This window comes from Bos indicus, chromosome 3 (assembly GCF_029378745.1).
Source record: "Bos indicus isolate NIAB-ARS_2022 breed Sahiwal x Tharparkar chromosome 3, NIAB-ARS_B.indTharparkar_mat_pri_1.0, whole genome shotgun sequence".
Lineage (NCBI taxonomy): Eukaryota > Metazoa > Chordata > Mammalia > Artiodactyla > Bovidae > Bos > Bos indicus.
This window is the reverse complement of record NC_091762.1, coordinates 26,383,417-26,507,147: the sequence shown is the minus strand read 5'-3', so window position 1 is coordinate 26,507,147 and position 123,731 is coordinate 26,383,417. Positions and strand designations below refer to the sequence as shown.

The window sequence follows — 123,731 nt, the reverse complement described above, 5'->3', positions numbered from 1 at the left end:
TGTGGCTCTCTTTTTCCTACCTGTAACACCAGAGATACAGCTTACATCATAATGCTGTACCTTGATGCTTCCGTGCTCTCAACTCAGAGGTGATTTCTGAAGCACTTGGTTACACTGGGGACAGTTCTTAAATCCTGAAAATTCTTCTTGTCTTCACCTTGGAATCTTGGGCTCTGCTGACCAGTCTTACTTTGCCAAGTCTTTCAGCTGGATTTCAACTCAATTGTAGCACAGACTAAAAATAGCCTCTCCCTCCCCTCCAACACCTGCACAAATTTTGTAAATATTTGTAATGGAACTGTTACCATTCAGTTCAGTTCAGTTTAGTCGCTCAGCCGTGTCCGACTCTTTGTGACCCCATGAACTGCAGCACACCAGGCCTCCCTGTCCATCACCAAACTCCCGGAGTTTACTCAAACTCATGCCTATTGAGTCGGTGATGCCATCCAACCATCTCATCCTCTGTGGTTCCCTTCTCCTGCCTTCAATCTTTCCCTGATGCAGGGAAAGCTCTTCGCATGAGTGGCCAAAGTACTGGAGTTTCAGCTTCAGCATCAGTCCTTCCAATGAACACCCAGGACTGATATCCTTTAGGATGGACTGGTTGGATCTCCTTGCAGTCCAAGGGACTCTCAAGAGTCTTCTCCAACACCACAGTTCAAAAGCATCAATTCTTCGGCGCTCAGCTTTCTTCACAGTCCAACTCTCACATCCATACATGACCACTGGAAAAACCATAGCCTTGACTAGATGGACCTTTGTTGCCAAAGTAATGTCTCTGCTTTTGAATATGCTATCTAGGTTGGTCATAACTTTCCTTCCAAGGAGTAAGCATCTTCTAATTTCATGGCTGAAGTCACCATCTGCAGTGATTTTGAGCCCCTCAAAATAGTCTGTTACCATTGATACTGCTTAAAAGCTAGGTAGGCCATTTGCCAGACCTAGACACCTTAATCGGAGAAGGCAATGGCACCCCACTCCAGTACTCTTGCCTGGAAAATGCCATGGACGGAGGAGCCTGGTAGGCTGCAGTCCATGTGGTCGCTAAGAGTCGGATACGACTGAACGACTTCACTTTCACTTTTCACTTTCATGCACTGGAGAAGGAAATGGCAACCCACTCCAGTTTTCTTGCCTGGAGAATCCCAGGGACGGGGAAGCCTGGTGGGCTGCTGTCTATGGGGTTGCACAGAGTTGGACATGACTGAAGTGACTTAGCAGCAGATGCCTTAATTTTCTCTCATAATAACAGTTCATCTACAGTATAGTTGTCCAGTGACCAAAATCTTTTTCCAACTGAAATAAATGATAAACTTTTTCTTTCTTAGTTCTGAAATCTGATTCATTAAAAGACATATGGTGGGGACTTCCCTGGAAGTCCCATGGTTAAGAATCAGCCTTCTAATGAAGGGGATGTGGGTTTGATCCCTGGTCAGGGAACTGAGATCCCACATGTGACAGGGCAACTAAGCCTGTGTGCTGCACTACTGAGCCCCCACAATCTAGAGCCCATGCTCCACAAGTAGAGAAGTCCCCACATGGGAACAAGAAGCCCACACCCCACAACTAGAGAAAAGCCTCCATGTGCCGCAAAGGACCTAGTGCAGCCAAAAAAAAAAAAAAAAAGACACATGGGGAAAAATGATGTAACACAACCAGCTTCTTCATGATAAGTAATTCCCTAGATGTCTGAGGTAATTGGAAAATTCAAGGCTCGTCCCTAAGGTGCATAGAATTTATCCAACAGGTTTGGGAGGCTGAGATTTTTTTTCCAAATGGTATCTGGTTGAAGGAAAAAATATCAGTTTGGGGGAAGAGTAGTCTGGCTTGTAGAAACAAATACCAAGGAGATCCAAACTAAAAATTCTACCAGTTACATCTTTATTCATTCAAAATATTAAGCCTCTACTATTAATATGTGCCAGAAACTGTCTTACACGGGGATAGTATAGTGGTTTTGTGTGCCTGCTAAGTTGCTTCAGTCATGTCCAACTCTGCAACCCCATGGACTGTAGCCCGCCAGGCTCCTCTGTCCATACAATTCTCCAGGCAAGAATACTGGAGTGGGTTGCCATGCCCCTTTTCCAGGGGATCAACCCAACCTCAGGATTGAACACACATCTCTTATGTCTCCTGCACTGGCAAGAGTTATTTACCACTAATGCTACCTGAGAAGCCCAGTATAGTGATTAATAAATGTCAAATCCCTGCCTTCACAGACCTTATAGTCTACGATAAGAGGACAGACAAGAAATAGAACATATATGTTAGATGGTGATGAAGCTGAGCAAGGATGATACAGAGCGTTGGAGTGGGAGTTGCTAGTTTATACAGGGTAGTGAAGGACCGGAGAAGGCGATGGCACCGCACTCCAGTACTCTTGCCTGGAAAATCCCATGGATGGAGGAGCCTGGTAGGCTGCAGTCCATGGGGTCACTAAGAGTCAGACAGGACTGCGCGACTTCACTTTCACTTTTTCACTTTCATGCATTGGAGAAGGAAATGGCAACCCACTCCAGTGTTCTTGCCTGGAGAATCCCAGGGGCAGGAGAGCCTGGTGGGCTGATGTCTATGGGGTCACAGAGTCGGACACGACTGAAGCGACTTAGCAGCAGCAGCAGCAGCGGAGAAGGACCTCTCCAATCATGATATTTAACACAGGAGCAAAAACCTGAGCAAAATGAGGGAGTGAATCATGTAGGTATCTGTGAGAGGAGTATGCTAGAGGGAGGGACAGTGATTGTAAAGGCTGTAAGACAGAGTTTGAGGGCCCCAGACAGGCCAGTTTTGCTGGAATAGAGTGATGGAAACTGCTCTAAGATGGGACGCCTTTGGAGGGCTTTCCAGGTGGTGCTAGTGGTAGAAAACTCGCCTGCCAATGCAGGAGACTTAAGTAATGCAGGTTTGATCCCTGGGTCGGGAAGATCCCCTGGAGGAGGGCATGGCAACCCACTCCAGTATTCTTGCCTGGAGAATCCCATGGACAGAGGAGCCTGGTAAGCTAGTCTGTGCATGCATGCATGCTAAGTTGCTTCAGTCATGTCTGACTCTTTGCGACCCCATGAACTGTAACTCACCAGGCTTCTCTGTCCATGGGATTTTCCAGGCAAGCATACTGGAGTCAGTCAGCATGCCCTCCTTTAGGGGATCTTCCCGACCTAGAGATCAAACCCACAGCTCTTGTGTTTCCTGCATTGGCAGGCACTTTCTTTACCACTTGAGCCACCTGGGAAGCCCCAAGCTACAGTCCATAGCGTCGCAGGTCAGACACAGCTGAAGCGACTAAGCACACACACACAGGAGGTCTTTGGAGGGTGCTGAGCAGAAGAGTGACATGATGTGATGTATTTTAAAGGACCTCTCTGACTGTGGGGTGGAGAACAGACTGTAGAGGATTAAGGGCGAAAGCAGAGACATTAGTCAGGAGGCTGTTGGAAAACTCCAGATGAGAAATTGTGGTATCTTAGATCAGGATGGTTAGCCGTGCATGGAGCAGTGCTCTGCTGATATATTTTGAAGGGACAGCCAGCAGGATTTGCCTGTGGTTTGGAGGGGAGTCAAGGATGTTTCCAAGGTGATTGGCTCTACCATCTGTAAGAACAGACATGGACTTTCCTTTTAAAGAGATGGAAAAGACTACAGGAGAAACACTTTGGTGCTGGTGGGCAGGCAGACAGTGAGAATTACGTATTGAGAGTCCTGTTTTGGACATCTTAAAGATAAGGTGCCTATGATACATCCAAGTGGAGGTGTTAGGTAGGCTCTTGGATATACAATAATCATAATGGAATTTGGAGCTGGAGATAAATTAAGTAGTCATCAGTATATAAAAGGTACTTAAACTCATGAGAGGATGACATCGCCTAGGATGTAGAGGGGAGATGAAAATGCAAGGACTGATTCTTGGAGCTCTTAAAGGTGTAGCGAATGGAGAGGAGGCTGCTGCTGCTGCTGCTAAGTTGCTTCAGGCTCGCCCATCCCTGGGATTCTCCAGGCAAGAACACTGGAGTGGGTTGCCATTTCCTTCTCCAATGCATGAAAGTGAAAAGTGAAAGTGAAGTCGGTCAGTCGTGTCTGACTCTTTGCGACCCCATGGACTGTAGCCCACCAGGCTCCTCCGTCCATGGGACTTTCCAGGCAAGAGTACTGGAGTGGCGTGCCATTGCCTTCTCCGGGAGAGAGGAGGAAGAACTAGCAAAAGAGACTGAGAAGAAAAGTCAATGAGATAGGTGATTAAGAAGAGCAATATGCATAAGCCAAGTGAAGAAAATCTTTCTTGGAGGAGTAAGTGATCAGCTTTGTCCAATGCTGTAGGTAGGTCAGAAGGATAAAGATCAAGAACTGACCCCTGGATTCCATGGCATGGATATTACTGGTGACCGTGACAGGAGATGTGGTGTGGTGAGCATGAAAGACTGGATTAGATCTAAGAGAGGGGATACAAGGAGGGGAAGTAGAGATAACAAACAACACACTTTTTAAAGGGAAGTAGAACAATGGAGTGGCTGTCAGAGAGTGATGAAGAAAACCATTATGGACTGAGTGAATTATGTTCTTCCCAAATTCATGGGTTGAAGCCCTAACCCGCAATGTGACGATATTTGAAGATAGGGCCTTTAAGGAAATAATTGAAGTTAAATGAGATCATGTGGCTGAGCCATAAATGTGTAGGATTGGCTTCTTGATAAGAAGAAGGAGAGACACCAGGGATACATGTGCAAAGAAAAGGCCACGTGATGACACCAGAGACGGTGCCATCTGCAAGCCAACACGAGGCCTCAGGAGAAACCAACCCCGCTGGCACCTTGATCTCGGACTTCCAGTCTCCAGAACTGGGAGAATGTAATTTATGTTGCGCTCATCTCACACGCTAGTAAAGTAATGCTCAAAATTCTCCAAGCCAGGCTTCAGCAATATGTGAACCGTGAACTTCCTGATGTTCAAGCTGGTTTTAGAAAAGGCAGAGGAACCAGAGATCAAATTGCCAACATCCGCTGGATCATCGAAAAAGCAAGAGAGTTCCAGAAAAACATCTATGTCTGCTTTATTGACTATGCCAAAGCCTTTGACTGTGTGGATCACAATAAACTGTGGAAAATTCTTCAAGAGATGGGAATACCAGACCACCTGATCTGCCTCTTGAGAAATTTGTATGCAGGTCAGGAAGCAACAGTTAGAACTGGACATGGAACAACAGACTGGTTCCAAATAGGAAAAGGAGTACGTCAAGGCTGTATATTGTCACCCTGCTTATTTAACTTATATGCAGAGTACATCATGAGAAATGCTGGACTGGAAGAAACACAAGCTGGAATCAAGATTGCCGGGAGAAATATCAATAACCTCAGATATGCAGATGAAACCACTCTTATGGCAGAAAGTGAAGAGGAACTAAAAAGCCTCTTGATGAAAGTGAAAGTGGAGAGTGAAAAAGTTGGCTTAAAGCTCAACATTCAGAAGACGAAGATCATGGCATCTGGTCCCATCACTTCATGGGAAATAGATGGGGAAACAGTGGAAACAGTGTCAGACTTTATTTTTCTGGGCTCCAAAATCACTGCAGGTGGTGACTGCAGCCATGAAATTAAAAGACGCTTACTCCTTGGAAGGAAAGTTATGACCAACCTAGATAGCATATTCAAAAGCAGAGACGTTACTTTGCCAACAAAGGTTCGTCTAGTCAAGGCTATGGTTTTTCCTGTGGTCATGTATGGATGTGAGAGTTGGACTGTGAAGAAGGCTGAGTGCTGAAGAATTGATGCTTCTGAACTGTGGTGTAGGAGAAGACTGTTGAGAGTCCCTTGGACTGCAAGGAGATCCAACCAGTCCATTCTGAAGGAGATCAGCCCTGGGATTTCTTTGGAAGGAATGATGCTAAAGCTGAAACTCCAGTACTTTGGCCACCTCTTGTGAAGAGTTGACTCATTGGAAGAGACTCTGATGCTGGGAGGAATTGGGGGCAGGAGGAGAAGGGGACGACAGAGGATGAGATGGCTGGATGGCATCACTGACTCGATGGACGTGAGTCTGAGTGAACTCCGGGAGTTGGTGATGGACAGGGAGGCCTGGCATGCTGCTATTCATGGGGTCGCAAAGAATCGGACACGACTGAGCAACTGATCTGATCTGATCTGAATTTATGTTGTTTAAGCCCCCCAGTCTGTGGTATTCTAGCACACTAATACAAAAATCAACAGCAATTTGTTTTTTAAGATGGGGAGGAAATTCCCTAGCATTCCAGTGGTTAGGAGTCGGCACTCTTACTATTGAGGGCCTGGGTTCAATCCCTGGTTGGGGAACTAAGATCCCACAAGCGCCGTAGTTCAACCAAAAAAAAGAAGATGGGGAATATTGTAGCATGTTTATTTTCTGAAATGAGCAATCCAATAGAGGGAGAAATTACTGGAGCAACGTTCTTGGGTTGTAGAGATGGAATGAGAACTCATATAACAGTTTACTTTTTATAGGAGTATGGGTCGATTTGTTGATATGGTGGGAAGGTTGGGAAATTCTCTTCTGAATTATTTTGTTTTCTTGGTGAAGTAATAAGCAGGTCATAAGTGGAGAAGAGAAATGGGTACAAATTGCAGTTTGAGGAGAAGTGTGAAATAATTTTCTAGAAGAGTGGAAGAGTAAATGGACTAGAGAGATGTTGTCAAACTACTGGGCAATGCTAAGTCCATTGAAATCAGTGGTCTCAGATTTAAAGTGAGACTAGTCATCATAACATTTTTGTTTTTTCTCCAGGACCATTCAGTTGGGTTAGATGGAAATCTAAATCTAATCTGGAGTTTTTCCAGGGAAAAAGGACAGAGGGATACTACATGCAAGAATGCAATGATGTTCTGTAGAGTTTAAGCTGAGTAAGGCTGAAGGAAAGGACATGAGGCAGGAAGGGAATAGTGGGGAGGTGGTCACTATCCTGGGACTCTAGGAAAGTAGAATTAGAGTCAGGTGGGTGAGCTGGAAAGATGGGAAGTTTATAGTTGCAGGATGCTTGAAGTTGAGATTATGCAGAGGGAGCAGGTGGACTCAAGGTCTAGGGTATGACTGATTGTATGCTGAGTAAGGGAATAAAGAACATTAGAGAATTGGTCATAGAATCACAACCATTACGTGTACATAGATATTGAATTATTCTAAGACTGATGAGGGGTAGTACTGGAGTATCAGCAAATTTGATGCTAAAATCTTCAAGGAATAAGGGAGAAATGACTCAGGGCTCTGTTGATGGCTGAACCACGTACAGGTCTTTGTATAAACACAGGAGCTTCAAGGCTGGCCATTTTTAAAGGGGGAATAATGGTCTAGAACAAGATTTCTCAACAGCAGCATTATTAACACTTTGACCTGGATAATTCTTCGTTGTGGGAAGCTGTTCCAAATTGATCATAAGCAACATTCCTGACTTCTCCCTAAAAGCTGCTAGTGGCACCCTGCTCCTAGCTGTGGCAAGGAAACATGTCTGAGACTTTACTAAACATCCTTGAGGGGCAAATTCACTCTTGGTTGAAAACCACTGATTTTAAAGCAGCAGTGCTGAGCTAAAGCACTGTTACCTGACCTCTGGGCCCAGGAGTGAGGAAGAGCAAGTAATATTCTCAGAGGATTACAGGGCCGTCAGGGCTTCTGGGAAGATCAGATTTTGGTCAGAGATAGGGCTGAAGGGAATCTTTCCAGAAAAGAATGAGCATATAGTATCTTCAAATTTACAGCTACAATGTAGCTACCTCCTTAAGGAGGAAACATATTCCATGATGACATGACAGTCAATGTGTTTTGTCTGATTATTTCACTTCCTTTGCCTGAGCCAACTCATCACTCTAATGAGTCGCTTCTTAATGAATCTTACGATGCAGACTTCAATAATTATATTTAATACATGCTGTGTTTTTGCTATATAAGAAATCAAATATCCTAGAAGAACACATTGAACTGAATGTGAACACACTGAATATATACAGTGAAGACCTTGGCAGAGCTGGGGCACCAGTCCTATGTACTTCATCTCCCAAGAATTCTCTTCCGTTAAGCTGGCATGCTCTGGGAGCCAAAGCTTCTAGTTAATTTCCTAGATATGCAGACAAAAGTGAAAATGACTCTCTAGAAGACAAGGCTGTGAGATGTGAGGACAATGAAGGTATGTGGATCGCCTGGCATGAGTACATCTGTAAGGAATTTGTAGGGTCCTATTTCAACAGCATTCCCTTTTATTTGCGGGCTATGTGTCTAGCCTTGACTAAATAGTAACCTTCTAGGCTCTGGGGGCTATGAGATGAACATGGTGTAGAGGGCAAGTGGGGACACTCCCACCTAAACAGCAGTATCATAATCCATTTAAGGTGTGCTAGCAACAAGTAGACATGAGGAAAGGTTTTTATTCTTTGAGGGAAACAAATATCTAATGTGCAGCTCGGGGAAAATTTTTAAAAAGTTATGTATCAAAAAGTTAAGGAACTAAATTACTCCCCTGAGCTCTAAATTCCAATGGCATAGGTCCCTCCATGCCTATACAAAATAGAAGGTAGCCTCCTTGGTATAGAAATGAGGGGGTAGAAGGCAATGGCACCCCACTCCAGTACTCTTGCCTGGAAAATCCCATGGACGGAGGAGCCTGGTGGGCTACAGTCCATGGGGTCGCCGGACACGACTGAGTGACTTCACTTTGCTTTTCACTTTCATGCATTGGAGAAGGAAATGGCAACCCATTCCAGTGTTCTTGCCTGGAGAATCCTAGGGATGGGGGAGCCTGGTGGGCTGCTGTCCCTGGGGTCGCACAGAGTTGGACACGACTGAAGCGACTTAGCAGCAGCAGCAGCAGCCTACAGTTTATTGAATTAGATTTTGCTATTTACAACTGAGATCAAATCTACATACTATTTTGTTAGTATACATGGATACATTATTTCTAACAAGTTTAGACTTATGATGAATGGGTTCAGTCATACAAAAACACGAGCACACACTCATACTAATTGTCTTAACAACAGTAGTGCATACGTTATACACCTCCTATAAAGCCAGCTTTGATTAAAAACTGCAAGTTTCAAAGATCGATCTGATTTTGAAGATGACCTAAGATACACACTGTGTGATTCTAAAATCTATTTTAGTCATTTTGTACAGTAGCTATCTTACTGGACTACAGTACATATTTTTTAAAAGGACACTGATGAGGGGCACCATCTGGTATTTAACTTAAACCAGATAGCCGATTACCTCCCCCTCCCTGCAAAGACCTCTGGCCAAGAAGACAAATGTAATGTGGTCTCTAGTGCCTGATTGCCCATACATGCCATCAGTGAATAACTCACAAAGAGGTCCTCGGATTTGAGAGTGTAACATAAGGCACTTTGTTTTTAATTCTATCAGTTTCTTCAGAACTCAGGTCTGTGGTCCTTAGGTGATCTGAAGCCGTGCTGGCCACAGCTGTGACCATGGGCGCAGGAAGCCATCAGAGGGCCACCGTCCTCAGGAGACTCCTGGGTGCGCTCTGCCCGCCTGCCCACGTGCATTCCGACTTCTCCGCAAACTTCCCACAGCACGACCAGTGGGGGCGTCCTGGGTGGCCTTTGTGCCCGTGGCCACAGCCTAGGTACCCACCTGCGTGGTCCAAAGAGGAGAGGGAAATCCATCAGAAGGCAGTCCAGCAGTTACCATGGAAATGAACACTCCTGGCCAAATTCAGACTCATGGATATTTTTACATCTAAAAACAACCCAGCAAGAGGAACAGGCTCTCGGATGCCTCTGTAGTTGGGAAGACTCTCAGGACAGGCGACAGCAAATCAATTAAGGTTAGCTGGAGTTGTAAGAACAGTGTTATTTTAACACTGTGAACTTAAGGAGAAGAATTGGTTTGGATTTTAACGTAACAAAATCTAAATAAAAGGGCACAATGCTAGAAATAAACAGAATAGATCCTGAAGTGTTTCTAAGAAAGTTTACAAGAGCCTACGTTAAGGCTCACCGTAAGAGTTAGGACAGGACAGAACACTGAAAATAATTAGATTTCTTGCGGGGATGCCGACCTTTCTGCCCACGTTTCCTTCCCTCAAGAAAAGAGCCAGACTTGGTTCAGTTGATTTATTCATCTGTTCTCCCATCCCTGGAATTTCTTTAAGGTTTCAAAAGGAACAGGATGGGTTTATGTTTTTGACAGCGCTCAGGCTGTTGGAAGGGGTACAGACTGAAACTGACCATCCCAGGAGAAGCACAGGGCTTCTAGAATCAGTGAACTGTATCAAAACTAAAAGCACTCAGAACTTTTCATCTTGCTATTTCAGTTTCCATAACCAAGAAGCTTTAAATGAAACTTTCAGAACTGTGATACATTTAACATGCACGGACTACATTCCTAGGAACAAAGCCTGAGTCTGAATACCCTGACCCTGGTCACGGTGGTGGCTGATCCCACTGCTGGGAGACAGGCACAGAGGGAGAGTGAGGGCTTTCTGGAGCGACTGGTTCCCCTTACCTGGCATGGTACCTCCACACGCGCAGCGAGCAGTTTTCTGGCCTCCGCTGGAGCAGAATGTGCAACAGTGAAACACGCCCGGGTGTGAGCGGTGTCTTTTCCTCACAGTCACAGTGAATGGCGAGCCCTTCAGTGTTCAGACCAAGAGCAAAGAACAGTGCCTCATGAGTCAACAGGCATGTGCTGAGCATCACACAGACTAAACAGAGCATTGGCCACAGGCCCTGCCCCTGGAGGGACGAGGACAGCAGAGGCAAACAGTGACTGGGGTCAGTAACCAGCTGGGTGCTCAGCTGGACAGGGCCGGATACAAATGCAAGGAGAGGCATCAAGGAGTCCGTGCTGCTGCCCCGGCACGCAGACCGCCTGACACACTGAAAGCGTTAGTCGCTCAGTCACGTCCGACTGTTTGCGACCCTATGGACTGCAGCCCACAATGCTGCTCTGTCCATGGAATTCTCCAGGCAAGAATACTGGAGCGGATTGCCATGCCCTCCTCCGGGGACCTTCCCGACCAGGAATCAAACCTGGGTCTCCTGCATTACCGGCAGATTCTTTACCATCTGAGCCACCAGGCAAGCACTAGTAAACTCAACTGTGCTTTTAAGTCACTGACTTTGGTCTCCATCTCCTCCATTCCTGAGCAGTCTAAGAACATCTGCGGTCCCTTCTCCAATTTCTCAGCCACACACTCCCATCCCGCACATCCTAAGCCAACTCCTTTCCTTTCATCCCTCCATCCTGGACACAACTGTTTACCCATCCACTCATTCTAGGTTGGTGAAGTTAGATGAAATAGAGGAAGCTTAGGCATGTGGTTAATAATTCTTGGATTAGAAATTCTCCTACCTGCCTTCTTTCCTTTAAGAATAGTTTTCCTTCTTGAATTTATACCCTATGCTAAACAGTAAATATTTAATGAGTGTTGCTATCTGCCTATTCCTATATGAGAATCACATACCATGCAAAAACACAAAGCAGAGAGGCTGGCACCTTAGAAGCCTTTCAGATGTTAAATCTCTCTTCCTTTAAAAAGTTGTCTTTTTTTTTTTTTTTTTGGCTACATGGTATGTGGGATCTTAGTTCCCTGACTAGGGATCAAACCCATATTCCCTGCATTGGGAGTGCAGAGTCTTAACCATGGGATGGCCAGGGAAGTCCCTACAATCTGTTTTAAAAACAACTTGGGAGTTCAAACATGTTGTTTCAAATTCTGATTTTTCTACCCAGGTACTGTGTATTGCGGCAAGTTTGTTTTCTTGGTCTAATTGGATGATGATCCTTATGTTTGAGTGGTTTGTTAGAAAAGTGAAATAATGTTTGAAAAAATATCTAACCTGTCTGGCATCCTGTAAGTAGGCAAGCAGCAAATGGCTACTATGAGTCTTCCCAGGGCACAGGCCACAAGCCTAACACATGCTGATGCTCTATGGTGTTTTCTTGTCCCTGTCAGTGTTAATTTCCAGTTGGGGGAAACACTCTGGCAGCTTGTACGTCAGCAGAGATTCTGCTGGGCATGTTGAGTGTTACTCAATTTTTAAAAATTCATAATCTCTAAACCAGAAAGTGTTACATATGTCTGTGGAAGTGATGTAGTAACCATGGTAACAGATAAGCATATATATGTGTGTGTGTGTGTATACACACAAGTATACATATAAACAGAGTAGAGAATTATCTGGGCAAATGGTTAGGCAGATAGTTGACTGATTAGTTACAGGAGAGGGCGTAACTCTCCCAGTGGTACTCCAGTAAGTCCATGTCTGGTCACAGTCTGAGCAAAGCTGGAAAATCCTGAGTGAGGTTATATTTCTTGTATGTGTGCATACTCATCTGCTGGTAGATTGCCTGCTGTGATCAAGGCATCTTTCCCAAATTAAGAACTCCAATAAACTAACTGGGAGAATGATAAAATACAGGCATAACTGCTAACAGGTGAAGTAGGGATAAAGAGGATTTAGGGTCACCAGTATCCTCTAGTAAGAATAAGAGCTGAAAAATCTGGGCCCTTTCTAAAGTGAGGTGAAGTAAGAAAGAAGAGAATCCTGGTCAATCCCTCTACACAGCTGGTCCTGTGTGAAATGTCTCCACATTCTAAGATGACAAAACTGGGGGTGGGGTGGGCAGGGTGAAAGGTCAGGGAAGTGAAGGCAAGGCCTCACTCACCTGCACGTGCTGCTCCTTGACACAGACCAACACAGTATAGGTGCCAGGTTCCTTGGGCGTATAGGAAACATAGTATGTCCCATCCTTGTTATCATGGACCATCGTTTTGACGGGACTGTATAGAAACGGGAGTTCAAAAATACCACTCATTCTCACAAAGCCTGCTTCAGCTGCCTGCTGATTCAGGATGTAAACTCTATACCATACAGCCAATGTTAACTTTAAATGTCCCCCAAGCAGGATATGTCTTCTCCATGTCTCAGAAAGTAACTTTACAACAGAAGGTAACATCAATCCTCATTTAATCTGACATTCAGAAGAATTCCAGAAAACATCAGTGTTCTTTCTAATCAGCTTCTGTTTTACCTCCTGCTCTTCTTCCTCCCTCCTCCATCCTCCAATCCTGAAGACTTTGCTTATAACTCGCTCCCAGCACAAATAGTAAACATTGGGGCTGAACTTTGAGAAGGGCACCATTCAGTCTAACACAGAATATTTTGCCGTCTATTCAAAGCTTGGGATAAAGACAGTCTGTGGGGGCAGATGAGACCTTTGGGAGAGAATCAAATATGAGCCGAAAACCCACACAAGGAATTGCATCTGGTCCACATGGTCCTATGGTACTTCTTAATGGCATCATGGGGAGGTAGGCTGAACTACTGGAGTTGCAGGCCCATGACTGCAAAGAACCTTGGATTTCCAGGTCCGTGATGCCTGGGTGCATGATACAAACCTGTCTTTCTTATCGTTAGGGATTACTGTGACTTGAACGTTGTCTCCTCCCCTGCCCATGCTCTCTCCTGTTGCATCCTTACAAAGCACGATGAAAGAGGCTGGCTGTTTCTCACGGGCTCTGTGAAGATCTGTGGAAGATAAACACTCAGTCCTCAATCTCAAAGGCCAACGTAGTGACCGCATCCCCAGATCAGACGCCATCTTGCTTTTTCTGTTTAGTACAAAAGGTCGTGTTTCCAGTTTCCTCCCTTTCTTTTCTCTTCCTGTCTGTTTCCTGGAGCATACTTCTTGGGAGTCACTTCTGGTGAACCTGGTTCTCTCTCAGCCAGCAGCAGCTCTTGGATTGTAAGGGATCCTGGATCTTAATTTCAGCCTTAAGAAAGCTTTGAAAAAACTCAGGCTTGACGTATGTATTCAGAGAATAAAAGAGAGGCTGTGCTGTGTTGTGCTTAGTTGCTTAGTTGTGTCCAACTCTTTGCAACCCCATGGATTGTAGCCCACCAGGCTCCTCTGTCCATGGGGATTCTCCAGGCAAGAATACTGGAGCGGGTTGCCATGCCTTCCTCCAGGGGATCTTCCCAACCCAGGGATCAAATCCAGGTCTTCCACATTGCAGGCAGACCCTTTACAGTCTGAGCCACCAGGGAAGCCCCCAAAGAGAGGCTGGTAACCCCAAACTACCCTCTCCGAGCAACAGATCCTGCTAGAAGAGGCAGGAGGTACACGTGACCGGTTTAGGCTCTGCATGCCTGAAGTCCTCTACAGCATTGTAGCTGTGCCTAGGCACTGGGGGGCATATTCAATAGCTATAGCCTCTGGTCCAGGGTTTCCCTGATAGCTCAGATGGTAAAGAATCTGCCTGCAATGCAGGAGACCCGGTTTTGAACCCTGGGTTGGAAAGATCCCCTGGAGAAGGGAATGGCTACCCATTCCAGTATTCTTGCCTGGAGAATCCCATGGACAGAGGAGCCTGGTGGGCTACAGTCATGAGGTCGTAAAGAATCGGACATGACTGAGCAACTAACACTTTCACTCCATTTCTGGTTCAGAAGACAGATGAAATAGGCTTTTTTTTTCACCTGGGGTCTATAAATATTATGAGGCTTTCTGAGGGGCAAAGAATCTCCTGAAATCATATGCTCAAATGAGTGGGCGTTTTCTGGTGGAGAGATCATTTTCAAAGGGATCTGTGACCTCCAAGCAGGTAAGAATTCCTGGCCTGGGTCAGGATGGCTCTAGAATACAATCTTCCTGTTAAAACTGATCTGTGAAATGTTTGAATAACGTGCTTCCTTTAGGAAGCGAACACCATGGTCAAAAGAAATTGTTTCTCCCCCTACTGACTGAAATGCCTGCCATGTTCTTTTCAATGCCAGTATCTGGCTTCCATGAACCAGAAAGGGCATCAAAGAAAGTAAACCATCATCCCTTCTTCCTCACTCCTCAGAAATTCTCTTCAGAACCATCCTCTCCGAACATCCTCTCTGAACAGGCAGGATTTCACTCTACTCGGAGGTCTATGCTGTTATGTCTTATGGCACTGCCTCGGTTCTGTCACCTGAGAGAAGCGGTCTGATCCTTGAGTTCTTTGGTTGTTACTACTTTTCTCAACTGGAAAAGGGTCAAGCCTCACCCCTGTCTGGGATCTTAAGTGCAACCTGACCAGAACAAACCAGAAAGAAAAGGACAAGGGAGGGATCACCATCCGTTGGATGGGTATGACTCTCTCCCTAGCCGAATGAAGACCGTAGCTGAAAATGCCACACGTCTTTGACACCATGTCCTGCCGCTGCCCTTTCCACGCCAATGGGAGATGTTGCCCTACCTTCCCCTTGGAGGACACATTTGGCTGGATCGACCTCTTTGGTGTTGATGGCCCCGTAAACTTCATAGCCACGGCACAGGCCTGCTTTCTGCTTGGGAGAGAAGCTTATCTTCTCGTTGACTCCAGGATGGGCACTGTATTCCACTTTGTTCAGCTTGGTGAGCCGTTCCACCACCACCCCTTTGGTGATGAGGATCTCCAGGTCGGAGCCACTGGTCAGCAGGTGCTCGGTGAACTCCACTCCCGTCCGCATGTCTGCCAGCAGCTGCTCCAATTGTGCCTTCTGCAGCTGCAGAGAGTTTTCCTTCTGGACTCGGATGTCTTCCAGCTGCTTCAGCAGCTTGTCCCGATGCTCCTCGATGGCCTTGATATAGCCCTCGGAGAAGGTGCGGATGTCGGCGGCTACGGCCTTCACCCGCTCCTGTACGGCGCTGTTGGTCCCTTTGATCTGTGCCAGGGCCTCCTCCAGGGCCTCCACGTGGGGCTGGGTACCCCTGAGCAGCTCCCGCACGGAGTCCCCGTGCTTGTGAATAACGTTGCTAGTGAAGTCACACGGGTGCTCCCGGTGCTCCCCCACCACGCAGTCCCGGCACACAGGCCGGTCGCAGAGCTCGCAGAACAGCCTCAGCTCCTCTGCAGGGTGAGCAGGACACAGAATGGGCTTCCCAATCTGGCTGTAGCCTTTTAAGTCTTTTAGGTCCACCATGGTATGGTAGGTCGTCTTCTTCTGCCGCCTAGAGGCAAACAGAGGCAGGAACAGAAAATGAGGGGACGAGTCCAGCAGGGAAACAGTCCGGCAGTTTTAAGGTCATGGGTTCGGAAGTTCAACAAATCTGGGTTCAGTTCCTCATTCTAACCTCTTACTAATCACATGAGTCTCTAGGATTCCAGTTCCTCCACTGTACACTGGGGTAATACCTATGTGAAAGGGCTGCTTGCTCTATGGGACGAAATGATAGGAGGCTAGGGCTCTCTGGCTTGGTGCATGACTTTTGCAATGGTAAGGCTACCTCCTGGGACCTTCCCCAAAGAGTTCATTTGTCAAGTTTAGGCAAGAGCCACAGCCTAGTGCTACAGCAAGCTAGAGGGGAGAGTTTGGTGGAGACCCAGCAGCGAGATGAGACCTGTGCCAGACAGCTTAGCAATAAACTTCAGGCAGTTAAAAAGCAGCTACCTGGGCACAACAGAGTCTCCCTCAGCTTTCATCAAACTCTCTGGGAAAGCATTTCCTTTGACCAGTGCCTCCGTGGCCCAAAGCAGCAAGCTAGAATTTTCTAGAGGAAAGTCATCAACATTATTAGAAAGAGTAAAATCAGTGGTCAGTAGAACCAAAGCTCTCTTTTAATTCCCTCTTTTTATAGCCCTCTAGAGATTCAGGGAATCCTCAGAAACCACGGTGACTGTTGAGAGTTACACCATGTTTAGTGTCTTAGCAATGTCAAGCTTACATGCCTGTTCTGGCACCAGCAGAGTGGCTGTGGACAAAACAGGGTCAGCTGCTTAGCTGGCAGCAAAGTAGTCATCATTACAAGGTAAAAATAGAAGGAATGAAGACTGCTAACTTGTTCCGTTGGTGAGGCCAGAAAATACCTGGAAGGCAGAACTTAAAAACCACTGTAGCTAAGCCTGAAACATTGGCCATTTCATACTGTGATGTTCTGGAATGGCGGGAGGTGGTCTGAAGGCACAAAGTGATTTCCCGTGACAAACTGTTCACCAAACACCATAAAAGACATAATCCCCACCCCAAGTCCATCTCACCAAATTCCAGAGTACCTCTAGGGTACAGGGCAAAGGTTGAGGTGGTAGCCCACCAATAAGCACCTTATACTGGGAAGGCAACAGAGATGAGAAAACAGCAGGCAGGTAGAGGATTTGGATTTTAAATTCAATTGTTGTATATTACTTACCAGTTATGGGACCTTGGCATACCACATACTGCTGAGCTTCAGTTCCCTCCAATAATAAATAGGGGTGAAAACAGTGCCTGCTTTTCTGAGTTCCAAGGATCAAATAAGATTGAGGGCAGGGGATCTGCTATCATACTCTTTCTCCAGCACCCCATACAAATGATTGACGAGCCAAGGAAACTGGGTAAGAGCTTTGAAAAGTGAAATGGACCCTGCAAACATGTGATGCTATTATTACCATGGGTATTATATAAAGGCTGCAAAATTTAACTACTGTTCTGGAACATCTGTAATCACATTGTATACTGTTCTCTGACCTTCCATGGCATTTGAGCTTTCCTTTCCATCTGCTCACCAAGGGATCTCTCTGCCTTGACACCTCTTTATACTCCGCTCTTAAGCCACACCAGGTGGGTTTCCCGTCTTTACCTATGAGCCTGGCAGCAAAAGCGGCAGAGATTGGCTTTGCAGGTCTGACACCTCTTCTCCACTTCCCTGTCGCTGCACAGGTCACACACCAGGCCCTGGCCTTCCCCACGCAGACTCTCCAGCATCACATCATTCATGGCCAGGTGGTCTATGGTTAAAGCCTTCACTCCACCCATGGGCAGGTCCACCTGAGCATCACATACCGGACAGAGGATGCCAATCTGTGGCTGCAGAGCGCGTGGCTTGAGTTCCTGGAATACGGACCCCTCAGAGCTTGTGTCAGATTCTCCCCCTCGGATGTCCACTACTGAGAAGGGTTCCAGCTGCTCCAGACAGGTGGTGCAAACGGTGTGCAAACAAGGCAAGAGCCTGGGGGCTTTGAAGAGCCCCATGCACAAAGGGCAGTGAGTTTTGCCTGAGTTTCCGGCTGTGGTTCCACTGGGGAGTTTGCCCACGAAGCCCAGCAGCGGCCTCCTCTTTTCTGCCATATTCCCCACGTTTGTGCTCAGTATCAGAAAAGGCCCTGGGCAGTTCTATAATGAAGTAGCAGGTGATTAGGCCCACCCAAAGAGACAGTTTCCAAAACTTGTACAGAGACCATGGGGACTCCTTCGGCAAATCAAAAGGCAAAAAGGAAAAAGAGTATTCCTCAAAGGAGCCACCCACAGATCTACTAAGCAAGGCCCCCTCCTTTGCAAGGCATCCCATACCAGACACGCCCACGCCCTCCTCTGCCCCCCAAGTCCTCCTCCCCGGAAGCGCTCCCAGGTCTAGGTCTCCAGCTAATTCTGCTGTCGACTCCTGGACCCCTGCACCTCTATCACCCTCTACTACCACCCACCCGACCGCCGGCCCCACTGGTCCCACGCCCGACACGCGATAACTGCCACTCCCGCCCCCGCGTGATGAGCTTGGGGGTTCTCCGCTCCTTCTTTCCACCCGGCCCTCCGCGGAAGGGACGCGGCGGACAAGGGAGTTGCGAGCCCCCACCGGCTCCTCGGTTGCCACCACCTCCCCACCCTTCGGTCCAAGGTGCCCGACGGCTCTGGCCCCGCCTCGCACCAATCCCGGGGCTACTCAGACGACTCCAATCACCGTCAGAGAGGGGCGGCCGTCGCCGCTGCGAGCCCCGCCGCCCTCCAGAGTGACACCACCAGCATCCAATAAGCTTTGGAAATTCCACATCTTCGCCGGTCCTCTCCGGGGAGGGGCGGTATTAGGCAAAGGGCCGGGGGCGGGGCGGCCTCAGGGCTTGGGCCTCGGAAGAGGAAAAGGGTAAGGCTGTGAGTGAGCGGCATAGTATAGCCAGCGTCACCATTTTACGGCGACTGTCTCCCTCTCTATGGCTCTGGCGACCAGAGAGGTCAGAGGACAACTTAGAAAGATGCGCTGATGTGCCACGGGGAAGGCTTCCTTTGCGCCCTCGGATTGGTCCCACGAACCCACCCTGGGGCCTCCCATTGGTGGCTCGCGCTGTCAGTTGCCCCAAGCTCCGCCCAGGGCTTGTCGAAGGGGCGTTGAAGGGGGAGATGTTTTCTTGGTTCCCGAGTACTCGGAAGCGGCGAATGGCGCTTTATCCTTGGCTCTCCTGTGAACCTGCGAATTCCCCTCTGGGCGTCCCAGCTTATTTTAATTCAGGAGTCCTTGAGGCCATGCGTGCGGGTTACCGGAGCTTCTGGAAGCGGCTCGCTGGGTCCTGGCATTTTCCGGGCCAGGCTGGTTTTCAGAACCTATCAGGGAGACTGTTGGACCAAGGTCTAGCTTTGCCTTCGTGTGGCACTCGCCGGGAAGCTCGAATCCCGGTTCCCTGGGGCTTGAGAAGCTGTTGTTTCGTCCGTCGGGGCTAGAGGTGCCGATGACTAAGGAGTTCTATGTCAACCAGAGTTCTACAGTTTTGTGTAAGAGAAAGAGGGCAAGTTTGTCTCGCTGTGGGTTTTTTTTTTTTTTTTTAATCAGAGAGGGCCCCTGACTAGTCACAATGGTATAGTGGAAGATGTCAAAGAAGGATAAGTCCTCTGTGGGCTCACAGAGTAGTGGTAAGATGAACACGTAGGACATCCTTTACTTCACAGTTTCTCTGTCTTCGTTCTTAGAAGGAGTCTCCTGATTTGGCTGTATGGGGAATTTGGCATCTAGAACCTGTACCTCCACAATTCCAGAAATGGTAACACTCTGGCTCCTTATGCTCCATTTGTTCCTGTTATCTTAAGACCGACTAGGATGCCTGATTATCTCACTGCTTGCTTTGTTCATGACTTTCCCTACTTGATTTGGACCCAATGGACAACTGTTTCAATGATGTCTTCATTATCCATTTCATGCTATAGGCACAGTGCCTGGAGCCTAAGCTTTAAAAAATATGGAATCTGAAACAAACGAACAGAAATTTGACTTTGAAATATGAAAAGAAAACTATAAGATGAAAGTCGAAATGTTCAGCCATTTCCAAAATATGTCAATGAGTCATATGCTACATTTATATGTGAATTACATAGAATTTCCAAAAGTAAGCACATCTAGGAAGGTCTTAAAATAGTCCTTACCTGGTTTTCTTCAGCTTCTTGTCCTTCTCCATACCTACGGATTCAGATTCTGCTTTCTTCACTCCAGTATGCTGGAGTAAGTCACAGAAACTGTGCAGACTTGGGTTTGCCATTTATTCTTATTCTGAACTTCACCTCAACTCTCCCTGATGTCTGGAGATGCTTTATTTCATCTCTTATTCATGCTCTGTCATGTCTCCCATGGTAGATGTTCCAAGCTTCTCTTGTTTAAGAAGTGCTTTTGAATGTACCTGTATATTATCTCCTTTAACCTCAACTCTATGAGGAAAGCCTCAAATTTGGTGGCAAGCCCAAGGCAGAACAAATGAGACTTGAACGCTTGTCTTATGATGCCTTGTTTAAGACTCTAGCCCCATCACCTGTAGCCTTTTCTTCCCCAGCTTCTTAAGCATTGAATCTCATATAAACTCAGCAGGTATCTGCCTTTAATTGAGTAAGAAAAGCAAGTCACTCACGTTTTGCTAAAAAAAAATCTGTGATTCGTCACAACGCCTCTCAGACTTCTGACTTCTCTTTTTCTGTTCCAAGGTTAACCCCATAAGACTTTTGCTCTTTATTCCAATCTTCTTGCCTTCTCAAAACATTGCTGTCCCACATTTTCAATCAGTCCTTAACTAACACATTCTTCTACGAAAATCTCCCTTGACTAGGCTGCCTTTCAGCTTACTTACCTTTGTGACCCTCACCATTACATTTCTCAAAAGACTAGTCCCGCTTTATGCTTTCACCCATTTTTTCCCTCTCCCTGTTGAGACTTTGCTCTTGTGGATCACAAATGACCAGTCACTGCCTTTTTCTCACTCAAGTCTCTTTAGTATTCACCATTGTTATGTACTTTTTCATCCTTAAAACTTGCTTCCCTTTTGCCTTTTGAAATATTCTACTCTCCTGGCCTTCTGATTTCTTGGACAGCTTCTCACATTCTCTTTCGTCACAGGTTCTGCTTGCTCCACTTTATCCCTTACCTTTACTTCTTATGCAGATGATCCTCAGATTCACACTTTCAGTACTAACCTCTCTCTTGTGCTTTGGTCATAGCCATTTATTATAAACCTGTGCCCAAATGTGGCCCCATCACCTTAGGCCCCACATATCTTAAACTTCAGTGAAATTTGTTCACTAAACTGTGTTCTCTAAATTTTTCTGTTTTATTCTCTCAAGGATATCATTCTCTTGCCTCCAGCATGAAACTTTGTAGTACTCTTGGCTTCCTTTTTCTTTTTCCATATCCAAGCAGGTACCAATTTCTTTCCATCCCTACAGCCAACACCTTACTGTGGAGAACTTTCAGATGATAAGGACTTACTTCGAGGATTAGAATAGTTTCTGAATTATTCCTGGCTTCTGTTTTTTTTCTCTACACAGTTTTTCCAAATTAAGTGTAAAAATATGGCACAAATCAGCATTTCTAAAAGCTTCAGTAGCTCCCAGGCTCCCTCTATAGGATGAAATCTGGATTCCTTAATAGATTCATGAAACTGGCTTTTTAGTTGGACTTAAATATTGCCAAGCACATTTCTTAGTCTTGTCCAATTTTCTCTTCAGAATTCTTCCACCTTTATTATTTAAACATACTCTTCACACTACTTTCTTGAAACTTTTCCCTTTGTTTCAGCACTCCAGATTTGAGCTCCAATGGCTATTTTAATGGAGAAGGAAATGGCAACCCACTCCAGTATTCTTGCCTGGAGAATCCCATGAACAGAGGAGCCTGTGGGCTACAGTCCATGGAGTCGCAAAGAGTCGGACATGACTGAGTGACTAAAGAGAGAGAGAGATTTTAAAACAAATTTATTAAAGTATAGTTGATTTACATTATTGCATACAACATAGTGATTCGGTTATATAGACATTGTTTTTCATGTTCTTTTTTCATTCTGACTTATCACAGGATATTGAATATAGTTCCCTGTGCTATACAGTAGAGCCTTGTGATTTGTATGTTCTATATATAATTGCTTGTGTCTGCTAATGCTAAACTTCCAAGCCATCTCTTCCCTCACTCACCCTCCTCCTTGGTAACCACAAATCTTTTCTCCATGTCTGTGAGCCTGTTTCTATCTCATAGGTAAATTCATTTGTGTCCTGTTTTAGATTCCATATATAAGTGATATCACGTGGTATTTGTCTTTGCATTTCTGATTTACTTCACTTAGTATGCTAACCTCTAGTTCTATCTATGTTGCCAGAAATGGCATCATTTCATTCTTTTTTATGGCCGAGTAGTATTCCATTGTAGTATGTGCCAGATCTTTTTCATTGTTCATCTGTCAGTGGACATTTAGGTTGTTTCCGTGTCTTGGCTGTTGTGAATAGTGCTGCAAATATAAAGGTGCATTTATCTTTTTGAATTACAGTGTTGTCTGGATATATATCCAGAGGTGGGATTACTGAGTCAGATGGCAACTTGCTTATACTTTTTAATTTTTCAGTTGTGCTACATTCTGGTATTAAGTGTTTTTAATTTATTATGTATATATATGTATATATGTGTGTATACACACACACACACACACACACACGTATTTTTTGTCTCTTTGTTAAGATGAAAAACCCTTGGCAACCAAATCCGTGCCTACATAGTAGACGTCTAATAAAGACTTGTTATTGATGAGGCAAGTGAATGATCCCAAAGTAGAATGGGAATACTTGCAACCAAGAGTTTTGTGGATCATACAGACCACAAGTGATATGGGATAAGATTATGGGAGAGAATTATTTAAGGAGTCTCCTTTCTTAGGATTAGTTAGTATTTTAGTCCATGGTCGCATACTACTTCATCTTTTTGGGGACCCCGGGAAGCAAATAGTTACAGGGAAGTACAAAAGTCTTGGGATCAGAGGAATAGGACTGAGGAAAGGGCCAGGTCTGTTAAAGTGTCTAAGGAGTTTCACTGCACTCCTGAGGCTTACCAGGTAAAGAATACGCCTGCAATGCAGGAGACAGAAGGGACAAGGATTCAGTCCCTGAGTCAGGAAGGTCTCCAGGAGGAGGAAATGGGAACTCAGTCCAGTATCCTTGCCTGGAAAATCCCATGGACAGAGGAGCCTGGCAGGCTACAGTCCACAGGGTCACAAGAGGCAGACATGACTGAGCAATTAAGCCACTAAACCTGTAGCCCAAGATAGGGAAAGTACCAAAGGCAAGAAGGCCAGGAACAGAGGATGACCCATCGGGAAATCAGGCACATCTGGATTGGACAGTTTGCCTTATTAGCGGCACCAGACATGGGGTGAATGTACAGAAGTGAACCAGAGAGCTATGTCAGGCTTCCCTTTCACCATTATCCCTGTTTCTGTCATTCACCATCCTTCCTCCTTTGAAAAGCAAGGAGAATCCTTTCTTCTAAGACCTGTGCTCTAAAGCCCAGTCTCATCTACTTCCTCCTCTGTCTTTATCCTTTCTTTTCTGATGGGTTTTTCTTCCAACTCATACTGATGTTTAAGTCTCTTCTACCTTACAACCTGTCTTTAGCTCTTGATTTCACTTTCCCTCTTAAAAAGAATAGTCTACATTTGCTTCTGTAATCCTCCTCACATTTTACTCCTGAACATAGTATCATCTGGCTTTTGTTCTCGCCATCCCCTGAAATTGCTTTTGCCACAGTCCCTGAAAACTTCCCCCTTGCTCTGTCCAGTGGATGCGTTTCAGTTATCATCTACCAGAATTTGTTATAGCTTTTGACATTGACAGTTTCCTCTTGAAACTTTCTCCTCCTTGGTTTCTCTAACACTGTGCTTGATTTTTCTTCCTCTTTCAGCCCTTCTCACCACTACTTTTCTTCTCCTTGCAGTGCACTATTTTTTGCACCTGGCTTTTAAACACTACTATTTCCTAGGGTCTTTTAGCAAAACTTTTTTATTTTTTTAAGAGAGAGCTCCCTTGGTTGTTGTGGGGCTTGGAGGTGATATAGATAAAGCAGCAGCCCATTTTATACAGGGGCTCTTTTTGCTGATACCATTCTTGTCTGTATCATAGCTCTGAATCCACTCCTTCCCTGCTTTTCCTGCTTTAGTTCAAATTCCTATCATATTTTTTTTGGATCACTGAGTAGTGTCTCTATTTCCAATTCATTCACCATAATCCTGTTAGAGATCTTTTTTTTTTTCCCTTGCAGTTTGATCATAATCTTCAGTGACTATTGAATACCTTCGTTTATTCATCAAATATGACTTAAGCACCTGGAATATGTTTTCCCCAAATATCCTCATGGCTTGCTGCCCACTAGAATAATAATTTCCATGAAGAGAGGGATTCCTGACTGTGCCAGTATATAGCTTATTGTGTGGAATAAGCTAAAATTCTGTTCTCATGCAAATTATCTTCTAATAGGAAAAAGAGTACATTAAGGCTGTATATTGTCGCCCTGCTTATTTAACTTATATGCAGAGTACATCATGAGAAACGCTGGGCTGGAAGAAACACAAGCTGGAATCAAGATTGCCGAGAGAAATATCAATAACCTCAGATATGCAGATGATACCACCCTTATGGCAGAAAGTGAAGAGGAACTAAAAAGCCTCTTGATGAAAGTGAAAGAGGAGAGTGAAAAAGTTGGCTTAAAGCTCAACATTCAGAAAACGAAGATCATGGCATCTGGTCCCATCACTTTATGGGAAATAGATGGGGAAACAGTGGAAACAGTGTCAGACTTTATTTTTTTGGGTTCCAAAATCACTGCAGATGGTGATTGCAGTCATGAAATTAAAAGACACTTACTCCTTGGAAGGAAAGTTATGACCAACCTAGATAGCATATTGAAAAGCAGAGACATTACTTTGACAACAAAGGTTCGTCTAGTCAAAGCTATGGTTTTTCCAGTGGTCATGTATGGATGTGAGAGTTGGACTGTAAAGAAAGCTGAGCCCCGAAGTATTGATGCTTTTGAACTGTGGTGTTGGAGAAGACTCCTGAGAGTCCCTTGGACTGCAAGGAGATCCAGCCAGTCCATCCTAAAGGAGGTCAGCCCTGGGATTTCTTTGGAAGGAATGATGCTGAAGCTGAAACTCCAGTACTTTGGCCACCTCATGTGAAGAGTTGACTTATTAGAAAAGACTCGGATGCTGGGAGGGATTGGGGGCAGGAGGAGAAGGGGATGGCAGAGGATGAGATGGCTGGATGGCATCACTGACTTGATGGACATGAGTTTGGGTAAATTCTGGGAGTTGGTGATGGACAGGAGGCCTGGAGTGCTGCGATTCATGGGGTTGCGAAGAGTCAGACACGACTGAGTGACTGAAAACTGAACTGAACTGAACTGAAGGCTTGACTTCCTCTGCCAGTCTAGCTAACCTCATTTCTTGCACTGCTTCATCCTCATCCTAGCATGCACCCTGAGCTTCAGCCTCTTGTATAGTTGTACAGACTTCTTGCTCTGCATAGGACACCCTGCCCATTCTCTTGTCTAGTTAATTCCTATCCATTCTTCAAAGCTCAGTTTTCAGATATCAGCTTCTCTAGAAATCCTGTCAGCAAGCCTTTATTAGGTGTTCCTCTTTGTGCTTCCCATGGTACTGTGATGACCTTTTTAACATTCTCATTTCAATTTTATACTTGTTTCTTTCTCACTACACCCCACTCCTCCCACACTAAGAACAAGGTATAATATTTTATTTCTGCATTCCTAACACTGGGCAAGTCTCAAACATAGTATGCTTTAATAAATGTACTATGCATGAATTTAATGGCCAAGATTCATGTTTAATTTCTAAGGCACTGATCATAATGGTAGGACAGATGACTGGAGAAATTTCTTGTTTATTGTAGTAGATCACTTCTGCTGTTCAGATTTATTTTCCTCCCAGAGTCTGAGTCTTTAGTGCCATCTAGTGGAAGTAGCTACAATAAAAAGCTACCAGTTCAGTTCAGTCACTCTGTCGAGTCCCACTCTTTGCGACCCCATGGACTGCAACACACCAGGCTTCCATGGCCATCACCAACTCCTGGAGCTTGCTCAAACTCATGTCCATCGAGTCAGTGATGCCATCCAACCATCTCATTCTCTGTCGTCCCCTTCTCCTCCCATCTTCAATCATTCCCAGCATCAGGGTCTTTTCTAGTGAGTCAATTCTTCACATCAGGTGGCCAAAGTACGGGAGTTTCAGCATCAGCATCAGTCCTTCTAATGAATATTCAGGTCTGATTTCTTTTAGGATGGACTGGTTGGATCTCTGTGCAGTCCAAGGGACTCTCAACAGTCTTCTCCAACACCACAGTTCAAAAGCATCAATTCTTTGGCGCTCAGCTTTCCTTATAGTCCAACTCTCACATCCATACATGACTACTGGAAAAACTATAACTTTGACTAGATGGACCTTAGTTGTCAAAATAATGTCTTTGCTTTTTAATGTGCTGTCTAGGTTGGTCATAACTTTTCTTCCAAGCAGTAAGCATCTTTTAATTTCGGGGCTGCAGTCACCATCTGCAGTGATTTTGGAGCCCAAAAAAATAAAGTCTTTTACTGTTTCTATTGTTTCCCAATCTATTTGCCATGAATTGATGAGACCAGCGGAGAAGGCAATGGCACCCCACTCCAGTACTCTTGCCTGGAAAATCCCATGGATGGAAGAGCCTGGTAGGCTGCAGTCCATGGGGTCGCGAAGAGTCAGACACGACTGAGCAACTTCACTTTCCCTTTTCACTTTCATGCATTGGAGAAGTAAATGGCAACCCACTCCAGTGGTCTTGCCTGGAGAATCCCAGGGACGGGGGAGCCTGGTGGGCTGCCGTCTCTGGGGTCGCACAGAGTCGGACGCGACTGAAGCGACTTAACAGCAGCAGCAGCAGCAAAGTAACACTTAGTGAATATCTGTATTAGACCAGACCTTGTGATTGGCATTTTCAAATGTGTTTTCTCATTTATGTGTTAACCTAAGAAGACGGCTCAGACAGTAAAGCATCTGCCTGCAATGCAGGAGACCCATGTTCGATTCCTGGGTTGGGAAGATCCTCTGGAGACGGAAATGGCAACCCACTCCAGTACTCTTGCCTGGAAGATCCCATGGATGGAGGAGCCTGGTGGGCTACAATTCATGGGATCGCAGAGAGTCGGACATGACTGAGCAACTTCACTTTAAGAAGACTCAGAAGTGACTTGCTTAAGGACCCACAGCTGATAAGATGCCAAGCTAAATGCATTCTCGGGAGGTGTATCCTCAGCAAGTGTTAAGTATTCTACACTTACCAAAACATACACACGTATAAAGGTACACATATATAATGCAATTGTATATATAACTATATGTGTCTTATATATTGTATATGTTATATAAAAATGTATAATAAATATTATATATATCCATGTGTATGTATATATCTGTGGGGTAGATGTTTGTGTTACATATGTACATGTATATATAGATCTTTGTACTGATAAAATAATGTTTTATTAAAAACACATGAACAATTTAAAAGAGTGTGAGTAAATAGTAAATCTCCAATGCCAGGCCTTGAGTCAGAGACAACCAAACATTCTGTAGTTGTTGTAGTCAATTTTTTGTTGTTGTTAAAGATACTCATATATTTTAAAACTTTCCACCAGTGATTTTGAACTTTTTTTTTATCTGGATGACTTTAAATATAAGTTGTGTACAAGTAGAGAGAAAAGTATAGCACATCCCCAAGTATCTGTTACTCAGTTTCACCAGTTCACAGCGTTCTGTCACTCTTGTGTATTCTTAAGGTACTTATCTGGAAAAGCAAAAAGTGAGGGATTTCAAAGAAACATCTGCTTCATTGACTTTGCTAAAGCCTTTGTGTGGATCACAACAAACTATGGAAAACTCTTAAAGAAATGGGAATACCAGACCACCTTATCTGTTTCCTGAGAAACCTGTATGCAGGTCATGAACCAACAGTTAGAACTGGACATGGAACAACAGACTGGTTCAAAATTAGGAAACAAGTACATTAGGGCTGTATATTGTCACCCTGCTTATTTAACTTGTATGCAGAGTACATCATGTGAAATGCCAGGCTGGATGAATCAATCACAAGCTGGAATCAAGATTGCTGGGAGAAATATCAACAATCTCAGATATGCAGATGATACCACTCTAATGGCAGAAAGTGAAGAAGAATTAAAGAGCTTCTTGATGAGGTTGAGAAGAGGAGAGTGAAAAAACTGACTTAGAACTCAACATTCAAAAAACTAACACCATGGCACCTGGTTCCATCACTGTGACAGATTTATTTTTCTTTTCAGGGCTCCAAAATCACTGCAGACAGTGACAGCAGCCATGAAATAAAAAACGCTTGCTCCTTGTAAGAAAAGGTATGACAAAGCTAGACAGCATATTAAAAAGCAGAGATATCACTTTGTCAACAAAGGTCCATATAGTCAAAAGTATGATTTTTCCAGTAGTCATGTATGGATGTCTGAGTTGGACCGTAAAGAAAGCTGAGTGCTGAAGGATTGATGTTTTTGAACTGTGGTGTTGGAGAAGACTCTTGAGAGTAAGGAGATCAAACCAGTTGATCCTAAAGGAAATCAACCCTGAATATTCATTGGAAGGACTGATGCTAAAGCTGAAGCTCCAGTACTTCGGCCACCTGATGCGAAGAGCCCACTCATTGGAAAAGACCCTGATGCTGAATGAGGTGGTCGGATGGCATCACTGACTCAATGGACATGAGTTTGAGCAAGCTCTGGGAGATAGTGAAGAACAGAAAAGCCTGGTGTGTTGCATTTCATGGGACATGATTTAGTGACTGAACAACAACAACTTATTTGAAAAGGTTTAGAAGTAAAGGTGGAAAATTTTGACTTTTTGTGTAAATTTTTTTATTTTTAAAAAGGCCATACATAGTTAAATACCAATTTTATATATTTATTTTTACATTTCTTCCTTTATTTCAAAGAGGACTCAGATGAGAGTTAGACATTTAGTAATGTTTTTATAACAGTAAATACAATTTACTTGATATGTATGCATTCTGCTTCATGTCATACTCTTTTCTTTGCTGGATTCTGTGAGACTGCAATTTTACTTTGTTATAATTGGTCTACTTTCTGCTTTTTTTAAATCTCCCTTCATTTCGAAGAGCTGTTGAAAATGATAAGCAAATAAATGCCTTTTTTTTTATCATTTCTATGAGTGATAGAACTTGAAAGTGATGAATATGTAAAGGCAGACTCTGATTTAACATAGCGGCTTTTCTAGTTCAAATGACAGCTAACTTTTCTGAGCTAAAGTGTACCCACATCTTGGTAACAGCATTTAGAGCATGAGTAGATTATAACATTTCATGGCATGCAGAGACATCTATACATTATTTCCAGGAATGTTGCTAGGAAATATAAATAAATAATGTTTCTAGTTGCAAGGAAATATAAACAGTCCCCACCGACTGAGGCAAAGCCTATTTATTTATTTCTATAATGACAACAAACTATTTTTTTCTTAAGTACTTATTTTCCAGGTAGCATTTAAGTCTGCTCTGCATTTTAATTCATTCTTCATTTTTTTGTACAATGTACAGGACCTGAAAGCTTTTTCTCCTGTTATTAATGAGGAGTACACCTAATATTAATGAGGTGTTTTCAGGAACCTCTGGTGTGATAAATACCTTCTGTCTTCAGTGTTCCATGCCTCTCTTTTAGACAGAATTCCATCAAGAAAAAATCTTCAGAGTGATACCATCTGGAGGGCTGGACTGGGGAGGGGCCTTGCAGGGAAGATGCTCCTGAATATCTGTTTGAGAGGAGCTGAGAGCCAGCAGGCTGGGTAGAAAGAAGATTCAAAGGCTTTTTTGGAAGCTGCATTTACAGAGCAGAACACTTTTTTCCTCATTTATGTATCCAGTGTGGCTTGGTGCTGCTGCTACTCCAGACTTACATTGTCCAGTGTGGGAACCACTAGCCGTTAAGTGGCCTTTGAGCACTTGAAATGTGGTTAATAGAAATTAGAAATGGTGTAAATGGAACATGCATGCAGGTTTTCAAAATATTTATTATGGAAAAATGCAAACTGTCTCAGTAATAGTTTATCTTGATTGCATGTTAAAATGATACACATTTTAAATATAGACTTTTTAAGAGTAACTTTAGATTTACAGCAACATTGAGCAAAAAATACAGAGTTTTTATATATGCATTTCCTGCCCCTGCCCCAGCCAAGTACACACAGCCTCCCTCACCATCAATATCCTGCACTAGGGAATTACCTTTGTTATTACTTGTAAACTATCACTGATACAAATTATCACTCAAAGTCTGTATTTTACATTAGGGTTCACTCTTGGTTTTGTTCATTCTATAGATTTGGACAAATTTATAATGACATATGTCCACCATTATAGTATCATACAGGAGAGTTTCACTGTGCTGCATTTATTTATCTCTTCTCCCCACACCCGTGGCAGCCTCTCATCTTTTTACTGTCTACGGTCTTGCCCTTTTCCGTACAGTACGTAGTCTTTTCAGATTGTGTCCTTTCACTTAATAATAAGCACTTAAGAATTTTCCATGTCTTCATGGCTTGATAGTTCATTTCTTTTTAGCACTGAAAAGCATTCCAATGTATGAATATACTGCAGTTTGCATGTCTAAAAGTGACAATATTTTAATTAAAATCTATTAAATAAAACCCTTTGTTAAAATTATTTTCAGTTGTTTCTTTTTTACTTTTTAAATGTGGCTTCTAAAAAAATTACATAGACTGTTTAAATTTCTGCTGGATAGAACTACTTTATATCTTGGTAAAACAGTGTTACTGGTAGAGTTAATCTTTAATACAATCTTCTTATTCAAACACCTGTGAAAGTTTTGCTGCCTCTGACAAAGAAGATTCTTCTCTAGTACTTGCCTGGGTTCAGTCCCTCTTGCCCTCAAACTACTTGGGATTGCCATGCTCCTCCCCCAGCCCCTCCCAACAGAGACTTATGTTATTTAATTAGTTTCGTCAAAGACCAGATGATAAATGACTAGGTCTTTTACTACCATACTAGGTTCTCTGGGGCATGTGAGTATGGGGTCTGTGGCCAAGTGACTTAAAATAAAAAGCATTTTCTTAGAAGAACTGAAATAAAACATTATGAGTTGGTCAGTACCATCTTCCTAGACTCCACATATATTTGCAGGGCAGCAGTGGAGACGCAGATATGAACAGACTTGGGGCGCGGTGGGAGAGGAGAGGGTGGGGTGACAAGCAGCACTGAAGCACACACACTGCCTTATGCAGAACAGAATTTGCTGTATGACGCGGCAAGTTCAAACCTGGTTTGCTGTGACTGCCTAGAGAGGTGAGAAGCGGGGGGAGGAGGGAGGGGACATATGCATACCTGTGGCTGGTTCATGTTGATGTATGGCAGAAATCAACACAATGTTATAAATTAAATTTAAAACATTAGAAGTTAACTTTTTTGTTTGAACTCTTAGAATTTATATGTGATTCATATAATGTTTCTAAAAACTAATGGAAATAGGAGTTCATAATCTAATTCATTCCTCTTTTGTGTTCTCAGTGATAGTGACATTGCCTGTAAGTGGGCCAAAATTGGTTCTTGGAGTATGACAAAAATCTTACTCTTTGGTGTATAATGCGTATGCTGAGTTGTTTCAGTTGTGTCTTTGTAACCCAGTGGACTGTAGTCTGCCAGGCTCCTCTGTCCATGGAATTCTCCAGGCAAGAATACTAGAGTGGGTTGCCATGCCCTCCTGCAGGGGACCTTCCCAACTCAGGGATCTACTCCAGGTCTCCCACATTGCAGGTGTATTCTTTACTGCTGAGCCACCAGGGAAGCCCCACATGGGGCCCCTACTGAACCATAATTTCTTGTAACATTTTTCTCTTCGGTCTTTCTCATATGTTGCTTCTTCTGCCTGGACATACCATCTGCAGCCCCTCCCCTTCCTTCATACACAGCTTTTGCCTGGATAACTCCCATGAGTCTTTTAAGGTTTAACTTCCTCCAGGAAGTCCTCCCTGACCACCCAGTCCCACTCAAGTCTGGATTGTAATCACAATCCTTTATTGTGATTGTCCTTACTATTGCCGTTGCCGTATATTATTATACCTGTACATTAAACTTACCTGTCTTCATTGCACTGGGAGTTCTTTAGGGCAAAGAATTATGACTTATTTTATTCATCTTTTTGTCCTCTTTGGTTATTATGGGGCCTCACACAGTATTTATTAAATAAAGCAACAAATTTTCTATGAGATATTTGTTTTATATAATTCCATTTAAAAGGAAAAAGAAACAAAAAATAAAGCCTTGATGTTTTATTTAGCTTGTAAAGCTTTACTGCTGATAACAGTATAATTTCAGATTGACATTTATAAATATTAAGTATAGCTCCCAGGTGCCTGTTATTACCCTTGTAAAACTCTTGGTGAAATGTACCTGACAATCCCAGGAGAAACAGATTGGCTGTTCCTCTTAGCTAGGGGTTGAGGGTGGGTTGGGGAGATACCAATATAGGAAGCAAGGGTATTGTTTTTCAGAAGTTTGGAGGTTGGGGAGAGGTACAGATTCATGAATGATAGTAATCATTTTTCCTTACATTTGTATCTTTTTTTATAGTTTACACTTATTCTTCATCAAAGTCCTGTGAAGTAGATATTATCAACTCCATTTTAAGGATGCTGCTAATAAAAGCCAGAATATGTTATGAAGGTAAGAGAGTCTTTTTTTTTTTTTTTTTCCTAGACTTTAGGTATTTCCTCCAAATCTGAGGTCCACCAGTTTTAAATCTGTAGCACCTTACCAAATTCTGCACTTTTCTTTTGTATAATAATGTGTAGGTACAACTCAGGATGCAACTTCACTCTTCAGCAGCAGGACCTACTCTCTAATGAATGATGTACTCCACACTGACAATTTCTCAAGTGAAGTGCATGAGTTTAAGTCAGGTCAGTTGCTTTTCTAATACATCAAATCTTTTTATATGTAATCCTATATATTTACCCAAGACGAAGGCTATGATTGTAGCTGTGTGGACAAAGACTGGAAGGGCATGAACAAACATGGTAATCATTAGGGTGGTGGATTTAGAAGTAATTTTTTCTCTATATAAGTTAAAAATCGTATATAATTTTTAGAGTAAGTACATACCCAAGTTTTTTTCAAATTAATTAAGGAAATCTAATAGTCATCCACTTTGAATCTTATTAGATACTTAGCTAATTTAACTCAGTCTTTGTCTTTCCACCTCCCATCAAGAAATTTCCCACCCTCTCCTCTCAGTAGCATGATAGTACTCTGTCAGATTCAGAGTCATTGGCTCAAACCACAGCATCGTGCCACATTGATCTATAAAGATTTGTTTCTCTATTTTATGACCTTGTCATTCCTCTTGAGAATCAGGCCTAATGAATTCTTGCTTTTCCCCTCCTGAAGCAAATTACTTTCTTCCAAAGAGGTCAATCTTGAATTTCTGCTATGCCTCAAAGGGGCATGGATCAAAAATTAAAATGAAACTGGGAGCAGGAAAATTAGTTTAGAGGCTGGGTAATTGTTCACTTGAGAGAAGATGCTGAATTAGGAACCATAAGAATGAAGAGGAAGTAGATGGATTATAGAAGCATTTTGACAGACCGATTAATTAGGATGTGTTAGGGATCAAAGAAGACTCTCAGACCTCTAGCTTGGATGACTTATGTAGATACTACAACTCACAAAAATGAGTTTGTTTTGGATATGTTTAAAATGAGATAACTTTGGATGGAGGTGCTCAGTCAGTATTTGGAAACATGTCTGTGTCAGGAGAAGGGGATAAAAACTGGAGATAAAAATTTGAGAATTATCAGATTTCTTTTTTTTTTTTGTAACTACCAAAAATGCATGTGGTCTTTCAGTAAAAGTGACCCTCTTCCTTTGGTTCAAATTACCATCTGCTCCATAATATATATTTGAGACATTTTTACTATTTTCATACTGTTAATGAAAGAATTCTGGACCATCATTTGCCCAGGGAGCAAATTGAGTACCTGAAACAGAGAGGAAGGTCAAAGGGAAAGAATTGATCATTTAGTGAACTCAGAAACTGTCTGTGCTCTGCATATAACAGACTGTGAGTGGTCTTCAAATGACAAAAGAGAATTTTCATGGCCCTTTCTGGCAGTGTAACTTCAGAGGATTATTTCGGTTTTGTTTTTGTTTTGAATCACAGCTTGGGTCCTAATGTGAATCTGAGCAGAGACCTATAGGCCTCTTCTTTCCACCTGGTAGAGAGCTGGCTCAGTTGGCACACCCATGTGAAAGCTCTTAAACAAAATTGGTCGTGCTTTGTGCTGCCATTTCAACTGACCAATGGTTCAATGACATGTATATGTACTGTATATGTATATGTGTAAATAAGGCTGAGTGCCAAAGAATTGATGCTTTTGAACTGGAGAAGACTCTTGAGAGTCCCTCTGACAGCACGGAGATCCAACCAATCTTAAAGGAAATCAATCAACCCTGAATATTCATTGGAAGGACTGATGCTGAAGCTGAAGCTCCAGTACTTTGGCCACCTTATGCAAAGAGACAGCTCATTGGAAAAGACCCTGATGCTGGGAAAGATTGAGGGCAAGAGGAGAAGGGGACGACAGAGGATGAGATGGTTGGATGGCATCAGCAACTCAATGGACATGAGTTTGAGCAAACTCCGGGAGATAGTGAAGGATGGGGAAGCCTGGTGTGCCACAGTCCATTGGGTCACAAAAAGTTGGGCACGACTTAGTGACTGAACAGCAACAGCATATGTACTAGAGGGTTGCCTGACCTGCTTTACAGTAGCTGGTAGATAGGTTTCCTTAACTGAGCAGGACACATCTCTGGAGGGCCCTGGAAGCCCTTGACAGGAGAATAAGCTAGTACAAGTTTCTGAGCTCTGGGGGGCACCCTTTCTAACAAGGCCATTTCCTCAGTTGGGATCTTCTATAGCATCATAGTTCCCTGCTCTTTCTTTTCCTGCAAATACGTAGAGCATTACTGTATAGAAGAGTCACTCTCTACTGTAATGAGAATGGGTGACTACTCTCTACTTGAACGCTTGGCCTGATGAGTCTGGTGCAGCTATACCCAGCCTAAGCATTCCATCCAAACAAGCTCAGAGGATTGCTCTGCTCTTTCTTATTTGCTTGGAAGTTTTTTTCCCCAAATAAGCTTTCTTTTTTTAATTTGAAAATTAAAACACATTTTAAAGATTACTTTCAATTTACAGTTATTACAAAATATTGGCTAGATTCCTCATGTTGCACAGTGTATCCTGTGCCTATCTTACACCCAGTTGTTTGTGCCCCCCACCTCCCCACACAGATATTGCCCCTCCCCACCTCCCCTCTGCACTAGTGCCCACTAGTACCCACTGGTTTGTTCACTGTATCTCTACTGCTTTTTTGTTACATCCACTATTTTGTTATTTTTTTAGATTCTGTATATAAGTGATATATAAAATATACAGTCTTTCCGTCTTTCTTTAAGTTGTCTTTCTCCAGCTTATTTCTCTTTAGCATAATGTCCTCTAAGTCCATCCATGTTGTTACAAATGGCAAACTTTCATCCTTTTTTATGACTGAGTAGCATTTTGTTGTGTGCACACACACATATATAAACACACATATCACATCCTCTTTATCCATTCATCTGTTGATGAACACTTAGATTGCATCTATATCTTGGTTATTACAAATAATGCTGCTATAAACGTGGTGGTGCATGTGTCTTTTCAAATTAGTGTTTTTGTTTTTTTGGGGTACATGCCCAAGAGCGGAATTGCTAGATCATATGGTATTTCTATTTGTCATTTTTTTGTGAAACTTCTTACTGTTTTCCACAGTGGCTACACCAGTTTAGCTTCCCACCAACAGTGTACTAAGGGTTCCCTTTTCTCCACATCCTCATCAACATTTGTTATTTGTGTTCTTTTTGCTGATAGCCATTCTGACAGGTGTGAGGTAATATCTCACTGTAGTTTTAACTTGCAGTTCCCTCATGATTAGTGATGTTGAGCATCTTCTCATGTGCTTGTGTGTCATCTGCATTTCCTCTTTAGAAAAATGTCTATCCTTCTAAAATTGAAAGGTAGTTGATTTACAATGTTGTGTTGGTTTTTGCTATACAGAAAAGTGATTCAGTTATACATATATACATATTCTTTTTTGTATTTTCCATTATGATTTATTACAGGGTATTGAATATAGTACCTTGTGCTATACAGTAGGACTGACCTTGTTGTCTGTTGTACAGATAGTAGTTCGTATCTGCTAATCCCAAGCTCCTAATTTACCCCTCTCCCTTCTCTCCCGTCTCCCCTTTGGCCACCTTGACTCTGCTTGCTATGCCTGGGAGTCTGCTTTTGTTTCAGTAACCGAGTCCACTTGTGTCACATTCTAGATTCCAGGTGTAAGTGATCTCATACGGCGTTCGTCTTCCCCTTTCTGATTTCACTTAATATGATAATCTCTAGTCTGTCCCCCTTGCGGCAAATTCTTCTGCCCGTTTTTTAATCGGGTTGTTTGTTTTTCTTGATGTTGAGTTGTTGGATATCCATCCCATATTGGTCATATCACTTGTAAATATTTGCTCCCATTCAGTGGGTTGTCTTCATTTTTGTCGATGGTTTCCTTTGATGTGCAAAAGGGTTTTAGTTTAATTACATACCATTTATTTATTTTTGCTTTTGTTTCCTTTAGCAAAGTGAAAAGTGAAGTCACTCAGTCCTGTCAGACTCTTTGTGACCCCATGAACTGTAGCCTATCAGGCTTCTCTGTCCATGGAATTTTCCAGGCAAGAGTACTGGAGTGGGGTGCCATTTCCTTCTCCAGGGGATCTTCTGGACCCAGGGAGCTTCCCAACCCAAAAAGATCTTGCTGTGATTTATGTCAAAAAGTGTTCTGCCTCTGTTTTCCTCTAGGCATTTTATAACATCCGGTCTTACACTCAGGTCTTTAATTTGAGTTTATTTTTGTATATGGTGTCAGATACATCCTCTTTTATATTTACATTATGTAGCACTAGGGTTAGTGTCCCTTTTGCATGATTTTGACCAACACACAGATGTTTTACTCTACAAGGACTGCAAAAAGGATTTTAGTGAGAAGGACAGAAAAAAGAAAAAAAGCTGTTTTCTATTTTGAGAGCCCCAGGACAAAAAAGATTGTAATCTACCGCTAGCCCAAAGACAGCCTTAGTACTTGGCAATTTAGTTTAGTCACATGGAGCCAAAACTGCTCCTGTCACTCAGTTCTACTTGTTTGAAGATTGGATCCACACTGGTTTTATTTTTCATCTTTTCATGCTCTCTGGTCTTTTGTGACATTTAAAATAGTAACCTGTGGTTTGAGAAGGCCATTAGTCAATTCAGTTCCTATAACAACATCCACCTGCTGAGCCATTGTGCTCTAGTCTTCAAGTGTCCTCTGACCTGGTTTGAAGCAGTAGCTATTTGGACAAGGCTTTCTCTTGTGTCCCAACTGTTCAAATATTAAATATCTATTCTTGGTCAAATAAGGGGAAAACAGCTAAGTTGGTCATATCTTTTCCTGTTATGGTTGCTTTGACATTCATTTGCCCTTTCCAACACATATTTAATACTTAATAATAACTAATTTTATTAATTATTTCTTATATGTTAGTGTTATGGACTGAATTGTGTTCTCCTGAATTCCTCTGTTGAGGTCCTACCCCGCAGTACCTCAGAATGTGACTGTATTTGGAGATAGGGCCTTTAAAGACGTGATTAAGGTTAAGTGGGATAATATGGGTGGACCCTAATCCAATTTGCAGGTGTCCTTATAAGAAGAGGAGCAGACATCAGAGATGTGTGTCCACAGACAAGAGGCCATGTAAGGATGCACTGAAGAGGTGGCCATCTGCAAGCCAAGGAGAGGAGCCTTAAGATGACCCAAACCCACTGACTCTTGGATCTTGGATTTCTAGCACCCACAGCTAAAAGAAAGTAAATTTACTTTCTTGAGCCACTCACAGCCATCTCCAGGGAATAGCTGGGTAAATGTATTTACAAATAACTATTCTTTTTTCCTTTCCTTTATATACTGGTTGACATTGTAGGCCTCAAACGTTATCAAAAATTCAGAAACAGATATAAATATACATATAAGAACATGCAATAGAGTAAAATATTATAAAAATTCAGTGGGGGTAAGGATGAATTAATGAGTAGTTTTGGAGAATCACTTGAAAAAACAATAGTTAACTCCCTTACCTCACAGATTATACTAAAAATTAGCTTCAGATGAAATAAAGATTTAAACGTTAAACATGGAATATTAAAATATAAAGATGATCATTTTTATATCATCTAGGGGTACTGAAGGCATGTAAGCATAAGTACTAAAAGAAGAAACAAAAATGGAAAACCTGATAGATTTGATTATATATAAGCAGTATGTTTGGTCCTGGCAGAGTGGACAGGACCATCTGTGTTTCCATGCTCAACATTTGTGAACTCAAGGAAATATTTATAACAATTAAACCTATTCTTCAGGTATTTTTGAGGCCCAACAACACAGGACACATAAACCGATCTCAAGAGACATTTTGGATCATCTGGTAAAGACTGCACCTCAGCAGGTTACAGCCATCTTCTGAAGTCTTAGAGATCGTCCCCAAGGGACTTTTGGGAGCACATCAAGGTGAAGTTAGAGTGAGTTAGGAGGAGGCTTGAAATTCCACTGCCAACCCCTTTGTGAATTAGGGAAGGGCTGTGGTGGAAAATGCCCAAGTGTAATTGAGGAAGCACTGAATCTCTTCCAGGGAGAGGGTCCATCTTCCTTACAGATGGCTGCAGATCTTCATGAGCAGTGAAGCTGAAAGCTCCAATGAGTCCTCATAGTTTAATACATATAATCACATGATAGCCAATATTTATATAACATATACAGGCAGATTCTTTACCAGCTGAGCCACAAGAGAAGCCCAAGAATACTGGAGTGGGTAGCCTATTGCTTCCCCAGCAGATCTTCCTGACCCAGGAATTGAACTGGGGTCTCCTGCATTGCAGGCGGATTCTTTACCAACTGAGCTATCAGCGAAGCCCCTCACACACACAATATTACACTTTTTATAGCACTTTTACAAATGCCCATGCTTTTTCAGAAATAGTATGGTTGTGATGAGAGATTTGAGTTTGAATGCTTTTTCAATCTGTTGTCTGTATAATCTTTGGTAAGTTACTTAACCTCTCAGGACCTGTTTTCTCCTCTGAAAAATGGTGACGGCGCTTGGGTCAAGGTGATACCAATCTTATAAGGACTGAAGAGACAAATACCTAGTATGATGTTTGAGACATAAGAGGCACTCCATTTCTTTCCTCCTCTAAAGATTGTAATTTGTGTCAGGGGATCTCATATTTCTACAATAGTAACGATTATAAAGGTAACATTCTCTTCAAATACAGCTCATGTTACACAGTGATTCTTAATTCCAACAATGAGGGTGGAGGTGGTGATTTATGTATGAGGTGGTGACTTATGTGTTATTAAAAAGCACCCCCATATCCTCAGTGAGAATCCTTGGTCTACTTTGATACCCTGAGGATCTCTTACTACTTTGATATTTTTTGTTTGGTATTTTTACTCAGCATTATTTCAGTGAAGTGAGGATTTGCCTTCATAGGAAGATAATACCTTAAGCAAATGAAAAAGTAGTTGAGAAATTCCTTTTCATGTGTAGCTAGATGCCAGGGAGCATTTTTTTCTTGGCATGGGGGTGCATGGGGAGTTTTGATGAAAAGAATGGTGAAAAGACAGAGTACTCAGAGCCTAGAGGAGAGGTGATTGGGCTGTATGGGAGAAAATGGATTAAAGGGAAGATTAGTGGAACTGAAGACAATCGCTATTTTTCTCATGGATCCACATTTAGCAGGCTGTGACTTGGCTTCTTCTGGGGCCACCTGCTGGCTGTTAATAGAAACTGCTATCTTTATGCTGTAAACTTGTCACGTTTCCAGCCTCATCTACCCTTGTTATGAGACCTGGCCCCACCACTTGAGTCATATAGGGCTATCTGAGCCAACTCATCAAAGTCATATTAAGTACCATAAGGTCCTGGAATTTTATCTGTGAAAACCTAATAGTTCTTCTCTGCTAAGTCGTTTTAGTCGTGTCCAACTCTGTGCGACCCTGTAGACGGCAGCCCACCAGGTTCCTGCGTCCATGGGATTCTCCAGGCAAGAGCACTGGAGTGGGTTGCCATTGCCTTCTCCATCTTATGATACATAAATAGTTACAAATAAATTTTGGCAGCTGCAAATATGGAAGGCAAAGAGACGGGAAATGGTTACAGTTTGCTGTGACCCACTCACAGGATAGATGAACCGAGTATTACTTTTGTTTAAAGAGTGTGATACGGACCAAGATATCCATAAAGTTCTTATTTGAAGTAGTGTTTAGAATTTTGGGTTCAGTTCAGTTCAGTCGCTCAGTTGTGTCCAACTCTTTGCAGCCCCTGGACTGCAGCACCCTGTCCTTGTCCGTCACCAACTCCCGGAGCTTACTCAAACTCATGTCCATTGAGTCGGTGATGCCATCCAACCATCTCATCCTCTGTTGTTCCTTCTCCTCCTACCTGCAATCTTTCCTGTCATCAGGGTCTTTTCAAATGAGGCAGTTCTTCACATCAGGTGGCCAAAGTATTGGAGTTTCAGCTTCAGCATCAGTCCTTCCAATGAATATTCAGGACTTATTTCCTTTAGGATTGACTGGTTTGATCTCCGTGCAGTCCAAGGGACTCTCAAGCATCTTCTCCAACACTGCAGTTCAAAAGCATCAATTCTTTGGCATTCAGCTTTCTTTATAGTCCAACTCTCACATCCATAAATGACTACTGGAAAAACCAAAGCTTTGACTAGATGGACCTTTGTTGGCAAAGTAATGTCTCTGCTTTTTAATATGCTATCTAGAAAATCCCATGGACGGAGGAGCCTGGTAGGCTGCAGTCCATGGGATCGCTAAGAGTCGGACATGACTGAGTGACTTCACTTTCACTTTTCACTTTCATACATTGGAGAAGGAAATGGCAACCCACTCCAGTGTCCCTGCCTGGAGAATCCCAGGGATTGGGGAGCCTGGTGGGCTGCCGTCTATGGAGTTGCACAGAGTTGGACATGACTGAAGCAACTTAGCAGCAGCAGCAGGTTGGTCATAACTTTTCTTCCAAGGAGCAAACGTCTTTTAATTTCATGGCTTCAGTCACCATCTGCAGTGATTTTGGAGCCCCCCCAAAATAAAGTCTTTCTCTGTTTCCATTGTTTCCCCATCTAATTGCCATGAAATGATGGGGCCAGAGCCATGATCTTAGTTTTTTTTCACGCTCCTCTTTCAGTTTCATCAAGAGGCTCTTTAGTTCTTCTTCACTTTCTGCCATAAGGGTGGTGTCATCTGCATATCTGAGGTTATTGATATTTTTCCCAGCAATCTTGATTCCAGCTTGTGCTTCATCCACCGCAGCATTTCTCAATTTCTCATGATGTACTCTGCATATAAGTTGAAAAAGCAGGGTGACAATATACAGCCTTGATGTACTCCTTTCACTACTTGGAACCAGTCTGTGGTTTCATGTCCAGTTCTAACTGTTGCTTCTTGACCTGCATACAGATTTCTCAGGAGGCAGGTCAGGTGGTCTGGTATTCCCATCTCTTTCAGAATTTTCCACAGTTTGTTATGGTCCACACAGTCAAAGGCTTTGGCATAGTCAATAAAGTAGAAGTAGATGTTTTTCTGGAACTCTCTTGCTTTTTCGATGATCCAGAGGATGTTGGCAATTTGATCTCTGGTTCCTCTGCCTTTTCTAAAACCAGATTGAACATCTGGAAGCTCATGGTTCATGTACTGTTGAAGCCTGGCTTGGAGGATTTTGAGCATTACTTTACTAGCGTATGAGATGAGTGCAATTGTGCAGTAGTTTGAGCATTCTTTGGCATTGCCTTTCTTTGGGATTGAAATGAAAACTGACCCTTTCCAGTCCTGTGGCCACTGTTGAGTTTTCCAAATTTGCTGACATATTGAGTGCAGCACTTTCACAACATCATCTTTTAGGATTTGAAATAGCTCAATTGGAACTCGTCACTTCCACTAGCTTTGTTCATAAGAGATCTTAAAATTGAAAATGCTAAGGATACTTCTTAGGCCAGACAGTTAGATTTGAACTGAAGAGATAAGATAATGCTGCAGGTCAAATTATGATTTTGAGAAGAGATAGGCATATCATTATCTGGGGAGCTGTGCCGTTCATAGACACAGAGGCTCCTCGAGCGACAACTCCAGACCCCCACCCCTTCTAAGTGCTGACTTAACCTCTTTGGCCTCTTTGGCAGGTGCTATCAGTAAATAAGGCTTCCTAGGAGTGTCTCAGAGAAGGCAATGGCACCCCACTCCAGTACTCTTGCCTGGAGAATCCCATGGACGGAGGAGCCTGGAAGGCTGCAGTCCATGGGGTCGCTGAGGGTCAGACATGACTGAGCGACTTCACTTTCACTTTTCACTTTCCTGCATTGGAGAAGGAAATGGCAACCCTCTCCAGTGTTCTTGCCTGGGGAATCCCAGGGACGGGGGAGCCTGGTAGGCTGCTGTCTATGGGGTCATACAGAGTTGGACATGACTGAAGTGACTTAGCAGCAGCAGCAGCAGGAGTGTCTGCTTGATCCATTCCTAAGAACAAACTTCCAAGGACTACCTAGGCCCCATCCTTATTTTGTCATCATCTTCATAGTGTCCAAGTACTCAGCAATGAAAAACAATAAACAAAACAATGTGTGATTTTGTGTTAAGCTGCATTTGTAGACAGAAGAGAAGAGTGAAATCATAGTGCAGAGGACCACTCAGAGATAGCCTAAATAAAAGTTTTGCTTGAGGGAGGTAGAATTTAAGGAAAGATAAAAGAGAGCATTTCTCAGGTTCTGTTTTTGTGACTGTTAGTTTTTACTCATGGCTTGCATACTGAAACTCCTGGATGATTGATGTCAAAAAAGAAATAAGACAAGGTTAGAAGGAGAAAGGCGCTCAGGCATATATTGGGACAGTATGAATTAGAGCAGCCAATTGGCTGTTAGGAGACTTACCAGCTGAAGGGAGATTAGGAATTACAAATTTCATTAATAGAAGCCTTGTTATGCAGTAATGACCCCCTGCATATCCCATCCCCCAATTAACAATGAAGAGATTGTAGTCAGTATACACTTACAACAAATCTGGGTATAGCTGGTAGCCAGTACTTCTCCTCAAAGTTTGACTTGTTCCCTCAAATTGTTATACTTCAGAAATATTCTAGCTTTGGCATCCAGAGTTGAGCTTCCTTAGATGCGGCGTACATCGTGTTCTCGCCTTTGTGCTTCATGTAATATGATGAATCTGTTGTCTAATGCATCTGCACACAACACTGTGTACTCAGAGACAAGGCCAAAGAAACAGCATGGGTTGGGAGTGGTTGTGCTTTCACAGTTTTCTCTCTGAGTTTCAAAGTGAAAGTCGCTCAGTCATGTCCGACTCTTTGCGACCCCATGGACTACATAGTCTATAGAATTCTCCAGGCCAGAATACTGGAGTGGGTAGCCTTTCCCTTGTCCAGGGGATCTTCCCAATCCAGGGATCAAACCCAGGTCTTCCGCATTGCAGGCAGATTCTTTACCAGAAGACCTTTGAGAACAAGCTGGGAATGCAGCAGAGGTATTTCAAAGTCCCCTGGGAATTTGCCCTTTGGAAATAAAAATTTTTTTTACTATTTTACTCCTCCACCAACTACTAGTATGATTTTGGGCAAATTATACAGCCTGAGGATAGCTAATTACCCACACTTTACCCTGGGCCTCTGGATCTTCATCTGAAAAGTGGAAGGACTAGGAAAGAGGATTCTGAAGTCCTTCCACCTCCTAAGATTTGAGAATTTAATAATTCCTGAGTAGTAAAAATCAGATTTTTTTTGATCCTAGGGTAATGGGTTTGTGCAGTGATATGTATTGTCCCTCAAATGGGAGATTTGCCTCACGCCTAGTGTATGTTCCCAGGTGGAGACTTGGCAGGCTGGTAAAGCCGAATGTAGTTTCCTTAAGAAAACTAGAAACTAGACCAAGCCACCTTGCGCATGTTCATAGGCTCCTATCATTTCCACTCATTCATTTATTCATTCATTCAACAAACATTTATTGAAGGTCTGCTATGTGCTAAGTACTAATATTTAGAACCTGATCTATGGCTTTTTATCCATTTTCCCTGAAACTCATGTTCTTTGACAAAATAGGCAGACAGCAGCATAGGAAATGTATATTTAATCCTTCTCTTGAATGGTCAGAACTCTAAAGTCAAGTTTTCTATAACAAAATGTAATATAAGCACAAATGTAATAGGAGCCAGGGAAGACAGTAGGCACCATGTGAAAAATACAGGGAGGGAGTTAGAAATAAAACATCTTTTCTATCAGGGCTTCAGTTCTCAGGGCCTCATTTCAAAGGTTCATTGCCCTTGATTTTGGAAGTCTCTGCTTCAAGGAAGTTACATGTTTTTGTTGCCTTAATTTGAATTTTGACGAGGCAGAGTCCTGAGATCTAAATTCAGAGTGAGAGAACTTAGGATGAAATTCAGGCAGCTCTCTCACAGGACTTGGTTTGTAGAGTAGGAAAAAAAAGAAAAGGCAAGTGGAAGCTCCAACCAGCTGAGGGTAATCCCATCAGGAATTCCTGGTTGCCTGAAACTGAGTTCTGGCGCTCTCTGCTGAGGCAGCAGCCAGAGAGACAGAAGCTAATGCCTAATTTTAGGAAGCAAACAGGTTTGTTTGCTCCCCTCTTTTCTAGATGCTTTCCTCTCTACATCAGAGTTTCTTAATCTCAGCACCACTGACTTCTGGGGCTGGATAATTCTTTGTTGTAGATGGATCGCCTGTACATTGCAGGATGTCGAGCAGCGGCCTGGGTTCTGTCCACTAGATGCCAGCAGCACCCCCAAGTTGGGACCACAAAATTGTCTCCAAAATTTTCGAATGTCTCTGGGGGTGGCACAGAATCACCTGTTTGAGTCCCACCGCTCTAGATGCTGGTGAAAACTGAGGTGATCACTGTCTGATCAGGATATAAAGAAGAAGCCTCAAAGCTTGTGATGACATAATATCACACATGGTCAAGATGAGAGGTCCTTTCCCTGGACCATTCAAGGATAAGCATCATCTGAGAAGTAAAATAGCATTAGTTTGTTTTAAAAATAAGATGCTGACATAGTTTAGAAAAATCAGTGTCATCCAACTACATTTTTTATGTTAAAATTATGATCATTTTCTACATTTTTTTCTTGGCATTTGTCAGGTGGGAGGAGATGCCAGGGCATTTTTGCATTTTAATGAAAAGTGAATCATTTGACCCATCATTAAAATGTGTGTGTGCATGCTTAGTCACTCAGTCGTGTCCAACTCTTTGCAACCCCATGGACTGTAGCCCTCCAGGTTCCTCTGTCCATGGGATTCTCCAGGCAAGAATACTACAGTGGGTTGCCATTTCCTTCTCCACAGGATCTTCCCAACCCAGGGATCATACCTGGTCTCCTACATTGCAGGCAGATTCTTTACAGTCTGAGCCACCAGGGAAGCCACTAAAATGCAGCCACCTCTAAACTATGAAGTGGCAGCACATTATCAACCTCTAACTGAATCTACTACAGTTTAATTTCTGGATTATAAAACATGGATATAGTGCAATCAGAACTTTCTAGAAACTTCCTCAGAGCAACATCACAGCAATATAGCTTAAGATTCAGAGACAAAAGAGATGCAATATCCCATTATCTCACTCCTTGTGTGGGAATGGTGAGGTCCCTGGGATATGGGGATACACTTGTCCCACATGCATTTTACTTGGTAGTATTAATACACTTCTCTGGTTCAGATGAATTATTTCTCAACTTTTAATATATGTCTTTGAAGATAAATTTATCTTGTTCATATTGAAGTCTTCTGTGGGTTGCTTTTGGCTTCTTTTTGCTTCTTGATCTTATTTGTTCACTCCTGAGTTCTAGATGTGAATTCATTTCCCCCCAGAAATATAAAACTAGGTCATATCTTGTGGTGAAATAGTTCTGCAGATTCCTGGGATTCTGGAAATAATAGCAATAAGATACCATTACAGCCATTCAGCAAACACTTATCAAACACTGAGTCTCCCTTCCACTGTATGAGTATATTTATTGTTCAGAAATGGATTTGTTTTTCTGTATTTTTATGATATTCTATTGAGGCCACATGTGTCATGGGTCACTAGAGGCAAGGAGATGACTTGAGTCTCCCCTTAAGAAAGGGGATCATCCTCACAGCAAACAGGAACTGAGAGAGGAGCTATGGGCAAGCTCCTAGATGGAAGTAGAAAGATGACTTCTATCTGAGTTCTCAAACAAGGAATGTGTGTGACCTAAAGTGTCATGATCAGTTATAATCTGCATCTCAAGTAATGATCTCTTCATTTATTAAAAAAAAAATGATTTAAGGTTATCCCCTATAGTTCTAGAGAGAAAAAAATGAAGCTGTAGCTAACCAGGTGACAGTATATAACTCTTTGCATACTGCATATGAACATATTTTCATGTATGTCTTATTTTATTTAAAAAAAAAGATTGCAAATCACTGCTATAAAGGAATACAAGATAAAGATGAATAGGCTATACTTTATAGGTCAGATTATCTAGTTGTAGTATATTAAAGCTCAATTACAGTGTTATGAGAATCAAGGAAAGAAGAAAGGGTTCCTTCTAATGAGATCCTCAAAGGATAATTTCCTCAGAGGAACCTCCCTCCAGTGACAACCACGGAGTTTGGAAATGATGGAAATTGGTAGGTTTCCTTACAAAAAAATCTCTTCTGTACACTGCACCGTAGTGTTTGGAGAACAAGAGAAAAAATGAAAAGCAGGTCAAGAGATCCCCAGCCAAGATGGTGGAGTAAAAAGGCCCTGAGCTCATCTTCTTTCATGGGCACACCAAATCACAGCCATTTGCAGAACAGCCATTAATGAAAAAGACTGGAATCTACCAGAAAAGATCTACAACTAAAGATGTAAAGAAGGAACTACAATGAACAGGTAGGAGAGGCAGATTCATGATGTACAAGTCCCTACTCCAAGGTGCGTGACCCACAAACTGGAGGATAATTACCTTGCAGAGGTACTCCCCAAAGAGTGAGAGATCTGGCTCCCCAGCCCAGGGGTCCTGCACCAGGAAGATAAGTCTCCAGAACACTTGGCTTTGAAGGCCAGCGGGGCTTACTTTTAGGAGAGCAAAAGAGCTGGGGAAGAAAGACTTCACTGTTAAAGGGTGCACATAAAATCTCACATGCTCTGGAACCCAGGCAGAAGCAGTAATCTGATATGAGCCTGGGTCAGACCTACCTACTGATCCTGGAGAGTCTCCCAGAAAGGCAGGAAGCAACTGCACGTCACCCTGGGAATACAGCTGCTGATGGCAGCCGTTCTGGGGGAGCTTCTGTCATGTGGACACTGACAAACACCAGTGTGAGATTCTGCCTGGAGCTCATTAGCACCAAGACCTGGCCCCACTCAACAGTCTATAAGAGTCACCAGTGCTCGGATGTCTCTGGCCAAGCAACTAACTGGGCAGGGACACAGCTCTGCCCATCAGCATACTGGCTGCCTTAAGATTACCTGAGACCATAGCTGCCTCTGGATGTGGCCTTACCCACCAGAGGGCCCAGGACCTAACTCCATCCACCAGTGGGCAGGTACCAGACCTAGGATCCCCTGGGCCTGGATGCTGCCCTTCAGGAAGCCTGTTCTAGCCTCTGGGCCAGCTTCAGCCACAAGGGGGCAGACACTACATGCAAAAAACCCCGCAATCCCAAAGCCTGCAGACTTAGCCTGCCTACCAGCAAGTCAGACCCTGCCCTGAGAACCAGATGGGCCCCAGCCCTGCCCTCTGGCAGGCCAACACAAACTTTGAGACACCCAGACCCTGGTCCCAACTGTATCAGGAGTGCCCCCTCCCCCTCCCCCAGCAATCCAAGACCAGCTCTGGACCCTGCAACCAGATTCCAGGACATGGCTTTGCCCACCAGTAGTTTGGCACTGACATCCCTGCTGTCACTCACCAGACATTACCAGAGTTCCTTGGACCCTGACTCCAGCCATCCATGACCCAACACTAGCCCTGGGTCCCCCTAAGGTTCCATAGTCAGCTGCCTCTGTAGCTCGCAGCCTCAACTCATGTGGATGGCCTGGATACCAACTGGACCAGGGGCCAAGCAGGCCTACTAGCCCTCCCACATAGACAGCCTGAAACAACAGCAGGACCCATACAACCCTCATATAAAGTACTCATATAAAGAGCATATCGTTTGGGTGATGAGAGGGGAGTGTGCTGTTGGGACACCTAAGAGGTCTCCTACAATATAGCACTTCTCCAAGGTGGGAAAATGTAACCAACCTACCAGATACATAAAAATACAAACAACTTAGCAAAATGAGGTTACAGAGCAAGGTGTTCCAGACTAAGGAACAAGATAAAACCTCAGAGAACAACTGAGTGGACCTAGGCAGTCTACCTGGGAAAGAATTCAGGGTTGTGACTGTAAAGATGATCAAAGAAATAGGGAGACAAAGAGCAAGAAGTTAAAAGTTTTTAACAAAGAGAAAATATGTAGAACAACCTAACAGAGATGAAGAATAGAATAGCTGAAATGAAAAATATACCAGAAGGAATCAACATCAGAGCAAATGATGGATGAGTGAACTGAAAGACAGTAGTGGAATCACTGATGCTGAACAGAAAAAAAAATGAAATGGGAGTTTAAGAGACCTCTGGGACAACATCAAGTGCACTAATATTCATGTTACAGGGGTCCCAGAAGGAGAAGAGAGAGAGAGAAAGGGACTAAGAACATATTTGAAGACATAATAGCTGAAAACTTCTCTATTCCAGAGAACGAAATAGACATCCAAGTCCAGGAAGTGCAGAGAGTCCCATACAGGAGCCAAAGAGGAACATATGAAGACACATTATCATTAAAATGGCAAAATCTAAACGTAAAAAAAAATTAAAAGCAGCAAGGGGAAAGCAACAAATAACATACTAGCAAACTCCCAGAAGGCTATCAGCTGATTTTTCAGCAGTAACTCTGCAGTTCAGAAGGGAATTGCACAATATGTTTAAAGTGGTGAAAGGGAAAAACCTAGAACTAAGAACCTTCTAGCCAGTAAGACTCTCTCATTCAGATTCCATGGAGATATCAGCAACTTCACAGGCAAGCAAAAGTTCAGCACCACCAAACCAGCTTTATAAGAAATGTTAAAGGAACTTCTCTAATTTAAAAAGAAAAGGCCAAATCTAGAAACATGAAAATTATGATAGGAAAAATCTCATAGGTTAAGGCAAACATAAAGGTAGGAAATCATGTCATGCACAAAGCTAGTAGGAAGGCTGAAAGACAAAAGCAGTAAAAATTATCTGTATCTTTAGTAAGCAGCTAAGGGATACATGAAACAATGAGATGTGAAATGTGATATCAAAACTGGTAATCAAGATGGGAGGAGAGCTCAAATGCAGAGTTGTACTTTGAAATTAAGAGATCAGCAACTTAATACAATCATGTGTATATTTTATTGGTATTTAAAAGCCTCATGGTAACCACAAACCAAAAACTTAAGCTAGGTACACAGAAAAGTAAAAGGAATCCCAACATAATACTAAAGGTGGTCCTCAAATCACGAGAGGACAAAAGAAGAAGGGGGCAAAAAAGCCTTAACAAAAGGACCCCCAAGCAATGAACAAAAAATGACAATAAGAGTATACATATCAATAATTACTTTAAATTTAAATGGACTAAATGCTCCAATCAATAGACATAGAGTGGCTGGATGAATAGACCTGTATGTATGTTGCCTACAAGAGACTCACTTCAGATCTAAAGACATACAGGGACTGAAAGTGAGGGGGGAAAAAGATATTCCATGTAAGTTGGAATCAAAAGAAAACTAGGGTAGCAAAACATATCAGATGAGATAAACTTTAAAATAAAGACTGCTATAAGAAGCAGGGACACTATATAATGATCAAGGAATCAATCCAAGATGAAGATATAACGATTGTGAATATATATGCACCTACTGTAGGAGCTCTTAAATACATAAAGCAAATATTGATGGATGTAAAGGGAGAAATCAACAGTAACTCAATAATAGTAGGGGACTTTAAAACCTCACCTACATTAATGGACAGGACATCCAGATAGTATAAAGTCTCCAATTGATCTAGTATGTCATTTAAGGCTAGTGTTTCCTTATTGATTTTATATATATTCATCTAACATTTCATTTGAAAGCATCAGAATACATATTCTTTTCAAGTACACATAGAATATTCTCCAGGGTAAATCACAGCAAAGCAAGCCTTGGTAAATTTAAAAAAATTGAAGTCATGTAAAAACATCTTTTCCAATCACAATGCTATGAAACTAAAAGTCAACTGTAAGGAAAAAAGACTGCCAAAAAAAAAAAAAACAACCCCACCAAAAACCCACCATGTGGAGCCCAAAGAGCATGCTACTAAACAACCAGTGAGTCAATAAAGAAATCAAAGAGGAAATTAAAAAAATGCCTGGAGATAAATGAAAATGAAAACACAATCCAAAAATCTGTGCAAACAAAAATCTATACAACAAAAGCATGTTGTTTATAGCAAAACAAGCTTAATTCAGGAAACATGATCTGACCTGATCACCATAGCAGCCCCAAAAGAAAGGGTTTCCTCTAATTTAATTATTTGTGATTTTTGTAATCTTCGCAATTTTTATAGTATCCATGTACTACCTTTATCCACGTATACAATATTATATTTTTAATTCAATCACTATTTTTTAAAAATAAATGTAATTTTTTTTTTTTTCCATACTCAAAAAAGCAAAGCAGCTAACAGATTTTTGCCTGCCCTTGAGGACTTATCTAGGCAAAGAATATATGTGTCTTAGAGAGTATAAGATATTACAAATTATACAGGCTCACCAAGGGGATGTGAAATAAAAGGACCATTAGGAAATGGGTGAAGGAAGCGTGGACCTGAATTACCATAGAGTAGAGGAGATTTCCAGGAGAAGGCAATGGCACCCCACTCCAGTACTCTTGCCTGGCAAATCCCATGGACGGAGGAGCCTGGTAGGCTGCAGTCCATGTGGTCGAGAAGAGTCGGACGTGACTGAGCAACTTCACTTTCACTTTCATGTATTGGAGAAGGAAATGGCAACCCACTCCAGTGTTCTTGCCTGGAGAATCCCAGGGATGGAGGAGCCTGGTGGGCTGCCGTCTATGGGGTCGCGCAGAGTCAGACAGGACTGAAGCGACTTAGCAGCAGCAGCAGCAGCAGAGGAGATTTCCAAGAAGGGAGAGAGAGGGAGCAAGGACAGAGAGCAGTGGTAGATAGCTAAGGGAAGGAGGAAACTTAGGAAGAAAAACTTAGCGAATTGTGACTGCAGAGCTGAGGACTTTAACTTTGATGTGACAATGCCCTGAGAGTCACTTTAGGTTGCAGAGTAAAGGAATGCTATAATGAAAATAGCATTTGATTTTTTTTATTCTGGCACCTTGTTTCCTATCACCTGGAAGAGAGGAAGGATAAGTACAAGATTTTAGAACTAGTTGGGGCATAAAATGATGAAGCTGGATTAGGGTAGTCTGAAAGACACGGGCAAATACTGTACAGCTAGGTATCAAATTGACCTGAGGACAGATGGGGGACAAAAATAGCTCTAAGGTTGTGAGCCTGGTGCATGGTGGCAGTCCCCGGAGTAATGAGGTTGTGTTGACTGTAACTTCATAAGCTCAGTGGTATGCAAATCTTGCATACAGAAGAATATTTAGAAAGAAATGTCCTACCAATAATTAGAGCCAAAGGACTGAAGGGACAGTGGGAAGTCTCAGCAGGAAGGCTAGTTGGTGAGTGCTTTGTCAAGTCTCTGGTCAACAGGGGCTCTGTTGGGGGGTGGGCACTGCTGGGTGGGGCGAAGCTACTTATGTGATTATGCTCATGTCGTGTTTCTTTGTGAAATTCAGAGTAGTGAGTCAGGGCCAAATATCTCTTTCGCTTTCAGTAAGATGTTTTCCTTCAAGGATGACTCAATAAATGAAAAGGTGTTTGAATTTATACAAATACTTGAAGTGTATAGAGTTGGTTTTCCTGTAAGTCTGTCAGTGAGGTCTATACTGTTTGTTAACAAGTGCTTACCTTTTACAATAGCAGTGGAAATAGTGCCTACTGCCCTGACATTATTAATGTTTCTCTCTGAGGCTGATGCTGGGGGCTGCTTGATTCTTGTTAGGGACACAAGCACGAACATACACAGAGGATCCCCAACACCATTTGTGATTCATCTCACCTGTCATACGAATGACTTTGCATGTTTCTGTGTAACCAAGGTATGTTATTTTAGCGTCAGATAAAAGCAGAGCGGCAAGAGTACCCAGTCGATGGCAGAAGAAGCAGAGACACGCAGGGAAGCCTTTGAGTTCAGCAGCTGTAGGTGACTTCGCCTTTTAATCTCCGAGTCTGTAAAGGAAGAGAAAAAAGTTCAGGATCAAAGAGGAAAAGGTGATGTCTTCTTCACATGGCTGGTTAACAAAGAAAAGTACCCCTAAAACAGAACAAGTTGTTCCTAATATAACTTGTGCCCTAATTTGAGGGGGGGAGGAATTTTGTAACCCATTCTCCACCTTTCTGTAACTGGTTTTAAAGCAGAGCTTTCCCTTTCTTGAGAGATGTTCCATTCTCTCTTCCAGTCCAGTGAGCACTCAGCCAAATGAAAAACGATGCCAATAAACAGATTGCTATTGGTTACCAAATAAAAAATAGGCTAAACCAACAGCCACCGCCAGTCCTTGGTTTCAGACACATTGTTTTCCCTCTAGACAGTGACCTTTACAGGTTCTGTGTCATTTGCTTTCATCACAGCACTACCAAGTAATGAGAAAATATTGTTCTCATTTTGAAGTAGAGAAAGGCCAAAGTGAAGAATTAAATTATTCTTTACTCTATCTTCTCCCTAGACAGTCCAGTGTCATTTAGTTCATTTCAACTCTGACACTTAATAGCTGTGTGACTTCAGGCAAGTTTAGGCAAGTTAATCTATATGTGTCTCAGTTTCTTCATCTATAAGATAGGGCTAAAATAATAACTTCTTAGGGTTCTTATGAGGATTAATGAGTTAATACGTATAAACACTTAGAATAGAACCTAGCCCCATAGTAAGCACTCAATAAGTATTAGCTATAAAAATAACAGTAACCCCACTCAAGCCTAATAAACATTACTTCCATTAAGTTGATCATTTCTAAATCCACCTCCTTAGCCCCAATTCTGTCCTAAATTCCACATCTGTATTTGTAATTATTACTGTATGTCAGTTTAAAAATGTAATATTCAGCAAATATTTTTGAGTGCCTGTTGTTTGAATTCAAAGGAGTCCAATAAACACCCTCTCCCCCACTGAGCTCTGAACCAGTTAAAGAGTAAGATGAAAAAAGTGAGGCAACTGGAAGACTAAAATCACCTTTATTCCTGATAAAGCTGATAATAAAGAACTATGCTTTGTCTGCAGGGAAGTGGGCTGCGGGCATCTTAAGACCGGGGCCTGCTTTCTCCCGCAAGGGCAAATCCTGCCCCTGAAAACTGATGACTCAGAGGAGCTAATTTCTGTTTAGCTAGAGAGAAAGGAACATAATTCCTTGTGTTATAGAATAACACAAGCAGCTTGGCTCTTGTGTTGAGCTACTTATGCTTCCCTTAATAAACTCACTGATCGGGTGAGTTAATTCCTCCTTCTCTGAGAAAGAGTGAAAGAGGGGAGAAGAGAGAGACTAGAAGGGTTACACTGGTAGTGCGGGACTCTCCCCGTGGAAGAAGTCTGTGGCGTAGGGATGAAGCAGCCTCCCCCAGACTTGTCATGTGCTGGGTCATGTGCTAAGCACTGGACGTCTCTGCATTTGTACACAGTGGACACTTTCAACACAGCATCTCTAAAATCTTACCAAACACGTTGGTTTTCCTACATTTTCATTATCGTTGGTTTTGGTAGCATTACTAACCTTCTAAGCAATCTGGGTAGAAATATCAGACCCCTTTCAAGTTATTCCTCCTCTTGTCCCGCACATTTGTGTCACCAAGGCTTGTAGATTATTTTCTTCATTAACCTTTGATTCTTCCCCCTTTCCTTCCCATTGTCACTGCCCAAGTTAAGATCCTTGTAATTTCTCCCCCAGACACTGATATAGGCTCCTGACTTCATGCCTTTCTAGTCTATTAAAGTCATTTTTCCCCCCTTCAAAACCCAGCTTGAACTCTTTCTCGTCTATTGAGCCACTGTACTCTAATAACTCTTTCCCCTAGACACCACACTGATTAACTTCTCTTATGACAACTGTGCTATTCATCTTAGTGTTTCGTAGGACTTACAGATTGCTTTTCATGTGTTTGGCACTCAGTAGATACTTGTTGAATGAATGACCCCAGTTAGCAATAAGAGAACACAGGATATAAACCCCACAGTCTCTTTCATTGTTTAAAAACTTACCCTGCGCACGGTAAAAAGGAGTTATGTTAGTTTATGTTGATTTTTGAGCTATGTCACGCTTCTAAAAGTTGTGTATAGTCCTACTACTGGTATATGGAGCACTTGTTCTAATGTATCCGATAAGCATGCACTGAAAAAGAAACTGCTCACTGAATAAAAGCTGTGCTCAATTTCTGTGGTTTGTTCAGTTATTGCCATTTCTATTAGGAGCATTCGTTATATAGTTTGGAGCATTTAACTGAGGTCTAAACTGAGATACTCTTGTTAACACTCATTGTTTTAAATGCCTAACACTTTATTCTCCCTTCTCTTCTGGGAAGGCCTTTCATCCAAGTACTGTCTCATTGGTCTAAGTACAGGTAGCTGACCAAAGTTGAGCCTTTCTGGGAATGTAGAGTCAGACTGAGGGACTGAGCTTCCGTCTAGTTACTCTCTTGAGTGAAAGAGACTTTTAAAGGTAAGAGCTCTTGGCAACCATATTTTTCCCTGTTGACTAAAACAAAAGAGAGTAAATTAGACAGAATTTACTAGAGAATAAACTAGAAATGAGAGACAAAGAATACCAATGGAATTTAAGTTCTTGGTTCCAGCTGTTCCTAAAGTCATACTGTACTTCCTGACCTTGGTTTCATGAGATATCCTAATACCCTTTTAGCTTAGGCCTGAGTTGATTTTGTTTTGTGTTTTGGCAACTAAAAGTGTTCTAATTGGTACAGTCATCAGTTTGTTCCACAGGATAGTGGAAGAACTCTCTTTTTCTCATGTAGATGATTTTTTAAATTAGATACTGCTATACCAAAGCAATGCTTCTGAGTTAGACAGGGCCTCAGAATCCTAAACACTGCTCTCCAGGCAGTAAGAAGGCATACAAATGAAAACTAATTGTCAGCTTTGCTCTGTAGGCCATAAATACTGTTTTGTATTAGTTTTGTTCTTACATAATACAGTCTCAACTGGAATTGTGATTGGGGTCTCAGGGAAACTTTCTGTGCCCTGGTACATAATATATCTGTTAATGAAATTAAACTTTAATTTATACTTGATTATAACCACAATAAACTCATACCACAAGTGTGAAGGAGCCCACCTGTCACTTTGATATCCCCTGTGGCTTTGGCAATGTTGTTTTCAATCATACAGGAGTAAGTGTTGTTGATTGTGACGTTGTAGAGTATGGACACAACCTTCATGGTCACATTCTCAGAGTTCAGCTCAAAGCTAGTGTTGGAGACTTCTGAGAAGTTGGCTCCCTGGTCAACTTGGGATGCCCAGACGACTGTGGGCTGGGGAAACCATCGGGGAGCCTCACATCGTAAGCTCTCCGAGCTGGCGTTATAGTCCACATTCACCTCTGGGATGCTGAAGGCTGCAGGTCAAAAGGACAGATGTCAAGGTTGGACGATAAGACAATGTAGCCTTTGAGGTGCTAGGCCTTACAACAAAGACACTGAAGTGACTCAGTACTTTCCCAGTGGGCTATGTATGGCTCATTGTATTATAGATGCAAAAAGTGATTTGCTTATATTATTGCTATATATCACAACATTCTGGTCAATATCACAAACTCCGAGGACCTATGTTCCAGATGTCATTGTTACACAAATAAATTTTTCCATGTAAGAGGAGTTCCAGTGATCATACAAAAAAATTTATTAGCTAGGGAAGTTGGGTGTTTATTTTCCCAGGCACCTGTGAAGCCTCCTGAATTTTATGTATTTTTCGGCCTGGAGGGTAAAGTTAGGGTGGAGAGGGAGAAGGAAGAAACAAAGAGCATTCACCTATCACCCACAGAAATTCCACACACAGGACTTGTCATCATGGAGATTTGAAGTTTGCTTGGGTAGAGATTGCCCTGGTATCCATGAATAAAGACAGGCATTTGTTTTCTTCTAAGATAATTCTCCCTGGGCTGGCAAGTACATTTTGAAATTAAAACTAACTTTCTCATCTATCTAGGCAGAGAGACACTTGTAAAAAATGTTAAGTTGTGCACTTTGGCCAGTAAATGTTTATTATGCCAAAAAGGCAGGATACACATTGTTAATATATTCAGCATCTTCCTTTGCCCAGGACTGTGCTAGTGTTGGTGAGAAGTGAAAGGACAGCTTTGCCATACCCTTAAAGAGCCTGCAGTGTAGCAGGGGAGACCAGACTTGCACACTTGGAACAGGTTAGGAATGAGCTCCCGGGAGATGATGTGGGAACCTGAGTACATGACAGTGACCCACCATTTACTGAGGGTGTGCTCTGGGCTGTTCACCAAATTCTAGACATTACTTCATGTGTTTGTCAAAACAGTCTCAGGTATATCTATTATTGTGACCACTTTAAAAAATAAGTTTTTAATTCTGGAATGATTTTGTTTATCTTTTGGCCACACACTGCAGCACGTGGAATCTTAATTCCCCAACCAGGGATCGAACTGGTGCCCCCTGCATTGAAAGTGTGGCGTCTAAACCACTGGACTGCCAGGGAACTACATGGAATAATTTTAGATTTATAGAAAAGTTGCAAGGATAGTACAGAGGGTTCTTGTATACCCCTTACTCAGTTTCTGCTAATATTCCGCTAACATAACCATGACACATTTGTCAAAACTGAGAAACTATTAATATTGTTTATATATTACTATTAACTCCAGACTTCATTTGGATTTTATCAGTTTTTCCACTAAAGTCCATTTCCTATTCCAGGATCCCAATCACAATGTCACATTGCCCTTATTTGTCATGTCTTTTTAGATTCCTCTGGTCTGTGACATGTTCTCAGTCTTTCCACGTTTTTCATGACCTTGACAGTTTTGAGGAGTACTCAGTTCAGTTCAGTTCACCTGCTCTGTCGTGTCTGACTCTTTGTGACCCCATGGACTGCAGCCTGCCAAACTTCCCTGTCCATCACCAACTTCTGGAGCTTACTCAAACTCTTGTCCATTGAGTTGGTGATGCCATCCAACCATCTCATCCTCTGTCTTCTCCTTCTCCTCCTTCCTTCAATCTTTCCTGTCATCCGGGTCTTTTCAAATGAGTCAGTTCTTCACATCAGGTGGCCAAAGTATTGGAGTTTCAGCTTCAGCCTCAGTCCTTCCAGTGAATATTCAGGACTGATTTCCTTTAGAATGGACTGGTTGGATCTCCTTGCTGACTAAGGGACTCTCAAGCATCTTCTCCAACACCACAGTTCAAAAGCATCACTTCTTCGGCGCTCAGCTTTCTTTATGGTCCAACTCTCACATCCATACATGATTACTGGAAAAACCATAGCTTTGACTAGACGGACCTTTGTTGGCAAAGTAATGTCTCTGCTTTTTAATATGCTGTCTATGTTGGTCATAGGTTTTCTTCCAAGTAGCAAGAGTCTTTTAATTTCATGGCTGCAGTCACCATCTGCAGTGATTTTGGAGCCCCCCCGCCCCAAAATAAAGTCTGTCACTGTTTCCATTGTTTCCCCATCTATTTGCCATGAAGTGATATGACCAGATGCCATGGTCTTCATTTTTTGAATGTTGAGTTTTAAGCCAACATTTTCACTCTCTCCTTTCACCTTCTTCAAGAGGCTCTTTAGTTCCTCTTCACTTTCTGCCATTAGCGTGGTGTCATCTATATGTCTGAGGTTATTGATATTTCTCCTGGCAATCTTGATTCCGGCTTGTTCTTTATCCAGCCCAGCATTTCTCATGATGTACTCTGCATATAAGTTAAATAAGCAGGGTGACAGTATACAGCCTTGATGTACTCCTTTTCCTATTTGGAACCAGTCTGTTGTTCCATGTCCAGTTCTAAATGTTGCTTCTTGACCTGCATACAGATTTCTCAGGAGGCAGGTTAGGTGGTATGGTATTCCCGTCTCTTGAAGAATCTTCCAGTTTGTTATGGCCCACACAGTCAAAGGCTTTGGTGTAGTCATAAAGCAGAAGTAGATGTTTTTCTGGAACTCTCTTGCTTTTTCAATGATCCAACAGATGCTGGCAATTTGATCTCTGATTCCTCTGCCTTTTCTAAATCCATCTTGAACATCTGGAAGTTCATGGTTCACATACTGTTGAAGCCTGGCTTGGAGGATTTTGAGCATTACTTTGCTAGCATGTGAGATGAGTGCAATTGTGTGATGGTTTGAACATTCTTTGGCATTGCCTTTCTTTGGGATTGGAATGAAAACTGACCTTTTCCAATCCTGTGGCCACTGCTGAGTTTTCCAAATTTGCTGACATATTGAGTGCAGCACTTTCACAGCATCATCATATTTTAGGATTTGGTGGCTCAGAGGTTAAGGCATCTGCCTGCAATGCAGGAGACCTGGGTTCAATCCCTGGGTCGGGAAGATCCCCTGGAAAGGAAATGGCAACCCACTCCAGTATTCTTGCCTGGAGAATCCCATGGACGGAGGAGCCTGGTGGGCTACAGTCCACGGGGTCACAAAGAGTCAGACACAACTGAGTGACTTCACTAGCTCAACTGGAATTCCATCACCTCCACTAGCTTTGTGGTAATGTTTCCTAAGGTCCACTTGACTTCACATTCTGGGATGTCTGGCTCTAGGTCAGTGATCACACCATCGTGATTATCTGGGTCCTGAAGATCTTTTTTGTACAGTTCTTCTGTGTACTCTTGCCACCGCTTCTTAATATCTTCTGCTTCTGTTAGATCCATACCATTTTGCCCTTTATTGTGCCCATCTTTGCATGAAATGTTCCCTTGGTATTTCTAATTTTCTTGAAGAGATCTCTTCTTTACCATTCTATTGAGGAGTACTAGCTAGATATTTTGTAGGATGTCCTCTATTGGGATTTGTCTGATGATCTCCTCATGATTAGACTGAGATTGTGGATTTTGGAGAGGGAAACAATAGAAGTTAAAGTACCGTTCTCATTATGTCACATCGAAGAGTGCATGCAGTCAGCAAGACTTAATCGTAAGGTGTTACCGTTGGTCACCTGGCTGAGGCTGTGTTTGCTAGGTTTCTTTGGAAGCTGGACTTCACTAACACACCCTAAGTGTGGTGGTTGGGGGAGCAGGGAAGTTCTAAGCCCCACCTCTCAGAAGGGGTGAGATCTAAAAATATTATTTGGGATTCATCTATAAAGAAAATTTGTTTCATCTCACTCATGTAAGAATGGACTTGTGTATTTATTTTATACTTAGTTATAATTTAATACTATGTTGTTTATTCTGTTGCTCAGATCATTCCAGCTTTGCCACTGGAAGTCCTTTCAGTTGGCTCCAGTGTACCTTTGATGTGACTCTCTTAATCCCTATTTTAATACGGAGAAGCTAAGTCTCAGTGAGGTTACCTTGCCCAGGCCACTGTTATGTGCCCAGGTCTGTCTCTAGATCTGTGCTTCAAACCATTACATATACATGTCATGAGAGTTCCAGAAAAGACCTGTGCAGACTAACTTAGGAAGTCTCAGAATACTTTCTATCTTTCAAGGCTCCTATTAAATGTCAAATTCTCGCCATGTGGGCCTTCCCATCCCTTTACTCCCTATGCATTTGGATATGATCTCTGAATCCCCAAATCACTCTGTATTTTCTCTTCAAGCATTTAATACACTTTACCAATTATTATAGATTTTACACATATTTCGTATCTCTGCCCTGACCCTCAACTCTATGAGCTCTACACTATGAGCTCTGGCTCCAGAAGGGAGGACAATTATCTTTGTTTTCTTAATCATCTTTTTGCTCTTACAATATCTGAGTCCCTTGTACATAAATTCAGAAAATGTTAAATTTAGTTGGTAAGGAAGTGTGGATTTCAGGGGAGAAGGATTAGTGAGTTTATACGATAATATTATTTTGGTCAATTACCTTTGAACTCCTATAATGGTTTCCACTGCTGTGAGTCCCTGGAGGTACTGATTTCAGACTTGGGCTAGAGCCCACTTAGAATAGAAAAGTCTCAGACCAGATTATATATAGTCTTCTCTCACTAGCAAGACTGAAGGCTACCATAGAAGAGAAAGAACAGAGAGCTACTGAGGGAGAAAAATTATTTTGGAAAAATATTTCAGGGGATATATGAGAAAATTCAGAAGAGGCTCGAGTCCTGAACAAAAGATTTTAAGACTTAATATTATAATGGGTTACTTGTGGAGTTGATGTGGCTCTTAGACAGCAAGGATGGCTGCTCACAGAATTCAGATGGTCTTTGTTGGATATGAGTCACTCGTGAGCTATTCACACTCTCTGGTCTCAAATATCTCCTGGCCCCTTCTTTCCCACTTTTCAAAAGTAACTTACCTCCAGTTTTATATTCGAGGTTAGCATTCCCCTTGCCCTTAGAAGTGATGATGTAACATTTATAGGTGCCAGCATCCGTAAGTTGTACATTTTTCAGCCTCAGAGAGGCATTACCAACTATTACTTGATCAGAAAACACTGCTGTCCGGCCTCTGAACATTTCATCCTGGTCTGACAGGACATCTTTGCCTTCTTTGAACTCATGGACCAAGCCCATGACACCTTCCTTCAGCCACTGTATCACGATATCAGCAAGTTTGATGTCAGGTTCAAAAGTGCAACTCAGGATGCCATCTTCCCCGATGTTCCCAGCTGAGGTGAGAGTGGTGACTGTGATGGAGCGTCTTCCTACAATTCAGGAAACAAGGGTCAGTGCCAAGGGAAGCTTTGGAACATCTACAGCCAAATCCTTCATCATTAAAAAGCCAAACAGTGACTTCTGTAATAAATTAGAAATATACAAAACAGGAGAGTCATGAAAAAAGAAAACATAATAGAGCATTAAGACAATAGTTTTGATACCTACAGCAGATCTGCCAATAGCTGATTAAAAAAAGCTACACTATAGCTTTCTGAGACCAAGCAACCAAAACCTTGAGACCAAACAAGAGGAGAATGTATTGGACTTGAGTTTTGAAGATGAGGATTCCAATTCTGGTTTGGTCAGTTACGAGATTTGCAAACTTGGCTACACCTCTGGATTTCAGAAAATTGGAGGTAAGGATATGTGTCTTACCTACCTTAAAGAGCTCTTGTGAGAATCAAAATCAAGTGGATGTGAACTTGATTTGCAAACTGTAATTACCCATATAAGGTAATTGTTATTCTTAGTTGACCAGAAGTGGCATAGAAATGAAATCTCATGTTAACTAAATGTGGCTAATAATTCTGAAGAATGCTAAGCTCTAAAGTGCTGTTACTTTTATCTCCACCTGAATGATAAGGAAACTAAGGCATAGAGAATATAAGTGCCTCGATCAAGGTTAGAGTGCTAGCTATGGTATAATGAAGAATGGTACTCAATTGATTTGGGGCTGAAGATAGAAGTCACACCCTTCTCTCCAAACATAGCACAAGTAGAAGTATTAATTCTGGTGAGAGCCATGTCCACTGTCTCTTCTGCAGTTGCCCACTCAGTCTGTAAAGGACTGACCAACTCTTCTTGCTGTACTGGAAGCTGCTGATTGAGGATGTCTCTGGGGTGATTTAATTAACTGAATATTCTTGAGAGCCTCCTGCTGTGATTTGGATGTGAAGCTAAGGAGAAGGATGGGTCTTTGAGCTCAAGAAGAGAGTGGTACAGACCCAGAGAAGTGTGAGGGAGACCATGAGAGGAAAAAATGAAGGCAGTCCCCCATCTTAGTGCGTCTTAGATCCTGAAGGTTTTCAGGTCTAGTTTCTGTGCACCTTCTGAGTATCCTTTAAACAAACACTGATTATAATGGTCTGTACAAACATCTCTTTCTTACAACCAAGAAAGTCCTACATATGATGGGTGCTGAGCACTTCTCAGCTGGACTTCTCAGCTTCCTTACTGGTGTTCCTGCTGCTCATCTTTGCATCCAGGTGGACCTTAAAGAACAATCTGAACATGTCAATAGTTTTTTTAATACTGTTTTTTATTTTTTAATTCTGAATTTTTGTTTTGGCTGCACTGGGTCTTCATTGCAGCACATGGGCTTAGTTGCCCTGTGGCATGTAGGATCTTAGTTCCCCAACCAGGATGGAACCCACATCCCCTGTACTGGAAGGCAGGTTCTTAACCACTGGACCACCAAGGAAGTCCCCCATGTCAGTTTTCTAATCACTGACCTTCCATGCCAAGGGCTGTGGAGTAGACTTCAGACTAACAGCATGGCCTTCAAAGTGAAGTACTGCAGGCCACATAGGAAATGCCCATATATATTAGCCCTTATTGCTGCCTTTCCAGCCATTCTTTCTACTACATTCTATACTGTAGTTTGCATATCAAGCAATTTATTTATTTGCTGCTTTCAATGGAAAAATACATAAGCAAAGGATACTTGCTATTTTTCAAAAATTGAAGAGGTTAACATTATGAACATAGGGATATCTTTGGCCTCTTGCGTCTTCCAGCCCATAAGAGGTTGGAAATGTCTCATTAGCTCCTAGGCCTTTATAAACAGATGAAGGTAATGGATGTGGGACAGAACTGGAGAAGCAAGCTAGATGCATTTATAAAGAACAGAGAGCTACTAATGGAAGAAAAAATTATCAGTAAAAAGGAGACAGAGGAAACAAAAACACGTGCATAGGCTGAGTTGGAAGGATGTTTTGGAGGCTTTAGAGTATGGGGTATGAGAGGCTTTGGAGTAACTGCCATGAATGGCCATTCATGTGGGAGATTTGGGGGAAAAATATGAAAGAAGGTAGTATGCAGTTTAACTGTGTAATATGAGTACCCCATCCCCTGCCTTTTCTTTCTTTCCCTTTTATGCTGCTCTAATAAAATTCTATTTTTATTTTTGCAAAGATGTACTTGATTTTTTCTTTCTTTTTTTTTTTTTGATTTTTTTTTCAATAAAAGAAAGAACACACACACAAAAAGAACATAAAAAATTCAATGTAATAACAAATTTGGCACATCTGCTCTTCCTGTACAGAATCCTAGAACAGTGGGGCTCACAAATGGGCTCTAACAGAGGACTTCATCATGAGAAAAGAGTTTGCTCTGCCTTGGCATTTTCTTTTTATTATTTTTATTTATTTGCCTGCGCCAGGCCTTATGGCACATCGGATCTTTAGTTGTGGCATGTGGGATATAGTTCCCTGACCATGGATCACATCCAGGCCCTCTGCACTGGAAGTATGGAGTCTTAGCCACTCGACCACCAGGGAAGTCCCTTGCTTTCGTATTTTCTTGAACATTGCTTTAAAGATTTAATTTGCTTTTTATTTGTTTTTACTTGACCGATTGATATCCAAGGTATTGCAGGCTAGTACTGGTTATAATTGTACTGTGCATCTTGACACACACACTTGTTCATCTTGCACCTACAGCTTATAGTTCCTTCTTCTCCTTTATCACCAATTGTCCAAATTCTACTTATATTCAAGGCTATTCAGATTGAGGGATTCACATGAAACCCTTTTTGATCTGCCAAAGCAAAGTTAATAGATTCTCTTTGCTCTTCCTGAATGCTTTTCTTTGCCTTTATTGTAGCATCTGTCTCCCTTTGCTTTGTCTCTAGTCTGTCTCTGGCACTAATTCGTAAGCTTTTCAAAGGAAAAACTGTCGTAATCATATTTGTAAGTCCTGTAAATGCTTTGATGGTTACTTTTATGTGTCGACTTGACTGGGTCACACAGTACCCAGCCACTTGGTCAGATATTCTGGGCTTCCCTGGTGGCTCAGATGGTAAAGCATCTGCCTGCAATGCAGGAGACCCAGGTTCAATCCCTGGGTTGGGAAGAACCCCTGGAGAAGGAAATGGCAACCCATTCCAGTACTCTTGCCTGGAAAATTCCACGGATGGAGGAGTCTAGTAGGCTACGGTCCGTGGGGTCGCAAAGAGTCGGACACAACTAAGCAACTTCACTTTCACTTTCTGGGTATGTCTGTGAGGATGTTTCTGGGGGAGATTAGTATTTGAGTCAATAAAGCAGATCACTTTCCTTAATGTGAGTGGGCCTCACCCAGTCAATTAAAGATCTCATAGAACAAAAAGGCGGAACAAGAGGGGTCTCATGCTGCCTTTGAGCTGGGACATCAGTCTTTTCCTGCCAGTCAGTTCCTTCAGACTTGAACTGAAACATTGTGCTTTTTCAGATTTTGAGCCTACCTATTTGTAGGCTAGAACTACACCATTGGCTCTTCTGGGTCTCACACTTTTGGACTCAGACTTGAACTGAACTATCTGGGTCTCCAGCTTGCTAACCACAGATCTTAGGACTTCTCAAAATACGCAATCATATGAGCCAATTCTTTCTAAATATCACTGTCTCTCTCTGCCTTTCTCTCTCCTCTTCCTTATATCCCGTCACACATACATACCCACACCTACCCTAATGGTTCTGTTTCTCTGGAGAACCCTGACTGATAAATTTTGGTACTGAGAAGTGGAGGTGCTACTGTAATAAGTACCTAATAAGCATATGGAGGAAGTTTTGAAACTGGGTAATGGGTGGAGGCTGAAAGAGCTTTGAGGTGTGTGCTAGAAATGTGGATGTTAAGGGCCATGTGGTGACGTCTCAGATGGGAAATGAGGAACACATTATTGGAAACTGGAGGAAAAGCAGTCCTTGTTAGAAGGTGGCACAGAACTTGGCCAAACTGTGTTCTAGTGTTTTGTAGAAGGTAAAACTTGTGAGCCATAAAATTGGATACTTAGCTGAGGAGATGTCTAAGCAAATTGTTGAAAGAGTGGCTTGGTTATTCCTGACTGCTTATACTAAAATATAGGAAAGGAGAAAGATGAATTGAAGAAGAAATTGTTAAGCAAAAAGGATCCATAACTGAGATTTAGAAAATTCTCAGCCTATCAGTATTGCAAAAAATGAGAAGGCTGTTCTGAAGATAGCACTCAGGGTGTGGGTGAACATCCATTTGATAAGGAGATGATATGTATGACTCATGGATTATAACAGCCACCACAACAGAAGCCAGGAATAGAGATAGGATTATATATTGCCAGCTTGGTACAGAAAAAACCAAAGGGTATAGAAAAATGAGGCAAAATGAAGGAAGGCTACCAGACTTCTTAGATCCTACAGTAAGACCAGACCACAGTGCTATTCAGCTCTATGCTTCAACAGGCCAGGGGACCTCTCTTGGAACTACTCAGTGTATGATATTTTGTCATGGCAACCTGAGCAAACTAAGACAAGTGCCTAGTGACATTTTTACAGAGAAAAATAATGTTTGTTGAGTGAATGAATAAATGAATGAATGAAAATCAGTTGAAATCAAGACACTGTTTGAAATAATGATTCTATCCAAAGTGATTGTAGGAGTAAGGAACATTTGGCAAGATTATCCCATCTTAATTTTGGGGAAATATGAGTCAGTGAAAAATAGAAAAAGCAATGAAAATACACCATGATTCTCAATAAAATCATAAAGCAAATGTAACTATTTTAAAGCAAGGGTAAATTTGATTGTAGTTTATAAAGTCCCATTAAAGTTGAATTGAAAAATTACTTTTTAGAAAAATTACATGATTAGCACAATTTATGGAGAGAATGAAATGGTAATGACTTATCTTAGTTCAGTAATTATGTTACCAAATTAATTTTAATGTGTTGGCCTTGAGCCCACAGGTGGAGAATTTGTTGAAATATCTCTTAGAAAACGTAATGATTAAAAGTAGGCAGCTGTGGAGTGCCCCAGGGACCCACCTCCAGCTCTAGCTCATTTAAGGTTGCATTAAAGATGTGGCAGATGGAATGAGTGCAGTGTTGATTAAATCCCCCCTCCTTGTAGCAAATCAAGGAGGAATAAAAGCCAGTGAGAATTTTAAAAACCCTGAGGACCTAGGCATTGCTTTTGCACCCAGAAAGCAATCAATAAATACTTATTTGTTAGGTGAATAAACGATGGTTACAAGTGATAAAATGAAATTTAATTTGCAAGCAATACCATACAAATATTGCTTCTCTCAAAAAGAAATCTATTTTCAATTTGGCCAACAAATATTGGCTCAAGGAGCTATGTTCTAGGAACCACAGTCTGGTCTAATGTGACTCTCCAGGTCTCTTAAACACCAGGGGCTCTTGTGTGGCTGGTTGAGGGTAAAAGGACTTTAAGAGACGGTTAGAGTTTTGTATCAGTAGATTCAAAACTCTAACCGTCTCTTACAGCATGGGCTTTAAGAATTCCACTGGTCTCTTAAGATTCTGTCAAACATTTTTAAAGTTAGAATCCCCAACCACTCACTGAAAATGAATTCTGTAGCTCCTGGGGGCTAATTACTACCACAGCTCTGGTCTGCATGCAAAATGAGGATTGTCAGAGGGCAGCAAGCTGAAATTGGAGTCTTTCTGTTTTCACATGGATGGGCACTATTTAACTGCTATCTGCAGTAGGAGCAGGAATCTCTTGGAAAGTGGGGATATAGGTAACACAAGGCAGGGATTCTTTTTTTTTTTTAATTTATTTTTAATTGGAGGATAATTGCTTTACAATGTTGTGTTGGTTTCTGTCGCACAGCAAGGTGAATCAGCCATTAATTGTTAATCGCTCAGTCATGTCCAACTCTTTTGTGACACTATGGACTGTAGCCCACCAGGCTCCTCTGTCCATGGCATTCTCCAGCCAAGAATACTGGAGTGGGTAGCCATTCCATTCTCCAGGGGATCTTCATGTCCCAGGGATTGAACCCAAGACTCCTGCGCTGCAGGCAGATTCTTTACCATTTGAGCCAACAGGGAAACCCTGAATCAGCCATAAGTATACATATAATCCCGTCCTTCTTGTGCCTGCCACCTGCCCACCCCCACACTCCCAGTCCCACCCCTCTAGTTGTCACAGAGCACCAGGCTGAGCTCAAAGCAAGGATTCTTTATAGAAACTATGATTCTGGGATGCCCAATACCACTGGATGAAACCTGGGAAAATGAACTTTCCTTTGAAATGACTTAGTAAGTTCTGTGGTTCCCAATAGCATAGACAGCATTCTCAGCATCCACCACAGCCCGCTGTTTGGATGGGCACCATAGCACACGGTGGAAAGGTGGAAACACATAGGCTTAAGCCTGCACTGCTGGCACCTGGGGAAGCACCTGTCAGTGCCGCTCTCGCCAGAGAAGAGGGCAGGGTGGAGGAGAACAGTTGCTTTGTGAGAAAACATTAGAAAGGATGCTGGGCCAGGCTTGTGAAAGGAGCAATGTAGGGAAGGAGGTTGGGCTCCAAAAATCACTGCAGATGGTGACTGCAGCCATGAAATTAAAAAATGCTTGCTCCTTGGAAGAGAAGCTATGACAAACCTAGATAGTGTATTAAAAAGCAAAGAGATCACTTTGCCCACAAAGGTCCGTATGGTCAAGACTGTGGTTTTTTTCAGTAGTCATGTATGGCTGTGAGAGCTGGACTGTAAAGAAGGCTGAGTGCTGAAAAATTAATGTTTTTGAATTGTGGTGTTGGAGAAGACTCTTGACAGACTCCTGGACAGCAAGGAGATCAAACAAGTCAATCCTAAAGGAAATCAGTCCTGAACGTTCATTGGAAGGACTGATGCTGAAGCTGAAGCTCCAATACTTTGGCCACGTGATGTGAAGAACTGACTCACTGGAAAAGACCCTGATGCTGGGAAAGATGGAAGACCAAAGGAGGAGTGGCAGAGGATGAGATGGTTAGATAGCATCACTGACTCAATGGACATGAATCTGAGCAAACTCCAGGAGATAGTGAAGGACAGGGAAGCCCGGCGTGCTGCAGTCCATGGGGTCACAGAGTCAAACATGACTTAGAAACTGAACAATAGGGAAGCAGCAGCAGAACCTGGCATGTAAGAACAGGCATCAAGCTGTGGGGGATCAAGACCCAGCTCTGCCACTTATTGGATATGGGGCCTGGGCAAATTTTCTAATTTTTCTATTCCATAATGTAAAGTGGGGATGTTAATAATAGTAGCTCCCTCAGAGGGTCCCTGAAAGAACTAAATGATACAGTGTAAGTAAAGCATGGTACCTGACTTGCCACGTGTTGAACCTTAAATCAATGATATTGATGACCATTATTAGTTAGAATCGTTTAGAAATATTGCAGATCAGCACACCAGGAGGAAAGAAATATTTTACTAAATGCTTGCAGTGACTCAGTTTAAGCCAGACAACAACCTTGAGATGTAGAAATGATACTGTTCTAGCCATTATATGAATAGGATAAAGAAGCTCTGTGGGGTTAGACGGCTTGCCTAAAGCCCTGTATCTAGCTAGTAGTGGAGCCAGTGTCAAACTCAGTCTTGTCTGAGTTTTTCCTAAGCCTGAAAGTGAAAGTCGTTCAGTGGTGTCCAACTCTTTCTAGTCCATGGAATTCTCTAGGTCAGAATACTGGAGTGGGTAGACGTTCCCGTCTCCAGCAAATCTTCCCGACCCAGGAATCAAACTGGGGTCTCCTGCATTGCAAGTGGATTCTTTACCAGCTGAGCTGCCAGGGAAGCTCTAAGTCTGTATTCCTTCTATCACATTTTGCTGATATCCAGGGCCAGATTGAGATATGTGGAGAGCCTACCCACGAAAGCAGTGTCCTTACCTCATGTAAAAATAAAAACAATTAAAAACCTTAAAAGAAGTATGAGAAAGGTCAACATCTATTTAATTTCCCAGATGACTCCAGTGAAAAAAATATGTATCACTTTCTTTCCAAACCACTTCAATGGTTGTGTTTTGGTGCCAGAAGCACTTGCCTTACTGTTTTATCCAGTGACCAAAGATGGAGCATCATTAGGAAGGAGTGTCCTGTGACTTTCTGTCCAGGATTCCCTAACTTCAGAGGAATTTCCTGGTGTGGCCAGGAAATTGTTCAAGTTTTAGGAGGTGCTGTATGGATGCATTAATAATAGCAAATTATTAATGGCACTGATAGTATCAATGTAAACAATAGCAGCCATTTATTACACATATATGTGTCTGGCACTTTATAAAAACTTTCTCATGTAATTCCCACAATGACTCTCACTATTTTACCAGTGAGGTTCTATAAAATTAAGTTACATCCCAAAGGATACATAATGTTATCCCGGAGATTAGAGCAACTCCCATCTCTAAGTGTTTCTACCACACAGAGCTGTTCAAAGTTACCCAGGGGGTGAGTGACAGTGCAGAGACTAGCAGAGTATAGTCAGGGGTCTTTCCACTGCATCTCCCTCCTTCTTAAAGGGTCATCCACGAAGCCTGCCCTAAAACCAGCCTGATGGAAGCTGCTCAGCCTCTCTTCCCAGCCAACCACCTCAAATGCATTTGGGGTCCATATTTAGAGTTCCCAAGGAGTGGAATGCCTATGAGAAGGTGACCTATACAGCCTCAGGAAAGTTACAAAGAAATAGATTTTTTTTCTGTATTTAGAAATGTCTTTATCATCTGTGGTCTCAGGAATAATGCCTGCAAGGTACACCAGAAAACATCCTTCTGTGTTACAGCTCTGCATGAGTATCATGGTATAGGGTGATGGGTGGGAGTGTGGGTTCTGGAAGCAAATGTCAGGATTTGAAATGCAATTATGTGTTTGTGCCTGGTTGCTAGCTGTGTGCAACTTTACACAAGTTTCTAATCAGGACATCGTAATATTTATCTATTTGTTGTGAGTTGTAAATCAGATAATATATGCAAAGTTATTTGGAACCATAAGGTGAACACAAAAAACATTTGAAAAATATCACCACCACCACCACCATCATCTACCTAATGCTATTTGCATAATTTCATTGTCTAGTATATTAATCCAGCTAACATTTTATCTAACTCATTTAAAGTGTGGTAATGTCATGCTCTCAGGTACCGGTTATGGTTCTTTTAATATAGGCAATTGAGAAAAAGCCAACTAAATAGTGTTAAACTAATAAACAGTCCATTTAATCCCAAATAACCAGCTTTTACTTTATGAAGTAGAAAGAAGGCAGAAAACCTTTCATTGGTGGTAGGGTTTTAATATTATTGGTAGCTCATGGCTGAACTGAGTGAACTGTAACTTCTATCTATGTATTTACCCTACCATGCCTCTGTCCACTTGTCTATTCAGAAAACACTTAAAGAGTCTTCTTTGTATTCAAGGAACTGTCGCTACACGTTTGGGATCTGGTTCCCTGACCAGGGATCAAACCCGGCCCCCGCTACATTGGAAACTCAGAGTCTTAGCCACTGGACCACCAGGGAAGTCCCTGTTTTTTCATATAGAATGTACTGTTCTGTGTCTTGCTCTGTTGCTCAACATTATGTTTCTTATTTGAAAACATACGTCTCTCAGTCACCAGGAAATAGAAGTTAAAATCACAGCAGTATTCCACAATATCCAGTGTTCGTGAGGACGTGACGCGCTGGGTCCCTCATACACCTCTGGTTAAGAATAACTTGGTGAATCACTTTGGAAAATGAAATGGCAGTATCTACTAGGATCTATTTATTGGCTTTCTGGACATACTGTTTTGTGAAGTGCTTATTTTAAGATACTATAAAAAGAATTAAAAGTCAGCAACAACTAGGTCCTACTGTATAGCAAAGGGAATTATATCCAGTCTACTGGTTTAAACCGTAGTGGAAAAAAAAATTTTTTTTAAAAAGAATGTACATATGTGTATAACTGAGTCACTTTACTATGCAGCAGAAATTAGTACAACATTATAAATCAACTATACATCAACAATGATTTTTTAAATAAAAAAGAACTTAAATGGATCATCACTTAGAAAAAAAGAATTAAAAGAGCAAAACAAAGCAGGAAGAGGAACATTAATGAAGATAAAAGCTAGACTTAATTAAATTAGGAAATCAGAGAAAGTAAAAATAAAACCAAAACCAAAACCTGGTTCCTTCAAAACTACTATAAAGCCAATTAACACCTTGTAAATCTATTTTAAGATGACAGAGGGTTTGGGGAGAAAGAGCACCCAAGATTAGGAATAGGAAGAGATAAGATGAAGAGAAAGCAAATTATAAAAGAATGTTAGAATAAAACAGGCTAGTGAGCTCAGAAACAGATCCAAACACATTTGGATACTTGATTTATGATAAAAATAACACTAATGAGAAGTGGGGGAAGGATAGTGTTTTGACCCATCTTAACCACTGTCTTTGCCCATGCACAAAATTTTTCTAGATGGTTGTAGATATAAATGTGAGAGGTTAAACGTTAAAGCTTCCACAAGATAACCTAGAAGAAAACATTTATGACCTTGAAATAGGTAGACATCTTAAACTGCTTACAAAAAATTCCTGGTATAAAGAAAAAGATAAATTGAACTGTGTAAAAATTAGGAACTTCACTCATTGAAAGACATCATTAAGAGAGTGAAAAAGCAAGCCAGAGAGTAGAAGAGATTTCTCAATACATATAACCAAATTGCACTCAGCATATAATTCCTACATATCAAAAAGAAAAAGATAACCCAATAGAAAAATAGATGAAAGACAAAATACACATTTTTACTGATAAAGAAAATGGAGAAAGATGCTAATATCTTCTCTAGGCAAACAGATCTACAAATGAATGAGTTTTATTCATTTAGGCCTTGTGATTACTATTTAGTGGCAGCACGCATATTGGAGGAGAGTCACAGAGAGAAAAGACAGCTGGAACTATAAGAACTAAAGTTATCAATTGACAGCTTTGGCCACAGTCTAAGTTAAAATAAATGTGTTGGCCTGAGTCAGGCACTTCAAGGGAAATGAAGCAAGTGACTTGCTTCAGAGAGGACAGCTGCTGGTCTAAGTCACTCAACGTCTTAATCTGGCATCCGTAATAGAAGCTCCTGAGACGTGGCCTGCACAGAAGAGAGGACTGTTCCTGCAACTGAGACCAGTTGACTGCCTTTGGAAACTCACCATCCGTGCCACAGTGGCGTCTGTTTCCCATGTGGAACAGCAGTTATGACCAGTAAGTATTCTGTTTAAGAACCCTGTGTTAAAGACTTGATATTCTTCAACACTTCAGCGGAAGCCCCACTGCAAAGGAATCATCTACTCAGGTCAACTGTTGATAGAATGGCTCAGCCAAGGCACTTAGCTGTGATCCCAGAATGATATCTTCAGCACTGTCTGGTGAAGAGAACAGTCTGAGAGACATTCCATTTATTTTCTCAGCTACCTGGTGATGAAGATGTTATTTCCTCCACATCCTATATGAGGGAACTGAGGTCTGGGGAGTTAAATGACTAAAGGGCAGAGAACACAGTCAATAAGTAGAAGAACCAGGGCTCTCCTCTGAGGTTTTCTGGGTTCAGACCCTGTATTCTTGCCATTCTACACATTAAGTGATTAGGGACTTACTGATGAGCAGCGGATGGATTGTGGTAATGCAGGAAATCACATACCTGAAATACCAAAACCGATGATAAATACAATTGCTCCAGCCAGAATAATGATGATGCTAATAATGCTATGGAGAGAGAAAGAAACAGGAAATTACTTCTTTATTCCACTTAACATGCTGCTTTGCAACCTAGGCTCATACCTGCCCTTTGTAGGAGGTATTATATAAAGACTCTCAACTTTTTCTTCAAAATATGTCCTTTCCTAGAAATAGGTGCCTTAGAAAGGGATCTCAACAATTCCATCCTCGGCCCCCTGGGTGCTGGGATAGATTAAAGGAGTGGCTCTTTTGTCTGATTGTGTGCATCATCTTATTTTCCTATTTCCAGATCAGTGAAGATCAGACACAAAGACTGCTGGGGAAAACCCAATGGCATTTCTGTAATGCCAGGTGGCACTTGAGGGAGACTAGTTCAATCCTTAGCCCACCCTGAGCATTACTGCATCCCTCTTATTACATCATTAATCTATCTGTTTGTCTCCTTCCATAGACTTTAAACTCCACTAAGGACAGCGGTCATATCTTTGCTTTGTACCCACTAGTCCACTTCACTCTGTAGATCCTCACTGAGAGTTTGTTTTATTAAAACAGTAAGAAGTTTATTACAGAGAGCTTAGGAAACACAGATAAACAAAAATAAGACAATAAAGTCACCTGAAACTCCACCATCCAGACATAACAACTGGTAACTTCTTGAAATGTATCTTGCCAATTTTCAATGAGCAGATTAATAAATGATGTTTAGGAAATAAACAAATAAGGAAATACTGCTTATATTTACTGAGTGCTAGAATTATGTCACAGATATGTTGTTTTAGGCACCATTTATGGACTATGTCATTTATCCATGTGATAACCTTATGAGGTAAACAAACATATCTCCATTTTACAGATGAAGACATGACATAGGGATAGTAAGCTTCTTCCCTAAATTCACATGGTTGGTAAGTGGCAGAGCTGGGATTAGACTGTGTCTCCAGAATCTGTACTTGACTACTTCCTACACTGCCTGCCAGGGATGGGGGTTCAAGATGGGGTGTGTCCCTCCTCTCTGCCCAGAGGAACCCATTAGGGGATACCAGCTTGAGCTGCTGAGAGTGACTCAGACAGAACAGAAGGTGCAGGTCAGAGCTGGCCTGGTGGCAAAGCAGTCCCTGGGAAGCTTTCCCAGTGCTGCCTGCTCTGGTGCATAAGTCATCAGGCAGGTGTCCTCCGCCACAGTCTCATTGCTGCCAACTCACACATTCCCTGCACCCACACCGATGTTATGCAATTGGCAGGACAAAAGAGAGGTACAGGGAGGCAAAGAATGATGCTATAGAGAGAAGGGAAGCACAGGGCATTTTTCTTGCTGCCCCAAATAGGCTCATAGAACCCAGGTCCCCTCAGCTCAGGGATGGGCCCACCAGAGAGAAACGATAGAGTCACGAGGAACAATTTGAGTAAACAGTTCCCCTAGAGGTTAAGCCCTCATGAGGTATAGCCATAGGGACAACAATTGAATAAGCAAAATCATCACTAGGACTGATAAGGTATCTGCAGTTGATTCCAAGAAGAGACCACATTTGACAACTGCCCCCTTTCTTTACACACCTAGGTGTGGCCTCAAATATTATTGGTCCAAGTGTGTGAGAACAGCTTAACAAACTCATAGCAAGAGGTACTGTCTGGCTTTCTGACTACTGAGCTGGACAGAGCAGACTTGCATTTGTGACCCAGGAATCACTTACCTTGGGTGAATTACTTTGTCTCTCTGAGACTCAGTTTCTTTATCTTTAAAATGGGAGTATGAGTAATTCCTGCTCCATCTGTTATAAAAATATTAGAAGTTGAAGTATGCCCCTCCCTACTCATATTTTGAAGTCCTAACCCCCAGGACCTCAGAATGTGACTTTATTTGGCAATAGTCATTGCAGATGTGATTAGTTAAGATGAAATCATACTGGAGTAGTGCTGTGCTTAGTCGCTAAGTCATGTCCAACCCTTTGCAACCCCATGGACTGTAGTCTGCCAGGCTCCTCTGTCCATGGCGATTCTCCAGGCAAGAATGCTGAAGTGGATTGCCATGCCCTTCTTCAGGGGATCTTCCCAACCCAGGGATCGAAGCCAGGTCTGCCGCATTGCAGGCAGATTCTTTACTGTCTGAGCCACCAGGGAAACCCACAGTGGAGTGGGGTGGGCCCTATTCCGTATGACTGGTGTAATCCCTTCTCCAGCGATCTTCCTGACCCAGGAATTGAACTGGGGTCTCCTGCATTGCAGGCGGATTCTTTACCAGCTGAGCTACCAGGGAAGCCCCTGGAGTAGGGTGGGCCCTAATTCAACATGACTGGTATCCTTATATAAAGGGGATATTTGGACACAGACACTCACAGGGAAAACAGCATGTGAAGATGAAAGCAGAGATCTGGAAGCCAAGGAACACCAAAGATTGCCAACTAATACCAGAAGCTGGGGGTGAAGCCTGAACAGATTCTTCTCATGGTCCTCGGGAGGAACCACCCAGACCGCTAGTCTCCAAAACAGTGAGACAATATTTTTTTTTCTGTTGTTACCCAGTTTGTGGTATTTTATTATAGCAGACCTAGCTTTGATCTTGTTTTAAGATCAAATGGGCAGTGATTGTTGCATATTCCATACAGGGCTCTTCATGTTTCTTTTTTACTGTAAAAAAAATTTATCTGTGGCTATTTGCTGCATACTTATTATTAAAAGCTATGACTTAAATCTAGAGAATAACCCAACTTGTAATAACAAAAATATCGTAAGTATTTTGGTATATCAAAAAGAGCATGTAGTAGGGTAGGCTTCGTGCTAAGCATTCAGTGTACATTTTCTCATTTGTTTGAATGATCAAGTCCTGGTCTCCTTAATTTCTCTCATATTCCTCCATTTCTGTCCCCACTGCTCCTGGTCACCACCATGTCTCAGCGGCATCATTGCAACACTCTCCTGACAGCCCTGCTTCTAGACTAAACCTTACTAACCCATGCTTCACCCTGGCCAGAATCAGTGGTGACTTCAGAATTTTTTATTATGTATTTATTTATGTATTTATTTCTGGCTGCACGGGGTCTTCACGGCTGCACACAGACTTTTTCTAGTTGCGGCAAGGTGGGGGCTACTCTCTAGTTGCAGCACACAGGTTTCTCATTGCGGTGCCATGGCTTCTCCTGTTGCAGAGCATGAGCTCTAGGCACGCAGGCTTAGTAGCTGTGGTGCTCAGGCTTAGCTGCTCCACAGCACGTTGGATCTTAGTTCTCAGACAAGGGACAGAAGCTGCATTGGCAGGTGGATTCTTAACCACTGGACCACCAGGGAAGTCCCAGAATTTCTATATGAGTGTGGCTTAGGGGGGATGACCTAGTCGAAATGGGGCTGAGGGTGATACTGAGGCAGTATAATGCTGTAATCACGGCACGGCTTCTGGGTCCAGCCTGAACAGGTTCACATCCCAGCACCACTAGGTACTAACTGCGGACCTTGTTTCCATTCCTTCTTGTGAAGACCGAGTTGACACATTTTAAAACATCACCTAGAACAGCCGCACACAGAAAGCTTTAAGTGGTATTAGCTATTACCATGGAGAAGGCAATGGCACCCCACTCCAGTACTTTTGCCATCTATGGGGTCGCACAGAGTTGGACACGACTGAAGCAACTTAGCAGCAGCAGCAGCAGCAGCAGCAGCAGCTATTACCATTCTTGTTTTCCTTCTGTGGTTATATAATAAGCACAGGTTTATAACTAAGTATACATTTCATTGGTGGTGCCAATGGAAATGCTTGTGAGGACCACCCGTTGCTTAGCTACAGAGCTACTGATCAGAATGACTACAAAACTAATCATACTAGTCCTGTGCTTAAAACTTCAGGTGCCTTTCCATCTCCCTCATAGTAAAAATACACTTTGTGATGTAGACAACATGGCCTTCCAAAGGGAGTCTTAACCCTCTCTCTCCAGCCTTGCTGCTTCCCACACTGCCCCTGGCATCCTGCACTCCAGACCACCCTTCCAGCCCGCTGGGCCATCACAGATCTCCCTGCCACAGGCCTGCCCTCTTTAACGAGGGGGGTGGACAGCAGAGACACTGAATAGATACCTGGACACTCACCAGCAGAGAGGGGACAGTGGAGATTGTACATCACAGTCAGAGCAGCTGAGCCCATCTCCCTCACCCCCAGGCCCCCATGCTTCCCCGGCAGTGGAAGCAGAGCCCTGCTGTCTGTCAGCAAGTTCCCTCTCTAAGCAGAAATCACCTTGAGGTTTGGGCTGAGCTGGTATTCCCTTGGGAAACAGCTCACCCTCCAGAGCCTTGGAAAGAGAAGCAGGAACTATCAGAGCAGCCAAATGAAATAATTCCTGCCTGTTGCTTGTTAATTTTTTAAAAAGATGAATAAAATATCTCACATAAGATGTTCTTACATCGCTTTTTGGTTTTTACTTCCTAAGAATCATTTCTAATAACTACGCTACAGGAAATGTTTAATGCAAAACTGTGTCTTCTAACCAACTGCACTGGAATTCACAGTGCACGTTTGTTAGACCCTCCTGACAAAAAAGCCCAGATGACAGCCAGTGTCTTTGGAGGATTTGTTCACTTAATAAACATTAATTAAGTAGTTCCTAAGTGCAGGACATTGTTCTGGGCACTATGCAGGAAGTAGACAGATGAAGTAAACCAAATGCCTGCCCTCAAGAACCTTACAGTAAATTGAGGTAAGACGCACACAAATAAAACATATACAAATATACGTTGCACACACAGACACATATACATGCCACTGTAATAAGATATAATGTGAGGGTTTCAATGAAGAGAGGAGCAAGTTCTCACAGGAATTCTAGGAAGGTAGGAAATTATTTTCAGGGCTTCCCTGGCAGCTCAGCTAGTAAAGAATCCACCTGCAATGTGGGACACCTGGATTCGATCCCTGGGTTGAGAGGATCCCCTGGAGAAGGGAAAGGCTACCCATTCCAGTATTCTGCCGTGGAGAATTCCAGGGACTGTATATTCCATGGGGTCGCAAAGAGACACGACTGAGCGACTTTCACTTCACTTCAGGAACTGATTTAAATCTGAGAGAAATAGGGAGAATCAAAGTACATTTTCATGTACAAATTTCAAAGAAAGTAAAGAGAAAGGCTTCATCCAAAAGTATGTTTAGCTAATTCATGCTAATAGATACTCTGTCTCCAAGGCAGAACCAAAAGGAAAAGTTGTCTCTGCTGCACTGCACGGGGTCAGGACCCGAGCATCACACCGGAGGGTTCTGGGCCGGCGGAGGGGAGTTTCAGGGGCTGCAGACCTCAGCCTGCCAGGGGAGGGGCCCGCCTTGCAGACGGGGAATCAGCATAAAACAACCACACAGCCTGAGGAGGGCCTCGCTCACTTCTCTCATGTGCCTTTGCTTCTAGTGCTGGCACTAGAAAAAATGAGGCATTTCTGTTAAGATGTGCTGTGTTCCCGAATAACCTCATGTTCTACAAAATCACACAATGAACGTAATAGGCTTGTGGGGAAAAAAATAGGGCTAAGGGAAGACCATTCAAAACCCATGTGACTCTGTGATCGGTCTCTTAAGAGACACAGTAATTGGTACCTTGGGAGATGACTTGGCAGCCAAACCAGGCAGCTTAGTAGGCCCAGAAGCTGCTTCAGGGAAATTTTTAAATGGACAGAAACCATTGAGTGGAAACTCCAACTTAAGGTGATATGAGGCAGTGAGGTTGTGGTAAAGGTGGGTACAATGGCGGGAAGTGGAACCTGGGGGGTGGAAGGCCGGATGTGGGCCTCTGGGGTGGGAGCCCCAAGTGCATGGGTTCATTTAAAATTAAAAGCAAAACAGAACAGAAAGCCATACTCAGCCCTTTCCCACCGACACTGTCATTCTTCTCTGCTGTTTCAGCTCCTCTCGCCTTGGAAACATTTGCATGTGACTCAATACTACATCTATGTTAAACTGTATCAGTCCTCTCTTTTCTGACCATATGTGAGCTAATTGACTTTATAGATACCTATATTGCAGCAGACAGACTATAGTAATGAGTTACCAAGAAACAAGACTGATGATATCCTAACTCTGCAGTTTCAGAAGTTCCAAATAGGCAATCCTTTTGACCTAACAATCACCCTTCTAAATGGGGTACCACCTCCTTCTGGCTATATGAGACCCTAATAAATTTTATTTGCAATTCCTTGTTGAAAAGAAGCAATGTTTAATCTTCTTTAGCTTATATTTTTATGGAATGTGTTATTAATATGTGCTTCCAAAATTGTATGAAATTCCTAGAAATTTATCAGTTCAAGGTGTTTGCTATCCGTGATACGTCCGGTTATAGTGTAATTAGTCATAATTCCAGTTATTATCTTAAAATGTTACCTCACTGAAACAATCAAATTTCCTTGTCAATTGCATTGAAGTGAACTCTCCTCAGGTCTTTAAAAAAAAAGAAAAGAAAACTGGGATGAGATACCTACCTTTTAAGGACCAACTCTCACTGTATCAGAGATTCGTAAGGATGATTAACCAATAGCTAATGCTTATCGGTCCTGTTCTGTGTGCCAGTGCTGTGCATCCAGAGTCTCGTTCATTCCTTACAGTAATGCCTAGAGGCAAGTGTTGCTATCTTTACCTTTTTACATGTGGGGAGACTGAGGCTTAGCTTAAGTAAATGACCAAACTCTCACAGCTAGAAAGTGGGAGAGTCGGGTCTCAAACCCAGGGAGTCGTTTGTGAGCCCATTCTCCTAAGAGCCATACTTGTAGAAAAAGTGCCATATGGCAGGAGGCTGCAAGTTTGGAAGGCCTCCTCAGCCCCACCCATGAATATCGTCTCTAGCTCTATTTCTGAAAACAAGGACTTCCCAAATTTGCTCTGCCGTTATGTAGAGCAGTCATCTGGGAAGGCATCAAATGCTCTTTGTTTTATTCAGACAATAATGCTTTCTCTGTTGTCCAGTTTCTTCCTCCTTCCCAAATACCTAGAAAACTGAGAGGGACTGTATTTCTTATAGATTAGCTGCTTACCTCTACTCGTGCCACTGATAAATGGTTAATACTCTGAAAACTAGGTTAAGTTAGCAAATATGGGATTCATCTGAATAAATTCTACTTTTAAATATTGCAAGCAGAATATTTGCATAAATCAAGTAAATATTTGAATAAATCAAACATGTTACTTTGTTTATAAACTAATGAAGCAACTAGGTTTATAAAGGGATGCTGAAATTGAAGACATTTATTACAGCCTATCCAAAAAGGTTCTCTCTCTCTGCTTTTTTTTTTTTCCCCCAGAAAAGGAGAAAAGGAATTATTTGTGGCTCAGAGGGTAAAGTGTCTGCCTGCAATGTGGAAGACCCGGGTTCGATTCCTGGGTTGAGAAGATCCCCTGGAGAAGGAAATGGCAACCCACTCCAGTACCCTTGCCTGGAAAATCTCATGGACGGAGAAGCTGGTAGGCTACAGTTCATGGGGTCGCAAAGAGTCGGGCATGACTGAGCAACTTCACTTTCTTTCACTTTTTTTTTCTATGTGAAGCATTGGGCTTCAAGGTAAAACTATGTACCATTCTCTAGATATCGATTAGTGTAGATTGCTTAGAACTAGGTTGAGAAGCTTAGATTGCTGAGTACTCAAGTTCTTTCTTTCCCTAAAGAATCCAGAGTATGTTTCCCTACCTCTACGTTCCTCTCCTTCACCTCTTCATTTTGGAGAAATCAAGGCCAGTGTGGATCCAGGAAATGAGATCACAGAGTGGATCAGAAAATGAGCAGCAAGAGTGGGGAGTGAAGAGTGAGGAAGAAAATTGGCAAAGAGAAGGAGCTGTTCCTGGGAGCTTGAGGAGAGTGTAGAAGAAGGGGGCATCCTTTCTGCCCCATACTGCAGAATGGGTATCCCTGCTCTGCCCATACTGCCTTAATGACAGCAGACAACGTGGCTTTGTGTTGAGGAAAGGGATTTTAGGAAACTGTATGAGAAGCTTGGGTGCTTTTGAGTCAAGTTGAGGAATCCTCTCTTCTTTCAAGCTGCCACTAGGGGTCATAACACAGGATTGTGGGGTCCTCCAAAGCCCGGGCCCCAAGATTACATTGTATCTGGGCCCCGATGCCACAAAACCAGAGAGCCATGACCAGCAAGTGTATTTCAATTTGCACACCAGCTTCTTTTGTATGATTGATGGTGATGGCCTAGGATATCATGTTGGAAAAGACTGCAAGGCTGCCTCCAGACTCAGCAAGAGAGAGGACCACTATTGATAAATGATTTCTAAGTGATCACATGGGCCTTATCCCTGGGTTAGCAGCAACACATGAAAGGGGGCTTTAATTGGCTGATCAGTACCAACTACCTGAGTCTCAGGCTAATTTAATTCAGTTCAGTTCACTTCAGTCATTCAGTCATGTCCAACTCTTTGCAACCCCATGGACTGCAGCATGCCAGGCTTCCCTGTCCATCACCAACTCCTGGAGCTTGCTCAAACTCGTGTCCATCAAGTCAAGGCTAGTTTAATAGCAAATTGAGGCTAATTTAATAACAAATCAAGGCTAATTTAATAGCAAAGTAATGCCAGTCTAATGGCAATATTAGCTGACTGCATATTTTGGCATAAATATGCCTATATTTTAAGAACACTGATTCATGTGTATATTTAGGACAGTGTTTCTCAAGTTTAGCCTTGCTGACGATTTGAACCAGATAATTCTTGGTTGTGGGGCTGTTCTGTTCATTGTAGGTTGTTTAGCAGCATCCCTGGCCACTAGCCGGGATGCCAGTAGCACCCCTGCCCTTCTTGTGACAACCTAACACCATCTCCAGATGTGTCACCCAGGTTGATAATCACGGGTCCAGGAAAAACAGGGTCAGGGTGGTGGTGTGATTAGAAGAGAAGCCTTTTGAAGAATAGTTAGTAGAGAGGACTAACTGTAGTGATGATCATTCCAAAACGAAGTAGGCTGTATGGGCCTGTTCTCCATCACCCGGGAAGCAACAAAGCCGGTAGGTGAAAGTGCTAGAGGTTAGGTTTAGATTCGCCATAGAGAGAAACTTTCCGACAGAATTGTCGCGCTGGCCTGAGCCTGCAGCCCCGCGTCAACTGTGTGTGGGTGTGCACCTGGGGTTGAGCAACCACTTAAGGAGAGAAGAGGGAAGGGAAGAGCTTCTGGCACTAAATGAGGGTTGGCACAATCCCCAAAGTCCCTTTCAAATGTAGTAGTTAAATGATTCTGTAATCTGATACTCCTTGGCATTTGCTCTGGCCTTGCCATTGCCAGAGTTCTGTATTCTGTACCTGCCTCCTAAAACCTTTGTTAATCATGTACCAATGATAATTGATACTGAGTGTATGACCTCATTTAATGCCCACAGCAGCCCTCTGAGGGAGGTAATAATTTCTGTGTTTCATAGATAGGGAAACAAAGGCTCACTATCAAGGATCTCATCCAAGGGCTCATCCCTGGGAAATTAGACTCCATCATCCATGGCCTTCATTACTATACTCTATTTTATATAAATCCAAGTTTTGTAAACCCCAGTGTTCAGACCTGTACTGAGGCTCATGTTTTGTACAGTTGTAACTGGTGGAAGGACTACATGGCCAGTTTTACATGGACTGAAAGAGTCTCCCTCTATCTTTTGTCTGAAATCCTGAAAGGAAAACAGGAAGGAGGAGTGTCAGGTGGAAAAATATAGAATGTTCATAACTAGACACCACCTTTCCCCAGACAATGTTGGGTGTGCGGCAAAGCCATTTTATTTTATTCTTAAGCCAGCTCTATTTATAACCGTCCCCCGATTGCCCACAAAGCCCACATTAGCATTTCATCAGCCGGGTGCACAAGCAGAGTGAGACAAAAGTCAACACAAGGTTGATTACTAGTCCTTTTCCTAATCATACCTGTATTTCCCGTTCCTCCTTATTCTCACCCCGGAGGAGAAACATTTCCAGAAGATTGCTTCAGCAGCATAACTGATCTCATTGTGTTTAACAACAAACACACTTCAAACCTTTTCCAAACCTCCCGTGAAGTGTCTGTGCTGTTAGAGAAGCCCGGTGTCCTCTAAGCGGTCTGTGTGGCCTGCCCTGTAACAGCTTAACTGTGGGTCTCTCAAACCAGCCTTGAGGAGACGCTCACAGCACCCAGGGTGAGGTTTGGCTGCTAACAAGCACTTCGTTTTCATGATCACAGTTGTTGTTTGGGCTGCTCTTCTTTCACCACCGCCTTCTCCCTGGCTTGGCCCACATCACCTCAGCCTGATCATTTCCGGAATGGACGACACTGAGAGAAAGCACTGTGTCATCCTTGCCTCTTATCAATTCCTCACAGAGCCCAGCACTCATGATCTGAGGAAGTCTCGATGGGAACAGGGGCTGGTGTCGTTGAGAATGATGCCATTCATCCTTTGGTGGTAGTGGATTAGTTGCTAAGTCATGTCTATTTGTGACCCTATGGACTGCAGCCCACCAGGCTCCTCTGTCCCTGGGATTTCCCAGGCAAGAATACTGGAGTAGGTTGCCATTTCCTTCTCCAGAGGATCTTCTTGGCCCAGGGATTGAACTCATGTCCTATGTCTCCTGCATTGGCCAGCAAATTCTTTACTACTGAGCCACCAGAGAAACCCATCACCTTTGCCATACCCTAAAGCCACAGTGACCGTTTGGTATTGCTTGACCTGGCTTCAGGATCATTCACTGTCACTGAAGAAATTCAGATAACTGCTTGGGTTGTATCCTCTCAGAACACCTAACCCTGGGATATTAGTTCACTGTTTATTCATTAAGAAAACCGGAAACAAGTACATCTGTCTTCCTCAGAGCTTTTCTCTAGCCAAGCACATATGTCTGTCCCAGGCAGTCTGAAGTCTCTGCATCCTGAGATGGGACACAATGTCATATCTGTTGAGTCTGATGCTTCCATCATTCACTTTCTATTTCAATAACCCTAGAAAATATTCCATAGAAAACCAGGCCACTGTGTCTTGGAAGTCAGTAGGGATATGCTGTCCAGTCTTCCAAAAGTCCTACCAGGACTAAAAATCTGCTGCAGATCCTCACCTGCTAAGACCCAGATTCTCATCTTTTAGACACGGGCACAGTTCTCCAGGTGTGGCTATTGGAAAGGTTTTAAGGACGGAGATGTGGCCATCGGGCTGCCGGGCCCACTCTTTCAGGACCTGGTCGCTCTGTCTGAGCTGCACTCTTCAGCTGCCCTGTTGCTGCTGTGTGCTCTGTAACAAACCTCTCACATCCAGGATGGTTCTGAAACCCAATACAGGGGAGACCCTCCCTGTTCTAGGAACCACAGCCATCCTCAAGTTGAACTCCCCTGTGGGCCTGTCTGGTATAGGCATGAAGTTCCCTGGCCTTCCTGGACTCTGCAGCCTGCCTCTGCCCTGGAGCTGGGTTTGAACCCAGATGATTTCAGACTCTGCTCTTGGTCTTCCCCTTCTGGTCCAGCCTGAGTTCTGGTGCCTTGGTCTCAACTTTCTCCTGTAGATTCATGGTTTCTGCATTCCCCTCGTACTACTTGCAATAAGAACCTACTGTGTTCTCCAATACCCGCCCCCAACTCCCATCCCAGACCCTGTGAGCCACCCTAACCCACTGAGACCCAGGATCTGGCACAGACCCGGAGACTGTTACAGGGCTACAAGGAAACACAAGATTTCTTTTAATCTTCTGAGTAAGACTTCTCAGAACACATTCAGATACCGTATTCTAGTAAAAGCTTACGACTGAAATCTCAAGTATTGATTTGAGAATGAAAAGTGAAGCATGCATATAAATTCTGAAAGTTTAAAGTTTGAACACAAATATAAGCTCAAGAAGAGTTTACATAAATTTGTGGATACTTTATCCCATTTCTTGCCCCACTCTGGCCCCTACCTCCATGTTCCATCTATTCTACATTACTTTGGGCCTCTAAATAGGCCAGGCTGTTTCTCATTTCTGTGCTTTGCTCATGCTTTTTTCCAGTTCTTGGAATATGGTAGGCAGTTAATGTTTGTTGAATAAGTGCTCCACCTTAGAAAACATTTCCCTCCGAGTGTCTAGCACATAGTATTTAAAACTTGTTGAAGTAATGGTTAAATTAAATATCAGTACTGTATTACTAAGGGAAACTAACACATTCTTAACTTTTGAGCATCCAATTATGGCAGAAATCGTTTATCTTCCCTTTTTAAAAGAAAATATTGGGAGTTTGGGGTTGACATGTACACACTACCGTATTTAAAATAGATAACCAAAAAAAAATAAATAAATAAATAGAAAAATAGATAACCAACAAGGACCTACTGTATAGCCCAGGGTACTCTGTTTGATATTCTGTAATAACCTAAATGGGAAAAGAATTTGAAAAACAATAGATACACTCGTACACACACACACACACAGACACACACACACACACACACACATATGTATAACCGAATCACTTTGCTGTACACCTAAAACTAACACAACATTGCTAATCAATTAAACTCCAATATAATTTCTCTCCATGAATGACTTATGAAATAGAGAAGTCCTTAAAGGAGCTGTGCAGAGGATGAAAATTTAACTTTCTAGCGACAGTGAATACAGATATATTAAAAATAACCATCTTACTTTATAAGTGTTTAAAATGCTGAATAAAACAAAGCAAAACCACATGCATGTTATTTTTGAACACTTGCTTTTGCTAGCAAGAAAAAGAAGTGAGATGTACAGAGGCTGACAATGAAGGAGACACATGAATCCAGGGAGGCAAGAGAGTGCTGAACAGTGGCTGGCTGTGCTTCCCTGTGACCACAAGCTTCTGTCTTAAGAGTCATACAGAACACAGAGACAAAGCTAAGGGACCACACAAGCCAGGGGCCCCAACTGGAGACTCAGGTAAGCGAGGATCCCTACTTCCCCAAAGGACAGTAGACTCAGTTGGTCTTAATTTTGAGTGAAGAGAAAAAAATTACTCCCCTGAGTCTGGGTATATTATATTATCGTTCAGTCATCATGCAGTTTAGAAGCCTGAATTCACAACACATCCAGCCCCAAAGAATCCTAAACCAAGAACCAAGTTTAAAGAGTTCCTAGCAGGTAAAGTTTCGATGCTTGATAGAAGTTGAAGGAAATATTTCGGAAGACATATACTCTCCAACAGATGAGTGGATAAAGAAAATATGGCATATATCCACAATGGAGTACTGCTCAATCATAGAAAAGAATGAAAAAATGCCACTTGCAGCAACAGGGATAGACCTAGAGATGATCATACTAAGTGAAGTAAGTCAGACAGGGTAAGACAAATATCCCTTGATACCTATTATATGTGGAATCTAAAATACAACACAAATAAACTTAATTACAAAACAGAAAGAGACTCACAAGACACAGAAAACAAACATGGTTATCAGAAAGTGGGGGGGATAAATTAGGAGTTTGGGATTCACATATACACACTAACATATATGGAGTAGATAACCAACAAAGATCTGTTGTATAGCACTGGAAACTATCCTCAATATCTTGTTATAATCTATAATGGAAAATAATTTTTAAAAGGATATATGCATGTGTGCCAAGTTGCTTCAGTCATGTCCAACTGTTTATGAGCCCGTGGACTGTAGCCTGCCAGGCTCCTCTGTCCATAGGATTCTCTAGGCAAGAATACTGAAGTGGGTTGCCATGCTCTCCTCTGGGGAATCCTCCCCACCCAGGGATCAAACCCATGTCTCCTGCATTGCAGGTAGATTCTTTACCACTGAGCCACTAGGGAAGCCTATGTATATATAGACCTGTACAAACTTCAGTTGAACAGATATATATATATATATATATATATATATATATATATACACACACACATACACACACACACATATCTGTACAGATAAAATCATTTTCCCACCTCAAAAAAGAAAAAAAGAAGAAGAGAAAGAAATACACTCTCAACCCAGGCTCCAACAAATTTCTGCAAATGAAATTCCCCCAAATCAGTTCATAATAAAAAAATTATTAAGTACACAAAGAAAAAACTAACATGAACAAAAGTTGGTAGAAACAAGCCACAGATTGGGAATGAAAAGACTTTGAATATTGAAACTGCTAGATAACAGATTATAAAATAAGCCTTTCAAATTTGTTAAATGGAAGAGGGAAGGCAAGCCCGAGTAAGGAACGAGAGACTAAAAAAGCTGATTAGAAAAATTTGAAAAAGAACCAGACAGATATATAGAAATAAAGAATAAATAATTGAGTTCAAACTTACTGAACAGGTTAAGTAGTAGATTGACTACAACTGGAAGAGAGAAATAGTTAATCCAAAGTAAGAATGGAAGAAATACACATGGTATAGTGCGGAGAAACAAAGATAAATATAAAAGAGGGGATGGAGGATCAAGAGGGTAGAGAAGGGGGAGTTCACTTCCCCGCACAAACATATCAAAAATATACTCCCCGTGTGGAACAATTCTCAGAGAAAAGCCGCTGGAAACTGGCACATTTCCTGTACAAACAAAGCTGCAAGATAGATCTCCACGTAACAGTGTAAGATAGGGAAAAAAAAAAGACCTCAGTATGGGACTGGTGCCCCTGAGGGATCTCTAAGGAAGAGAAAATCCCCAGGGGCAGACCCCACCAGGGGAGACCGCTCGCCTGCTGGGAAATCCCCTCAGACAGAGGAGCTGGAGAAACCTAGACTCTAATTGTGTGGAAAGCCCGTGCTGGTTTGCTAACAATCTGGGAAGAGAGAGACCTGAGCTACTGGTCAGGTCAGGGGGTTCCATTTGCTGAAATTTGTTGTGGCCTGGGCTGAGAGTGCATTTTGCTTTCTTCCTTCTTTTTTTCTTTTTTGTGGGAGAACCACCAGGGAGAGAGCCTCCTTGCTGCACTTCCCAATCCGAAGAGAACCTCCTGGTTCGGCTCGCTCCACACCCCAGTCTGGCAAATGCGAGCAAAGATCTGGTCTACCTGTGCAGAGACAAACCAGGGCACCTGGGGTGTGATGGAACTGAACAGCAGAGATGGGTGTCAGCACACACAGCGGGCAGCGAGTGAGCCAGCCAGACATGGTCAGTGCACGCACCTGGCAGATATCGTGGGCAGTACCACAAGAAAACACAGCAGCTAAATGCTGAATCTTAGGCAGACAAGCCCTGGGAGAGGACTTGACTTAGCTGTGTGGAGACAGCCAGGAGGGCCTGGCCCAGGGGGAGCCGTGGAGCCTATTGTCAGCATGCATGGCAGGGGAGGGCCTGGACACAGCAGACATTGGCACCACAGGAATGCACAGTGGCTGGGGATGGAGTCTCAGGCAGATAGGCCCTGGGCAGGAGCAGGCAGTAGTTCATTTCCCAGTGGGATCGCTCAGGCTCCACTCACCCTACACTGCAGCTTGGTGCTAGATCGGGGCGGACATACCCTGGGAGAGGTCTGCCACAGAGGCAGCCCAGGTCCCCCGTGGCAGCGTAGCCCCGCAGTACCTGCAGGCACAGCACCTGAGCCCCCAGCCCCATTGCACCACAGCCCAGCACTAGGTTTGGGGTGAGGACAACAGAGAAAGAGAATGACCTTGGGCTGCTTCTGTGTGTGGGTTCACTGCGACCGTGCAGGCCTGACTTGCTTCAGTCGTCACTTCCTTCAGGACGAGGCATATACTCAAGGGCAATGGAGCTTGATTGAACTTGGGGCTTCTACTGCAACAACTGGGGAGCAGACCCTGCCTCCCAACAGTGTGGTGACAGTCACGGAGCAGTGAGGGGGCCCTGCCCCTACATCCAGCCAGGCTCTTGGTTGTGACCCCTACCAAGACGATGATGGCCAGCACACTGAGGAAAGACATGGCTGGAATGTACACCCAAACCAGGCCTTGAACCAAAGATACTGGATTCACACAGTCTATACAGCGATACTCCCACATAAAAACAACCCTTCAAGGCCACAGTAGGTAACTTTTTCTCCTAAATTCACAGAGACAGAGAAAGTTAAGTAAAATGGAAAAGCAGAGGAACTGCTCTCAATGAAAAGAACAAGAGAAATCCCCTGAAAGAACAAAGAATGAAACAGAGCTCACCAGTCTATACTAGAACTTCAGTTCAAAAAGGAGGTTATAAAAATGTTAAAGGAATTAAGAAAGATTATCAATAGAAATGCAGATAACTGTGATAAGGAACTAGAAACCAATCTTGTGTGAGAAAGTCTAGGTGTACCAATCAAAATTAGACAATTCAAATGCCAAGATAAAAATCAATCTAGAAGCAATGAATAGCAGACTAAATGACATAGAAGAAAAAAAAATTGAAAAAAAAAAAAAGATGTGATCTGGAAGATAGAATAATGGAAACCAATCAGAACAGCAAACAGAAAGACAAATGAAAGCAACATACACGATCTGTGGGATAATATAGTAATATAAAGCATTCCAACCTACACATAGTAGGGCTTTCAGAAGGCGAATAAAGAGCAGAGGGGATTGAAAAAGTATTTGAATAAATTATGGCTGAAAAATTCCCAAACCTGTAGAAGGAAACAGATATCCTGGTACAAGAAGCACAGAAAGTCCCAGACAAGATGAACCCAAACCAATGGATGCCAAGACACCATAATTAAAATGGCAAAAATTAAAGAGAGGATTCTAGAGGCCACAAGAGAAAAACAAAGGGTCAATTACAAAGGAACCCCATTAAGCTATCAGCTGATTTCTCTGCAGAAACTTTGCAGGCCAAAAGGGAGTGGCATGATATATTCAAAGTCATGAAAAGGAAAAGGAAAAACCTGCAACCTAGAATACTCTACCCAGCAAGATAATCATTTAAAATAGGAGACATAGAGACTTTCTCACACAAGCAAAAACTAAAAGAATTCAACAATACTAAATCTACCCTAGAAGAAATATTCAAAGGTCTTCTCTGAAGAGAAAAGAAGCAAAAATCCATAGGAAAAGGAAAAATCATAATAGGAAAGGTAAATATATAGAAGTATTGAGATCACTTAAATAAACCAGTATATAGATTAAAAAAAAACCAAAAATTTTCGTAAAAGCGACTATAACTGTAATTATCAGCAAAAGGATAAGTATGAAGATGTAAAATAGGACATCAAAATCACAAAATGTGGGTGAGGGGAGTATAAAAAAATGTACCTTTTAGAATGTGTTTGGATTTATGTGACTATCAGTTTAAAGAAAGTAGATATAGTTATGAGTCAACATACTTGAACTCCAGGGTAACCACAAATCAAAAACATTCAATAGATTCACAAAAAACAAAAAGAAAGGAACTCAAGCATGTTATAATACAAAAGAAAACCATCAAATCAGAAAAGGAAAAATGAAAAGAAAAAGAAAACATTAGAGGAACAGATTCATTCCTAGATTTTTCTGCTATTTTCCAAGCAATCTTATAATGTCATCTTTTATGCCGGGATTAGGGGCTGGGAACATGCAATGAACTACTCATTCCAAAGGCAAAGAAAGAACTGGGTAGAATGGAGAATGCAGAGTGAGAAGGCAGGTGTGGGGGATGGGCCCTCATGCTCCCTCTCCACTTCTGTCTGGGGCTGTGCGTGTCCAGATGCCCTCTATATGGTCACTGATGCCATGGAGCCAAGGGGTACATGAGGCACATCTGAGTAGTCCAGGCTCCAGAACCAGCCCTGTTTCCACAATACCTCAAGGCAGATTCAGAGAGCATAACTATTTTCACATTTGTCTGCCAAGATTTCTGGGCTTCCTTTCAAATCCTTAAAAAAGGATCCTTTTTCTATCCACTTTAGCCAATTATGCAGTATTACCCCAGACCCATAATTTAATCATTTTTCCAGGCACTTGAGTAACTGGGGGACAAATCAGTAGCCTTTGCTCTGAAGTTCCTAAGAAGATACCACGTTCTTTCAGCTCACTTGCAGGCTACACAGACTCCTTATTCTCTTGTGTATGGCCTCCCTCAATAGTGGCAATGTGTATTAGAAGCTGTCTCCTTGCCCTTATCAACCCTGTACATTTCTCTGTCTGACACTTTTCATATTGTATTAGAATGATCCATTTATACATTTGTGTCTTCTTTAATCTCCTTTCAATTTCTCAAGAACAGGAACTGCACCTTTTTGTTTTTGTGTAATAATAGGATGTTAAATTTAAAGCTTCAACTGAGATTCAAGATACAATAGATGCTGCATACCAAACTGAGACACCACATCACTCTGTAGAGTTTAAAAACGGAATCTTTGACAACCAGTTCCATGATTCTTAGCTACCTCAATCAGATGAAGGACTATAAAAAGGAATCAAAGTGGAAAGAGAAGATTTGTGATGCTATTTCTTAGGAGAAAAAAACTTTTTCCTCTGCTATGAGCACATACTCTTCCCCCTCCCAACACACAAAGCCCAAAGTTGTGGCATGGTGGGGACACCATGGACTATAGACAAAGTCATACTTAAGAAATTTAATGTAATCTAGAACATACGGGCTTCCCAGACAGTGCTAGTGGTTAAGAACCTGCCTGCCAATGCAGAAGACATAAGGGGTGTGAGTTTGATCCCTGGGTTGGGAAGATCCCCTGGAGAAGGGCATGGCAACTCACTCCAGTATTCTTGCCTGGAGAATCCTGTGGACAGAGGGGCTTTAGTGGGCTACAGTCCATGGAGTCACAAAGAGTTGGACCTGACTGAAATGACTTAGCACAGCATGTATAGCATAGAACAGGTCAATGAGAGAGAGAGAAAGAAAAAGATAATATGCATTTGAGGTCACCACTCTTTCACAGGGCTTCCCAGGTGACTCAGTAGTAAAGAATCCACCTGCAGTATAGGAGACATGGGTTTGATTCCTGGGTTGGGAAGATCCCCTGGAGAAGGAAATGGCAACTGACTCCAATATTCTTGCCTGGGAAATACCATGGACAGAGGAGCTTGGTGCACTGCAGTCCATGGGGTCTCAAAAGAGCTGGACACAATTTAGTGACTAAGCAACAACAAGAACTCTTTTCATAAAATAAGGAATAGATGAGTTTGTCCAACAGGCCAGATACCCTGGAGCCATAATGAGTTCCCACCAATAGGATTACCTGGGAGATGAGCCCTGAGCATTGAGAGTCATGTGTGATGTAGACTTTTGGGGAACAAAGGACTGAGGGGACATCAGCCAGATGATGAAGAGGACAAGTTTTCATCAGAGGCTTCAGAAGTTTCAGCATGTATTTCTCTACCAAATGTACTTTAAAAGGTCAGAGGAAGATAAAAATAAAATCTTGCTTTGATTATAACCTACTGTTCATGTTGGATCAATATATCAGTCACATTTATTCCCCTAAGTGTCAGACATAGTGCCTGACTCATCCTAGACATTTGACAAATGCCAAACTGAGCTGACTGATTTTGGCACATACTCTTCTATGAATCAAAACATGTCCATGAGGCAGCCCAAATGGATGGCAGCCCATATTTCTATTTCAGGGTTATGTCTATTTAAATTACACTTTGGGGAAGATTTTATGGAAACAATTAAAATCACCTTATAAATACAAATATAGACTTAGATATCAGCTCTTATTTACTATACGTAAATATAGTCAAGCTCTAGAGACTCACTGCTATTGCAAATTCTATAAACCCCAAACATCTTGTGGTCTGGTTTTTGACAATGTTACAAAGAATTATGAATCCAATAGAAAAGTTTAACTGAAACCAATGGACATGTAGGAAAGTATCCAAAGGCATTACATGGAAACTGAATAGAAAAAAACTTCAAAAAAATCCTCTTCCTCAACTTCTGTTCTTATTAGCTCCCCAAACTTTTCCCTTCTCAAAAATGTCACCAGATTTCCTCTGAAATCCACTCCCTTGTCTTTTCTTCCTCATAGCCTCAAATCCACTCTCAGCTGCACATCCACTCTGCTCTTCCCTTTCTCTTATACCATTTCCAGACTTCTCTGCATGGTTTACTCCACTGAATTCATAATCATGAGTGGTCGGGTGAGCAGACTTAGCAGAAAACACCAAAATTTTCCTGAGGAGTTGTGGGGAGAAAAAAGAGGCTGTGAACTTCATTTTCCTCTAAAAGGGAGACTTGCCAAAGGGCAGCATTAGGAGGAAGAGTACAGCAATAAACTACAATGGAGAAGAATCTGAAATATATATATGAGTGAGTCACTTTGCTGTATGCCAGAAACTAACACATTGTAAATCAACTATACTTCAATAAACAAAAATGGACATCAGAGAAAACCTGGCCTCTCTTGTACTACCTCTGGGACTTTCTCCACCTCACAGGAACTCATCTTTAGCTTGACTATGAAGTGAAACCTTATAAGAGATGTCTTGCTTTGGTTTTTGTTTCTAATTAAAATATATAATATAATATTTTATCTCAGTAGTCATTGATGTGAAAGTATTAGTCTCTCAGTCATGTCCGACTCTTTGTGACCCCATGGACTGTAGCCCACAAGCTCCTCTGTCCATGGAATTATCCAGGCAAGAATACTGGAGTGGGTAGCCATTCCCTTCTCCAGGGGATCTTCCCAACCCAGAGACTGAACCTGGGTCTCCTGCTTTGCAGGCGGATTCTTTATCATCTGAGCTACCAGGCAAGCCGCTTAGTTATGGATACTTGGATGTAATGAGTGTATTAGTTACTTTACACTAGGCTTGGATGGTAAATTAGGAAGAGACTAAGACATAAGAAAGAAAATCTCAATAATGAGGAAAAGTGGAAACATTAGATACAAAATTTGCCGTTTTCTTTTTCAAAACGTTGGCAGGGTTAGTTCTGGTCCTGGAAAAAGGCTTATGTAAAAATTATTATTTTGGGGAGCCTAGTTGTCTGGTAGGAGTGTGAATTGGAGCAAACTTTAGGGTAGGTACGGGGCTTCCCTTATGGCTCAGTTGGTAAAGAATCCACCTGCAATGTGGGAGACCTGGGTTCGATCCCTGGGTTGGGAAGATCTGCTGGAGAAGGGAAAGGCTACCCACTCCAGTATTCTGGCCTGGGGAATTCCATGGACTGTATAGTCCATGGGGCTGCAAAGAGTCGGACACGACTGAGCAACTTTCACTTCACTTAAGGTAGGGACAGAAGGACAGTTTGGCCATGTGTACCATAATGCTTCAGTGTGCATAGTGAGGCTTAATCCAGCGATTCTACTTCTAGGAGTCTACACTAAAGAACCAGCAGAATGCATTTCTAAGGACATTAACTATAGTGGTGATTAAAAGTAGCATAATAGTTGTGGGCAAATAATTGGAAGCACCTACATGTCTGAGAATCGGGAAGTGAGTGTGTAAATTAAGGTGCATCCCTAGAAGTGATGCTATGTAGCTGTAAAGAATCACATTATAAAAGAATGTTTATTTATGTGAGAAATGGTCACAAAATTGGTAAGTAGAAAGTAGCTTCTAAAATAATATGTACTGTATGCTACCATTTATTAAATCTAAATATGGAGAAAAAAGGCTGAAAGGATATGTTAAAGGTGGTTATCTCCAGGTTCAGGATGGTATAGATTTAGATATTTTTTATTTTGGGCTTTTCTGTATTTTCCAAGTTCTACCCACTGTCCTCATATTACTTTTGTAAAATAAATAAGAAGAACATATTTTAAAAAAGAAAACATTGATCTATTTTCCCTAGGTTTGAACTTTCTTTGAGACAGTGTATGAACAGGCAACTTTCAACGAGATGCTCCCACAAAGTTGTTCACTTACAACAATTTCCTGAATCAGTGGTTTGTACTTATCATAGAGCTCCCACAGGAAAAGCCAGAACCCAGTGAATGCATGCTAGAAGTTACCCATAACTGTTTTTTCTTCCTTTAAATTAGCAGGCATGTTCTTCATAGCTCAATAGGTGATTTATAAGATGAGGTGATGGAGACCAGATTCAGTTTGGGGGGGCCCAGGTGAATAGCACCAGGAGCCCCAGTAAATAGCATTTCCTTTACATTTGGACACCTTTGGAAAATGCTGATGAAAGCCACCATCTTGTGCTTCACTGCTTTACAGTTTTGCCATAAGGGTAGAATCCCTTACATGTATTAAACAAATTATCTCACAGGCCCCACACTTTCTGCGTCAGGTAACTAGCATTTATAAACAGATAACACATTGATAAGAATAAATGGAGTATGTTGGGATCACTCTTAGTGAAAATGCTTATTTGCTGAATCTATAAAAGTTGAGCATTTCATTAATCTAGAACTTTGTCTATGAGAAATGTCAACCTAGAAAAGGAGAAAATAGCCAGATTTATCTTTTTTTAAAGTTTTGATCTTTCTTGCTTTCTTGTGCTTCTTTGAAGCACAAGCTGGAATCAAGATTGCTGGGAGAAATATCAATAACCTCAGATATTCAGATGACACCACCCTTATGGCAGAAAGCGAAGAACTAAAGAGCCTCTTGATGAAAGTGGAAGAGGAGAGTGAAAAAGTTGGCTTAAAACTCAACATTTAGAAAACTAAGGTCATGGCATCCGGTCCCATCACTTTGTGGCAAATAGATGGAGAAACAATGGAGACAGTGACAGACTTTATTTTCTGGGGCTCCAAAATCACTGCAGATGGTGACTGCAGCCATGAAATTAAAAGACTCTTGCTCCTTGGAAGAAAAGCCATGACCAACCTAGACAGCATATCAAAAAGCAGAGACATTACTTTGCCCACAAAGGTCTGTCTAGTCAAAGTTACGGTTTTTCCAGTAGTCATGTATGGATGTGGGAGTCATGTATGTGAGAATTGGACTATAAAGAAAGCTGAGTGCTGAAGAATTGCTGCTTTTGAACTGTGGTGTTGGAGAAGATGCTTAAAAGTCCCTTGGACTGCAAGGAGATCCAACCAGTCCATCCTAAAGGAAATCAGTCATGAGTATTCATTGGAAGGACTGATGCTGCAGCTGAAACTCCAATACGTTGGCCACCTGATGCGAAGAACTGACTCATTAGAAAAGACCCTGATGCTGGGAAAGATCGAAGGCAGGAGGAAAAGGGGACGACAGAGGATGAGATGGTTGGATGGCATCACTGACGCGATGGACTTGAATTTGAGTAGGCTCTGGGAGTTGGTGATGGACAGGGAAGCCTGGCATGCTGAAGTCCATGGGGTCGTAAAGAGTCAGACACAGCTGAGTGACTGAACTGACTGACTGACAGTTTTGATCATGTTCAAAAATTTTCAAGATTTTCGTTTTCTCCTACAATTTAAACACAGAAGTTTTAGGAGACCTCTATTATTACTATTAGTTGTTGCTTTATTTTTGGCTGTGCTGGGTCTTTGTTGCTATGCAGGCTTTTCTCTGGTTGAGGTGGACGGGGCTACACTCTGTTGAGGTGCACGAGCTTCTCATTGCAGTGACTTCTCTTATCTCAGAGCCAAGCTCTAGGGCTTGCAGGCTTCAGAAGTTATGGCTCCCAGGCTCTAGAGCCCAGGCTCAGTAGTTGTGACACACAGGCTTAGTTGCTCTACGGTATGTGGGATCTTCCCAGACCAGGGATCAAACCCATATCTCCTGCGTTGGCAGGCAGATTCTTTACCACTGAGCCACCAGGGAAACCCTCTTTTTCAAATTTATTCTTAATTGGAGTATAACTGCTTTACAATGTTGTGTTGGTGTCTACTGTACAACAGCTTGAATCTTAAAATTCAGTTGCTAAGTCATGTCCAGCTGAGCACACCAGGCTTCTTTGTCCTCCACTATCTCCTGGAGTTTGCTCAACTTCATGTCCGTTGAGTTGGTGATGCCATCCCAACCATCTCATCCTCTGCTGCCCCCTTCTCATTTTGCCTTCTATCTTCCCCAGCATCAAGATCTTTTCCAATGAGTCACATCAGGTGACCAAAGTATTGGAGCTTCAGCATCAGTCCTTCCAATATTCATTATTCAGGTTGATTTCCTTTAGGATTGACTAGGTTGATCTCCTTGCAGTGCAAAGAACTCTCAAAAATCAGCTGTATGTATACATATATCCCTTCTCCTCCCGCACCCATGCCCACGTCTCCCTCTTCTAGATGGTCACGGAGCTCCCTGTGTGGTATAGCAGCTTCCCACTACCTATCTATTTTACACATGGTAGTGTGGAAGATCTTTTTAAGGGGAAAAATCCTTATAGTGATTCAAAAGAGCCAAGATCTTGATAGCTTTGTAATATCAAAATACTTCTTTCTCATACCAATATTCCTCTCTGCTAACACTTCAGAGTTTTACTTCTAAAGGCTTTTTAAGATAGGCAGTGGAACCCGGCATTTGGGGTTTTGTCACTGAGACTCCTGGGAAGCTGGGCTTCTTGATAAATTGCAGCTACCATAACCTTGGACCTAAGGGGATGTGCACCAGCTTAGCCACCCTGACTGTCTCCACACGCTTAATCTTAGTATCAAAAATAAAATAATTTTTTCTAGACTAGAAAAGGGCACAAACTTTGGAGGCCGATAGATCTAGACTCTACATTTTATTCCCTTTGCGTATATTGTATTCGCTGTGACCATGGATCAGCAGTGAACGTGATGATCCCTGGGAGAAAAGCATCAGTAAGGGGCACCACGGGCCCAGCAGAGTCCAGTCATTAACCAGTGAGTCCCTGACCTCACTGTCCCTCCTTGCCATTTGAAAATCATTCTCAAAAATGATTTGATTTCATCTTCTGGTTTTGCCTATCTCCGAATCATTCTCCCAAACATCCCCGTACACTTTCTCACATCACTCTCAGCCTTGATTTACTCAGCTGCAGGGTGGGAAGACAAACACCCACCTTATTCAGTTGTTGAGAAGATTAAATGTGGCTCATGCTCATCTCTCCAGCTACCACTCTCCCTTCCTCTTCCTCTTCCCACTCCACCTCATAGGTCTTGCCTTTGCCTGGATATTCTCACCACTTCTCTTGCTTGGCTAACTCCCAGTCAGATTAGAAACCACCTCCTCTGGAATAACCCCCTACAATCACCATTACCACGACTGGACTAGAAGTTGATTTTCGAGCTTCCGCAGCTGGCCTGTGGTGGCACTGAGCATGCAGTATTCTGTCTGTCTACCTGTCTCCCCCATTCTATCCTCTAAATGATGGTAAGTCCTCTATTTTGTACATTACTACAGCTCTAGGATCTATGGTGCCAGCTACAAAGTAGACGACCTATAAAAAAAATTCCACAGTTGACATAACTCCTTGGCTGAGAGATCCAAATTGTCAGGCTATCTCCCTGACATAGACTCTCCGGAAGCTGAAACCAAAGGGGAAATGAGCAGTGGGAAATAAAGGACCATTGCTTTTTCACATTTCTGCCTGTTTTAAAGGGTGTATGGGGGCTTCCCTGCTGACTCAGTGCTAAAGAATCTGCCTGCCAATGCAGGAAACACGGGTTCGACCCCTGATCTGAGAAGATCGCACACGCCGAGGAGCAACTAAGCCCATGTGCCACAACTACAGAGCCTGTGCTCTAGAGCCCTGGAGCCGCCGCTGCTGAAGCCCACGTGCCCTAGAGCCTGTGCTCCTCAGTGAGAGAAGCCACTGCAGTGAGAAGCTGGCAACTAGAGGGCAGCCCCCGCGCGCCACAACCAGAGAAAAGCCCACGTGGCAACAAATACACGGCACAACCAAAAAATAAACAAATAAACTTTTTTAAAATAGGCATATGGGTCTTGGTTTTTTTTAAAGGTTATCTTCTTCCAACGAGCAAGGCAGTTTCTCGATGAAAGATGTAGACGTGTCAGGTAATGCAAGAGAGCTACGTGTTGCCTTCAGCGTCACTGTCATGACCATCTTTTGTACCTTATCACCTTTGATCCTCAAGGTGGTTCTGGGAGGCCCATTTATTGTCCTTAATAAAAATGAAGTGACTGGCACAGGACCACACAGGATAAATTTGGAAAGGAAGGTCAAGTCAGGCTCCCCTGATTCTAAATCCATCTTTTCCCATCTACTGTACAGCTGAAGAGAAACAGCAACACTCCGCCCCTTCCATTTTCCTCTGCTCTCAGAGCTCTCACAGCAGACATTATAAAGATTATTTGACTTTGACAGATAGATGACAAATGAGACATGAGGATCTGAAAGATGGTGTGGCCCATTCAACGCTTATCTGTATTTGCTGTTTCAGTCAGCTGAAGTTAAAGGCTTTGTTTTCACTCACATCATGAGAAATCAAATAACCTTGTTCTGTCCTTTCTTGGTAATTGCATGTTTGTAGCAATGCCCTTGAGAGGCCAATAATTTCCTCTGTAAGTATGCTCCCTCTGGGCAGTGCCTTCCACTGTAGGGCACAAAACTGTTAGGGTCCCATTTAATGTCATTTAAATGCCACCACGGGGACTTCCTTGGTGGTCCAGTGGCTAAGATTCCTTGCTCCCAATGCAGGGGGCCCAGGTTCAATCCCTGGTCAGGGAACTAGGTCCCAAGTGATCTCACATGCTACAGTGACGATCAAAGATCCCATGTGCTGCAACTAAGACCCAGCACAGCCCAATAAATAAATATTAAAAAATAAATCTCATTGTGCTACAGTTAAGAACTTTAAATATAAACTGTGGGCTCTCACAGGGAAGTGACACCCTACCTTTCAACTCTCACCTCCCGCTTCCCTAGAGTATCAGATAATTCCTATCCACACCTAACATTCTGCTAGATGACCAGAGGGACCAAAATGCCATCACTCCCCAGAGTCAGTCACACTGATGTCCAGTGGTAGTGTGTGAATGATGGACAGGTCTATTAGAGGCTCTTCCTGGGAAGAATTCCATACAGTGGGACAGTGGGGGGTGGGTAGGGATTAGAGACCCTGAGGACTTAGTCCTGGCTAAGCCACTGTCTGCCACTTGGATCTACCCCAGCCGACAATTCCAGTCTCTGTCTTGGATATTTGGCTCCGGTGCCTGGAGAACAAGATAGTCAAAGCTGGCCACATGCCCATGTTCTTTATAGAGCACGTGTGAGGCACTCCCCCCAGGGACCATAGCCAGGTCAGAGCCTCCTCCCTGCAAACAGATCAGCTTAACTCACCTCCTAGTTGTAAGCAAATTAGATGATCACTTATGAACTGGGACGATAATAACATCCTAAAAAGATGAACTAATTATTATAATGAGAGAGCCGTCAAAATAATACCCGTGTTTATTTAGTATCTGTCATTTGAAGAATATGGGGTGAGCCATTGCTGTCACTTCATGAATCCTCCCTACATGTTTATTAAGGAGAAAAAAGTAGAGGTCATTCAAGAAGAATCACTGTCGGAGGAGGAGGGCTGAAAATAGGATGATTTTGGATCTCAAAGATGGGTGGGCAGTCCCGGGAAGGAAGATGCCCACCTGCTCTTTCCCTCCTGAGCATTTATTTGCTCAGCCCTCCGTGCTGCCCTGGGCTTCCTCATTTGTGTACATTTTTGTGTTCTTTTGCGATTACTCCAGGCCCCAGTTTCCCAAAGCATGTCCTGGTGTATATTAATAAGTATTATTTTTAAAAGGATTATGTTAAGTCAATCACAATCAAATAGATTTCTTTATAGGACTTTTCAGAAGCTCTTACTGTTGGTTATTGTTTGCGTTTTTATTTTTTGGCAGCATGGCAGACACCTGGGCCCCCTGCAGTGGAAGAAGGGAGTCTTAACCACTGGACCACCAGGAAATCCCTCTAAAGCTCTTAACATGCTAATATGCATGGTGAATGCCCCAGAGGAGTATGTGTGTGTGTGTGTGTGTGTTAGTTTGAACTATTTGAAATCCCTCTTTCAGAGGTCAAGAACAATTGAAGAGTGGCAATCGCATGTAGCCCAACCTGAGTATTCAGCACTTTCGATCTGTTTGACTACAGACCTCTTGTGGGGAAATTTTTGCAATATCGTTGTCCTCAGAACTCCCTTTGGGAGCCACTGTTTTAAGTACTTAATGTAGAGAGTGTTAGGTGCTTGAATGGTACACGTTGCTTGGACCCCAGGATGCTCATGTGTAACCGGATAATGGATTGAGCAGAATGGGAAACAAGCAGATGTGGGAATCCTGCCAGGCTTTGGGGTTGAGTTTCTGGGAAGGTGGCCCAGTATGGCACTTCCCAACCCAATAAACATGCAGAAATGCACATTATTGTATAGAGTCACAACTGCTGCTGTATTAAGGTGTAAGGATTTTTTTTTTAACTGTAAAAGTGCTTTAAAACATTTAGCTTTAATACATAAAGGCTCAATGGGAGAAGCAGAATGTGAAAGGGTACACACTGTATTACTATGTAAAAATGATTTACTGTTGGGCTTACAAAGGGCAAGAACAAAAAAAGAAAATAGTCATCTATAGTGATAGAGCTATGGATGATCTTTTGTTTCCTTTTTAAAATAATTCCTCAAATGTTATCCTACTGTTTCACAGAAAAAAGAAAAAAAAACAACCCAAACAAACAAAAATTATACCAGTTACTCCTTAGGCTTTGAGTCAACACCAGAGTGTCTTCTGAGAGAGTCCCAACACACCCCCTCTCCATTCTTTCCAGATGGGAAGGTGGTATCAAGGGGAAGATGACCTTCCAGCCAGAACTTTAGTCAGTCATGTCCCAGTGGCTCCATCACTTACCTTAACAGCCCTTCTGCCTCCGCATCCAGACCAAGAATCAGCCTGCCCACACAGATCCCCAAGTCTACAAGCATTCTAATACCCAATGGCTATTTTCTAACGTCTGCCTTTAAATTGTTTTTGACAGGATCCTATTAGCAACACTCTTTATAAATGATGATGAGCTTCCTCAGCAGGGCCCCAAAACCCTGTTGAATCTCCAGGTTTCAGAAATATGGCACGTTTATAGTGAGAAAGGAAAATAGCAGAAAACATTCCTACCGTAAGCACACCGTTATTGCTATAGCATGGAGTGCATGGATTTTGTGGGCTAACCGAGAATCTAGCTTGCATTTTTGAGCTGTGTCCATGGGACAATGTCTTTCTAGTCTTGCTTAGGATGCTGCCCTAACAGCCCCTCAGCTACTTGTTGGTAAGAGGGTAAGGTTGTTGCTGAGGGTTTTCCCCACAGCTCAGTGATAAAGAATTCACCTGTGCTGCAGGAGGCATGGGTTTGATCCCTGGATCAGGAAGAGCCTCTGGAGAAGGAAATGGGTAACGCGCTCCAGTATTCTTGCCTGAGAAATCCCATGGACAGAGGAGCCTGGCAGGCTATGTATAGCCCATAGGGTCACAAAGAGTCAGACACAACTGAGTGGCTGGGCATGCACACATGCAGTTGTTGGTGCCAAGGAACTCCTCTGTCCAGGTCTTCAGGCAGTGCCTGGCCTGTGGGAGAGACTTTCAGGGCATCCCCAGGGCTTGGCAGGGAACACTTCTAAGTAAGGGACCTTCGGAAGTCCTGCTTCCTCTCCCCGTCCCACTCCCAGATCAGCCTTATTCCTAGACTCTAGGCAAGTAGCCATATGCAAGCCCACCCCCAGCATCCCCTGGATGCCATCCTAGAGGATATGGTATGAGTAATTGGCAGGAGGCAGAGCCCCTCCACAGGGAAGTGTCCACAGAGCTGGGCCCACGTCAAAGGTGGCTGTGGCAGGGGCTTCAAACTTGGATAGCTCTTGGTGAATTGCCATGACCATATGTTAAGGTCTTTGGACAAAGACCCCCTGACCTACAGCCATCAGAATAACATCACAACTTTCCCACCGACTGACTTCTCTCTCAGCTGTGAAGAGAATCACCAGGACTTGGATCCTTATCAAAAAAAGTGGAGACAGAGGAAGAGGATAGGATGCTGCTTCCTTGGACAGGTCAACTTCTTGGCTGAAATAATTCCTCTTTCACATCTATCCTGCCATGGGGCTTCCTACCAGGATCTGTCTGGAAACCTAACCCCAGGCTTCAAGGCTTCCAATCCAGGCTCCTCTGGGGTCTGAAAGAAGCTCCCTCCCACAGGGCACTTGGTAGTACACAGCTTAACCTTCCCTCGTCTCATAGGACTTTATCCTGACCCTGAAGTTCTAAAGGGTGATTGTCCCCACAATTTTATATTCTGTTCCTGTACCCCAAGGCTTTTTGCAAAGAGTACAGTCAATCATCAGATGCATAAAATGAGGGAAAGGCTTCCTCCTCATTCCAGAGGTGGGTTCCCTGGAGGCAGAGTGTGGTGGTTTTGAGTTGTGAGGGCAGCAGAGGAGAGCAGCTACCACCAGGCCAGGCATAGAGAGGCAGAGGACAACCCTAGGAGGTGGGACCAGTGTCTTGGGGGCAGAGGGAGAGGGTAGTGTCGTGGAAAGCACAGAACGAAGTATTTCAAGAAGGAGGTCATGAGACATTGTGTGTTGAATACTGATGTGGAGACAAGATTAGATCAGAGAAGCTGACATTAGATTTGGCAATGTGGAGGTCACTAGAGACATTGACAGTAGCGATGTCTCAGCACAGTGGGGACAAAACCCCAATGGAGTAAGTTGAGGAGGGAATAGTAATACAACCCATGGTTTACACTCTCTGCCAAGTGCTTTATAGGCATCAACTCAGAAATGTCTCACAATCTTACAGTGTAGATTCTAATATCATGCCCATTTTACAAGTGAGCACCTCATGCCCAGAAAGGATAGAGAACCTGCCCAGGGCCACACAGCTGGAAAGTGGTGGAGCTGGGATTGCACCCCAGCCTCCCAGGCCAGGGTCCAGTCTGTACTGGTAGCCACACCTTGACACTGCCTCTATAACACCTGCAAATCATAAGATCACTAACTTTGAGCATCTTTCAACAAGTTTGCTCTGAAGGGAAAAGAGAGGGGATGGGAGCTGGCAAGGTCGTAGGGCTGACTCTCAGGACTTTTCTTTTAAGCTAGAAACACTGATGTGCAGGTGGCATGCTGACATGGATACTGGAGGAGCAGAGGAGAAGTGAGGATGCTGGCCAGATGAGAGGAGACAGATCCAGGCAGCAGAGGCCTTGCCCTTTGCTTGGAGCTGGGCTCGTCCTCTGGTACCAGGAGGGGAGGAAGAGAAAAAGGGTGCAGGTGAGTGTGGCAGGCAGCTGTAGAAGTGAAAAGATGGAGGAGTCAGAAGTCTGATGATTCCCATTTTCTTGGTAAACGATAAAGCAAGATCATCATCTGAGACTGGGGACGGAGGGCGGGGTGGAGGAGGCTTGCAGGAGGCCTGAGGGGAGGAGAGAGGTATGAAATGGCCTTTTGGGAGGTGAGGAGAGAGGAGAACGCAATGAAGAGCCAAGACAGGAAGCAAAAAAGAGACAATTCAATACCCCGGCATTTTATGGATGCTCTGTTTCTCCAATCTTTCATGCTTTTTCTTCTATGAAATTTCTCATTCTATATCTGCAGAGAAAGAAAGAGAGGAAACTGCCGGCCCTTTCTCCCATTACTGCTGTGCTGGGAGTGGTAGGAATACATTTGAAAGTGATGTGATAGTAAATCTGAAACACTCCAGGCACAGGGCTGGGGACTGTGGAAAGCCAGCATAAAGAGAAATATAACCTGGCTTTCTTACCTGCAGCACCCTGCCCCGTCAAGAAACCATACTGACTGTGGAGGGAGAGTGCCCACCCCCGGCAGCCAAGCGCTTTCCCGAATCTCACAGAGCAAGGATAGAGAAGGTATCTCAAGTCCACTGAAATCCCAGAAGAATCTGGATGCAGAGGACCCTTAGGCCAAGCTGCTACTTTAGGCCTGGTTATTTCTCTGCCTCCCTCTGAGTCACTTTGTTATACTGTAAAAACAATAAGAGGGGATCATTGAATAAGGGTGTCTAACACATACAGCACTATCTACTAACTGTGAACAAGGTGCTGCTCTGAACTCTTTTTTATGTATCAACTCATTTAGTCTTCACAACAACTGTGAGGTTGATACTATTATTAACTCCAATTTACTGAGGGAATGAAAACACAGAGAGGCTAGGTAACTTAACGTGGCGTCACTCAGCTAGAGGAAAGCTGGAATGTGAACACAGGTGAGGCTAACTCTAGCACCAACGTTATTTCCACTTCTTCCTATGTCAAAGGTAATTAGGGGTGGAGCTTTGGTCTCTTAGATCCTTGATGTTTGGGTAGATTGTGGTCAGTTGGGAACTAACAGTTTTTAGCTAGGGTCATGGGGCAATATGGAATCATTGAAAGAGCATCCTTCTACCCATTTTTAACTGCACAACCTTTAGGCAAGTTGCCAGTTTATTTTTATTATCCCAGCAATAAAATGAGGGGGTGTACTGACTTTCTAAATTTTCAGGCTCTGAAAGGATATAATTTTTACCAAGTTTCAACCCCTTCTTACTCCTGCACTCGCTCATCTAGAGTAGCCGCCTGGAAGAACACAGACCCAGGGGTGATAAACCACAGGCCCCAGGCTATTATGGGCCCAGCCCCCTCCTCGGCTGGTTGAGAACTCTAGTGCCCTGGTGGTCTCTGGTCTCTGAGGAGTTTTGAGGGTGATGAGCTGAGTTCTTCTTCTAGTGGCAGGAGATGAGGCAGAACTGACTACAGAGATAATTTTCTAATCAAAGTCAGTATAGAGGTCTAGGTAGGAACTTTTTGGTTCTGTCATTGGCTGACCAGGGGGACATTGTGCAGTCATCTGGAGTCAACATTTGCATCTTTGAAATGGAGATAATTAGGAGTATGGGGTGGTTTAGTTAATTAACCATTATCTGGTGCTTGGTCATAGCTCTGGAGCTCCAGTGGCCCAATGAAGGTTGTGGCTCAATCCCTGAGCAGTGCCTCATGGGAAGACTTAGACACTGTGTGCACACAAGGACCTTCCAGGCTCACCTCGGCCACCTTAATGCTCGATACTGGCAGAGCCAGGCAGTTATTCTAAACCCTGGCCATCCTCAGGTTTGCAGAAGAATTGTCTCAGACTCATAGATAACAGAAGTAGGGTGGGCTTTTTTTTTCAAGACAAGAAGCTGAAAAACTCTGAATATTCCCAGAGTGTTGTTAGAGTGGCCTGTCTTTAAGAAACCCCAGTAGCAACTTATCCAAAGTATGCGAGAATGCATATGTCATAGCCATGTATCAGCACTGTAGGGGGATTTGCAGATAAAGACTAGCAATAGCTCTTAGGATGTGCCAGGCACAGAACTGTCACCTGTCACTCACACAACTCTAAGAGTTAGGTTCTATTATCAGCCCATTTCATAGGTAGGTAAATTGAGGCCCACAGAACTCAAGGTGGCACATAGATTTGAACCCAGGCAGTGTGATCCCAGAGCCTAGAGGGATAGCCGTGGAGCTACACTGCCTCCCTACAGCAAGAGACAAGACAAAGGCCAGGCCCTTGAGAAGCCAACCCCACAGAGGGAAGGAAATGGGCACAGGAACAGACATTTATCAACACGGCCGACCACGAACATATAAGGAACAATTAATTGCAACTGAGAAGGCAATGGCACCCCACTCCAGTACTCTTGCCTGGAAAATCCCATGGATGGAGGAGCCTGGTGAGCTGCAGTCCATGGGGTCGCGAAGAGTCGGACACGACTGTGCGACTTCACTTTCACTTTTCACTTTCATGCATTGGAGAAGGAAATGGCAACCCACTCCAGTGTTCTTGCCTGGAGAATCCCAGGCACGGGGGAGCCTGGTGGGCTGCCATCTATGGGGTCGCACAGAGTTGGACACGACTGAAGCGACTTAGCAGCAGCAGCAGCAGAAAGGCCTGGGAAAGCAAACTCTGGAAGATGGTGAAGGACAGGGAAGCCTGGCGTGCTGCAGTCCATGGGGTTGCAAAGACATGACTGAGCGACTGAACAACAACAAGAAAAGTCCAGGAAGACATCACAGTGGCAGTGGCACTTGAGCTGAATGCTGAAAGGAAGGGGTAGCCTTGTAGCAGGTGGAGATGGGGCTAGAGCCACACGATCAAGAGAAAACCTACATCTGGTGTGGGCGGGAACACAGGCACCTCCTGTTTAAATCTTCAATGTGCAGTTTATCTCTTCTTCCAACTCTCTATTTAGCTCAAGAGGATGGGCCCTCAGGGCCCCGAAGTCTCAGGTTTTTTAGGCTCAGAGGGTCTGAAACTTGGGCCCCTCTTTTCATATCTTGATGGGTTTCAAGTGTCATCATGGCCTGTGATGACATCCTCCCCAGTCCAAGCCTTGGTAAGATTTTCTCAGTAGGCAAACTTGTTATGTTGCCAAGCACTATTTTGTCTGGCCATCAAAGTCTGGTATGTCTGAGCCAGCCACCAGCTTGAAAACTTGTGGGGAATGGGGAACCAAGCTTTCGGAACAAAGTTCCCTGAGCCTCCTTGTTCTAGCCTCCCTCCTTCTCTGTTTCTTCCACCTTCCTCTGGGAGAAAGACATGTCTTTGACGTGTCCTCCTTCCTTTGACTTGTCTTCATCAATCCCATCGAGGCTGGTGATTTTCCCCAATCTTAGATGCTTCAAAGAACTCCCTTCAGATAGAAGAGACAGAAGGGGATAGATGACGGTTCCAGGGAGAAGGAAGGAAGGAAGACAGGGTGGGAGGAAGAAGAGAAGGAAGGGATGGGGGAGAGGAGGGAAGAAGGGGGAGCAGAGTGACAATTTGAAATCCATGCTAACTGGGCCTCACTTGGACTTCAGCTTGCGTCTCTGCTTTCTGGAAGGAGAGCAATCAGATGCTACAGCTATTTGATCTTCTCTCTTCACTGCTCATGCTCAATGCACCCACGAAACTAGACTCAAAGGATCCTTGCCTCTTTCTGGTCTCATTTGGACTCAGGAGCTGCTTGGCAGTGTGTCCTCCTCATTTTCTGCACAAACCCACATGAGTTCTGCTAAATGCTGCTGCTGCTGCTGCTAAGTGTAGGCCATATTCTTGTCTGGACTGGATCTCCCCACCAGCACCAGGCCTGTGTGACACCACCACCACCCTGGGTGCTCCATGAAACTGCTCTGTTGACATCCACGAGGTCCTCAATCCTGGTCTTTATCCTGCCTCTCTCACCATTTGCTCCCATCTCTTTCTGACTCACCTTCCTCTGCCTTCCCTTAAACACGGGTGTTCTTCAGCTTCCCATGCCCAGCCCCTGGCTCCTATTCTTCTACGGGCTCTCTTTAGAAGACATTCCAGGTGACTACTCTCTGCCTCCTACTTCTGAATCTCACACTGACATCTCCAGCCCTGAATTCTCCCAGTTTCAGCCACAAGGCTTCCACTGTCCACTGAGCATCACCATCTAGAGGTGAGCTAAGGTTCCCAGGGGAACCTTAAATTCAACACGGGCCAAAGTTAACTAATTCTCATCTCTTGTCTCTGTTTCCCACCTCACTGTACCTAATGCAGGAACATGGGGGGTCATTCCAGGCTTCAACCTTCCCATCCATTCCTATTCTGTACCGTCCTCCATTCATTTACCAAATACCACCAATTTTAAATCCTAAATGTATCTTAACTAGGTTTCCTTTCCCTGGACCTCAGTTACCATTCTCAATTTCAGGTCCTTATCTTCCTTACCTATTTCCCTACCAATCTGTCCTCATATTCATCCTCTACGCTGCCTCTGGAATAACCTGCCTAAGATGAAAACCACCAAGTTTCCCCTGCTAGAGACCTGCGATGGCTCCTCATCACCCACACCAAATTCCCAGCTGAGTCTGCTAGATGAAGGCCCAGCATGACCTGACTCAGCCTCTCCAGCCTCATCTCAGCACTCCCTGCCTCAAACTTCAGGCTCTGATGATGATACAGAGTAGCTTATAGCTTTCCAACACCTCACACTGCTTCATGAGCTTTAGTCTATCATCTTTTCCTATCCTGTCCAGCTCTATCCCCTCTGCCTAGAGGCCCCTTCCCATCCTTCTTCACCTGGATCGTGCTAATCAATCCTCAACACTTAGCCCAGCCATCACCTGGCTCAGGAAACCTTCCCCAAATTCTTAAGTTAGGGAAGTGCTCCAGTTTCATTCTGCTGTACTGTCTCATGGCTTATCAACAGAAGGTTTTAATTGTCTGTTTGGGAGTCTTTCTTTCCCATTAACCTAAAATCTTTTCAGTGTTTTAACTGCCCTTGACCTAGTGCCTCATGCAGTGCTTGGCACATAGTAGGTGCTCTGTTAATACTGTCGACTGAATGTAAGCCCTTTAGAGAAGGGATCACTACTTCACCCATGGATTCCTAAGGGGAGTGCATGCGTGCTCAATCGTGTCTGACTCTTTGCAATCCCATGGACTGTAGCCCACCAGGCTCCTCTGTCCATGGAATTTTCCAAGCAAAAATACTGGAGCAGGTTAACATTTCCTACTCCAGGGGATCTTCCTGACCCAGGGATCGAACCCGAACTCCTACATGTCTCCTGCATTGCAGGCAGATTCTTTACTGTTGAGCCTCCAGTGAAGACCCACCATGGGTTGCTGCTGCTGCTGCTGCTAAGTTGCTTCAGTCATGTCCGACTCTGTGCGACCCCATGGACTACAGCCTACCAGGCTCCTCCGTCCATGGGATTTTCCAGGCAAGAGTACTGGAGTGGGGTGCCATTGCCTTCTCTGCCATGGGTTGAACTTATGGTCAATTAACCAGCAACAAAGAGCTAAGAATATACAATGGAGAAAAGACAATCTCTTCAATAAGTGGTCCTGGAAAAACTGTACAGCTGCATGTCAAAGAATGAAATTAGAGCATTCTCTAATACCATACCCAAAAATAAATTGAATTAAAGACCTAAATGTAAGACCAAATACTATACAACTTCTAGAGGAAAATATAGGCAGAACACCTTTTAAAATACATTGCAACAATATTTTTTTAGATCTGTCTCCTAAAGCAAAGGAAATAAAAGCAAAAGTAAACAAATGGGACCTAAATAAATTTAAAAGCTTTTGCATAGCAAAGGAAACCATCGGCAAAATTAAAAGACAGTCTACTGAATTGGAGAAAATATTTGCAAATGATATGATGGATAAGGGATTACTATTTAACATATATAAACAGCTCATACAATTCAACATCAAAAAAACAGGCAATCCAATTGAAAAATAGGCAGAACTAAACAGATATTTCTCCAAAGAAGATATACAGATGGCCAATAGGCACATAAAAAGATGATCAACATCACTAATTATTAGAGAAATGCAAATCAAAACTACAATGAGGTACCACTTCACACTGGTCAGAATGGCCATTTTTAAAAAGTCTACACATAACAAGTGCCAGAGAGGATGTGGAGAAAAAGGGAAACCTCCTACATTGTTGATGGAAATGTAAATTGGTGAAACCACCATGGAAAACAGTATGGAGGTTCCTCAAGAAACTAAAAATAAAGCAGCTGTATGATCGAGCAATCCCACTCCTGGGCGTATCTGGACAAAACTGTAATTCAAAAAGATACATGCACCCCTGTGTTTGTAGCAGCCCTATTCACAATAGCCAAGACATGGGAAGAACCGAAATGTCCATCTATAGATGAACGGATAAAGGAGGTGTGGTGTTCAGATACGATGGCGTACTACTCAGCAATAGCAAAGAATGACGCTTTTGCCATATGCAGCAACAAGGACGGACCTATAGGACATTATGCTAAGCGAAGTAAGTCAGACAGAGAAAAACAAATAGTGTATGATACCACTTATGTGTGGGATCTAAAACATACAATGAACTAGTGAATAAAATGAAGAGTCAGACTCACAGATCTAGAGAACAAACTAGGGGTTACCAATAGGGAGAGGGTACAGAGGAGGGGAAATAGAGGGATCGGATCCTAAGAGGTGCAAACTATCATGTACAAAATGAATAAACCACAAGGGTATATTGTACCACATGGAGAATATATGCAATATTTTATAGTAACTATAAATTGAGTGTGAGTGTGTGTGTGTGTGTGTATAAGTTGCTCAGTCATGTCTGATTCTTTGCAACCCCATGGACTGTAGCCCACCAGGCTCCTCTGTCCATGGGATTCTCCAGGCAAGAATATTGGAGTGGGTTGCCATTCTTTTCTCCCGGGGATCTTCCTGACTCAGGATCTGAACTGGGATCTCCCACATTGTGGGCAGAGTCTTTACCATTTGAGCTACCAGGGAAGCTCATATATAATCTTTAAAAATTGTGAGTCACCATATTGTGCATCTGTAACATGTAATATTGTACATGGATTATACTTTACTTTAAAAAAGCTGAAACAAAATGTTCCTTGGGTGAGGTCTGCTCCCACTGATGACTGTGAAGGGAAAGGGGGAAGAGAATTCTGACCACAGAGCTTCTAAATGTCCCATGGAGGTCAGGCCCAGTAGAACCTGCACGCCAGCATTCCATCCCCCTGCATCCTGAGCATGAGTTTTGAAGGTAGTAAGCTCTCTGGTAATTATTTAAGGAAATAATCCACTGGGTCCACAGAGGATGGCAGATCCTCTCATGAACTCTCCCATACCACCAATCTCAGTAAAGCTGTGAGTATGAATTAAGGAAATTATGGCAAAGAAAGAGGGCAGAGCCCTCCAGACCCCTGCTCCCCACCCAGCCTGCCATCGACCCTCTTCCCAGGGACCTGTTTGCACAGATTCAGCCACCCCGCTGGCTCCTCACTGCTTCTGCAACTGAAGAGCACAAAGAACTGCCAAGGCATGCTGGGGTCAACAAGAGGAGCCTCTGTGGATTCCAGTGGGTCTCTGAAGGGTGGGATCTGCATTTTGAACACCCACCTCCTGCTAATCCTCCTGAAAAACCAGTCAGGCTGGTTGTAATGTATTATTAGAAAGCCCACACATCCTTCCTGGGAACAACAGACCCACTTGTTGCATGAGGAGTGTTTCAGTGGAAGCTAGGAAGGGGGGGTGGGGGTGGGAGGGAGAGGTAGGAAGTGGGGCACTGGGCAGGGAGTGGAGTCAAGCGTGACACTGGGGACAGAACTTGGGTTTCGGAGTCGGGTAGGGTGGATTCCAACGCGGCCCTGCCCCTCCCAGGCTCTGTGGCCTTGAGAACATGACTTAACCCCTCTGAGGTGATCATGAACCCTCACAGGCTGTGATGAGGATTACAGGAGGCCACGGTGAGGCACCTCGCCCAGGGCACAGAGAAAGAAGGTACTGGCAAAACGCTAGGTCCTCTGACGTAAGTGCTTCTTGGGACATCCTCACTGGGGGCAGAAAAGTCCAAATGGAAGGGAGCAGGGTGTCCTCGCAGACACAGGAAGGGGAACGCGGCCCAATAGCCATGCGGCCACCCTGAGCGCCCCCAGGCCCTGACTCAGGACTGGCGGCTTCAGGAGGACACCTGTGAGGGAGTTTTTTAGGCTGCCTCTAAGAAGTAACATTCTCTCAGTCTTTTCAGAAACTTCACTGTTAATCTGAAGTTAACACTTCCTCCCTCCCTCTCTGCTTTTCCTTTCACTGGAAAAGACACAAACAACCCCTAGAACCAACATCCACCAGTCCTCTTAAACATCGTCACAAGTTGTGACCAAAGGTGAATCACCAACTGTTTCAGGAAAACTCTTCCTTCACTTTCCATCTCTTTCCTTCTGGAAAGGTAAGCAACGGCCTGATGGATAAACAGGCAACTAAAGGGAGCTCTGTGAGAGGAGCAGGAGGTAAGAGATGGGGCTTCCTTCATCTCTGGGCAGCTGGGCTCATTCTATCAATCCTCCTCCTCCATCCTCTCAGCTCTGCTGATGGACCTGCCCAACTGCAGTTTCCAGGGTCACAAGCTCCTCTTGCTGCTGTTGCTTTATGTCCTTCCCCTGTCCCATCCCAGGCCCTAGGGTGGGCTGACTCTGGCCTTTCACAAATGTTTGTTTTCTCAGCAGCAGCAGCAGGGGTCTCCTCTCCAAGGAGCCCCCAGGAAAACTAGGGACCCCACCCTGGAGCCGGAGTGGAGGAAGGATGTTGGTGTGAATTACTCAGCAGTACTGAGAAGTCACACCCACAGAAAAGTCAAAGCATGCTCACCTCCTTCATCCTGGGGGCTTATAGAGGGTCCCCCCCTGCACCCCAGCCATCATCAGTCATAGATTCCCTCCCACCCCAACAAGCAGCCCCATGCCATCCTACTTAGCGCCCCCACAAGAGCCTTACTGTCCCAGCCTGGCACCACACTCCTTGGTCTAGAGCCGTCAGGTGCCAGCCCTCCCTCCATGGCAGAAAACCAATCTGACCCTGAATGGGGGCTTTGAGTGGCCCGGGTGTGATGTTAAATCCAATTCTCTTAAGCTCTTATCTGGCCAGGCTCATGCCAGCCCAATGCTGGATCAGATAAGGGTACCGGTGGGGACCTATGGGATGGCCCAGCAGTCTTCAGCAGCCCCGGAAGACCTCACCCCGGTTCTCTGCACCTGTAAAGAGAGAGAAGAGAGCACTACCTCCAGAAGATGACCTGCCCCAGGGAAGCCATGGCGGGGGAAGGGTCCCTTCCTGCAGGGCGCTGGAAGCTGGGGTGAGTGGAGCTGCCACTGCCCTCCTAGTGCCGTGACTCACAGCCAGCTGGGGTGCACTGGCCTTAAATAGTGGGTTCAGCCGGGAGTGGTCGGTGCTGCCTTGCACAGCTCAGGTATGAGGAAACAGCGCTGCTCTGCAGAAGTGCCTGCAGGCAAGAGGCTGCTCATCCCAGCCAGGGAGGTCTGGCTCACACAGAGCCACCTTGCCAAGCCTTGACCCAGGGGAGAGAGTGGGAAGGAAAGGCTTCCCAGGCCCCCTGCTTCACACACATCTCTTCTGACTCTGCAGAGGGAGCGCTCCGGGGGGAGAGTGCGTCTCCACCCAAGAACAGATAGGAATGGCTCAGAGTGGCAGGTCTGTACCAGGAAGCGGGAGGCTGGGAGCTCCTCCTGTGTGGCTGATGCTCAGACAGAGGCTGGGTCATCCCTGGTGGGATCTTTCATGGAGGGGGTTCATGCCGAGGGGTCTCAGAACGCTGTGAGCGCAGATGACAAAGTGAGAGTCTGTCACTCGAGATGGAGTTCACCTTGGGGCCCCTGACACTGTGCTGCTGGGTGAGCAGATCCCTCAGTTAAATGGTGAGAGGTCCTGCCTCACCCCTGAAACAACTAGTTTGAGACGCCAAAACGACAGGGAATTTACGCTTTCTAGACATTATTGTTGGGTGAGTGATAGTCGCTTAGTCGCATTGGACTCTTTGTGACCCCATGGACTGTAGCCCACCAGGCTCCTCTGTCCATGTGTTTCTCCAGGCAAGAATACTGGAGTGGGTTGCCATTTCCTTCTCCAGTTGCTGTTGGGTGAGTGGGTTAGAAAATCTGGTCTCTTGAGAGATCCACTCCATGGAACAAAATAGAAAGCCCAAAGATAAATCCACATACCTATGGACACCTTATCTTTGACAACGGAGGCAAGAATATACAATGGAGAAAAGACAATCTCTTTAACAAGTGGTGCTTGGAAAACTGGTCAACCACTTGTAAAAGAATGAAATTAGAACACTTTCTAACATCATACACAAAAATAAACTCAAAATGGATTAAAGATCTAAATGTAAGGCCAGAAACTATAAAACTCCTAGAGGAGAACATAGGCAAAACACTCTCCGACATACATCACAGCAGGATCTTCTATGACCCACCTCCCAGAATATTGGAAATAAAAGCAAAAATAAACAAATGGGACCTAATTAAAATTAAAAGCTTCTGCATAACAAAAGAAACTACAAGCAAGATGAAAAGACAGCCTTCAGAATGGGAGAAAATAACAGCAAATGAAGCAACTGACAATTAATCTCAAAAATATACAAGCAACTCCTGCAGCTCAATTCCAGAAAAATAAATGACCCAATCAAAAAAATGGGCCAAAGAACTAAAAAGACATTTCTCCAAAGAAGACATATAGATGGCTAATAAACACATGAAAAGATGCTCAACATCTCTCATTTTCAGAGAAATGCAAATCAAAACCACAGTGAGGTACCATTTCACGCCAGTCAGAATGGCTACCATCCAAAAGTCTACAAGCTATAAATGCTGGAGAGGGTGTGGGGAAAAGTAACCCTCTTACATTGTTGGTGGGAATGCAAACTAGTACAGCTACTATGGAGAACAGTGTGGAGATTCCTTAAAAAACTGGAAATAGAACTGCCTTATGATCCAGCAATCCCACTGCTGGGCATACACACTGAGGAAACCAGGAGGGAAAGAGACACGTGTACCCCAGTGTTCATCGCAGCACTGTTTATAATAGCCAGGACATGGAAGCAACCTAGATGTCCATCAGCAGATGAATGGATAAGAAAGCTGTGGTACATATGCACAATGGAGTATTACTCAGCCATTAAAAAGAATACATTTGAATCAGTTCTAATGAGGTGGATGAAACTGGAGCCTATTATGCAGAGTGAAGTAAGCCAGAAAGGAAAACACCAATACAGTATACTAACGCATATATATGGAATTTAGAAAGATGGTAACGATAACCCTGTATGCAAGTCAGCAAAAGAGACACAGATGTATAGAACAGTCTTTTGGACTCTGTGGGAGAGGACGAGGGTGGGATGATTTGGGAGAATGGCATTGAAACATGTATATTATCATATGTGAAATGAATCACCAGTCCAGGTTCGATGCATGATACAGGATGCTCAGGGCTGGTGCACTGGGATGACCCAGAGGGATGGGATGGGGAGAGGGAGGTGGGAGAGAGGGTCAGGATGGGGAACACATGTACACCCGTGGCAGATTCATGTCAATGTATGGCAAAACCAATACAATATTGTAAAGTAGTTAGCCTCCAATTAAAATAAATAAATTTATATTAAAAAAAAATCTGGTCTCTGACCTTTCATCCAGCACTCAGATTTCCAACAAGACAGAAGTCTAGGGCCCAAAGCTCGCTCTCTCTGTATTGCTTCCTGCACCCGCTCCATCCCCTCCGGAGGGGCACCCTGGATAGGAAGCATCCACGGACTGGCTGGTTCACCAACTACAGGCTGGTGACTGTGTTTATTTTGGGCTAAAGATGCCCCAGGACTTCAGCAGAATGAGTCCAGGGTAGGTGCAGAATTTGCTGGAGTAAGCACAGAACACAGTTGGGAAAGGAAGAAAGAACCTGGTGATGGAGAGAAGACAGCAGAGGAGGGGGCAGTTTAACAGTGAGAAGAGATTCGTTTTCATTTCTTACATATTTTTTCTCTCTAGCCTTTTTTAAAAAATTGGAGTATAGTTGATTTACATTGTTGTGTTAATTTCTGGTGTATAGCGAGGTGATTCAGTTATATATATATATATTTTTTTTTTTCACTATAGGTTGTTACAAGATATTAAATAGTTTCCTGTGCTATATAGTGTTGGGCTTCCCCGGTGGCTCAGTGGGAAAGAATCCACCTGCCAAGCAAAAGATGTGGGTTCAATCCCTGGGTTGGGGAGATCCCCTGGAGGAGGAAATGGCAACCCACTCCAGTATGCTTGCCCGGAGAATCCCATGGACAGAGGAGCCTGGCGGTATACAGTTCACGGGGTCGAAAAGAATCAGACACATCTTAGCAACTGAATAGCAGCAGCAGCTATATAGTAGGGCCTTGTTGGTTATCTATTTTATATATAGTGGTATATATCTGTTCATCCCAAATTCCTAATTTATCCTTCCCCTCTCCCCTCTTTTGTAACCATAGGTTTGTATTTTTTACGTCTGTATTTGTTTTGTAAATAAAGTCATTTGTATCATTTTTTAAAAAAAGATTCCACAAATAAGTGATATCATATGATATTAATATTTGTCTTTCTCAGTCTGACTTACTTCACTTAGTATGATAATCTCTAGGTCCGTCCATGTTGCTGCAAATGGCATTGTTCCATTCTTTTTATATCTGATTAGTATTCAGAGGATACAGGTGCCCGCATCTTCCTTATCCATTCCTCTGTCAATGGACATTTAAGTTGCTTCTGTGTCTTGGCTATTGTGATTAGTGCTGCTATGAACACTGAGGTGCATGTATGTTTTTGAATCAGAGTTTTCTCCGGATATATGCCCAGTGCAGTTGCTGGATGGTATGGTAGTTCTATTTTTAGTTTTGTAAGGAACCTCCATACTGTTTTCCATAGTGGCTACACCAATTTACATTCGCACCAACAGGGTAGGAGAGTTATGGGAAGATCTTTTGAATCATCCCTCACATGACTTTGGGAAAATTCCTTTAACTTTCTCCAAGGGACCTCTTCCTGGGCTAGGGTGTGGAGTATCTCAGGGAGTCCACATGCCTTCCCTTTCTCTGGAGTAAGTAAAGGGGTGATGCCAGGAACTTATGAGGTACCCATGCTAACTGGATCCTTTCTGGGTCTGGGGAGGATAAAGGAAGTAGAGCAGCAGTTTCAATAATTCCTATACATCTGACCCTCCCCAAACACACAAGGTTTCTTTCTTTTTGGAAACTTTTAATTTTGTATTGGAGTATAGCTGGTTAACAATGTTGTGATAGGTTCTGGTGGACATCAAAGAGTCTCAGCCATACATATATAAATGTATCCATTCTCCCCTCAAACTCCCCTCTGATCCAGGCTGCCAGGTAACATTGAGCAGAGTCCCCTGTGCTATACAGCAGGTCCTTATTGGTTATCTGTTTTATACTGTGTACATGTCCATCTTGCTTCTTTTAGCTTGCTCTGGTCACCATCACAAAGTACCACAGACTGGATGGTTTAAATAATGGAAATGCCATTTGCCCACAGCTCTGAGGCCCAAGCCCAAGACTGTGGTTCCAGCAGGGTCTTGGGAAGTCTCTCTCCTTGGCTTAATGATGGCTGTCTTTCCCCTGTGTCCTCACATGGTCCTTCTTCTGAATGTCTCTGCATCTCTCCCCAAGGCCGACCGGGGGGAAACATAAAACAGACTTCCTGTTTGCTTCACACACCTGCTTTACCTTTTGTCCTAATCCTAAATTGTTCTTCTGTCTTATAAGCACAGCAGTCACATAGGATTAAGCCCACTCTAATAGCTGATAACTTAATCACCTCTTTAAAGACTCTCCATCTCATAGCTTCTCTGGTGGCCCAATGATTGAGACTCCGAGCTTCCACTGCATTGGGTGTGGGAGTGATCCCTGTTTGGGGAACTAAGATCCTCCACACTGCACAGCTCGACCAAAAAAGAAAAAAAAAAATCCAAAACAAACAAAAAACCTATCTTCAAATACAATCACAATCTGAGGTACTGAAGGTAAGGACTTCGACATATGAAAATATTCAGGGGAGGACACATTTCAGCCCATAAACTCCTTCATGCCTTCCAAATCCACCCCCTTCTCTCTAGCCCTATTAGTATCTCTTAAATTTGATCCCTCATCACTTCCCACTTGAAGTGGATTACCAAACAGCCTCCCGTTTCTTTGTCCCTTCCTGACTCTGCCCCTGTAAGTGCCAATCTACCTACTTCCACTGGAGTGACTTTTCTAAAATGCATATCTGATCAGACCACGTTTTGGATTGAAATGATCTATGGTTCCTCAGCGTCCATGGTCTGGCCTCTACCAACTTCTCCAGATTCTGCTCTCACACCCCTGCTCTCGATCTGTGTACCAGGCATGCTGAGCTGCTTTGGGTTCCCCCAGATGCCGCACTCTCAAGCTGCCCCAAACTGTCTTTGTAACATACTGCTGTGTCTGCCTTTTCCTTGTCTGTGATCAACTCTATAGGAAAATACTCTTGATCACTTCTACCCGGCAGGTGCTTCCATGAGAACCTCATACCTACTTTTGAGTTCCTAAATTATGACTGGAGACTTCTCTGACTCCTTCACTAGACACTCCTTAAGAATACAAAGGCATCTTGTTCGTATTTTATTTATTCATTTATTTGGCTGCCGTCAGTCTTCGTTGCTGGTTGCTGGTCACGGGTTTTCACTTTTTGCGGTACAAGGGCTTCTCATTGTGGTGGCTTCTCTTGTTGCGCATCACGGATTCCAGGACTCACGGGCTTCAGTAGTTGTGGCACATGGTGTCCAGAGCGTGGGCTCAGTAACTGTTGGCTCACAGGCTTAGTTGCTCCGTGGCACGTGGGATCTTCCCAGACCAGAGATGGAACCCATGTCCCCTGCATTGGCAGGTGGATTCTTAACCCCTGGGCCATTGGGAAGTCCCCCTTGTTCATTTTTATATTTCACACCAGCATAAGGCATACACAGAGTAAGGGGTGTTACATGTTTATTGAGTAAATGTACGTTTTTCTCTCATAGCACACAATGACAGTGCTATTTCCTGTTTAAGCATCTATCACATCACTAGTCTGTGAGCAACTAGGGGATAAAAACAAGGCCTCATTCATCTTTGTGTCACAGGTCCTAGCACCACACCAGACACTTAAAGAGGACTTGGTAATATTTGATGGATAGGTGAGCAGGGATCAAATTGGGTGTGATTCATCAAACACTTTCTAGAGGAGATGTTTTGTGAGCTGGATTGATGCTGTTAAAAGCAAGAGAGAATGAGTTGCCTTTGAGATAGAAGAATAGTTTAAGATTAGGACAAAAGGCAAAGCCGATCTGTTTTCTCCTTTTCAATTTTGAGTAGACAAAAATCAAGACTAACAATGTATCTAGAACTGAAAGATCTTCTGAATTTTTAAAAATTATTTAAGCAGCCTAATCACTTGGAGCTCTATTTTCTCATTGAATCACTGTACATTTCCCTGTGCACCAGTTTAAAGTTTCCTCCACAGCCTATCCTGGCTGATAGGGAAGTGCCCACTTAACCTGTGTCACAAGAGGCCATGAGCTCACATGATCCTGACCGTAACCCTGTGGGGTGAGTTTTGCCAATGGGAAACTGAATCTTAGAGATTAAGGGATTTGTTCAAGGTCAATAATGTGAGCTTTCCCAGGCCTGCTTGCCTGGGTGTATAGAAGGGATCACAGAAATGAATACAATAAAACTTCCACTGCCTCCTGAACTCTACCATCTAATCTCTGGCAGACTACAGGTTTTTACCTCTGAGAGTTTCAGAACATGTTACAGAGGTCCTCAGAAAGGCAAACCGTGGAAGAGTCTTACACTGAAGGCACCAAGGACTCATGGCTTCACATATCTAAACCTCTGTGCAGTCCCCTCCCACACTGACCCTGGGCCGGACTCTGGGATGTCGGCAAATGTGAGGCAGGGAGAGGCCTGAAGGGTGTGTGTGTCTTCAGACTTGCCCGCTCTGGCTGCTGAAGGCTTTCCTGCTGCCTTGTGATAAAGCCTCTGGCACAGAGATGAGCCACTCCAGTTGAGAGCCCCAGTCAACCAGCCTCTAGCTGAACTGCCTGCTGGCTACAGCCCATGAGTGACCTTAGGGGAATACAAGAATCGCCCAGCTGAGCCCAGCCCAAATTGCTGACCTGCATAATCACCAACAAATAAAATGTTGCCTTGAGTCATTATTTCTGGGGTGGTTTGTTTCATAAGCAAAAGATACACTGTTTTTTCATTTTATTCTGCTCCATCTCTCTCTCTGATGGGCTCTGCCTCTGAAGTCACTTCCAAAGACATCTCATCACTCCCGCTTCTGCTGAGTCATCCTTAATATCTACATCCAAAGTGTTGTCTGGCTCCCACATTACAACGGTGTTCCATGGAGCACCCAGCAAGCTCTGGCATATTACACACACACACACGTGCGCACACACACACCCCTCAGAGATTAACATTAAAAAAAAAATTTTGTTGTTGCCTTTTTTTGGTGTTGAATCTGCCTTCAGGAAGGAAATACTTGCTGCAAGCAACCACTACACCCACATCTCTGGATCTTTTCATCAATATTTCAGGACTTTTCTTACACACTAGTACCCTCTAAAACCTGCTCTGAGAAATACTTTGTGTTTTTCAGGGCTGTGGAATCTTACTCTACTCTGCTAGAGGCAGAGATCTCATGATACTTAGCAGAGCTGAGAAGGGCAGACTTTGTGGTCTTAATATAGCAAACTTCAAAAAGGCTTATTCAAAGGAATGCTGACATCTAGTAAAATATTAAGGAGCTATCATTTCATTTGAGACCCTGACTTTCTCTTGCTGGTTGCTGGTGCTCTCTCATCAGCGAAGTGCTGGCTACTCCATCACCAGACAGGCTAGGGACCCACATTTAGGTAGACGCCAGGCTTACTCTCTGTCCCCCCCTCCCTTATCCTTGGTGAAGCCCTCAGTCATGGATTCCTGGCAGTCCAGCCCTGAAGTTCACCCGTTTACAAGTTGGTGTGACTCTTGCTGTCATCACAGAGTCACCATGTACTGGAACCTGAGTGAATTCCCTGGTCAGCTGTCTCCAAATTCACTGCCACTTCCCACCTCACATCCAAGGAAGACATTGTTAGTTGAACATGGGCTTCTTTTCTGTTAACCCATGACACCAGAAATGCTTCAAATTAGCATCTAGGCAGCCCTTACCAAGCTGTGGGATATGTTCCCTGTATTCCTTTGCTAGCTGCCATGAAAAAGTACCATAAACTGGGTGACTTAAACAGCAGACATTTATTTTCTTACCGTCCCAGAGGCTGGAAGTCTGACATCAAGGTGATGACAGAATTGGTTCCTTTGGAGGCCTGGGAGTGAAGGATCTGTTCCCGGTCCCCTCCTTCACTAGTGGACGGCTGTCTTTTTCCTGTGTATTCATATTGAAACAGGAGGGGAGGGGGCAGGGCACAACTTTTGAAAGGATGACAATAGCCCAAGGACACAACATAAACTGATTAGAATCAAATGGGTCCAAGATGGCAGACAAGTCAACTTTGACTAGATCTTGATCCTCAGTATACGCTCATTTTAACACATCAGCAAGCTGAATGACACACCCAGAGGCGCCATGACAGTTCCAAGGTTGGCCATCAAAGACCAAAAACTGGGTGGTGGCCCAATTCCTGGAAATCTCTGCCCCTTCCTCGAAATATTTGGAATAATCCTCCCACTCATCAGCCAATGAAACAGCCCATAAAAGCAAACCACGCCACATTTTGAGATCATTCTCACCTTCTGAGATGGCCCACAGTCCGTCTGTGGAAGTGTTTCTCTCTAAATAAATCCACTCTTACCTATCATTTTGTCTCTCACTGAGTTTTTTCTGTGATGCGACATTAAGAACCAGAGCATCATTAGGTCCTAAAGCCAGGTCTGTGATCTCAGTTGGAAGACTGTGGGTTTTAGCCGGGATGGAGTCCCAAGACATGGGTTCAAGTCTCAATCTGAGGTAAATTGTTTCAATATCATCTTCCCTCTGTATCCCAGTTTCCCCTTTATATAAGGATATGAGTCATATTAGGACTCATCCTAATAAACTCATTTTAATTTGATTACCTCTGTAAGACCCTATCTCAAAAAAGGTAACATTCTGAGGTACTGGGGTGGGGTTCATACTGCAGTATATCTTTTTAAGGTGACACCATTCAACTTACACCAGTTTCCTATGAGAGGCTCACTGCTCCTCTCTTTATATCCTCTGCTGCTCCAGACTACAACACATCCCTTGCTCTGAACAGGGTACAAGATCTGAGGGAGAAAGGTCAGGTGTGAGGGTCATTTGCTTCTGTCATGCCTAATCCCAGGTCAGTGATGGTGTTCCTGACCTAGCTGGTAAGATGCGGTCACCAGCAGCTTCAGGCTCTGTATGAGTCCTTTCCCAGAGCTGCAAGTTAACAGAAACGACAGTTGTGAAAGACTGAAATGTTCTTGGTTATTTGTTGTCCCTCCTCAGGGGAGGGTTATACTTTACTGTTCCGTTGGCATCAGGATTGGCTGTGTGACTCATTTTAGCCCATGAAAAGCAAATGCTATTTCTGAGAGGAAGCTGTAAGAGGCACTGTGTATGCGGTCTTGGTCTCTCTTCTGTACAAGATGGGCAGTGTCCTAGGTGGAGGGTGGGCCATCACCTTGGGTCCCAGAGTAAAGTTGATGGGGAGCAGAGCTTACCCCAGACCATGATGGACATGCGGCATGAGCACATAATAAATCTTTCTTGTTAAAAGCCACTAAAATTTAGGAGTTGTTTGTTACTGAGTATAACTGCTTACCATGACAATAGAGAAAGATTATGTTTTACTTAAGAATATAAATGTGGAGTGAACAAAAGGATAAAGTCCAAGTGGATAAAAGCTTAAATGTAATCAGTGAAGCCATAAAAGTATGAGAAGATAGTAAGAATTACCATTATAACCTCAGAGTGGAAGAACGGCTTCCTACTTATAACTTAAAATCTACAAGCTATGACAGAAAAGATTGACAAATTACATTACTATAAAAATAAAACACTACATAGGAAAATAAACAGTAGTAACACCAAGGAAAAGAACCAAAATCCCAAACAAATCCCGTAAATGCTGTAGATTGTTTTAAAAAATGGCCAAAAATTTCTTCTCTTTATTTACACCCTCTGGTGTTCCCTTCCTACCCTGAATCCAGCCTTACTTGCTTTGGCCACTGAGGCAGTAACAAGCGTGACACAAGTAGAGGCTTAAAAACACTTGGGCTTTGGTATGTACTTGTTGTCTTGCTGTTTTTGGAACCTGTGAGCATCATGAGAAGAACACCAGACTAGCCTACTGGATGACAAGTGACCTTCTGTTGACAGCCAGCCAACCACAGGCCTGTGAATGAGGACATCAACCACTGGCTGACTTTAAAGAGTACGTGAGCCCAGCTGACACCTTGCAGAACAGAGATAGACAGCCGGGGTCCAGCCCCGGCTGATCCAGGGAGTTCAAAGCGGGGACGGCGTCGGCGAGGGTCAGGATACGATAGCTTCAATTAGATACTAATTAAAGATATAAAGAGTAATAGAATAAGGATAGCTCAGTAGGAAAATTCAGTGGAGAAAAGAGGCTGCGTAGCTTGGTTTACGCGGGAGACCAATAAAACTTCAAGACAAGAAGTTTGCACCACTTACGTAGGCCACAGGCGTCCTTCCGTTCGCCCGAAGGAGAGGAGACACTGAGGCCTCCCCAGTCGGATCTTAGAAGCCCAGGCATAATTAGTAAGCATGGTGGGTTCTGCGCTCCAGATGGAGACTCAGCCAGAGTTTGAGAGGGAGAAAGACATGGGGAGACCAGTATTTCGAGGAACTGATCCCAATTCTTTATTTTCCAGAGTCTGTTTTTATACACTGAGATGTTATACAAAAGTCACGCGGGGACAG

General features: G+C 43.2%; 2 protein-coding genes, 2 long non-coding RNA genes and 1 other non-coding gene across 11 annotated transcripts; 3 read left to right on the top strand and 2 right to left on the bottom strand.

Annotated features, from left to right (window-relative positions):
- Positions 1 to 8,802: 8,802 nt before the first annotated feature.
- Positions 8,803 to 18,741, bottom strand: TRIM45 (tripartite motif containing 45). The gene is made up of 7 exons (XM_019956729.2): positions 18,637 to 18,741; positions 17,542 to 18,074; positions 15,203 to 15,936; positions 13,376 to 13,505; positions 12,643 to 12,757; positions 10,477 to 10,603; positions 8,803 to 9,603 (listed from the first exon to the last, which is right to left on the bottom strand). The coding sequence occupies exons 1-7, from the start codon at positions 18,724 to 18,726 to the stop codon at positions 9,455 to 9,457; spliced, it is 1,878 nt and encodes a 625-aa protein (XP_019812288.2). The 5' UTR covers positions 18,727 to 18,741; the 3' UTR covers positions 8,803 to 9,454.
- A 329-nt stretch (positions 18,742 to 19,070) lies between these two features.
- LOC139182154 (uncharacterized) lies at positions 19,071 to 44,190 on the top strand. Of its 2 annotated transcripts, none has more exons than XR_011565725.1 (4): positions 19,071 to 19,439; positions 32,631 to 32,723; positions 32,852 to 32,959; positions 37,821 to 44,190. It is a non-coding gene; the product is annotated as an uncharacterized lncRNA (long non-coding RNA). The 2 variants fall into 2 exon arrangements; XR_011565724.1 differs by having other exon boundaries at positions 19,071 to 19,705.
- A 111-nt stretch (positions 44,191 to 44,301) lies between these two features.
- VTCN1 (V-set domain containing T cell activation inhibitor 1) lies at positions 44,302 to 113,110 on the bottom strand. Of its 5 annotated transcripts, XR_011565721.1 has the most exons (7): positions 113,004 to 113,110; positions 72,814 to 72,878; positions 60,830 to 61,177; positions 55,678 to 55,956; positions 52,401 to 52,570; positions 51,097 to 51,368; positions 44,302 to 46,126 (listed from the first exon to the last, which is right to left on the bottom strand). XR_011565721.1 is itself a non-coding variant. In XM_070785839.1 (6 exons), exons 1-5 carry the CDS (start codon positions 113,033 to 113,035, stop codon positions 52,446 to 52,448), a joined length of 849 nt encoding a protein of 282 aa, XP_070641940.1. In that variant the 5' UTR covers positions 113,036 to 113,110; the 3' UTR covers positions 44,302 to 46,126; positions 52,401 to 52,445. The 5 variants fall into 5 exon arrangements, 4 of the variants coding, with proteins under 4 accessions (XP_070641940.1, XP_070641941.1, XP_070641944.1 ...); XM_070785839.1 differs by lacking the exon at positions 51,097 to 51,368; XM_070785840.1 differs by lacking the exon at positions 51,097 to 51,368 and having other exon boundaries at positions 44,302 to 45,207.
- On the top strand, positions 51,621 to 98,394 carry LOC139182153 (uncharacterized). 2 transcript variants are annotated; one of them, XR_011565723.1, is made up of 4 exons: positions 51,621 to 51,960; positions 70,559 to 70,858; positions 72,247 to 72,377; positions 98,116 to 98,394. It is a non-coding gene; the product is annotated as an uncharacterized lncRNA (long non-coding RNA). The 2 variants fall into 2 exon arrangements; XR_011565722.1 differs by having other exon boundaries at positions 70,559 to 72,377.
- TRNAC-GCA (transfer RNA cysteine (anticodon GCA)) lies at positions 64,191 to 64,262 on the top strand. The gene has a single exon. It is a non-coding gene; the product is annotated as a tRNA-Cys (tRNA).
- Positions 113,111 to 123,731: the final 10,621 nt, after the last annotated feature.

What these genes read in the sequence shown, in the direction of transcription:
- VTCN1 (XM_070785839.1), bottom strand. Translation starts at nt 113,035, where the DNA reads ATGGCTTCCCTGGGGCAGGTCATCTTCTGGAG. An exon ending in CCTCGAATATAAAACTGGAG is followed by an intron (nt 55,957 to 60,829) that starts GTAAGTTACTTT and finishes TTTGACCTGCAG; the next exon opens with CCTTCAGCATCCCAGAGGTG. An exon ending in AGGGGATATCAAAGTGACAG is followed by an intron (nt 52,571 to 55,677) that starts GTGGGCTCCTTC and finishes CTTCCTTTACAG; the next exon opens with ACTCGGAGATTAAAAGGCGA.
- TRIM45 (XM_019956729.2), bottom strand. Translation starts at nt 18,726, where the DNA reads ATGTGGAATTTCCAAAGCTTATTGGATGCTGGTGGTGTCACTCTGGAG. An exon ending in CCTAACGATAAGAAAGACAG is followed by an intron (nt 12,758 to 13,375) that starts GTTTGTATCATG and finishes GTTTCTATACAG; the next exon opens with TCCCGTCAAAACGATGGTCC. An exon ending in GTGTGGAGGTACCATGCCAG is followed by an intron (nt 9,604 to 10,476) that starts GTAAGGGGAACC and finishes TGGACCACGCAG; the next exon opens with GTGGGTACCTAGGCTGTGGC.